This window comes from Hemiscyllium ocellatum, chromosome 3 (genome assembly GCF_020745735.1).
Source record: "Hemiscyllium ocellatum isolate sHemOce1 chromosome 3, sHemOce1.pat.X.cur, whole genome shotgun sequence".
In the NCBI taxonomy this organism is placed as follows: domain Eukaryota; kingdom Metazoa; phylum Chordata; class Chondrichthyes; order Orectolobiformes; family Hemiscylliidae; genus Hemiscyllium; species Hemiscyllium ocellatum.
In genome coordinates, this window is record NC_083403.1 from 41,500,888 (window position 1) to 41,645,066 (window position 144,179).

At 41.6% G+C, this 144,179-nt stretch overlaps 2 protein-coding genes across 2 annotated transcripts; one reads left to right on the forward strand and one right to left on the reverse strand.

The window, feature by feature from the left end:
- The first annotated feature begins 3,840 nt into the window (after positions 1-3,840).
- Positions 3,841-98,126, forward strand: sh3bgrl2 (SH3 domain binding glutamate-rich protein like 2). The gene is made up of 4 exons (XM_060849687.1): positions 3,841-4,086; positions 47,062-47,247; positions 74,088-74,168; positions 93,243-98,126. Exons 1-4 carry the CDS (start codon positions 4,042-4,044, stop codon positions 93,255-93,257), a joined length of 327 nt encoding a protein of 108 aa, XP_060705670.1. The 5' UTR covers positions 3,841-4,041; the 3' UTR covers positions 93,258-98,126.
- An 11,635-nt stretch (positions 98,127-109,761) lies between these two features.
- LOC132837098 (SH3 domain-binding glutamic acid-rich-like protein 3) lies at positions 109,762-120,447 on the reverse strand. The gene is made up of 3 exons (XM_060856794.1): positions 120,279-120,447; positions 112,566-112,733; positions 109,762-110,104 (listed from the first exon to the last, which is right to left on the reverse strand). Exons 1-3 carry the CDS (start codon positions 120,321-120,323, stop codon positions 110,012-110,014), a joined length of 306 nt encoding a protein of 101 aa, XP_060712777.1. The 5' UTR covers positions 120,324-120,447; the 3' UTR covers positions 109,762-110,011.
- Between the last annotated feature and the right edge of the window lie 23,732 nt (positions 120,448-144,179).

A 144,179-nucleotide genomic window follows, 5' to 3' on the forward strand; every position in this document is an offset into this window, starting at 1 on the left:
CAGATTAGGGAAATTTAAGTGACTCTTGGATAGGCATATGGAAGTTAGTACAATGCATGGTATGTAGGTTAGTCTGATCTTAGAGAAGGATAAAAGATTGGCAGAGCATCAAGGGCCATTGTGTTGTACTGTTTTATATTCTATGTGGAATCATCAGCAAACAGCTCCTTTCCCCTGTTCTATGAATGGATGTAAAGTTACAAATGAAAGGGAGATAGTGACATAGTGCTAACTTTTCCAGATTAGTAATCTGGAAGTCCAGGTAATAGAAATTAGGTGCAGGAGCAGGCCATTCGACCCTTCGACCCTAATCCACAATTCAACATGATCATGATTAATCTCAATGCCATACTCTTGCTTTCTCCTCATACCTTTTGATGCCTTTAAACTCTTAAAGTCTCTTTCTTGAATATATTCATTGACCTGCCCTACACAAACTTCTGTGGTAGAGAATTTCATAGGTTAACTACTCGTTGAATAAAGAAATTTTTACACATTTCAGTCATAAATAGTTCTATCTGTATCTTAAGACTGTATCCCCTGTTTCTAGACTCTTCAACCAGAGAATACATCTTTCTTGCATTTAGATTAGATTCCCAACAGTGTGGAAACAGGCCCTTTGGCCCAACCAGTCCACATCGACCCTCCGAAGAGTAACCCACCCAGACCCATTCCCCTCTGACGAATGCACCTAACACTATGGGCAAATTAGCATGGCCAATTCACCTGAGGACTATGGGAGGAAACCGGAGCATCCAGAGGAAACCCACACAGAGACAGGGAGAATGTGCAAACTCCACACAGACTGTCACCCAAGCCTGGAATCGAACCTGGGACACTGAGTTGTGAGGCAGCAGTGCTAACTGCTGAGCCATTTTATCACCCTAACAGTCCTGTTAGAAGTTTCAACATTTCAATCTTGCCTCACATCCTTCTAAGCTCCAGTGAATACAGTATATGACAATTGAAACTCAACTCTCCTCATAGGACAGTCCTGCCAAACTCGCTAGCAGCCTAGTGAGCATCTACTGCACTCCTTCAATGATGTATACCTTTTTTTAGGGAGGGAAATGAAAAGTATACACTATACTGTAGGTGCATTCTCTTCAAGGCTCTGTATAACTTCAGCAAGAAATCCCTACTTCCGAACTCCAAATGCTCTTGCAGTGAAGGCCAGTATACGATTTGTTTGCTTGCTGCACTAGTATGTCTATTTGCATTAACTAGTGTATAAGGACACCCAGATCCCTTTGTACATCCATACTTTCCAATATATCACCAGTTAAATAATAATTTTGCTTTCTGTTTTTCACATCAAAGTGTGTAACTTTACATTTAACCACATTGTGCTCCTTCTTTATCTAAGGGTTCAAGACCCAACAGACAACTGGTAGAATTTAAATTCAATTACTGTAATTATGAAATAGGAAGCTAGCCTCAGTGACAGTGACCATGACATCTGTCATTAATTGTTTCTGGTTCACTCATGCTCTTTTGGAAGGCAATCTGGTATCTTCACCTGGTCTACATATGGCATTCAACTCATAGCAATGTGGTTGACTCTTCATTATCCAATTAGGGATGAACATCAAAGTTGGCCTTGTCAGTGGTACTGATATCACAATGTTGATTTTTTTTAAAAAATGAAGAACCATTAGCTGTGACTATTTCCATTATAATTCTTGCTGTGATATCCTAAGACACTGATGGCTGCTGTTCAACACATACAACCATCTTCCTTTATGTCCACCTTCCCCTCTGACTACCATTGTCATAGCTCTTTGATGCTTTAGTAAGTCAAAAATCACATTTGTGTCAGTGTAGTCACTCATTTTCCATTATTGGTGTAAAAGCTATCAGCAGAACAGAAAAAAAAATTGGTTGCATTAGAATTGTCCTACTTTTGTTAGTAGAATATACTTGATCAAACTTCAATATCATCACCTAAGAAGCAACATTACAACCATACTAAATCATAACAGCAAGGCTGAGCTGGGAAGCCTTCTGTAATTTTCACTTTCTGAACCACCTTTAGGATTTTCAAGATGCTCTCCAATGGTTCAAGGCAATACAGTTGGAAATACTCAGCAGGTTGAGGCAGCAAGGTGGTAAAAACAATGACTGCAGAAGCTGGAAACCAGATTCTGGATCAGTGGTGCTGGAAGAGCACAGCAGTTCAGGCAGCATCCAAAGTGCAGCAAAAGCCCTTCATCAGAAATAAAGGCAGTGAGCTTGAAGCGTGGAGAGATAAGCTAGAGGAGGGTGGGGGTGGAGAGAAAGTAGCACAATGGGTGAATGGGGGAGGGGATGACAGTGATAGGTCATGGAGGAGAGGGTGGAGTGGATAGGTGGAAAAGGAGACAGGCAGGTAGGGCAAGTACGGACAAGTCATGGGGAGAGTGCTGAGCTGGAAGTTAGGAACTAGGATGAGGTGGGGGAAGAGGAAATGAGGAAACTGTTGAAGTCCACATTGATGCCCTGGGGTTGAAGTGTTACGAGGCGGAAGATGAGGCGTTCTTCCTCCAGGCGGCTGGTGGTGAGGGAGTGGCGGTGAAGGAGGCCCAGGACCTCCATGTCCTCGGCAGAGTGGGAGGGGGAATTGAAATGTTGTGCCACGGGGCGATGTGGTTGATTGGTGCGGGTGTCCCGGAGATGTTCCCTAAAGCCCTCTGCTAGGAGGTGCCCAGTCTCCCCAATATAGAGGAGATCGTATCGGGAGCAACGGATACAATAAATGATATTGGTGGATGTGCAAGTAAAACTTTGATGGATGAGCAAGGCTCCTTTATGGTCTTGGATAGAGGTGAGGGAGGAGGTGTGGGCACAGGTTTTACAGTTCCTGCAGTGGCAGGGGAAAGTGCCAGGATGGGAGGGTGGGTTGTAGGGGGGGCGTGGACCTGACCAGGTAGTCACGGAGGGAACGGTCTTTGCAGAAGGCGGAAAGGGGTGGGGAGGGAAATATATCCCTGGTCCCTGGTGGTGGGGTCTTTTTGGAGGTGGCGGAAATGTCGGCAGATGATTTAGTTTACGTGAAGGTTTGTAGGGTGGAAGGTGAGAGCACCAGGGGCATTCTGTCCTTGTTACGGTTGGGGGGGTGGGGTCTGAGGGCGGAGGTGCGGGATGTGGATGAGATGCGTTGGAGGGCATCTTTAACCATGTGGGAAGGGAAGTTGCGGTCTCTGAAGAAGGAGGCCATCTGGTATGTTCTATGGTGGAACTGGTCCTCCTGGGAGCAGATACAGCAGAGGCAGAGGAATTGGGAATTTCCCTCCCCACCCCTTTCCGCCTTCTGCAAAGGCCGTTCCCTCCATGACTACCTGGTCAGGTCCACGTCCCCCTACAACACACCCTCCCGTCCTGGCACTTTCCCTTGCCACTGCAGGAACTGTAAAACCTGTGCCCACATCTACTCCCTCACCTCTATCCAAGGCCCTTAAAGGAGCCTTCCACATCCATCAAGGTTGAGGCAAGACCTTTCAAGACTTTGCTCTGAACCTTTAGATTTGCAGCATCTCCAAAATGCTCCTTTGTCATTCGGATTTCATACAAGTTTGGAAGGACAGCTGAAATGCACCACTCTTGACAACAGGTGGCTCTTAGCCGCCGCGCGTCTTCAAAAAAATATGAATGAATGGGGCTAACTCCTCAGGGAGATTGGTCAATGTCAGATGCAGAGTCACCCCTCCTGGCCAATTTAGGTACTGGAGGCAAGAGCAGTCAGTGCCGCGCTGCCCGCCGGGAGATGTAGTCTGTCCGTCCCACCGCTCCCAGAGGGTAGCGAAGGGCAACGACTACATTACCCAGAATCCCGCGCTGAGCGAGCCGCGATTGCAGCATCAGTTAATGGGCAGAACGCTTACAAATCATAGGCAGGCTGCGATCGGGAATGAGATCGGGAAGCGTGCACCTATTTATTTACTACCTGGCATCTCTGTGTCATGCATTCGTAGGCAGCAACTGGGTAGCACTGTCGGTTAGGTTTCAAGCAGATTTGTTTGCTCACTTAATCCGCAGTTCTCTCTCTCCCTTGCGTTGGAAAAAATGGTCATTCGTGTGTTCATCGCCTCCTCTTCTGCCTCTGTTGCGGTAAGTGGGAATGTTGTCGCCGCACGAGAAGGTTATTGATTTGGAGGTTAGGGTAATGTTTGCTTTGCAGCTGGACTTCACTTCAGCAACTAGAATAAATACAATTTATTTATAGACCTTTTATAAAGAACTATTGACGCATTATATTTTAGTGCAACTGGGATTCAGACCTCAAACAAAATAGCGCTTTTTAACGTTATCTTGTATTGCTATCGTCCAGCTGTAAGTACAATGTGTATGATGCAGTATATAACATGTTTGACCTACTTCTCATCATGACCATTGCAGATTTGTGGATTTAGAATTTTTCTTTGCTGCTGTCACAGATACAAAGGGAGTTCAGATGTGTTTTTCATACGCAACAAAACTTTGGAAATGCATTGTCATCGGTGTCATAATCTAAAGTGAGCGGAAAGGTTCGATTCAAGGAGTGTGTTCCCGGTAGATGGATTTCCTCAGATCTGAATAATTGCATTATTTCTTTAGGATGTGCTGATATAACGAGTACTCTCCTTGCCCTCACCCCGTTCTTAATGCCACCGTTTGCTAGGTCTGAGGAGGCACAAATCGGGGGCTGCACTTAATTCTTACTTGCCAAGTAAGCGAGGGATAGCTTCTCCACTGATACCTTCTAATAGGGCGTGGGACTTAACATGTATCTCTCCACTCCTTCCCCGCTGTTTTCAGACTTGTAAATGGACCTCTCATATTTTAGAGTTGATCTTCCTTTGCACCTTCTCTGTAGCAGTAACACTGTACTCTGTATTCTGCTATATCATCCTGATGTACTAATGGAAGGTATTATTTGCCTGAATAGAATGCACAGCCAAACCAAATCAAATCAAAAGTGTTGGTTCTCCAAGGTAGGATGCTACTGAACCAATTTATAATTTCATAATAGAGAATTAAAGTACGTAGCTGCAGTATTCTTATTTATAACCTTGAGGTGCTTGTCCGATATGTTTCTAGGATGTTAATTTGTGTGGATGATGCATGCAGAGTTTAACTATTCAGGAAAAATAGCACTCTTGCTTTGGTTTTAAGGTTCCAAGTACAAAGTTCCACCCCTATGGTTTAGCACAAAAATAAAACCTGATAGTCCAGTGAAATATGATGTAATTTAGAAGCAGCCTTTTGGATGAGTTATTAAATGGAGCCCCATCTGTTTTCTTGGGGTTGATGTAAATTGGCCACCGTATTACCTATATTACAATAGTGGCGATGCGGTAAGTAATTCAATGGCAGTAAAGGGCTTTGAGACATCCAGTAATCATGAGAAGTAGCATGAAAGAGCAATTCTTTTTCTTTCTAAATTACTGTCTTTGTCTACTGGATAATTTATTTTTCATTTGAATCAATTATCTTTAACTGCATGGTGGATGTGTCACAAGTGTAAGGATAATCTCTGTTATGAAATGCCTTTCCAAACATTGGAAGTGTTGAAGTCAAATGTCCTTACCTCTGTGCCAGAGAGTTTGGATTCACGTCATACCTACTCTAGAGATGTGTGAGAACTTGTCAAAATAGTTTGATTAAAACAAAAATCTATACTGTCATTTTAGGGTGAACTTAAATGGTTGCAAATTAATATGCGCTTAATAAGTGGAGGTGGCCTATCCTGTTGGTTAATTGTTTCTACAATCTCCTCCAACTTTTTTGTACCTAGTGTGATGTTACTATTCTGGAGAAGGAAATGGATGCAGTTGGGATGCCATAGTGAAACTTCTTTTAAAATGGTATCACCCTTCTTAGGTGGGCGGCCCGGTGGCACAGTGGCTAGCACTGCTGCCTCACAGCGCCAGAGACCCGGGTTCAATTCCCGACTTGGGTGACTGACTGTGTGGAGTTTGCACATTTTCCCTGTGTCTGCGTAGGTTTCCTCCAGGTGCTCCGGTTTCCTCCCACAGTCCAAAGATGTGCGAATTGGCCATGCTAAATTGCCTGTAGTATTAGGGGTATGGGTGGGTTGCGGGTCGGTGTGGACTTGTTGGGCCGAAGGGACTGTTTCCACTCTGTAAGTAATCTTATAGCCCTTTGTGATTATTACCTTTTTGTCAGATTCTTTCCATTTAAAGTTGTCATGCAGATTTTTGCCCAAAACAGAAATGCGCCTTTAAAAAAATCATTAAAATTACTTCATTTAAATGAAAATTTAAGTTTGATTAGAAATCATGAATATTTTTCATTGTTCTCAATGATACAAGGAAATCACAGTATACATTCTCATATTTATCATGTGACTTAGGACTGTATCCTAGTAAACAAATACTATACTTATGAAAACAAAACATTTAGCATAGCTTGGTATTAAAATATAAGTGCTTATCTTCAAGTATTTATATCAAAACAAAAACACTTTGACAATTTCCATGGTCGCAACGCCTAATGTCTGAATATAGTTGTTATTATTTTTTATTGAAGACAAGAGAGTTCTCAGTTTTGTACCAGCTTCAAGGGTAATACTGATTTTTCACCTTTGCCAGAAGATTTAATCAGAGAGAAGGAATCTTAGTCTTTGGTTGTTAAATAATCTAATTTGAACAATCTTTGGCTTGATTTTCTGTTTTCATGACCACAGATCAACAGCACAGCATAGTTTGACATTCATGTAACTGCTTTGGCAAACTCGTTCAGGATACATGATACTTACTGCCAGTACAGAGGAACAATGGTATTCGGATATTGGTAAATTTGAGCTTATAAAAAAAAGCAGAAGTGCATGATGCTATCACTTGCTAAGGAAGAGCAATGTTTATTGACCCAGCCAGATCATCTAGTTGAGCACAAGATTCAGACATATATTCATAAACATGTAATAAGAGCAATAGTAACAGCCATGGTAAGACAGCAATAAGATGGTGTATGCAAGCTATAATTTGTCATTAGAGGGTAAATGTTAAGTATAATCTTCTCTATAGTTTTACCCTGATTTCATGCCAACTTTCTTTGTTGCTATAGCAGCCTCTTTGACTACCAGCATGAATCTAGCATGAAATTATTACCTGAAATAGCATCCTTTCGTTTTAAATCTGTTTTTCCTTTAGCTTTTATGTAAACTGTTACAGTTGAAAAGTGTGATGCTGGAAAAGCACAGCAGATCAGGTAGCATCCGAGGAGCAGGAGCGTCAATGCTTTGGGCATAACCCTTTCATCAGGAATTGGGGGGCTGGTGGCGGTAGGGGGCTGAGATATAAATAGAATTGTGGGGATGGGGGCAAGGTACTTAGAAGGCGATAGGTAGATGCAGGTGGGAGGGGGTTGATAGTGATAGATTGGAGGAAAGGGTGGAGTGAATAGATGGGAAGGAAGATAGACTTGTAGGACAGTTGAAGAGAGTGGTGCTGAGTTGAAGAGTTTGATCTGGGATGAGATGCGGGAGGGGAGATGAGAAAACTGGTAAAGTCAACGTTGGTGCCGTATGGTTGTCGGGCACCAAAGCATCAAGTGGTTTGGTCTTGGCAGTGGAGGAGGCCTAGGACTTGCATGAAATTGGCAAAGTGGGAGGAGGAGTTGAAGTGGCAGTGGGGTTGTTTGCTGCGTGTATCCCAGAGATGTTCCCTGAAATGTTCCGTGAGTTGTTGTCCTGTCTCCCCAATGTAGAGGAGACCACATCGAGAGCAACAGACATAGTGGATGAAGTGTTTGGTTGTGCAGGAAAATCTCTGCCAGATGTGGAAGGATCATTTTGGGCCTTGGGTGGAGGTGAGGAGGAAGTGTGGGTGCAGGTTTTATACCTCTTGCGGCGGCAAGGGAAGGTGCCAGGAGTGGAAGGTGGGTTGGTGGTGGATGTGGACCTAACGAGGGTGTCGCGGAGGGAATCGTTTCTGCAGAGTGCCGATGGAGGTGGGAAGGAAATATATCTCTCGTGGTGGGGTCTGATTGTAGTTGGTGGAAATGGCAGAGGATAATGTACTTTATCCAGAGATTAGTGGGATGGAGGTGAGGACCAGACTTGAAACAAATCACACTTTATTAATACACTATAGTTAAAATACAAACAAAATTTTTGGCTTAACTGTAACTCTTTCAAAATGCTTAACAAAGTAATATATATATTAACTACTACTGATTAACTGTTCCAATACAGTAACATCCCAGAAACATACCATTGGCAAAGGCAAATTCAATAAATTCAATAATCTCACATGCAATTCTACCAGCAGGAAGAGAACCCCAGCTTTTAGCTGTAACAGAGAGAGGAGTAAGCAAGACCCCAGCAACTGCTACTGAATGTTAAACCTAAAAGAAAATCTTGGTTCTGTGAGAACTTGACCCTATCCATTCAGTCTGCTTCTATTGTTCCAACTTTAAAAAAAACCTGAGGTCTTGCAAGCTGTTTACAAGCTAAGGAAGGGTCACTGCACCCAAAATGTTAACTCTGATTTCTCTTCACACATGCTCCCAGACCTGCTGAGCTTTTGTAGCAATTTCTGTTTTCATTTCTGTTTACTTTACTGGAACTGGAACAAACTGCTTGACACCTCTGTCTTAACATTTCTTCACAATAAAAAAGACAAAATGCACCTCTTAAAGCCACAGTTTTGTCACAAAACACAGCTCTATTAGCTGCTATGAAAATGACCTGCAGCTCAAAATTTTAGGCTAAGAAATGACTGCAACAACAGCTTTTATTTTGTTAGTGTTCCTAACTTAGGCACTTTATAGAAAGCTACTGAATAAAATTTGATATTAAGCTACTCATGGCAATATTAGGATAAGTGACCAAAAAAATTGGGAAATAAGATTTCAGAGCGTGCCTTAAAGGAAAATGAGAGGTTGGAAGGTTTAGTGAGGGAATTTAAGAGGATAGTGCCCAAGCAACTGAAGATAATGACACAAGTGGTGAAGTGATTAAAATTAGGGACTCACAAGCAGTGAGAATTAGATGAATGCATTGATTTTAGATGGCTGCAAAGCTTGAAAAGATTACAGGGATGGGGACTGGTCAGACCATGGAGGGTTTTGTAAACAAGCAGAAGAATTTAAAATTTTGTTTTGCCATACCAAGAGCTAACATAGGTCATCAAGGATAGGTTTGATGGGTGAATGAGATTTGATGTAAACAAGGGCATGAGGAGCAGATGAGTGCAGTCCCATCCAAGGAAAACAGACATATGGAACTTGTCTGCAAGCTCAGAAATTCATTAGTCTGATGAAACATCTGAAAGCTGCTTGGATGACTATGTTTTTTATTTATTTTTGGGATTTTGATGTTTCTGATTCAACTAGAATCTTTTACCTATATTTCTTTTTCCTTGAGAAGGTGGTGGTGAGACATTGCCTTAAACTGTTGCGATTGATGAGGAGTAGGTACACTCATACTGCTTTTATGGATTTAAGGATCTTAACCCATCAACAGTGAAGTATTACTAATAAAGTTCTAACTCAGAGTGATGTGTGACTTGGGGAGGAACTTTCTGTTTTGGTGACATTCCCATATGGCTACTATCCTTGTCCTCTAGAAGGTAAAGGTTGCTGATTTGAAAAGTGGTGTTGAAGGCACCTTGGTAAGCTTCTGGTTTTCTGGTTTCTGCTGTCAATTTCATAATCTTTATGGTTAAGAAGTTTCTAATGTTTGCAGTTTCTGCTGTTGATTCTTCAAAGTGCCTGGATCCTTTATGCATTTATTGATTTGTAAAAATGAGTTTTGATTTGAAGAAACTGGAAAGAAATGAATGAATTACATTTATAAAGCTTTTCTTTAGACATCCTAATGTTGCTGCAGTTGGCATGTAAGTGCCATTGTGAGGCATGAGATACCATGGGATGTTGGTGCAGAGCTATAGCCTGCTATGATGTCAATGATGGACTGTTGGGGATGGGTTGGAGGGCAAACATTGACATGGAAGAATTAGTGTGGGTTGAGAAGCATGCATTTACAAGAAGGAGGATATTTTTTAAAGTTGCCTTTCAAATGCTTCTCATATGCAAACAATGGTTTATGATGCTTCTGTGGTGCTGTGAATCACGAGTCTTTTAAAAGCTGGTCTGACTCCATCAAAATTGTAGAGGGGTATGACATGTCTATCTCCATAATATAACCAACCAGAGCAAGTCTGTTCAGTTTGTAGCCTAAATTAGCCCACACACTTCAAAGACTTGTGATTTTGAATACCTCTTTCAAATCTCTTCACTTCCTCATCCTTAAAGCATCTTTTCTCCCCTGTCTCTAATACATTTGATATTCTACCCCAACGTCTGCAGGAAAGCTGAGATAACAAGAGCAGCCCAAAAAGTAAGTAATTTACAATACTTGGAGGTTATATTCATTTTATTAATGATTCAAAAAGTTTCAGATGTACTTATCTCCTTATTTCTATGTTGGCTACAGTTCAGATTTGTAATAAGGAAAATATGAATCAGCTGGCATTTGATCATTTCACATTATTTTTGTAATGTGCCAGAGGTCAAGAATATGTCTCTGTGTAAAATGCAGAATGATGGAAAATTAATTGAACTCAAGACCAACATGTTTCAAATTTCACATTTTTTTGTGATTTGTAGTCTCCTTCATGATTGATGTCATCACAATAGTTTAATCACTCAATGGTCTGCTGATTCCTGCTACATTAAGCTTGTGCTAGAAAAAATGTTTTACTTTTATTCATTGCCCTTCTGGTTAATGGTGTACATAAGAGTTATTATTACTCTATAAAGGTGTCAGTGGGGGAGCACTTTGGGGCCAGCAACCATAATTCTAGTTTTAAAATAATGATGGAAAAGGATAGACCAGATATAAAAGTTAAAGTTCTAAATTGGAGGAAGGCCAATTTTGACAGTATTAGTCAAGAACTTTCAAAAGTTGATTGGCAGGAAAAGGGATGACTGGAAAAAGGGAAGCCTTAAGAATGGTTTAACGAGAGTCCAGAGACAGTATGTTCCTGCTGGGGTGAAAGGCAAGGCTGGTAGGTGTAGGGAAAGCTGAATGACTAGAGAAATTGAGGTTTTGGTCAAGAAGAAGAAGAAGGAAGCATATGTCAGGTACAGACAGCAGAGATCAAGTGAATCTTTCTAAGGGTATAAAGGCAGTAGGAGTATATTTAAGAGGGAATTCAGGAGGGCAAAAAGGAGACATGAGGTAGCTTTGGCAAATAAGGTTAAGGAGAATCTAAAGGATGTTTACAAATACATTAAGGACAAAAGGGTAACTAGGGAGCGAATCAGGCCCCTCAAAGACCAGCAAGGCAGCCTATGTGTGGAACCACAGGAGATGGGGAGATACTAAATGAGTACAGAGAAACTTCAATTGTCAGAATATCAATTATCCAAATATCAGATTATCTGAAGGGGATCTCAAGGTCCCAATAGAAATGTTACGTCAAAGAGCTGTTTCAACCCTGATGGCGTCTTTTGTTTACAGGTACAATGATTAAAAACGAACTTGGCTCACTGAAATGCTACCGAGCACAGTCCTGGACAGTCCAGGCATCGACTCTAAATGACTGACCTCCCACCCTCCCTCCACACATTCACTGGAGTTCTACACAGGGGTGTACTCTTAAACCCCCCTTTCCCAGATAATCACTCTAATATTGTCCTGTACAGGGCAAAGGTGGAACCTGTCAAAAAGTTGTGTGTGTATCAGGTCGGATGGGGGTGCGGGGGTACGGACAGGGGTTGGACAGTGGGTGCGGATGGATGGGGGTACGGGGTTGGGGGAGCAGGCACGGTGGGAGCAGACAGGCTTGGGGGCGGGTGTGGGAGACGGACAGGGTTGGGGGTATGCGGGGCCGGGTGGGGCGGTTGGGGGGCGCGGAGTCTCGTGCGCAGGGTGCTGCTGCCTAGTCTCCTGAATGGGGAGCAGACTCCACAGAAAACTCTGAACCCCAGAGGAAATCACATTTCACAATTAACCGAATAATCAATTATCCAAACGAAACAGTGCTCACCCATCTCATTCGGATAATCGAGGTTCCTTTGTATTTTACTGTGGAGAAGGACATGGAAGATAAGGAATGTGGGGAAATAGATGGTGACATCTTGAAAAATATCCATATTACAGAAGAGGAGATGCTGAATAAAATGCATAAAGGTGGATAAATCTCCAGGTCCTGAAGTTACCATGAAGACCATGCCTTCTCAAACTTGCCTGAGGACCTTTAGGTTAAACTTGCCATGAGTTGTCTCTTGCTAAGAGAGCAGCCCCATAGTTCTTTGGGACTCTAACAACTCTACCTTTGCAAATTTCTACTACGTGAGAGAAAGTTTAAAGTATTTTTGGCAGCATGGACGTTGTGCTCCATATCATGAATATCATTGAATCAATTGTCGTTAAGCAGTACAGAATAATTGTTCTGTTATAATGTGCGTTTTGTTAACACGCCTTCACTATAACATGATTGACGAATTGGGGACACTGCCTCCAAAGTGTGAATTTTAAAATTTGATTATGACGAGATTCTGGCCTCATTAGTTTAAATGTTGCTACTATTACACGATTTTCTTATAACACAGGATTACACGAGAATGAACTATCATGTTATAGCAGAACTGCCTATATTGTAAAAACTATTTTTCAAAATAGTTGCAACAATTTAACAACATTTCAATGCCTTCTAGCTGTTGGCCCAAAAATCACTTCCACGAATATCAAAGATTCCAGCCATTATAGTCCAAAATGCCTATGACAAATAACTTTATCCTAACAGTATCTCCAAGTCATAAATAAAACAAGAAAGACAATTTATCAGTCAGCTGCCAAGCTAACTGATCTTTCCTCAAGTATCAGTGTTCAAATGTGCCTCAGGGCTCCGGGTTCAGGAGGAAAGTGGTCAGCTGATGCTTTTACTCATTGTCTGAAGTCACTTGCTGAATAGTCTCCAGGATTGTGTTTAAGATTGATTTCAAATAGCTCCTTATGCCAAGTCCCAGTGGATGGCTAATGTTGTCTGCATCTTAGCTTAGCAAAGAACTATAATTTTGTAGAAGAAGAGAGAAACTAGAGTGCAAAAAAAATTACTGAAAACAAAAATCAGGCTGCAATAAAGATATTCAGTTGAGATTAATACACTAATCAGCTGCCATGCCCAAAACCAAGGGTTCGCAGAATTTGACGGTAGCATGACTCCCCAGCACCCCATCAAAACTTCTATGGAATCAATGGAGTATGAGGATTAAAGTTTCCCTTGCTGACAGTATGCTCTAAAAGTGGGAGGATACCAGACGTCCCTCCTGAAACCTTTCATAAACATTTCTATTTGTAGGAGTTTGTGCACATTGGCTGCCATGTTACCTACAGTAATGTAACAGTTGGACTAAAGTCCTTTAAAACCAATGAAATAATTCCATTCACCCTGTATAAATGCAAATATGAGCATTGTACAATTGTGCCCCTGCTGACAGCCCACATAGTCTTATGGATGTCCAGTTTTGAGCTGAGAATTCATAGCATCCCTACAGTACTGAAGCAGGCCATTTGGCCCGTCGGGTCCAAACCATTCCTTCGAACACCATTTGCCCTCACCCTATCCCAAAACCCTGCATTTTCCATGGCTAATCCACGTAGTCTGCACATCCCTGCATACTATGGGCAATTTAGCATGGTTAATCTACATAATCTGCATATCTCTGGACTGTGGGATTCTGACCTATGTTTATTCTGTTTAGCATTGTAGCAATAAGGCTGTAAAAAAAATGGGAACAGGAGAAAGCCATTTGGCCCCTCAACTCTGTTCTACCATTCATAGTTTCATAGTAATAGAAGCAGGAGTAGGCCATTTGAGCCTGCTCTGCTATTCATTAAGATCATAGCTGATCTACCCATCCTCTCAGCACCAACCAACCCCACCACCCATTGCTGTACACTTCAACTCCCCTGCCCACCCCGTTAAGGACATGCAGGTCCTGGGCCTCCTCCATTGCCAAACCCTTACCACCCAACGCCTGGAGGAAGAATGCCTCATATTCCAGCTTGGGAGCCTGCAACCACACAGGATCAATGTGGATTTCAACAGTTTTTTTCATTTCCCCTCCCCCCACATTATCCCAATCGCAAGCCCCCAACATGGCACTGCCCTCCTGACCTGTCCATGACCTTTCCCATGTATCTACTCCACTCTCTTCTCCAACCTATCACCTTCTCCCTTACCTTCATCTACTTATTACATTCTTAGCTACCCAACCCCACTTTCTTCCCATTTATCTCTCAGCTACCTGGCCCACAAGCCTCATTCCTGATGAAGGGCTCATACCCGAAACGTCAATTCTCCTGCTCCTCAGATGCTGCCTGGCCTGCTGTGCTTTTGCAGCACCACACTCTCAACCTTGTACAATTGCAGCAGAACCTCCCTGCTCTTAAATTCAATCCCTCTAACAATGAAAGCCAATATTCTGTTTGCCTTCCTAATTACCTGTTGCACCTGCAAATCAACTTTTAGCAATTCATGTACAAGCACTCCATAGTCCCTCTGCGCAACAGCATCCTTCAATTTCTCACTATTTAAGTAATACTCTGACCAAATATTTTTACTTCAAAAGTGGATAACCTCACATTTACCAAAATTGTACTGCAGCTGCCAGACCCTTGCCCTCTCACTTAACCCATGTAAATCTCTCTGCACACCCTTCACATCTTCCGCATGTTTGCCTTTCCACTCAATTTAGTGTCATCAGCAAACTTCGATATCTTACATTTGGTCTCCTACTCCAAACCATTTATATGTATCATGAATAGTTGCGGCCCAACACCGACCCCTTGTGGCACCCTGCTCATCACAGATCTCCAACTGGAGCAACACCCATTTATCCCAACTCTCTGCTTTCAGCTGGTTAACCAGTCCTCTATCCGTGCTAGTACATACCCTGCAACTCCGTGCATTCTTATCTTATAGATGAGTCTTTTATGTGGCACCTTATCAAATGCCTTCTGGAAATCCAAGTATACAACTTCCACCTGCTCCCCTCCAGTAAGTCCGTCAAACACAACCTTCCCTTCCCGAATCAATGCTAAGTCTGCCCAATGGAATCCTTTCCAAGCAGATGTCTCACTATTTCTTCTTTAGTGCTAGCCTCCAGCATTTGCCCGATGACAGATGTTAAACTAACTGGCCTATAATTACCTGCCTTTTGCCTACACTCTTTCTCATGATACTCATGATATCATGGTGCCATGATATTCGCTGTCTTCCAGTCTCCTGGGACCTACCCGGAGTCCAGTGAATTTTGGTAAATTATCACTATAACTTCCACCATTTCTTTCAGCATACTAGGATGCATTCCATCATTAGGGTCTTAGCTGATTGGGGCCTCCTCGTATTCACTTTCCTGCCCTTAATCCATAATTCTTCATCTCCTGATTGGTCTGCCTTAACTATAAACATGGACACTGCCCTCACAGCTCTTTGTGGCAAGGAGTTCCAAAGACTTACAACCCTCTGGGAAAAAAAGTTCTTAAGTCTGAAACTATCACCTCTGGTAATGCTGCACAACATTCTGGAGAGTGTCCTCTATATTGAACATGGGATTTTGTTCTCGAATCCCAACAGTGCAGAAAGAGGTCATTCAGCCCATTGAATCCACAGCAATCCTGTGAAGAGCATTCCACCCAGAATCAGCCCCAGCCTCCTACCCTATCCCAATACCATGACCAGTTCACCTAGCCTGCACATCCCTGGTCACTACGGACAATTTAACATGGTCAATTCACCTAATTTTCACATCATTGGAATGTGGAAGGCAACCAGAGCACCCAATGGAAACTTACACAAACACAGGGAGAACATGCATACTTCACATAGACAATCTCCCAAGACTGAAATTGAACCCAGGTCACTGGCACTGTGAGGCAGCAATGCTAACCACTGAGCCATAGTGCCTCCCATAAACAATCAAATTAGAACTTGAACCTGCTATCTTCTAATTAACATTGAAGTCGGACAGCCAACCCATCACACCATTCACCCACAATGTTTAAATTCCACTAGCTGCTTTGGTTGGGATTTGAACCCACATCCTGGAAGCATGAACCTCTGGATTTCTAATCCAGTGACATTGCCACTATACTATTATTTCTGTTGTCTCCACAAGGATTTTGTGGTGACCACACCCATCAGGATTGTCATGGACAGCTGCATCTGTAGTTAGATCAGAGAGAACATTGGTGAGTTCAAGTCTGCTTTTCCTTTTTGTTAGTTGTCTCACTTGTGTGATAGATACGTTCTTTGCCGTGGCCAGCACTGTCAGTAGTGATTCTATAAAGCACACTTTGCGGTGGATATTGAAGTGCATCATCCAGAGTACATCCTGTGACCTTGTTATTCTTAAGTGCTGCTTTCAAGTGTTGTTCAACTTGGAGGTATATTGACTTATCAGGTAAGGGAGGAAGGTATTGAGCAGGAAATTATCTTAACCATGTATGACCTGATGCCTTGAAACATCATGGGGTCCATAATCAGGGTTGAAGACTGCAGGGTCATTTCTGAGTGCCAGCAGGTACCCATCTCTCTCCTACTGACATACACATGGATGTCTTTGAAGGGCTTTGAGTTGTTTGTGGAATTAAGAGAACAGCCAATTTGGCCTTGAGTATTATAGAGGTGGTAACACTCTTTTCACCTTTTGTGAAATATTTACTTATTGTGCTAAAAGCTGAATGTTCTGAATTACATTGGAATATACAGAACTGGAAAGCCTGTTCCATTCCAGCTGGGTTGTCATAGTAAATTGAAACAAATGTCTGGATGAAATAAACATAATATAAATTTGTATCTAGGAAAACATTAATAGAACAATATTCAATAACCAATTGTTGACCTCAATCAAAGCTAACACCAATTATAACTCTAACTATTAATCTGTTAAATCTGAATATTAAATACTTCATATGGTAATGACTTTGCTGTCCAACTTCCAATGGCATGATTTTCAATATTTACAATTGAAGTTGCTGATATAAAGGATTGATTGCAAACTCCATATGTAAGCACCTACAGTATAGGAATACATTTGTGTTAGGATACAGGTCGATCCTAATCCAGGTTTTCCCTGTTCGCACGAGGGATTTTCGCTGTTTTCTTCTGCACCAGTTGTTTTCTTGTCAAATATATATTGACCCTGCCTCAGCACTTGCTGTTCTGAATTTTCCCGCCTCAGCCTGACTCTTAGGGCTCGTTTCTGCTGTGGTACTTGCTTCCTCCATGTTTAGAATAAAGTAGCATGAATAAAGACAGGCCTCTCCAGTTTTTAAGCATGGCTATGTCAAGAAGAAGGATCCTCATTTGTAATTTATTTTCAACATTCCCTCCCATACCACATTGACAGTAAACACCCCTATTATTATGAAACGATATTCTACCATTTTGCTATGAGCAATGCCACAAGAAATTTGGTAATTATATTTGATAATTCCTCCCTTTCAATTATTCATCCAGCAGTTGCAGGAATTGATAAAAAGGAAGGAACAGTGAAGGTGGCAGGACAGGAGTGACCGTTTAATAAAGCATACAATATCCAAACTTTGTTAATGACAGCATAGAGTACTGGAGTAAGGAGATAATGCTGAACTGGGCAACTTTTCCACACTTTTCCAGTGCGTATATGGGCTGAACTGCTGGAGGAGGTGGTGAAGACAGCTACGATTACAACGTTTAGAAAGCATTTGGATGGTTACATGAATAGGAAGGATTTAGGCGGATATGAGCCAAATGCTAGCAAATGGGACTTATCTGGTGTGTGTGGACAAGTTGGACTGAAGGGCCAGTTTCCATATTGTTTAGCTCCATGACTCAGCTGGAGTATTGTGTGCAGTTTTGGGTGATCGAGGAAGGATGTCAGTGCATTACAGAGAGGCTGAAGAGATTCACAAGAATAATTTCAGGGATGAGAAACTTCAGTTAATGGATGGAAGAGACTGAGGGTGTTTTCCAAATAAGCTTTCAAAATTATGAGTGGTGTGGAAGGAGTAGACAGTGAGAAACTGTTCTGGCTTTTAAAAGTATCAGGTTTGCTAGGGTCCAGATTTAAACTGAATTTGCCACACGCAAATATGATGTAAGAAAATACTTTTTCTTGCAATGAGAAGTTTTGGTCAGGAACTTTGATTGAGGGAGGTTCAATTCAGCCTATCAAGAGGACATTCAGTGATTATTTAAATGTGCAAGGTACAGGACATTGGCACTACATCATAATGTCATAATGCTCATTTGGAGAGCTGGTGCAGACACAGCGGGCTGACTGGCAGCCTTCTGTGCTGTAACAATTCTGTGATTCCGTGATCTTGGCCGATCTTTCCTTGGCACTACTGTTCATTCCCCAACAGGCCTCACAGAATAGTAATTAAGGAATTATGTCTGACTTCCCTTCACCTTTGTCCTGGGACATGGAGATCAGAATGTAGAGCATGCAGCTGCTTGACAGCACAAACCAGTGAAGTACAGTACTTAAAATCACCCAAGCCAGTAGGTTTCTTTGAGTTGTAAAACATCCATGTTTGCCCCAATTATATTCAATTTTAAGTAGGCTACCTGAAAAGCACAGTAAGCAGTGCATGCCAGCCAGGTAGCATACAGATACATTTGTACTTTTGTTTTAACTTGCCTTGAGGTGGTAGTAAAGTGTGGAAGATTTCTTTTAGACCCCATTATGGAAGCACAAGCTTTTCTTCATGTGGTTTTAGATGGAGGGGCCCCCAGCTCGATGGCTGAGCAGCCAATCTCACGATTTACATTGACCAGAATGGCTGGTAAGTCAGGCAGCAAGGTTTACATGGAGCCTGGCCATTAAAATCAGTCCCACCTTTTACTGCATTAGTGCTAAAACACCTACCAGCAGCTGACAGAATTAAGCCGATGGTGAATTGCTATTTTATACAAATGTCTCTTCACAAGCCAGTGGGGATTATTTTTAATACATCATTCCCTGGTGTAATTCATCTCTTTTTGTATTCTCAGGACAAGATTTCATTTTTGGCAAGGGGTGAGACCAGGTTCTCGGATACTCATTTAAATGTTAATTCTCAGTCAACATAGCATTTTTGAAAAATGACATGACAAACACAGTGTTACTTACAAACATGAGTGCCCACCAATACTAGACATGACCATATCAGAATTAATGACTCCATTTTCATTGTACTGATTAAATTTTCAGCTGTGGAGTAAAACCAGCTGAAACTTCACCCTCCTTTGGGAAATGTTTAATTGCCTTGTTTTTCTTGTAGGCATCATCATTTCGTCATTTGTTCGTTCTTTTTGAAACATTACACTTTTTTAAGTTTGAAAACTTGCTGACTTTCAGGAAGGATGCGATCTCATTTCTTTCAAGTCTTTTAAGATTTTTCATAATTTGATTTATTCAAACCTACAGTTATTCCGAATATTTTTAATGCAGCTTGGCTATTTTTCCATTTGTTATATTGAATTAGTTTTCCAAAAAATGTTGGCTCCTCCTCTCTTCCTCCCACACAAAAAAAAATCCTATTTGAATTGATGGAAAATCTGTTTTTCTGTGAAATAGTGATGCAGGTCAAGGACCCACACAATTGGATTAATAAAATGGAACGTTTAAGCTGATTGACCACCAAATGCTCTGCCTACAACATGGAGACAGAACCAGGATCAATACAGTCATATTAGTTCACTTAAATTGATTTTAATCAGCATGAAAACAAGAGTGCATCAGAGGCTGATACTTCTGTAACAAATAACTCAACTCTTTACCTCCCCAATGCCTTTCCTTCATCTACAAGGCACAAGTTTTCACTGTGATGGAATATTCTCCGTTTGCCTGATCAGTGCACCTCCAACAACGCTCAAGAAGTTTGACACCATCTAGGACAAAGCAACCTGCTTATATGGCACCTCATTAAACAAACTAAAACTCCACTCCCCCCCACCACCACTGATGCATAGTGAGGGCCATTTCCAAAATGCACTGCAACAACTCACCAAGGCATTTGCAAGCATCTTCTAAATCCGTTGTCTGTACTACCTAAAAGAACCATTGGGTAGTAGATGCTTGGGGACACTGCAACCTGAAAGTTCCCCTCTAAGATACTATCTTTACCTGGAACAATATCGCTATTGCTTAACTGTCAAAATTCTGGAACTCCTTTCTTAACAGCAATGGTCATTAAAATCATCCCGTCTTTTCTGCATCAACATCAAAACACCCACCAACAGCTGATGGAATTAAGCCAATGTTGGATTGCCAATTTTAGTACAAATGTCTCTTCACAACCCACTGGGGTTTATTTTTATACTGCATTCTCTGATGTAATGCATCTCTTTCTGAATTCTGCACAGGAATCTGTAAATGTTATTTCCCAATAAATGAAAGCTTAAAGTTTAAAAGCAGCTTTGGAGGCCCAATTCAGGCAATTTGGATCTTGATCCAGTTTTAAGAGACTGAGGTAAAACGCAAGTTGTGCACTGCTCAGGTTTAAACTGCTCTGATTTTCTTTTTGCTCTTTTCCCAATTCCACTTGGTTATACTGCTGTAGACCAGCAGAACTGCTGAAGGTAAAGGTGACTCTTTATGAGGTTAGTGTGGAGAAAGTGAGGACTGCAGATGCTGGAGATCAGAGTTGAAGAGTGTTGGTGTATATGGCTTTCTCTAGCGATGTGTATTGTTGTGAAGGTTCATAAGATACTATTAAGATTTGAGAACTAGGATTCTAAAGTGGAGAACTGGATCTTGGTTATTGGTTCTGTGAAGTTCTTACCTGTTGTTTTTAAATGTCAGAAAGTCATTTCGAACTTTGATTTCAAAACACAATTTACAGAAAATCGTGTGAATTCAGCTAAATGATAAGCATCTGGAGAGATCATTGCTAAAGTGTCGTCGGAGGCTGAGGGGTGACCTTATAGAGGTTTATAAAATTATGAGGGGCATGGATAGGATAAATAGACAAAGTCTTTTCCCTGGGGTCGGGGAGTCCAGAACTAGAGGGCATGGGTTTAGGGTGAGAGGGGAAAGATATAAAAGAAACCTAAGGGGCATCTTTTTCATGCAGAGTGTGGTATGTGTATGGAATGAGCTGCCAGAGGATGTGGTGGAGGCTGGTACAATTGCAATATTTAAGAGGCATTTGGATGGGTATATGAATAGGAAGGGTTTGGAGGGATATGGGCCAGGTGCTGGCAGGTGGGACTAAATTGAGTTGGGATATCTGGTCGGCATGGACGGGTTGGACCGAAGGGTCTGTTTCCATGCTGTACATCTCTATGACTCTATGTTTGCTGACTTGGGTTTTATGGCCACCATAGGGAGAGCAAAAAGGAACAAGAAGCAGCTGCATTTCGGTGTGGGGAGGTGGCCTAAACCAGCAGAGGTGTTGTTATGAGCAGTCTCCAAGAGGTCAAGGCTGAAATGAAGTTCTGACTTGCAGAGAAGTCAGTGAAAAGGGATCTCAAGAAGCTGGAGTCTGTGGAAATGTCACAGGGGAGGACATTATGCAAGGCTGTTAAAGACTGTTTGACATTTTATTTTATGGGTCTCAGGAAGAGACATTAACTGAAGAAAACAGCATCTGGTGAATGCGCAGAAATTTGTTGGAAGGAAACCGATTATACGAGTGCCAGCTGAGCGAGAGGCGAGGAGATAAGCGTGACACTTCACTGAGATTTGAAGGTCTGAGGGATTGCTGAGATGTAAGGGACAAATCTGTTTAACATTTGTACTAAAACCATTCCAATAGTTCTTGTCCTGTGTAATTTTTTTTCCCTATTAAAACTGAAGAGATTATCTGATTGGTCTGGTATTGCCATTAGCTCGAATGCTAACAATCTGTTTTACAGGCCAGAGGAGAGCAGAACACATGATGTTGGTGCTTCTAGGTTTGATTTTAATTTGGAAAATAACAGAGATTTTGGAGGATCTTTGAAACAAATTAGTTAAGATACAAGTTTACTAATCTACCTGGCTTCCCCCAAATACATTAGAAATTACAGTGAAAGTTGGTGCAAAAATTGTGAATGTTACATTCTAAACAGCCAGAAATCTGATTAATGGTCGGTGATGTGGCCACATAATTACTTTCAGTAAGAGTAATTTGTTTTAGCTCCTGGCATTCACTTCCAGATATAACTATAATGCAAAATAAATTAGCTCATTCTCTTACAGGAGTGTGACCATTATATTACATGAATGTGCCTCAAACTGGTTTGACACGTTTAATGTGGGATTTCACAATTGAATAACATAACAATTTGTGTGTTTGTGCACTCACTCATCGGTTGGGTGGTTTTGAAATACATTTAATTAGCTTCCTGTTTATTGTGTGAGTATCTAAGTCACACAGAATAGTAAGGGTGCTAACTCTGGTTGGACATATTCGGGGAGACATCAGCAAAAGTAGCATCACGGAAAGCTGGGGATGTAGTGCCCGCTGGTGAAGCTAAAGTGAAAGGATAGAAGAGTACATGGAAATGCTAAAACTGACATAAAGAGAGGAAATCTAACCAGCACAGAGTATTAGAGCTGATTTTGCAGTCTGACACGAGATAAGAGGGAATGAACCTGTCTTCAGTGAGCATGACAAATACCTTCCCGTGGAAATCTGCAATGGACCACAATATTCCTGGTTCAATCCAGATGAATGAGTAATGTTGGTAACACTAAATAATTACTATACCAGCATCTGATCAATCTGAACTGAGCCAAATCTCGTCTCATAAATCAATGGTCAAGTGAAAATTGCCTCAACTGGTTGGAACACTGATTAGGTGGACTGTGAAATTCCATCAATGTCAAGTTGGACTTTAGACTTCTCAGCTGCCTCCGATTAGGTTCCTGTCATAGACCAGGTCAGGTAGGTATACTGTGATTCACTGTTTGCTGCTCCTGGGGGAACCTTGGGATCTGATTATGTTTTGTAATTGGCTTGCACGAAGTCATGGTCATCTGATGGTTTGGGTGCTGACTGAGTCAATAAGTATGGCGCTGGAAAAGCACAGCAGATCAGGCAGTATCCGAGGAGCAGGAGAATCGACGTTTTGGGCATCAGCCCTTCAGGATGTAGGTTTGCTCGCTGAGCTGGAAGGTTCATTTCCAGATGTTTCGTCACCCTACTAGGTAACATCTTCAGTGGGCCTCCAGGTGAAGCACTGCTAATAATTCCTCCTTACTATTTATAAGTTTTGGTTTTATATGTTTGATACATATATATGTATAAATAGAAAGCAGGAATCATCTGCAGTGCTTCGCCCGGAGGCCCACTGAAGATGTTACCTAGTAGGGTGACAAAATGTCTGGAAATGAACCTTCCAGCTCAGCGAGCAAACCTACATCCTCAACCTGAGCTACAAATCTTATGAAAACCCTTCATCAGTAATGTTGGGGGTTGGGAGTGGGGAATGGGGGGGGTGGGGATGGGGGCTGAGAGATAAATGGGAGGATGGGGGTGGCACTGGAGGGAAGGTAGCTATGAAGACGATTGGTAGATGCAGGTGGGGTTTGTTGGTTGGCAGGGAGGGTGGAGCAAATAGATGGGAAGGAAGATGGACAGGTCGGCCATTTAAAGAGGGCGGTGATGAGTTGGAAGGTTGGGTCTGGGATGAGGTGGGGTGCATGTGTTCCAGAGATGTTCCCTGAAACATTCCATGACTTGGTGTCCTGTCTTTCCAGTGTAGAGGAGACCATATCAGGAGCAACGGACACAGTAGATGAGGTGGTTTAATATGCAGGAAAATCTCTTCCGGATGTGGTAGGATCCTTGTGGCCTTAGATGGAGGTGAGGGGGGCGGTGTGAGCACAGGTTTTACAACTCTTGCGGTGGCAAGGGAAGGTGTCAGGCGTGGAGGAATGGTTGATGGGGTTGTGGACCTAATGAGGGAGTCGTGGAGGGAATGGTCTCTGCAGAATGCTGATGGGGGTGGGGAGGGAAATATTGTAGGTGGTGGAAAAGGCAGATGATAATGCGCTGTATCCAGAGATTAGTGGGGTGGAAGGTGAGTGGGGGCGGGAGTGTTGGGGGATATATCCTTGCTGCAACTGGAGGGGTGGGGTCCAAGGGCAGAAGGGCGGGAAGTGAAGGAGATATGCTGGAGGGCATTGTTGACCATGTGAGAAGGGAAATTGTGGTTCTTGAAATTGGAGGCCATCTGGGATGCCTTGGGACCCTCCAATCACAATGCATCAATGTCGATTTCACCAGTTTTCACATCTCCCCTCCCCCACCTCATCCTAGATCCAACCCTCAAACTCGCCAGCGCCCCCTTGAACTGCCTACCTGTCCATCTTCCTTTCCATCTATCTGCTGCATCGGACACAGTTGACATGTTTGGATATGTAGGAAAATCTCTTCTGGATGTGGTAGGATCCTTGTGGCCTTGGAAGGAGGTGAGGGGGGAGGTGTGAGACAGATTTTACAACTCTTGAGGTGGCAAGGGAAGGTGTCTCTGACCTATCACCATCACCCCCCACTTGCATCTATCTATTGTCTTACCCCCAACTCCACCCCTATCCTCCTATTTATCTCTCAGCCCTGTACCCCCTGCCACCACACTCTCGATGAGGGGATTATACCTGAAATGTCAATTCTTCTGCTCCTCGGATGCTGCCTGACCTGCTGTGGTTTTTCAGCACCACACTTTTCGATTCTGATATCCAACAGCCCTCACCTTCTCGCCGATGCTGACTGAGTGTGGGCTCAGATTGGCTGGCTGCTGTGCCAGCATTAATTACTAACCCCACACCTCTGCGACTCATGAACTGGAGCATCCAGCTCAGAATTCTGTAGTCATTGGCTGTTTAAGTCGAACCCTGACTTTTTATTCTTGTTACTAAAGTGACACACTATTGAGGAGGCAGCGGCAATGTGTTGATATCAATGGGTTAGCAATCCAGAACCCCAGAGTACTGCTGTAGGGCTAAGGGTTTGTATTCCACTACAGCAAGTGGTGAAATTTGAATTCAGTTAAAAAAAAATGGTATTTAGAGGTAGTTTAATGGCAACCATGTAACTATTGTCAATTGTTATAAAAATCCATCTGATTCTCTAATGCTCTTTAGAGAAGGAAATTTACCGTCCTTCCCAGTGTGGCCTCCGTTTGAGTCCAGAGATATGGCAGTGATGTTGACTCTTTACTGCCATCTGAAACGGCCTAGCATATCACTCAGTTTTTTTTGATTCATTCATCGGATGTGGTCTTTGCGTTTATCATTCATCCACAGTTGCTATTGAGAAGGTAATGGCGAGCTGCCTTCTTGACCAGCTGGAGTCGATTTGATATAAGGAGATCCACAATGTCATCAGGGAGGGAGTGCCAGAATTTTGACCCAATGACAGCAAAGGAATGGCAATATGTTTCTGGATATGGGGAAAGGTGACCAGTGGTATTCCATAGGGGTCAGTATTGGGGTCACTGTTGTTTGTAATATACATAAATGATCTAGAAGAGGGTACTGTTGGTATGATCATCAAGTTTGCAGATGACACAAAGATTGGTGGATATAGATAGACTGGAGAGTTGGGCGGAAAAGTGGCAGATGGCTTTTAATCCAGACAAACGTGAGGTGATGCATTTAGGCAAGTATAATTCTAGAGCGAATTATACAATGAATGGAAGAGCCTTGGGAAAAGTTGATGGGCAGAGAGATCTGGGAGTGCAGGTCCATTGTACCCTGAAGGTTGCTGCACAGATGGATAGAGTGGTCAAGAAGGCATATAATATGCTTGCCTTCATCGGACGGGGTATTGAGTATAAGAGCTGGCAAGTCATGTTAAAATTGTACAAGACATTGGTTCGGACGCATTTAGAATACTGTGTACAGTACTGGGCGCCACATTACCAAAAGGATGTGGACGCTTTGGAAAGAGTGCAGAGAAAGTTTACGAGAATGTTGCCTGGTATGGAAGGTGCTAGCTATGAAGAAAGGTTGAGTAGGTTAGGTTTATTTTCACTAGAAAAAAGGAGATTGGGGGAAGACCTGATTGAGGTCTACGAAATCATGAAAGGTATAGACAGGGTGGATAGAGACAAGCTTTTGCCCAGAGTGAAGGATTCAATAACAAGAGGTCATGCTTTCAAAGTGAGAGGTGTCATGCTTTCAAAGTGAGAGGTGGAAAGTTTAAGGGGGATACACGTGGTAAGTACTTCACATAGAGGGGTGGTGGGTGTTTGGAACGCGTTGCCAGCAGAGGTGGTAGAGGCAGGCACTGTAGGTTCATTTAAGATGTACCTGGACAGATGCATGAGTAGGTGGGGAGGAAAGGGATACAGATGCTTAGGAATTGACCGACAGGTTTAGACAGTACGTTTAGTTCGGCTCAGGCTTGGAGGGCCAAAAGGCCTGTTCCTGGGCTGTAAATTTTCTGTGTTCTTTCTAGTTCAAGGTAGTGTGTGGCTTGAAGGAGGACATGGTGGGGAGGAGGGGGAATGTTGTGATCCCACGTATATGCCTCGTTTGTCCTTCATGATGGTAGTGGTCATGATTTGTAATGTGCTGCCTGCAGAGCCATGATGAAGTTCTGAGGTGCATCTTGTAAATGGTACACATTGTTGCTACTGAACATTGGCAGTAGAAGGAATGAATGTTTGTGGACCTGGTATCAATCAAGTGGATTGCTTGTTCTGGATGGTGTCAAGCTTCCTGCATGTTGTTGGAGCTGCACTCATTCAGGCAAGAGGGGAGTATTCTGTCACATTTCTGCCTTGTGCCTTGTAGATGATAGATAGTCTTTGGGCAGTCAGGATGTGAGTTACTTGCTGCAGGATTCCTAGTCTCTGATCTTTTCTTGTCACCACAGCATTTAACTCACTAGTTCAGTTCTGTTTCTGGTCATTGGCAATCCCCAAGATGTTAGTAGTATGGGATTCAGTGATGGCAATATCATTGAATGTCAAGAGGTGATGGTTAGATGCTCTGTTGTTGGAGAAGGTCATTGCCTGGCACTTGTATGGCACGAATGGTACTTGCCATTTCCGAGGTTTTGATGTATTTGGACACGGATTGCTTTAGTTTCTGAGGAGTTACAAATGATGCTGAACATTGTGCAGTCATCAATGAACATCTCCATTTCCAACCTTATGATAAAGGGAAGATCATTGATGAAGCTGCTGAAGATGGTTGGGCTGAGGAGACTTTCCTGAGGAACTCCTGCAGTGATGGCTTGGAGCTGAGCTGACTGACCTCTAACAAGCATAATCATCTTCCTTTGTGACCCTAACCAGCAGAGAGTTTTCCCCATGATTCCAGTTCACTCCAGTTTTACGAGGACTCCCTGATGCTTCACTCTGTCAAATGCAGCCTTGATGTCAAAGGCTCAAAAAGTGTGGTGCTGGAAAAGCACAGCTGGTCAGGCAGCATTCGAGGAGCTGCAGAGTCGATGTTTATGCTCGAATTGTTGACTCTCCTACTCCTTGGATGCTGCCCGAACTGCTGTGCTTTTCCAGTGCAACACTTTTTGACTCTGATCTTCAGCATCTGCAGTCCTCATTTTCTCCTCCTTGATGTGAGGGGCTGTCAATCTCAACCCTCCTCTGGAATTCAGCTCTTTTGTCCATATTTGAACTGAGGCTGCAATGAGGTCAGGAACTGAGTCACTCTGATGGAACCCAAACTGGGCGTCACTGAGCAAGTTATTGCTGAGCAAGTACTGATTGATAATACTGTTGATGACACCTTCCATCACTTTACTTATAATCGAGAATAGACTGATAAGTTGGTAATTGACTGGATTGATTTTTTTTCCTGCTTTTTGTGTACAGGACATATTTGGGCAATTTCAATATCGTCAGGTATGTCCCAGTGATGTAATTCTATTGGAGTAGCTTAGCTAGGGCTGTTCCAGAACTAATCTGGAACATCAATCTTCAGTACTAGAGTTAAATGTTGTCAGTGCCTATAGTCTTTGAAATATCCAGTGCCTTCAACTGTTCCTTGATATCATGCGGAGGGAGTCAAATTGGCTGAAGACTGGGGACCCCTGCAAGAAACAGAAACAGATCATCCAATTGACGTTTCTGGGTAAAGATAGCCATGAATGCTTCAACCTTATCTTTTGCATTGATGTGGTGTCCTCCCATTGAGGCATAGTCATGGAAACAGACCCTTTGGTCCAACCAGTCCATGCTGACCATATTCCTGTCTGTTCCTGACCCATATGCCTCCAAACTTTTGCTATTCGTGTATTTAGGGGAGAAAGTGAGGACTGCAGATGCTGGAGATCAGAGCTGAAAATGTGTTGCTAGAAAAGTGCAGCAGGTCAGGCAGTATCCAAGGAGCAGGAGAATCGCGTTTCGGGCATGAGCCCTTCTTCAGGAATGAGGAAAGTGTGTTCAGCAGGCTAAGATAAAAGGTAGGGAGGAGGGACTTGGTCCAGCAAGCTAAGATAAAAGGTAGAGAGGAGGGACCTTTTATCTTAGCCTGCTGGACACACTGTCCTCATTCCTGAAGAAGGGCTCATGCCCGAAACATCGATTCTCCTGCTCCTTGGATGCTGCCTGACCTGCTGCGCTTTTCCAGCAACACATTTTCAGCTCTATTCGTGTCCTTATCCAATGTCTTTTAAACGTTGTAATTGTATCCATATCCCCCACTTACGCAGGAAGTTCATTCCACATGTGAACCACGCTCTGTGCACAAAAGTTGCCCCTCATGTCTTTTTAAAATCTCTCTCCTCAAAAATATGCCCTCTAGTCTTGAAATCCCCTAATCTAGGGGGGCAACTACCATTAGATTTGATTCGCTACAGTATGGAAATAGGCCCTTTGGCCCAACAGGGTCCACACTGACCCTCCAAAGAGTAACCCTCCCAGACCCATTCCCCTACCCTTTTCTTAACCCTGACTTGGCAATTTGGTATGGCTAATTCACCTGACCTGCACATCTTTTGGATTGTGGGGGGAAACTAGAGCACCCAGAGGAAACCCACGCAGACACAGGCAAATGTGTAAACTCCATACAGACAGTCACCCTAAGCGGGAATCAAACCCAGGTCCCTGGCACTGTGAGGCTGTAGTGCTAACCATTCAGCTACCATGCCATCTGATTAACTCTATCTGTATCTTTCATTATTTTACAAATTTCTAAGATGTTGCCTTTCAACCTCCTACATTCCAGTGAAAAAAGTCCCAGCCTTTCCAGCCTTTCTTTATAACTTAAACTTTTCTTATCCAGCCGCATCCTGGTAAATCTCTTCTGAACCTTCTCCAGTTTAATAATATTCTTCCTATAACTGGGTGACCAGAACTGGACACATTATTACAGTAGAGGCCTCACCAATGTCCTGCACAGCCTCAACATGATTTCCCAGCTCCTACTCTCAAAGGACTGAGCAATGAAGGTAAGCATGCAAAGCGCCTTTTTATCCACCTTGTCTATATGTGACACAAACTCATTGAGGTATGTACCTGAATCCCTGGGTCCCTCTGTTCCACAACACTACCCTGCTTTTAATTGTATAAGCCCGACCCTTGTTTTTTTTGGGGGCCAAAATGCAATACCTTGCATTTGTCCAAATTGAACTCCATCTGCCAGTTTTCAGCCCATTAAGGCATTTGATCAAAATCTTAGAAACCTTCTTCACTGTTTACTATGTCACCAATTTTGGTGTCGTCTGCAAACTTGCTAACCACGCCTTCGACATTTTCATTCAAATCATTTATATAAATGGCAATCAAAGAGGACCCAGAACCGATACCTGTGGCACACCGCTGGTAACAGGCTTCCAGTCTGAAAAGCAACCCTCCACCACCACTCTGTCTCCTGCTGTTAATTCGATTATGTAGGCAATTGGTAAGCTCACCCTGAATCCCATGTAACTTTACTAATTAGTCTACCATGCAGAATCTTATCGAAGGCTTTACTAAAATCCAAGTAAACAATATCTATTGCTCTGCCCTCTTCAATCTTCTTGGTAACTTGTTCAAAAAGCTCAATCAGGTTTGTGAGACACAATTTTCCTTGCACAAAACCATGCTGACTATCACTAATCAATTCAAAATCCGTAAATCCTATCTTTCAAAATCACCTCCATCAATTTACCCAAAACCAAAGTTAGACTCACAACTTTAGTTCCCAGATTTTTCCTTACAACTTTTCTTATTCAAAGATGCAACATTAGCCACCCTTCAGTTATCAGGCACCTCACCCATAGTTACAGATGATGCAAGTATTCCTGCAAGGGGTCTTGCAATTTCCTCCCTTACTTCCCACAACATTCTGGGATACATTAGATCAGATCCCGGACATTTATCTACTGTCCCGCAGGGTTCAGTGTTGGGGCCAGAGCTGTTCACTTTATATATTAATGATCTAGATGAAGGGATTGGGGGCATTCTTGTGAAATTTGCTGATGATACAAAGTTAAGTGGACAGGTAGGTAGGACTGAGGAGGTCAGGAGGCTGCAGAAAGATTGAGACAGTTTAGGAGATTTGTCCAGGAAATGGCTGATGAAATTCAACGTGAGCAAATGCGAGGTCTTACACTTTGGAAAAAAGTACACAGGCGTGGATTATTTACTAAACAGTGGGAACATTCATAAAGCTGAAATATAAAGGGATCTAGGAGTGCTAGTCCAGGATTCTCTAAAGGTTAACTTGCAGGTTGAGTCCGTGATTAAGAAAGCGAATGTCATTCATCTCTTGAAGGTTGGAATATAAAAGCAGCGATGTGCTTCTGAAACTTTATAAAGCTCTAGTTAGGCCCCATTTAGAATACTGTATCCTCATTTGGGCTCCACACCTCAGGAAGGACATACTGGCACTGGAGCGTGTCCAGCGGAGATTCAGACAGATGATCACTGGAATGGTAGGCCTAACATATGATGAACGGCTGAGGATCCTGGGATTGTATTCATTAGAGTTTAGAAGGTTGAGGGGAGATCTAATAGAAACTTACAAGATAATGCATGACTTAGAAAGGGTGGATGCTGGGGAGACTAGGTCTCATGGGCACAGCCTTAGAATTAGAGGAAGTCAATTTAGAATGGAAATGAGGAGACATTTTTTCAGCCAGAGAGTGATGGGCCTGTGGAATTCATTGCCAGGGAGCGCAGTGGAGGCCGGGATATTAAATGTCTTCAAGACAGAGATTGATCCCTCGAGGAATTAAGAACTCTGGGGAGAGTGCGGGTAAGTGGAGTTGAAATGCCCATCAGCCATGATTGAATGGCGGAGTGGACTTGATGGGCCGAATGGTCTTACTACCACTCCTGTGTCTTATGGTCTTATTCTGTAAGACCTCCCGAACTTCTTCTTCAGTAATGTGGACTCTTTTCAAAACATCAACATTTATTTCTCTGCATCCTCTAGCCTCCATTTCTTTTGTGGATCTTCCACGTCCAGTGAGTTGTTTAATTGCCCACCAACATTCATGACTGGAAGCTGCAGTACTGATCTGTTAGTTATGGGTTTGCTTAACTCTATCACTTGTTGCTATTGTGCCTGGGACACATGTAGTCCTGTTTGATAACTTCACCAGGTTAACACCTCATTTTTAGGTTTGCTTAGTGTTGCTCCAGGCTTCCTGCACTCTTCATTGCACCAGACTGATCCCCTGGCTTGATGTAATGCTAGGGTTGATGATATGTTGAAACATGAAATTGCAGATTGTGTTGCTGCTGATGATGAATCACAGGGCACCAAGGATGTCTAGGTTTGTGTTACTGAATTTATTCAAAATTTATCTCATTTAGCACAGTGACAGTGCCACACCACACGATGGAGTGTATTCTCATTGTGAAAATGGAACTTTGTCTTCACAAGGTTACTCTTTCCAATACTGTCATGGACAGATGCATCTGCAGAAGGCAGACTGTGAGGATGAGGTCAAGTATATTTTTCCCTCTTGTTTGGACCAACTTCTAGGTTTGTAGACCGTGTCTAACAGCTGCATCCTTTAGGACTTCAGTGAGTGGTAGTCTGCCAAACTACACTTGGTGATGGACATTGAAGTTCCACACCCAGAGTGTATCCTTGCTTTCTCCGAATTGTGTTCAGTATGGAGGATTACTGATTGATCAGCTCAGCAGGAAGCAGGGTATGTGGGCATAGACAGTAATCACCAGGAGGTTTCCTTTGCCCACATTTTGCCTGACACCATGAGATTTCATCAGGTCCAGAGTCAATATTAAGGACTCCTCGGGCAGCTCCCACCTGACTGTATCACTATGCCACCACCTCTTTTGGGTCTGTCATGCCAGAGGGACAGGGCATATCCTGGAATGGTGATGGTGGTGTCTGGGACATTGATGATAAGGTATGATTCTGTGAGTATGACTATGTCAGGCTGTCACTTGACTAGTCTGTGAGACTGTTCTCCCAATTTTAGCACCAGCCTCCATACATCGAGAATAAGGACATTGCAGGTTGACAAAGCTGTTTGAGCTAAGATTGTTTCCTGTGGCTTAATTGATGCCAAGTGGCATGCCTGGTTTATTTCCTTTATTGAGGCTTTTTAACAGTTCATACAACTAAATGATTTGCTTGGTCATTTCAGAGGCCAGTTAAGAGTCAACTAAGCTGCTGTATTTCTGGAGTCATCTTTAGGCCAGACCATGTAAGAATTGCAGTGTTCCATCCCTACGGGAATTAGTAAATCAGATGGATTGTTACAAATCAACAATGGTTTCTTGATCATTATTAGACTTTTAATTCCAGATTTTTACTGTATTCAAGTTCTGTCATCTGTCTTGGTGGGATTCGATCACAATTCCCCAAAGCCTTACCTGGGTCTCTAGGTTACTTGTAAAATGCTGAGATTCCAGGCTCAGTATGGGACTCCATTCATCACATCTTGCCTATCAGAGAACGTGAGTCAATCTTCTCTCCATGCTAATATGCTATGCCATAGACCATGAGCCTTTAGTTTGCACAATAACTTTTTTGTGTGACACATTCTGGAATTCCAAGTACAGTACATCATTAGACTCCATTTTATCCACAGTGCACGTTACACCTTCAAAAACTCTAATAAATCAGTTACTTGTGATTTTCTTTTCACAAGCAGAAGCTGACTCTTCTTGATTAACTTGAGTATTATTCAATGCCCAGATCAATTCTAACACCTTCCACAAAGCAAACTTCAAGCAAACTAAAGTGTCCTGTTTTCTGCCTCTGTCCCTTCTTCATTAGAGGAATTATAGAGTCATAGAGATGTACAGCATGGAAACAGACTCTACGGCCCAACCCGTCCATGCCGAACAGACATCCCAATCCAATCTAGTCCCACCTGCCAGCACCCGGCCCATATCCCTCCAAATCCCTTCTATTCATAAACCCATCCAAATGCCTTTTAAATGTTGCAATTGTACCAGCCTCCACCACTTCCTCATTCCATACACGTACCACCCTCGGTGTGAAAAAGTAACCCCCTAGGACGCTTTTATATCTTTCCCCTCTCAGCCTAAACCTATGCCTTCTAGTTCTAGACTACTTTCTATTCTGATAGAAACCTTTACAGAATCTAGGAAATTTTGAAAAACTAATATCAACACTTCTATGATCTTAGTACACCATCTTTTATAATCTTGGGATATAGTTCCTCTGGATTCAGAGACTTGCCAGTTCCAGCTCCATCAATTTGCTTGGTACTGCTTCCCTGGTGATTTGTCACTTCACCAAGTTCCTCTCTCATTTCTACTTCCTGATTTCCATTTACTAATGGAATATTTTTGAATTCTCTACAGTAAATACATGTGCACAATATTTATTTAAAAAACACCAGGGTATAGTCCAACAAGTTTAATTGGAATCACTAGCTTTCAGAACACCACTGCTTTTTCAGGTGGTTGTGGAGTGCACAATTTTAAGACACAGAATTTATAGCCAAAGTTTACAGTGTGATGTAACTGAAATTATACATTGAAAAATACCTTGATTGTTGAGTCTGTCATCTGTAAGAATGACTATGATAGTTTCACTTCTTTCATATGTAAATCACAAAACCTTTATTAAAAGTTACATTCTCAGGTTAACTGTAACAATTAGTGTCAGCCAGATACTATGTTGAAGGTGTTAGCCCCCTATGTTCCCTGTCTGTGCCATAATGTTTAGACTGATTCTAATCTAAAAGGTGAGTTAATAGAGTCTTACATGGATTCAAGCAGTTTTTAAGCAAAGTACAATGTAACTCTGCAAGTACAAATTCACCCCACAAACGTATATGTATATATATGTGTGTGTGTGTGTGTGTGTGTGTGTGTGTGTGTGTGTGTGTGTGTGTGTGTGTGTTGTGTGTGTCTGGCTGGGGTGGGAGTTTGTGAGTGTGAGAGAGAGTGTATATGTGTATGTGAGTGTAAAGTGTCTAAGTCTGTAAGAGGATGCATGTGTGAGTGTGGGAGTGTGTGTCTGTAGGAGTGTGTCTGTGTTTGTATGTGTCTGGGGTGGGGGTTTGTAAGTGTCTGTGAGAGAGAGTGTTTATGTTTGTGTGTCTATGCGAGTGTAAAATGGTCTAAGTCTTGGAGAGGATGCATGTGTAAGTGTAGGAGTGTGTGTGTGTCAGTAGGAGTGTGTGTATGAGTGTGTGCATGTCTGTGTATACATGTTTCTGTGTGTGTGTGTGTGTGTGTGTGTGTGTGTGTGTGTGTGTGTGTGTGTATAATGCAATGGTGGTCATCTGTAGTGTGACATGAACCCAAGGTCCCGGTTGAGGCCCTCCCTTTGGGGACAGAACTTAGCTATCAGCCTCTGCTCAGCCACTTTTCACTGTTGCCTGATCTAAAGTCCGCCTTGGAGGATGGTCACCCGAAGGTCCGAGGTCAAATGTCCTGGACTGCTGAAGTGTTCCTCAACTGGAAGGGAACACTCCTGTCTGTTGATTGTTATGCGGTGCCCATTCATCCGTTGCTGTAGTCTTTGCTCAGTTTCACCAATGTACCATGTCTTAGGGCATCCATGCCTGCAGCATATGAGGTAGACAATGTTGGGTGAGCAGCATGACTACCTGCCATGTACATGGTGGGAGGTGTTCCCACATGTAATGGTGGTATCCATGTCTGCACTCTGACACATCTTGCAGCACCTACGTGACAGGGTTGTATGGAATTCTCCTGAAAGCTGGGCAGCTTGCTACAAACAATGATCTGTTTGAGGTTTGGTGGTTGTTTAAAGGCGAGCAGTGGAGGTGTGGGGAAGATCTTGGCGAGGTGCTCATTCTCATTGCATCTCCAAATCATGACAATATTTATTCATTTCATTCCTTTTTGTTCACTATTTTCATTTTCTAGAGGATTCACTCTTTCTTGACTTAATATTTTGTTTTTTTTTAAATATCTGTCTGAGCCCCTGTTATCCATTTTAACATTCCTAGCTAGCTTTTGGTCAGACTCTAATCCATTCCTCCTGGTTGACCTTTCAGTCATTTCTGCCATTCTTTATATTCTGTCCAGTCTTCCGACCTACTACTTATCTTTGTACAATCATATTTACCTGAAGTTTGATGATTTTTAAAAAAATTAACCACAGATGGTGGGTGCTTCCCTTTGAATATTTTGAATAATAGGAATATAGTTATTCTGAGCATTTTGGCATATTCCCTTAAATGTCAACCATCTTGTCTCTGTTGATCTATCTCCTAGCTAAGTATGCCAGTTAATTTCATCTAGCTCAACTCATACATTTGTCCCCTTATTTATGTCTAAAATGCTAGTCTTAGATCCATGCTCCTCCCTTTCAAGTGGATATAAAATTCAATTGTGTTGTGGCTGCTCCCAATTAAGGGTCCATTTGCTCTGAGATCTTTCATTAATTCTATCCCATTGCGAAATAAGAATAACCTGCTTTCTGCCATATTCCAGAACATAATGCTCTCAGAAAGCTATCTTGAAAGCTTTCGATGACCTCTTCTCCCACGCTATCATTGCCAAAAAAACCAAAAGAACAGCGGATGACAGAAATCAGAAACAAAAAGAGAAATTGCTGTAAAAGCTCAGCAGGTCTGACAACAACTCTGGAGAGAAAGCAGAATTAAGCTTTTGGGTCCAGTGAACTTTCTTAAGAACTGATTGTCACCAGGTAAACGTTAGTATTGTATATATGTTGAAGATGGGATGGGGGCAGGGATAGGTGGAAAAGGAGCCCAGGGATAGAGAATAGCAGTTGAGTAGACAAAAGGTAAAGGACAATTGGAAAATAAATAACTGATAACAGGGACCATTAGAAGCTGACAATTAGATGTTTGTGGTAGCAGCCCATGTAATGAGAAGGTCTGGTGTGTCAGGGCTGGGGTATGGACATGGGAGAAGGTGCTAAGGCCCTAAAATTATTGAACTCCATCTTGAGTCCTGAAGGCTGCAGGGTTCTCAAGTGGAGAAGAAAAGATTAAATTCCCTACAGTGTGGAAACAGGCCTTCAGCCTAACCAGCTCACACTGACCCTCCAAAGAGTAACTCACTCAAACTCATTTCCCTCTGACTAATTCACCTGGCCCAATGGGCAATTTTAGCATGGCCAATTCATCTAACCTACACATCTTTGGACTGTGGGAGGAAACAGAGCAAACCCACACAGACATAGGGAGAACATGCAAACTCCACACAGACAGTCACCCAAGGCTGGAATTGAACCTGGGATCTTGGGGCTGGGAGGCAGCAGTGCTAATCACAGAGCCACCGTGCCACCCCATTGGAATGTAGTGCTGTTTTTCTAGCTGTGCTGAGCTTCACTGGAACATTGCAGCAAGCCACATAGAGATATTAGTCAGGGAACACAGTGTTGTGTTGAAGTTGCAGGCAATAGAAAGGTCAGGGTCTTTTTTGCCAACTGAATGTAGGTGTTCTGCTAAGTGATTGCGTAGTCTGCATTTCATCTCCTCAGTACATCTGGGAGAGGGGCTAAACTTAGCATCAGTGAACAGGTTATTGCTCAGTAAGTACTGTTTGATTTCACTTCCCATCACTTTGAAACAATTCAAAACAGAATCATAGGATTTTTCTTAGTCAAGTTGGATTACCCTGCATTTTGTGGAGAAGATATACCCAGGCAACTTCCCACATTTCCGGATAGAAGCCTGTATTGTATCCGTACAGCTTGGATAGGGGCAAGCGTGGACCTGGAGGCGCACTATTCTTCAATCCGATTACTAGGATGTTGACTAGGCCCATAGCCTTTGCAGTATCCAGTGCCTTCATCAGTCTTTTGATGCTAAGTGGAGTGAGTTGAATTGGTTGAAGATCTGAAAGGGAATGAACACATGGTGGGAGCCAAGATAAATCATCCCCTCAGCCCTTCTTGCTGAAGATGGATGCAAATGCATCTGCTTTGTGTTCTGTGACTGATGTGCTGGACTCCCATGTGGTTCTGGATAGATTATTTGTAGCGCCTGTGCTTCCTGTTTGTTGTTAAATTCATGACTGGGTTTGGCAGGACAGCAGAGTTTGGTTTTGATCTTTTGATTATGATATTCTTTAGCTTTGTCCATTGTAAGCTTTTTCTACTTGGAGGTGTCCTCAATGTGAAGATGGGACTTCATAATGATTGTGTAGTGGTGACTCCTACCAATACATGGACAGATGGGTATCTGTCACAGGTACATAGGTGAGGACAAGATCAAGTAGACATTTACTCTTCTTGGCTACCTTCTGTAAACCCAGACATGGAGCCATGTTATTTAGGGTCCAGTCAGCTTGGTCAGTAATGGCGCTACTACTAAGACAGTCTCGGATGGAAATTGAAGTCCCTGATCAGAATGCTTGTGACCCTCACTAAATATTGAGTATCAAGGCATCGAAAGGAGATGGGATTGAGGGTAGTGGATGAGACACAATCAGTACTTTGAACACAACTTTAGTCTTCCAAGGCAACTCCTTCTTGACTGTGTCATCTCCTCTGATAGGTTTGTCTTCTGATAGTGATGCAGTCTTTTGAACATGGAGTGTATGATCTGATTCATTAAGAATCACTATATCAGGCTGTTGCTCAACTTAACTGTGGGGCAGCTCTCCCAAATTTGGCCCAATTAGTGAGGAGCATTTTGCTGGGTGAATAGGACAGATTTGCCAATTTTACTTCTGATGCCTAGCCAGATTCTGGATGGACCACCCAGTTTCATCCCTAATGTTAACCATTCATGATAGTATTGATATAATAGAGTAGCTTGTTAGACCGTTTCAAAGGAGGCCTGTGTAGGTTGTTTATCCATATTTTTGTATCTCTGCTGATTTAATCATTATGATTTGTTTCACTAGCCATTAAAATAAATGAAAAGTGAAGGATATTAAATAACTTAATTTCCTGGCTGGTGAATAATTCAATGTAATTGGTTGCTTCCCCGGTTCACTGATGTTCCAGTTGCTGCTCACCATGTAAGTCAAACTTTACTGCAGACACAATTCTATCAAAATTGTAGGTATATTTACAATGTTCAGCCCTGCAATGGAGCTGGCTCAGGCAGGAATGCAGTGTCACTAACCATACCCTCGTCACATATTGACCAATATTGCCAGAACTGGAAATGGGGGAAGAAACCCCAAAATCAGGTCCCAACCAATGTTTTCGAAGGCCACCTGCCTTGGGCCATAGTCTTGGGTAAAATCTCAATGTAGGTCTGGAAGGATGCTGTCTGCTTTGAGATGTTAGGCTGAACTTGTGCTGGTAACGACAGCAAAACCTGAGCACTACCTGAAATAACTCCACAGAGGCCAGTACCCCATCATTAAGTCACCCTTTATTGACACGTGGTGAATTCTTGAAACTGATCCAGCTCCTTCAGCAGTCTCAGAATGAACAGAATCTCTGACACTCCTGTTTATATCTGTCAGATATAAACCAGATCAACAGCCCCAATCAGGGAACTCATATTCTATGAAGTCCACCTGGCTGATCTCATTACAATCACTATTACAGTTACTACAATGAAATTCTTTTGAAGTCTGAACCTGCACAGAGTGACACACAAACCCAGAACTTCTCTGATCCTCCAGACAGTGAACTGTTGCGGCAGCCATCCCACCCCCCCTCCCCCACCAATCCAAAATACATTACACCCAGTTGGTAATCGATTGAAAGTCAATTGAATTGATGAGAATATCCACCAGTTAACCTCATTGTAAAAAACACTTGGAAAGATTTCCATCTTGCTGATTGAGGCCTAACTGCATTTTAACGATAAACTTCACAATTCAAGGCCTCTCACTGGCCCCGAAAAGCTCAAATGTAAGGGATACTAAATTTTTCCACAGTAAACCACACAAATTTTATTTTTCTCATAGGTTATTTATCCACATTTTTGTATCTCTGCTGATTTAATCATTGTGATTTGTTTCATTAACCATGAAAATAAATGAAAAGTGAAGGATATTAAATAATTTAATTTCCTGGCTGGGGAATAATTCAATGTAATTGGTTGCTTCCCCAGTTCACTGATGTTCCAGTTGCTGCTCACCAAAACATCCCATTGATTTTGCTGTTTACAAGATTCAAACTTCCTTGAGAAAAGGAAAAAATTCACCATAGAGACCACTGGCTCTGAGCCACTAAACTTCCTGCACTTCACAGTGAACCTAATGTCACATGCTGTTCAAGAACACAAGCTGCAAGAAGGTTAGAAAACAAGGATCCTTTATTCCACTGGCACCAAATCTTTATAAACATTGTTGGAAAGCTTAACTCTGAGAAGTGAACTATCTACCAGTGGATGTTAATGGCTGACACTCCAGATCCACTCGGACACTGTTGGGAGCAAAGTTCCTGACTTCTACCCAGCCGGGTAGCGTAGTTCAGTAGGTAAAGCTCCTGTTACTAATTTCCGGTGATCATATGAATTAGATTTTCTTGTTCATCAGATCTCCAAAGAACTTTTTTCACCTCATAGAGTCATGGAGATGTGCAGCATGGAAACAGACCCTTCAATCCAACTCATCATGGTTTCTTGGATTCGAGGGTAGTGGCCAGGCAGACCACCAAGACCTCCTGCCTCCTTGAGTTGCCTTTCTGCTTCCCTGGCTTTGGGTTTCTGCAAAAGACAAAGTGGCTGTGTGCAGAGGTGGGCTGGACAGATGGTTTGCCTCATACCTCTGTCATTGTTGAAGTTATTTTAAAAAATTATGAAGCATAAATTAGCCCCCTCAAGTCCTACACCCCTAACATGGCAACAAATGCTGCGTCATGCCATGTACCCATGCCCCATAACCAAACATGGGTGAAACGTGAACCCTAAGCCGTGAAAATAATAATTCCTTTTTTGGGGCCTGGGCTTCTCATTTTTGGTCCCCTCTATTATTTTGCAGTCATAGTGAAAATCTGTGCCTAATCTAAAAAGGTGTCGTGTTGTCCAGAATACATTTTTAACCACAACTGTACCTGTTAGTCAGTGCATTTTATTTTGTTCACGGAATGCTGCTAATGCTGGCAAGGTCATTATTATAGATTCCAAGCTGCTATTGAGAAGGTGGTGGGGAGCCACCTCCTTGAATATTACTGAGTGGCTAACTGGGCCATCTCAGAGGGCAGTTCGGAGACAACAGCATTAATCCAGACCTACAGCACACAGAGACTTTGAATTCCTATTTCTGGTTTATTAGTCCAGGCGTCTGAAATACTAGTTCAATAACACAACCACGTGCTTCGTTACTTATGGGGAATTGGCTTTTTTATTGGTTATTGATTGCTGCTTCAAGGTAATGTGTTGATTCCTCATTGTGAATCTCCTATCCTTAGTGTAAGCTTATATTCATCTTTCATTTTGTATACCAGTAGATTCGATGTATGGTTTTACGGCCTTCCTTTATTATTCAGAACTTCAAGCTGTCAGTTTGTTGTTTCTTTCAGGATAATTGCAGAATGAAGGCAGATGCAAATGAACATAATAATGTAGCTGTCTTGTTTCTTAATAAAATAAGCATTTAGTTTTTATTTTGGTTTTCTGGTATTTAGTGGACATTGCTTCACTGCGCAAATCAATAAGATGTGAACAAAATTGGCTTTACAACTGCATTGAAATAATATCTACGGATTAGTGGAGAGACGGCAGTGTTGTGGTATCTTACACGACTGATGATCCTGGTTAAAGTTTTGGGGATACATTTTTAAATTTTACAATGGTAGATGGTGCAACTTGAATTCAGTAGAAATCTGGAATTTAAAAAGCTAGTCTGTCGGTGGCCATGTAATGAGGTAAAAACAACGACAGCAGATGCTGGAAACCAGATTCTGGATCAGTGGTGCTGGAAGAGCACAGCGGTTCAGGCAGCATCCGAGGAGCAGTCAAATCGACATTTCGGGCAAAAGCCCTTCATCAGGAATAAAAGCAGAGAGGCTCTCTGCCTTTATTCCTGGTGAAGGGCTTTTGCCTGAAATGTCGATTTTACTGCTCCTCGAATGCTACCTGAACCGCTGTGCTCTTCCAGCACCACTAATCCAGGACCATGTAATGAGTACCATTTAAAAGTTCACTAGTATTCATTAGGTAAAGAAATCTACCAATCCTGCCTGATCTGATCTACATGTAAGTCTGGACCTGCACCAAGGCAGTTGACTTTGAACTGGTCCGGTAAACCACTCAGTTGTACGGCCTGTGAAAGATGAGTAAACACTGCCTCAACCAATGATGCACACGCCCCACGAATAAAGAAAAGCAAATTATATAAAGGTTGGATTTGATAGGATTATGCATTGACATTTAAAGAAATGTTTAAAAACATATATATTTTCAGTAAGTTACATGTAACTTGTGTGTGTGGGTGGGAATTGATGCTTTGATGAAGTAATGAGATGAAAATGTGAATTCAGTGGTTGCATTCTGCAGCAATGAACACATTAAGTCAGCGTAGGTTGGGAGATAGAGTCGATCGCCAGTTTGTATTTTTTGTTGAAAGTAAAGGATCGTTAAACTTACATCAACCTCACTTTTCCTAAAATTTCAGTTTTTTGTCAGACTGACCTGTGTACGGTTATCAATATTGAGATATAATTCTGCTTGTAGTTACCACCAGTTTTATTTTTTTCAGCAATCCTTTGCTATCTTAATCATTTTTTCTGCAAGTGTTCCTGCCTTATGTTAATATGTACTCCTCGCTGCTGAATGCAACTAATCACCCTAACAACTGGTCCTTCTGTCACCCAAACATAATGCACTTCAAGATAGTTACAAAATTTTTAACTTACATAGAGCTAGATTATTAGGAAGAAAACAAATTATAATTTTCCTGAGAATTACAGCATGTGTTGTCAAAGTTTAATAGGTCTGACGATTTCATTTGAAAAGTTTTCGAAAGAGGAGCTTCATATTGGAACAGATGTTTCACTTCAGAACCTGTGCAATAAATTTGATACTTTTCTGTATAATAGGATAAAAATATTATTACCCTTTGCAAAGATTTCTCAGATCTATATGTGCATTTTATACTTTTCAAAGGATTCCTACGGTATAACAACTTTGGAACTATGTCATTGGCTGTAAAGTGCTTTGGAGTGACGTAAGATCAAGAAAGGTGCTATTTAAATGTATATGCTTTCTATAAGAAAAGATGACTGTCAAAACCCAGTAGCTGGCGCAGCAAATATGAAGGTAGGAACCTGACTCTGCAGAACAGGACGTAACATACACTTCAGCCCTCATTTTAGTTTAGTGGAGATGGTGCTGCATGACAGTGGTTCTATTTGCCATTTCTAACATCACCATAAAGCACAGGATTCCAGCATATTTGGAAACAAAGAGAAATCTTAAGAGTGCAGTTGAATATTGTTGCTGCATGTTAGCTGTCCTCATGTTAGGTAACATAGTTCCGTCATTAGCAAACACAGAGAATGCTGGAGCAACTAGCAGATCTGGCATCATCCCTGGAGAGAAAAAAAAGAGTTAACAATTAAAGTCGAGTATGATTTCTTCAGAACTCCAGAAGAGTCAGACTGGGGGACCAAAAATGTTGATTCTGTTTTTCTCTACCCAGAAACTAAAAGGAAGTACTGAGTTTCTCCAGCATTCTCTACATTGGCTTCACATTTCCAGCATCCATCATTTGCTTTTATTTATAGTTCTGTCGTCTGATTGATGGTTTAGAACATTAATAAGTCAGATATCTTTAAAAACCCCAGGTAGTAAAACTCTCACTATGAATTCATATTTAAAGAGTGTTGAGAGGTAATGGTGTCTCTGTCGTAGCAGCCCCTTGCTTCCCCTTCTCTTGTATAAAGGCAGAAGGATCCCTATGTGACTGTAAAAATAAGTTGGTATTAAATGAGCAGAGATCGCATGTAATTGCTCCTTATCTACCTCTATTACATCTATCTTTCAGTTTTAACTGAACAGAAACTCCTCAGTATTGTTGCCATTAGTATTTCTTGTCCATTGTGTCACTGTTTACTAACATATGTTGCCATTATGTCTTAGTTTTGTTCTGTCTTGTTAAAGTGGCATGTGGATAAATCCTTAATTTAAATAACACTCAACTGAGTCAAGGAAGCAAAGGCAGATTCCATGCTCTTTCTTTCTCTCATGGACATGCAATCTAAAGTTATAAAAGAAAATGAAGAGTACTTTTAAGTATTTGTTGTTTAGCAACAGATGCTGTTTTTACATGAAGCACTGAACTTTATCATTAGTTGAATTAACTTAATAAGCACTTAGTACAGTTCATCCAGTATTGGAGTGTTCATAGCCAATAGGATTGGTCAGGTATCTGGTGATCTGGTAGCTGTGAAACTATTCACTTGCAGAGGTCTATTATGACTGGATACTTTGTAACAACAGTCTCAAATTACATTTTGGTTCAAAACCATTTTCATACTTACTTTTGGAATAGGCACGTGAAAAAAATCTGAAAACATGTGCATTGTAACACAAAGAACTTTAAAACTTGCTTAGATGTTGGAAATGTAACTAGTTGCTTTTCAATAGATATGTCACATTTTTGCCTTCTGTTCCTCGCTGGTTGCAAGCAGTTTTGTTTTGTTTGTGTTTTGAGAGATCTTAGCATATTTTAAGGGAAAGAAAAAGTTGTTCCATTGAAATCATTGCAGTTGGTAGTATTTGGCTAATGTTTGAGTTTAAAATGGGGAGGGAGTAGCTTTCATTTCAGAAGAACCATTAAAATGTTTATCTCTGTAAAAGTTAGTATTAAAATTGAAAATCATTGCCAGCAACAGAAGAAAGTGCAGTAGCAACCTTTACTATCTTCTATCCTTCACCCTCGCTCAGATGTCATCCATTTCAAAAGATTGATTTTGGTGACCATTACAATTATAATAAAGTAAACATCATTCAGTAAGGGATGTGTATCTATTTAACATGATTAGTATTTTCTTCTCATTTTTTTATGCAGGAAAATAATTACAGACAGGTTTACAGTGGCATTTGAACACAACTGAGTAAAGTATCCATGACCTGTTCTTGATTTCCAATCCTACCCCCTGGAAAACTTGACTGGTGGACTGTAGCTGCAGGGATTCCTGTAATCAGGCACAGACAATAAGATTTGACAAAATCAACGGGATATTGGAACTTTAGAAATGATACAGCACATAAGGGAAGCCATTCGACCCATCTTGTCCATGTCAAACCAAAGACACACATATGCCCTTTCTAATTCCATCTTCCTGCCTCAGGCCCATAGTTCTGCAACTTATACCACTTAAGGAGTAGATCCACATTCTTTTTAAAAGATTTAGGCTCTCTGCTTCCACCACCAACTCAAGCGTCAAATTCCAAGCAGCTACCATCCTCTACGTGAAAAGGGTTCTCCTCACACCCCTCTACTCCTTATGCCACTTAGCTTGAATTTCTGATATCTGGTTTTTGAACTGTCTGCCGAAGGAAACAGGTTCTTCCTATCTACTCCACTTCTACCCCTCACAATTTCATGTGCCTCAGTTATATCACTGCTCAGCCTTCTCCATTCCAAGGAAGACAACTCCAACCTCTCCAATATTTGCTTGTAGCTACACTTCTCCTGCCTTGGCAACATTCTAGTAAATTTTGTCTCCAGAGTAATAATGTCCTTCCTGTAATGTGGTGACCAGAGCACAGCACACAATACTCCAGTTGTGGCCTCACCATTACCTTATACAGTTTCATCGTTATATCCCTGTTTTTGTATTGCATACCTCTGCTAATGGATGAAACCATTCCATCTGCCTTCCTGACAACCTTATTTATGTACTGCTACCTTTAGGGGCCAGTGCACGTGCACACCAAAATCTCTCACGTCTTCTACCCCTCTCAGCATATTCCTGTTTATTGTGTATGCCCCTTGTATGTTTAATCTCCCAAAATGCATTACCTCACACTTATCAGAGTTGAACTCCATCAGCCACTTTCCTGCCCACTCCACCAACCCATCTCTATTATTATGGAGCTTACAGCTATTCTCTACACTACCTATTATGTGGCCAATTTTTGTGTTGTCCGCAAATTTCTAAATTGTGTCCCCCACGTTCAAGTCCAAATGATTAATGTATAAAACAAACAGCAGTGGAACACCACTTCAAATAGCTTTCTATTTGCAAGGTCAGCCATTAACCATTACCGTCTGTTTCCTTTTGACTAAGCCTGTATATTCTAGATGAAACTAGTCTCAACGGGACCAAATTAATTCAGTTTTAGTCAGCTTTGTTTGAGTTGCTGGCAAGGAAATTTCACAAGGCTGTTGGTAATCAAGTGGAACATTTTAACATTTTAAAATTTCAATGTGTCCTTTATTTTCCATTTTTCCTATCTCATAAAGAGGGATGGCTCATTGTGGCAAATTAACTTGCAGTCCAGGTGAGGTAATGGCAACCCTTCACAAATGGAAACATATGAGCTGAAGCATTTGTGAAACTTTGAAGTTAATCTTGCTGTTTACCTAGCTCAATGTGCTGTTTTGGCCACCAGTTGAACAAATCTTAGACAACAGATACAAGCAAAGCATGAATTTTCACAGAGCTAGAACGGAATCTGGGAGTCCTGTCTCTAAACCAGGCCCTTCCCATTTTCCCTGGGAGGGAGCATTGGGGAACAGGGACAGAATGTTCGCATCTGGAGTCCATGAAGGCAGCAGCACATCCAAATGTTCAGCTATTTTTTCAGTTAGAAGCATTTTTATGACCATGATTTCCAAAATGCAACTCATGGGCTTTAGACATTTCAGGAATGGGTCTGAAGCTACCAGAATGTTTTGGGGAGTTATGGTACCCTTTTTGGAGAGACCCGGTGTACCCCTTTGGAACTATTAAGAGTAGGCATAAATTTGTGTAAGAAGTACAAGGTTTGTGTGACTGCCAGGCTTTCAAATCATTTAAATCTTCTGCTGTTTTAGAAACAACAGCATGCAGTTGAAAACGTCAGTGCTTGCAATTCCTGTAGACGTCACAGGGCTAGCTTGATAGGATTTGTGCTGCTGGACCGATACCACACACTGTCATTATCATATTGGAGTGGTTATAAATTCCTAGTTTGACTAACAGGTCCAAGTGATCATAAAGAGGTAATCTGTTTTTGATGTGGGGCAAAGAATATAAATGTTTGTATTTAGAAGGGCTTAGGCATTCGAAAGGATTTATATGTATTGAATAGTCTTTTATTAAGTAGAGTGTGATTTTTAATACAGTGAAGTCCATAATAGAAACAAAGAAGTTGATTTTATTTCATCTCACCCTGGATCTTGAAGTTTGTCATGATAGATAATGGATAGATTGGCATGAGGAGTATAATGTCAAAGTTTAGTGGATGGCCCATGGGTTGCCAAGGGGATATAAATGGTTACAGTATGAGGATAGAGGAGCATTCATTGCCATGGAGTTTGTGAGGGCTGTGAAGGTGAGGAGGGGCATGTGCTAGTATGGATAGGGCACAGGGAATGTGTGAGACGTCAGAATTAGAGCTTCTTTTCATTGCAACTGGGAAGAAGTTCTAGAGCACAAAAGCAAGCCTTTTAAACAGCTCACCTTGTCCAGCAGCAGTCCCATGACTTCCTTGGCAGTAGCAGTAGTCCTGGAGTCAGTAAGTTCAATTCCAGTCAACTCCCACCCCCCTCCTCAGCCCAAGTGAGTGGTGACATTTCCTGACTCTGCGACATCAACTTTGGCGTGAAGATTTGAATCAACACTTCCTCTTCCGCGTATGATGAAAAGTAGTAAGGGGGCCAACTGATTTCTCCTGACTGATTTCTGATGTCATTGCAGATCAAGAAGCGGCAACAAGAAGTTGTGGGATTCTTAGAATCCAACAAAATTGAATTTGAAGAGATTGACATAACAATGTTAGAAGACCAGAGAAGGTGGATGTACCACAACATTCCACAGGAGAAGCAGCCTGCCAAAGGAAACCCACTTCCACCTCAGATATTCAACAACGATGCATACTGTGGAGTAAGTAGACATCTTTGCTCTCAGCATTGATAGTCTGTCAGACAATGTTACAAAATTCAAAGTTGCAGATCCAATATTTTCTAAGAAAACATGTTCACAGATATTAAATTTGTCTTTCTTTCATGTAACTTCTTTCAATTCATTTTGCCATTCTGGTTTTGCTGTTTCTTCACGGTTTCTGCCAATCTACAATTGAAGCGATAATATTCAATCAGGAAAGCCTCTCCAGAAACGAATGCTGGTGTTTAAAAAAAAGAACTTCCCATTATGTCAAGTTATTTAGTATAAAATAAAATCTGAAAGCATTAGATGAAGCCCTTAACCCATTTTGCCAGTGCTAGCTTTTCAAAATAAATTATTCTCCCTCCCCCCCCCCCCCCACTCCAACATCGCTCTTCTCTTATCCCATAGTGTAACAAGCACCACCCCTTCAAATCTACATCCTGTTTTCTTCTGTTTTGTACCTGCAATATTTTAATCTGGCATATTTCTACTGAAACTCTAAATGCTGTTGATTTTAGCAATTTGGTTTTTCAATGTTTGCCAGCCCCAAAGTGTAACTAAACCATGTTGACACCCACAGAAACAATTAACCCCATTGGCTATCATTTTCTTTTCCTCAGCATCCAGTTAATGAATGTTTTAAGTACCATGAGTGCCTATTGGAAATTTCACAATGTCATATCCAAATTTGTCATTTCAAGTCAACAGATGGAAAATCAAGTGTCAAATTCTGCCTTTTAATGAATGTTGCTAGTGTACAAAGCTCTATACAAAGATGCTGAAGACAAATCTTTTGACAAAATGTCCAAATAAACTTATCCTTTTGGTAAGTATTAATTGAGCTCATTGTGCAGAAAATTATTTCAGTAAACCCTTTCCGTTGCAGTTATTTTGGAAATAAAGTTATTTTGTTTAGGATATATGAATAGGAAGGGTTTGGAGGTATATGGGCCGGGTGCTGGCAAATGGGACTAGATTAGGTTAGGCTATCTGGTCAGCATGGACGAGTTGGACCAAAGGGTCTGTTTCCATGCTGTACATCTCTAGGACTCTGACTCTATAAACATTACTGTTGGTTATAGTTTTTTGATCATGAGATAATATAATCTTATGCAGGTTTCATGCAAAAATTGCTCAAGAACCTTGTAGTATCTGTGATGATTTTATTTTTGTAATTGCAGAGAACTGAAATAATCTAAAATTGATCTTAAGGAAGATCATTTGCTAATTCCCATACTCATTCCCTCAGCCAGAAAGAAAAAAGCAGAATTAGCCATTTATACGGAGTTTGGTTGTTTTGTTAGAATGGAAAGGAGCTTGTGTATTTGATTCGTCTATCACATTGACACTGGTTCTTCAGAGTTTAGCTCTTCAATAACGACATCACTTATTTAAATGATTATCATAGGCATCCAAATATAAAATCCATTTGAAAAGTGGCTAACTAGAGACAGGCAATAAATGCTGGCCAACCAGCAACACCCAAATCTCACAAAAAATTAATACATTAGAAAATGGAACCTAAGAACTCCCCATGATTAGACTAGATTAGATTAGATTCCCTACAATGTGGAATGTGGGCTGATAACCATTTTAACTCTGTGAGTTGCATTCTAAAAGAAAATAAAACTACGCAATGTGCAGTTGTTTTAAAGACTCAGCCCTGAGCACATTTGTCTGCTGATCTTTCAAATATTTTGCAGAACTCCATGCAAAATAGCAAATTACAGAAGGTGCTCAAAACTGAAGTTAGAGAAAGAAATATTCCATTTCAGTACATAATCTGATGCATTTGAAGAAGATTACAGATCCAATTAGGGTAGATTTATAGGAAGGTCTTTTATATGTATAAAATCAGATTAACCTGTATTTTCCAGATAAAAATATTGTAGCACCTAAATATTCTTTTTGAGGTTAGGCTCAAAAGATAATTCTGCAAATTCTAATTTCTGCTGCAGAGCCATTGCATATTGGGAGCAATCAGAATTTTGTGGATTTATAGTGGACAGAAAATTAGGGGAAGTGCATGTTCACATTGAGGCTGTAACCCTGGAAAACAAAATTGTAAAATAAATTACTGAATAGAATTCATATTTATTTCAGATTGCTTCATCCTACATATTTATTTCCTTTTCATCAATGAAATATGCTTGCACCCTGCTGAATGTAATGAATGGTAGATATTATACCCAAATCTGTATCTTGTCTTTAGTTGTTATTTGCACATGCCCACTGCCCACCAGGTATCCTTGGAGGTGGAGCTTCTTGTTATTTCCTACACCATTGGCACTGATGCCAATTCCTGTTTGAACTATGCTCAACTAACTGCACAATTACCAAAAGTAGCCTGTGCCCATAGGTAGCAATTCCTGTACAACATTCAGGCTTGGGCTAGTAAATGCTAAGTGGCATGTTGTAGCACACAAGGTCCAAGCAAAGGCCAATTCCAACATGGAGTAGGATTTCCTGCCCTGCTGCTCAAGATATCATCATATAACCCATTCCCACACTACAGGCTATCCTGCAGGCATAATTGACTCAGGACAAGACTTTCATCTTGGGCAGGGAGCAAGCAATGCTTCTGAGAGCTGCAGGCAGTTCCACAAGAGGTGATGGTTAATACTGGGGCTACATGCAGTCTCTGATGAAGAACATCTAAGAGCCAGATCACTGGAAAGTCAGTGGACAGGATTCTTGGCTGGTTGATGCATGAATGGAAGAATAATCACTCTGAAGCGGGATGGTGGTAGAACTTAGGTGGTGGAGGTGGGCTTAGTGTCTGGTCAAAAAAGGATGCATGTGAAGGAAATGATCCCATCCCTTTCCCATCTGAGGCACAAGCAATAAGGTCACAATTTCTATGTAGCGAAAATTATCTGGAACTTCAAAGACGTAACCTGATTGTCAGAAAGGACAAGCATTTAGCAGCACAGTACGTTTCTTAGTTGAAAACCAGCTCAATCATCAGAGTTTCTCTGAACAAGGACCAATAGCAGTTTAGCACATCACTGGTTCTATTTAGTGAATAATCTGTGATATAGTGGAATAACAGAAATAATTTAACCCCTGAAATGCAATGGACAGTCTGCCGATAGAAATTCTGCTTAGGACCTTGTGAAGTAATTCAGAGTGTAACCACAATAATTAGAGTTAGGAACCTCCACCATTGATGACTCAAAGAAGAGTCTTTGAATATTTTTAAGATAGAAATAGATTCTACATAAGCAACGGGACGTGGATAGGTAGATTTTAGATAAGCAACGGGATGCGGATATAGTCAAGTATAGTCAAGTTTACAATCATACCACCTTATTGAATGGCAGAGTATAGATCATAGAATCATAGAATCCCTACAGTGTGGAAACAGACCCTCCAGCCCAACAGGTCCTCACCGACTTTCCAAAGAGTAACCAACCCAGACCCATTCCCCAACTACTCTACATTTACCCCAGATTAATGCACCTAACCTACACATCCTTGAACACTATGGACAATTTAGCAAAGCCAATTCACCTCATCTGCACATTTTTGGATTGTGGGAGGAAACCTGAGCACCCGAAGAAAACACAGACACAGGGAGAACGTGCAAACTCCACACAGCCAGTCACCCGAGACAGGAATCAAACCCGGCTCTCAGGCGCTATGTGGCAACAATGTTAACGACTGAGCCACCATCCCAAAAACCATAATGTCGTCCGGCTTCATCTCCTTAATACATGTTCATATTGTCACAAATGGAATAAAAATCCATTTTAACACCTATTAATGTTCAGTGTCAGTTTTCAAAATACATTAACAGTGCAATAAAGATAATATTTGACTGGACTTAGCTGTAACCTTCCAGAAACTTCTCGGAATTCAATATAAGAATTGGTGCTCGGCCCTCTACTTTTGTCATTTACATAAATGATTTGGATGCGAGCATAAGAGGTACAGTTAGTAAGTTTGCAGATGACACCAAAACTGGAGGTGTAGTGGACAGCAAAGAGGGTTACCTCAGAGTACGACAGGATCTTGACCAGATGGGCCAATGGGCTGAGAAGTGGCAGATGGAGTTTAATTCAGATAAATGCGAGGTGCTGCATTTTGAGAAAGCAAATCTTAGCAGGACTTATTCACTTAATGGTAAGGTCCTAGGGAGTGTTGCTGAACAAAGAGAACTTGGAGTGCAGGTTCATAGCTCCTTGAAAGTGGAGTCGCAGGTAAATAGGATAGTGAAGAAGGCGTTTGGTATGCTTTCCTTTATTGGTCAGAGTATTGAGTACAGGAGTTGGGAGGTCATGTTGCGGCTGTTGGAATATAGCATGCAATTCTGGTCTCCTTCCTATCAGAAAGATGTTGTGAAACTTGAAAGGGTTCAGAAAAGATTTACAAGGATGTTGCAAGGGTTGGAGGATCTGAGTTACAGGGAGAGGCTGAACAGGCTGGGGCTGTTTTCCCTGGAGCATCGGAGGCTGAGGGGTGACCTTATAGAGGTTTACAAAATTATGAAGGGCATGGATAGGATAAATGGACAAAGTCTTTTCCCTGGGGTGGGGGGTCCAGAACTAGAGGGCATAGGTTTAAGGTGAGAGGGAAAGATATAAAAGAGACCTAAGGGATAACTTTTTCACGCAGAGTGTGGTACGTGTATGGAATGAGCTGCCAGTGGATGTGGTGGAGGCTGGTACAATTGCAACATTTAAGAGGCATTTGGATGGGTATATGAATAGGAAGGGTTTGGAGGGATATGAGCCGGGTGCTGGCAGGTGGGACTAGATTGGGTTGGGATGTCTGGTCGGCTTGGACAGGTTGGACCGAAAGGTCTGTTTACATGCTGTACATCTCTGTGACTCTATGACTCTATAAGTGAAATAATCCATATTCTTGTGTGTCTCCTAATGGGTGTGGAATTTAAACAATTGCATTACGAGCTGCTATAGCGATGATTGCCTCCAAGGTAAAAACATCCTATGCATTAGAATTGAAACGTACATCCATCCTACAAGATGTGTGACTGACATTTCATTTAGCTTCCGATATTGACTGCAGACTATTTGCAATGGAAGCCTTTTTCACAATGCTAATTGCTTTTCCCTATCAAGGAGGCTCGATCACATGTCTTTCACAATATTGTCAAAGTCATTTGCAGAATACCACATCGGCAGAACTTTACAACAAGCACCAAGCATGTGGGTGGTTGAAGAAAGAGACTGTCACATATGTCCTTGTGGAATGTGCCTTTACAAAGAAGGTCTGGAAAGAGATGCAGTGGTTGTTGTCAAGGTTCACCTGGGCAGCTCCATGACATAGAACTGGGTGCCCTACAGGCTGTTCCCTGGGAGACAAACATCAACTGCGCTTGGAAGACCAATCACTCAGTGAAACATGCTCTTTAGGAGACCGTGAGGTCTGCAGATGCTGAAGATCAGAGTTGAGAGTGTGTTGCTGGAAAAGCACAGCAGGTCAAGCAGCATCCGAGGAGCAGGAAAATCGATGTTTCGGGCCTTTCAGATGCTGTCTGACCTGCTGTGCTTTTCCAGCAACACACTCTCACCGAAAGATGCTCTTTAGTTTGCCTGAAACTTGTTGATCTTCCAGTGTAAAGAGTTGACCTCAACTGAGTGTTCCAGACTGGCACATTGCAAGGTCCAGGATAATGTGCTGAGGGATACACTAAAGCTAGGGAGACAGATGCCGCCAAGCCGCAGTGGGGAAAGACACCATCTAAAGTCTTTCTGCCAAAGTATAATAACAAGGGTCTGTTCAGTTATGAGATTCACTTGTTGCTTCAATTTTTTGTAAATAGTGTCCTACATGAGTAAGAAATGCTTTTGATTTTTGCAACTTCAGGGAATGTCACATTCCAATGTTTGTTTTTCTTGATATGCATAGACTGTACAGAATGGTTTTAGTGCCTGTGTATGTACATAAAGATATTTTTTAATGAATGAAGTAGTAAAAATGTCTCCCAAAGTACAGATTGCAATTGCATTTTTTGTAAATATATTTATTAACAAATTTTTCTTTAATTTTACAAACATAGAATTATTGAAAAATACAATCAATAACAAATATCAGTATAATAAAAAGAAAAAAACAGCAATTACAATACAACTACTATCTACTAACCTACCCTATAATACAAAACAAACACTAACACTGTGTGTAAAGCATCACCAATAAATAAGTAAATAGCTCATACACAAAAAAAAGCAAAAAAAAACCCACTGAATACTGAACAGCTATGCTCGGCGCAAAACTCCCAAACAAAGGAATGGGAACATTTTAACTCAGGAGACCCCCCACCAGGGCCCAGGCCTCGACAAACCTAACCATCCTGGTTAAACAAACGCCCTAGTTAAGATAGCTGACAAATCTATATCCAAATAACTCAAGTAGGGCTGCCATGTCTTATAAAAATGGTCTGTTGTGTGGTGCATCTTTAACAAAATGGGGCAATACCTTTTCCAATCTCAGCGCCAGGATCTTAGACAAAATCTTGAAACCTGAATTTAATAGAGAGAAGGGCCCATATGAAGCACAATCCTCAGGAACCTTGCCCTTCTTAAGAATTAAGGAAATATTAGCTTCTCTCAAAGATGGTGGTAGGCAATCATGCATATAGGAGTGATTGTAATCTCCAACATCGGCCCTGACAGAATCCCTACAACTCCTTGTACACCTCACCCAGGAGACCATCAGGGCCAAATGCTTTCCCACTCTGAAGTTGCCTAGCTGTCTCCTCTATTTCCTGAACTGTCAAGGGGGCATTAAGGAGACAGGCCTGTTCCAAGGTTACCGTAGGGGGTCCAGATTCTTAAGAAAGGCCTCCATTTAGCCCTCCTGTCCTTGCAACCTTTAGACCGATACAATTCAGAGTAAAAACTCCGAAATGCTTCATTAATTTTTTTTAGCATCGTATGTAAGGACCCGGGCTCTGTCTCTGATTGCAATAATGGATTGGGGAGCACGCTTTTTCCCCATCAGGTATGCTAAATACTTCCCTGGCCTATCTCCATACTTGAACAGCCTATGTCTAGCAAAAGCAAGTTCTTTCTTTGCGTTTTGTGTCAGTATTGAATTCAAGGCAGCCTGGAGGGCCGTGATCCACTGTAGCTTAGTCACCAAAGGCCGTGCAAAATGTACTGCTTTGGTGGCTTTCAACTGCATCTCAAGTAGGCGTTGTTGTTCCTCCTTCTGTCATTTCCAGCTAGCCGAATAGGAAATAGCTAATCCCCTAGCAAAGGCCTTAGCGGTCTCCCACAACATAGATGGACTGCTAGCCATGCCTGAGTTGATAGTCAAGAATTCTTGAAGCTCCTTCAAAAAATATTCCACAGATTTGGAATCCTTAAAGAGAATAGTGTCCAAATGCCAGTGCCACAAACCTAGCCACTCTTGGCTTTAACTTCCAAATATACCGTAGCGTGATCAGAGATAGCTATATTCCCAATTTTGCAACCCAATAATCGAATCCAGAAGGGCCAAGGGAGCCAGAAAGAGGTCAATCCTCCTGTGACATTTATGTGGGTTTGAAAAAAAGGTAAAGTCCCTGCCGGTAGGGTGAAGACATCTCCAAATATCCACCAGCCCCAACTCCTTGCATAAGTCAGCCACCTGCTGGGCCTGCAAAGAAATAGTTGGGGCCCACTAGGCATCCTGTCCACTATCGGATCCAAAAGACAATTAAAATCCCCCCTACCCCCATAATAATGTGCCGTGTTCCAAAGGCACTCAGCTTCGAGAAAGCCGTAATAAAAAATTTGAGGGGATGCGCCGGAGGACATTTAAACTGCCATATTCCTCCCCATGTATCAAGGCTTTAAGTATTACAAACCGGCCCTGCTTATCTTACACCTGCTCTAATAATGTGAAAGGAAGATTTTTCTGAATAAGTACTGCCACTCCCCTACTTTTGGTAGTAAAGGATGAACAGAATACCCAATCATAACCCCTCCCCCCTTGTAACTTCAGGTGTTCCCATCATCAAGATGGATTTCCTGCAACAAAGTGATATCAACCCATTCCCTCTTAAGGCTAGAAAGCACTTTTTTCCTTTTATCAGGTGAATGACTTTCCTTGATGTTCCAGGTGCACCATTTAGATTAGATGAAATTGCTTACAGTGTGGAAACAGGCCCTTCAGCCCAACAAGTCCACACTGACCATCCAAAGAGCAACCCACCCAGACCCATTCCCTATATTTACCCTTCAACTAACACGACAGGTAATTTAACATAGCCAATTCACCTCACCTGCACATTTTTTTTTGGACTGTGGGAGGAAACCAGAGCACCCGGAGGACACGGGGAGAATGTGAAAACTCCATACAGAAGGCTGCCTGAGGCGGGAATTGAACCTGGGTCTTTGGTGCTGTGAGGCAGCAGTGCTAACTACTGTGCCACTGTAATAAGACACTTCACCATATTCCCTTTTCAGAGATCCTTGACTCCTGGAAGGGGAACCCAGCTTACAAAGTGCCAAGCACAAGTAAATAAAGACTCATAAAGTCGAAGAATTGTGTACATGAAAACTACTCTATTATAACTACAAACATCTATTACAACCAAAAAAACTACAAAGAAAACCAACTATAAAATCTTGAATGGAAGACTCTTGCCCCTGCCCATAGGGGGCACTGACCCTACCCATCCTCTACTTCACAGCTTCTTCAAACCCGGACTGTGCCCTAGCCTTAGGCCAGAGAAAAAAAAACAGAGATGATCCTTAAATCAACAGAGAAAAGACAAAGTCAGGATGAGCACTCCACCCATCCCTGGCTTCATGTCACCCCTACTTGTGGCTAAAAGAGAACAGAACAAACAAAAAAAATGCGAGACAACAAAATTTCCCATTATAAAATCCAGTTATATTAAAAAAAACAAATTATTCCAAGTTTCTTTCTCCTCTTTTCCAAAAAAAATTATTAGGGAGAAAGAAAGGAATAAAAAAAGGAAGGGAAATCATGGGGAAAGAAGGAAAAGAGAATGAACATTAACAGTTTTTAGCTTTATCTGGTGAGTCAAATGTATAAACTGAGTCCTCATGGCTGAATTGAACGGGTATCTCATGGAGTACTGGATGCCCAAGTTCCTCAGCCTGTTTTTAACTTAATTGAAGGACTTCCTTTTTCGAATTAAAGCTGCCTAGAAATCCTGGAAAAACATGATTTTTGACCCCTTGTGCAGCAGTTCGTGTAGATCTTTTCCAAGGGATGTGGAAACTTCTATTACGTTTTGTTTGCCTTTATATGAGTGGAAGTGCACTAGGACCGGGCGGGGGTGCTGCACCGGCCCTGATCTGTGCACTGGAACCTGATAAGTCCTTTCAATCTGTAGCCTGCTGGACTCAATGTGAAGACCCAAAAACTTTGGCAGCCAGTTTTCAAAGAAGCTGACTGGCTGCTCACCTTCCTCACCTACAGGGAGCCCAACAATTCAGAGGTTTATCCTCCGACCTCGATTTTCAAGGTCATCGATATAGTCTTGCAAGGCCTGCACCTCTCGCTCCAGCACCTCTATCCGACTGGATTAGGACTCCATCGCAGCTTCCAAGGCCTTAGTTCGACCCTCTACCTCCTCTAGCCTCTCCCCAAGGCCCTGGATCTGCTGCGCATGCTCCTGCAGCATGGATGCGAGAGGTGGGATCTGGGCACGAATCTCCCCATGGATCTCCTCAATCGTAGCCCCAATTTTCAACGTAAGTCTCTCAGTCATTGCAGCCAATTCCTGTGAGTCTGTCAGGTCCGCGAGGGGGTTCAGGACAGGCTGGTGTTGCTGCTGTCTCTGGTATGCCTGGTGCTGCAGGGGAGTGCCCTCCCTGCTGCTGTTTGCTCACTCCTTTTCCCTTTAGCATCCTTCCCACTCCCAAATATTAATAAATATATGTACTGTAAGGTTTTAAACTAATAATTCCACCGCATAAGTTGGCCAGGGATGGCAAAAGACACCAGTATGCCTTGGCTGTTAAGCAGAGCTGTCCACAGCAGTCCTACAGAATCGCCACCATCTTGCCGAGTCTGCAATTGCATTTTTAACCATATTGTTTTGAAGTAGTGGTCAGTTTAGGAGTCAGTGCAGCTCCATAAAACATCTATTAGCAATATCAACACATCTAACTCTAGGTTCGAAAAGAAAAGTCGCCTATAAAAAGTAGCCAACAAAATCTGTATTTGTACTCTCTCTGCAAGTAAAACTTCCTTCTGTCAAAGCAATGAAGCAAAAGTCATGTTTCAGCAAATCTTACTCAGTAGACTTTTGAAGAGATTTTACAAGCAAACAAATGACCTACAATTCCTCAACTACTAAGTAACAAATCAGCCAAGTACAGAGAGGATTTCCAGACTGCTAACTCCAGTTTTGAACTTTCAAACTACATTGTTAAAGCAAGGATATTGTTAAGCTGGTATGCATTGATTGTTTTGCACTTAAATTGTTGTTAATTGAATGATCTGTTTATCCTCTCCGATTTTTTCTTGCCTGTAATGTTTCTATGTGTGCCCGTATGGTGAAACACTCCCCTGCATCTAAGACTGTGTGAGATAAACTGTACCTCTGATTTAACTTTGCCACAGTGTTATGGCAGTCCTCACTAAGGCAGAGTTCACCAACAAATAGAGTGAGAAAAATACTGTTCAAATGAAAGAGGGAAAAATTAAATCACAGACTTTTAACACTCAAGTGATGAGAATCGAAAGAGAGAGAAAGAGAAAGAAGCTTGTTTTAAAACTTACTATCTCGCTGTCACAGATTGTGCTCGTAAAATAATGGAAATTTGAAGCAATTGTGTGCAACTGCGCAGAGCAAAACTGCAGACAGAAATTCTGATCGGCAAAATATATTCATTCTTTATCCCTGCCAGTGTTATTGATACACAAATCACTTGTTGAGTTAATGTCCTCCTCAGCTTTTTTTTTTAAATTGCTTTTGGTGAATTAACTGAACGTGGCATCAGAAAACAGAAGCAAGTCAGTATTTTTCTTGATTGGTTTTGTTTGTCACTTTAAGGTTACGTTCTTTCTGACATCTGTAAAGGGTGGACGCTAGGAAATTGCTTCCGTTAGGCGAGGAGACTAGGACCCGTGGACACAGCCTTAGAATTGGAGGGGATAAATTCAGAACAGAAATGCGGAGACATTTCTTCAGCTAGAGAGTGATGGGCCTGTGGAATTCATTGCCGCGGAATGCAGTGGAGGCCGGGACGCTAAATGTCTTCAAGGCAGAGATTGATAAATTCTTGATGTCACAAGGAATTAAGGGCTACGGGGGGAATGCGGGTAAGTGGAGTTGAAATGCCCATCAGCCATGATTGAATGGTGGAGTGGACTCAATGGGCTGAATGGCCTTACTTCCACGCCTATGTCTTATGGTCTTATCTCTCTTTGCTGCATTCTTCAGATGAAAAAGAAAGTCTAATAGACATGAAGATTATTTTGCCCATAATTAAAATACCTATGACCATCATCATAATAATCCAGTGCCTTGGAGAAAGTAAATCATACTGGTGGATAAAATTACTATATTTATTTCATAGTGTTGGCAATGCTGTACTTTCCTCAAAAGTAATTTGTTTACTCTAAAAAAAAAACCTAAGCATCAATTAGTCAAAGTAAAATTATCTGTTGGGGTACAATCTGTAATTTAACCATATCCATGTTGAAAATGCCTTTAGAGATTGAATTTTTTATTGGGATTTTCCCACTTTCCATTATAAAGTTAGGTCAAGAAACAAAGAAGCCTCATGAAAGTAGTGGAACTCCTGTTCTCTGTTTTCCACAACATGTCCAACAAATTTATTTGATAAGCAAGAGACAGTTCAGGGAAATTTGCCTCTTAATGTTTAGCAAAAAAGCCTCTTTCATAGAGCCTGCCTTCCTGTTCAGCACAATTGCATAACCACCAGAATTACTCAACAAAAACATGATTGAGACTAGTGGAAAAAGAGCAGTGGTCAGGGTGAGAAGGTGGAAATGGAAAGCTACTGACATGGTCAGGAAAAGCAGGCACACATAGAAACATTACAGGCGAGAAAAAATCGGAAAGGATAAAGAGATCCAAGTGTTGCTTCCTCAGTTCTCCTCTTTGCTGTGTGTGGCTCTTTAAATCTGTCAGAGGCTTCAGTGTAGGCATTTTGTGCAGAGCTGTCTCTGATGTGATCATAAAAATAAGAGTGGTATGCTACAGGCCATAATTTCCATTACCACCATGCTTTTTACATTTTTTTTTAATCGCAGTGTTCTTCAATAAAGAATATAGCAATTGGCTGCTGAGCCAGTGAGGAGAAATTAGGCAGTGCTCCCAGTTCATGGTGTCACATAATGCCAGGATCTGCTCCCAGGCTCTGTCTAACCAGCAGTTGAGTCTTAGAAATGTAAGGACTGACTCAGATATGTTGATAAGCTCTTGGATGCCACCAGTTTAATATATTTCGGATTACAAAACAATTCAGTCATATGCGCTTTACCTTTTAAGGTTATGAGTAAATCTAACATGCACTGTGATCTTGTTGAAATTGGAGAGAGACTTTTGGAAAGGAAGTAATTGGATTCCCTCATTCAGTACAAGACTTTTTTTTAATATGACCTCATTGATATTTTAACAAGGCCGATGCTCCACTAAAATGGTTCAACAGATTCTGTAGTGGAGATTAAGATAGGAATGATTGACTGCTTGCATATCACAGTAAACCTGGAATAATTTCAATGACTAAATTTAAAGCTCTCTGGAATTCTGGTCCTTAGTTTAGCGCTTTTATTTAATTCTAATCCACAAAATCTTTGTGCTTCAGACAATGGGTATAGGAATTGCAATGACGTTGCCAGTGAGTTGCGGTCCATTTCCTATAAAAGATTGAAAACTGCATGGAGTAACAGTGATGCAGAGCAGGGGAAACAATGGCGTAGTGGTATTTTTGCTAAGATGTTAATCTGGAAAGTCAGCTAATGTTCTGGGAACACTGGTTCAAATTCTGTCATGGCAGATGGTAGAATTTCAATTCAATTTAAAGAAAAGAAATCGGGAATTAAGAACCTATACAGTTGTCATAAAAACATACCTGGCTCACTAATGTCCTTCAGAGAAGGTAATCTGCTATCCTCACTTGGTCTGGCCCACGTGTGGCTCCAGTCCTACAGCAATGTGGGTAACTCTCAGCTGCCCTCTGAAATGACCCTGGCAAGCCACTCAATTCAAGGGCAGCTAGGGACAGGCAAGAAATGCTGGCCAGCCAGTCATGCCCACATCCCATGAGTGAGATGTGACAGATTAATTTGTGGGATTGGAGATTGAGGATGTTCCATCAGTGATCAGTGTATGCAATTCCTGAAATTTCCACCATTTTTTGCTTCATTCTAAGAGCCACACATGTCTTTCTTTTTAAATTAAGTTCGCTGTTCATTAATGTAGATTTAAAAGGGGGCAGGATCTGCACCTGGGAATTTTTGTGGGATAATCCACAGATCATAGTGCCAGGCATTCACTGTAGTTGTTCTTTTGGCTAGAATTGGGAAATTGGGAAAACACCACTCCAGTCATCTGCAGGCTCCCATGCCATATTCTTTGTTTATCAACAATTAGCAGTTGCTGTCAGGACTCCTGTCTCCTTGTCTGCTATCCTATTCTTTCAAAGAATGGAAATCTGCCCCAACAGCAGCCAGCTAATCTGGCGTGTCTTCAGTGCCAGCAGTACCACTGGGAAGTAAGACCACTGCTGGAACTGTACCAGCTTAGAGGATGCAATGGAAACAAACTGCTCTCCCAGTTGGTAACAGGGAGTGGGGGTACTGGTGCTAATCAGGCAAGGCCAATGCTGGGCCATGGTGCAGATGATGAGCGCAAATAAAAGGCTTGCAGTGGGAACAGACATTGCTACAGGGAGTCTCTCGGGTAGGCCACATGTTCCTGATCACTAGGATGCACCCACAAATTAGGGACTTTATGTAAGAGATGTCATTTCTCACAAATTTATTGACTTTTTTGAAAAAATTACAAAGCTGATTGATGAGGGTAGGCAGTGGATATTGTCTGCATGGACATTAATAAAGCATTTGACATGATCCCTCATGATAGGATGGTCCAGAAGATTAAGTCACATGGAATCCACAGTGAGTTAGTAAATGGGATATAAAATTGGCTTGATCATAGAAGACAGAGGATGGTTGTGGAGTGTTGTTTTTCTGACTGGAGACCTGTGACCATTGGTGTTCCACAAGGATCCATGCTGGGACCTCTGTTGTTTGTAATTTCTTAAAAGGATTTGGATGAAAATGTTGGCGGTTTGCTTAGTAAGTTTGCAGATGACATGAAAATTAGTGGAGTTGTGGATAGTGAGGAAGGTTATCGAAGGATATACATGATTTGGAAAGTTGGGTGGAGAAATGGCAGGTGGAGTTTAATTTGGGTAAGTGTGAGGTGATGCATTTTGTGAGGTCAAATGCAAGAAGAAAGAATACAGTGTATGGCAGGATCCTTAGAAGCATTGATATACAGAGAGATCTTGGGGTACACGTCCATGGGTCCCTGAAAGTGGCAACACAGGAGGATAAAGTGGTAAAGAAAGCTTATGGCATGCTTGCCTTTGCCAGTTGGGACAGTGAGTATAAAATTTGACAAGTCATGTTGTAGCTGTATAAGACTTTAGTTCAGCCACATTTGGAAGAGTGTCGGAAAGGGATTTTAAAGAGGAATCTGAATCCCGCGTTCAGTAGCATAAATCAACCTTTATTTGAAACTGCTTTATCACACATGTAGGAGAAGTGAGACAGCACTCTGAATCTGACTTACACCTGGAGTCCAGTTGCCCTCATAAATACAGCTCAGATCAGAGGCCTACTCTGACACTCTACCTTTCCCAATAAAGTGCAGGATATTAATACATACTACGTTACAGTGGTTACATGCAACATTGACATCAGTCCTTGTATCCCCTCTGACCTACACATCCAATCCTGTGAATACATGATCAATGATCGACAACTTCACAGCCCACCTTCGGTCCTCCCATTATCTTGTGATGTTTGCCAGACCTCTATCACCTGTCCTTGGGCTATTACAATTGTTGACCACATTCTAACACCAATTATTATGACCCTTCATAGATATTTGCCAGCCATATTATATACTTGCTTATTACTAATGATTTTTCAAATTCAGTCATGTAATTCATATCCCTTGCAGATCTTAGTACAGAAGATTAAAAAGGCTATCAATCTTTACTAATTCTTATAATATTTGTAATATAAGCTCTAATATAAAGTCACTTATAAAATTATACGAAGTTGAACCTAACATTATGATTCTGTGACAAAGCTAAAGCTTCTCTTGTGTCTGATTTGCAAAGCGACAGTTGTTTATTTTCTTGAGGTCATGGTGACCCTGTTTCAAAATTGTTTCTGCCCTCCCTTGCTACATTATTTGTCTCTTGGTACTCTTACAAGGTTATCGTGTTTATACCTTTTTGCTGTTATAATCTTCTTGCTGATGGAGAAAGAGGTTTCTTCAAGAGTGTCTCTACATCCAAGGCTTCAGAAATTTAATGGCCAATTTCTAATATAATTAATATTGTAAAAATGTGCCTTCATTCTAATCTTTAATTATAATTATTTAAAAGGTCTCATCCCAGGTAGGTCAAGCTTCTCTGTTTATTTCATATAAAAATTAGAAATCACAAATCAGATGGTTTTCATCTGAGCTGCTTTGTCAGAGTCTTACTGTTTGCATTGTTGATTTGGAAATGTCGGTGTTGGACTGGGGTGTACAAAGTTAAAAATCGCACAACACCAGGTTATAGTCCAGCAGGTTTAATTGGATGCACTAGCTTTTGGAATGATGCTCCTTCATCAGGTGGTTGATGACCTGATGAAGGAGCGTGTGCAATTCTGGTCATCAGACTATAGGAAGGACGTGGAGGTTTTGGAGAGAGTGCAGAAGAGGTTTACCAGGATGTTGCTGGATTGGAGTGTATGAGCTAGAAGGAGCCAGAAGACAACTTGAATTGTTTTCACTAGAGCTCCATCGAAGGCTGAGGGATGACCTGAGTGATGTCTTTACAATTGTGAGACAACCGGATAGAGTGGATAGTCGGAGTCTTTTTTTCCGTGAAGGAAATTTCAAATACTAGGGAGCAGAGGTTTAAAGTGAGAGGGGGAAGGTTTAAAGGAAATGTGTGGAGCAGGCTTTTTTTATAGAGGACGGTGGATGCCTCAAATGCGCTGCTAGGTGATGTGATAAAAGTGGATAAATTAGCAATGTTTAAGATGTATATAGACAGACACATGAACAGACAGAGAATAGAGGGATCAAACCATATACAGGTCAATGTGATTAGTTTAGAATGGCATTATGGTTGGAATAGACATGGTGGGCTGAAGGGCCTGTTTCATCATAGAGTATGCTGTTCTATGTTTTCTGTGTAGTTAATGAGTAAGATTAGCAAAGCCTATGTCACTGGTCGTGTGTCCTGTGGATCCTTCTTGACTAATGAGTCCAATCCTAGAGTTACATCTCTGACCACATCATTGGCAGGTGTTCCTGGGAGGTGGAAGTGGACCTTAGCCTTGAAATCATTGGCATTCTTTTCTCTGGTTCTTTTTGCATCTTTCCACTTGCCACTGGCTGTTTTCAAAATGATGTCCTTTCATACAGGAGCTTCCTCGAAGTCAGGTTCCTCTGAACTAGGGTCTCCCATTCGTTGACATCTATGTTGCACTTCCTGAGGGAAGCTTTCAGGAAGTGTTTGAAACAATGGTTTGGGGCTCCTCTCGTTCGAGTGTCTTCCTTGAGCTGAGTGAAGAAGATTTGATTTGGCATTGTGGGGGATTTATATTCATCTGGGTGTCTACCTTATGCAGGACACATTTTAATGTAGAAATACTGTTGCACATCAGCAGACACATGGTGCTTGACAGAAGGTAGAGCTAGTTCCAGCAACAAAGAAACTTTGACAGTTGAGGATCTCTGGTATGTTGTTGATGTGTTATGCCTGGATCACCATTGAAAACTTGTTTTGGATTGTTTTGTCTAGTGCCTCCCATCTGTCCCACCATTGCCAGGAGCTGCGATCTCCTGAAAGCATCGCTTGCAGAATCAACATAACAAGCCTGTCCTCCACAGCAAGGTGGCAATTCAAGGAAAGGTAAAGACAGATTTTTAATCAGTAAGGGATTCAAGGTTATGGAGAAAAGACAGAAAACTGGAGTTGAGGATTATCACATCAGTCATGATCCCATTATGTGGCTGAGCAGATTTGATGAGCTGAACAGTTTACTTCTGCTCCTATGTCTTAGCATCTTTTGAAGCTGACCCACTCACTCAACATTATGCTGAAGGCAACACTGGAGGATTGCAAATGTTCCCTTGTTCAAGAAGGGGAGTAGAGACAACCCTGGAAATTCTAGACCTATGAGCCTTACTTCAGTTGTGGGTAAAGTGTTGGAAAGGGTTATAAGAGATACGGTTTATAATCATCTAGCAATGAATAAGTTGATTCGAGATAGTCAACACGGTTTTGTGAAGGGTAGGTCATGCCTCACAAACCTCATTGAGTTATTTGAGAAGGTGACGAAAGAGGTGGATAAGGATTAAATGGTTGATGTGGTGTATATGGATTTCAGTAAGGTGTTTGATAATGTTCTCCATGGTAGGCTGTTGCACAAATATGGAGGCATGGGATTGTGGGTGATTTAGCAGTTTGGATCAGAAATTGGCTAGCTGAAAGAAGACAGAGAGAGTAGTTGATGGAAATATTCATCCTGGAGTTCATTTATTAGTTGAGTACCACAAGGATCTGTTTTGGGTTGACTGTTGGCTGTCATTTATATAAATGAACTGGATGAGGCGATAGAAGGATGGGTTCATAAATTTGCGGATGACACTAAGGTTGGTAGAGTTGTGAATAGTGACGAAGGATGTTGTAGATTACAGAGAGACATAGATAAGCTGCAGAGTTGGGCTGGGAGGTGGCAAATGGAGTTTAATGTGGAAAAGTGTGAGGTGATTCACTTTGGAAGGAGTAACAGGAATGCAGATTACTAGGCTAATGGTAAGATCCTTGGTAGTGTAGATGAGCAGAGAGATCTCGATGTCCAGGTACACAGATCCTTGAAAGTTGTCACCCAGGTTGATAGGGTTTTTAAGAAGGCGTACGTGTTAGCTTTTATTAGTAGAGGGATTGAGTTTTGGAACTATGAGATCATAGAACATAGAACATTACAGCGCAGTACAGGCCCTTTGGCCCTCGATGTTGCGCTGACCTATCATACCAATCTGAAGCCCATCTAACCTACACTATTCCATGTACGTCCATATGCTTGTCCAATGACGACTTAAATGTACTTAAAGTTGGTGAATCTACTACCGTTGCAGACAAAGCATTCCATACCCTTACTACTCTCTGAGTAAAGAAACTACCTCTAACAGCTGTCTTATACCTATCACCCCTCAATTTAAAGCTATGCACCCTTGTGCTCACCATCACCATACTTGGAAAAAGGCTCTCCCTGTCCACCCTATCTAACCCTCTGATTATCTTATATGTCTCTATTAAGTGACCTCTCAACCTTCTTCTCTCTAATGAAAACAGCCTCAGGTCCCTCAGCCTTTCCTCGTAAGACCTTCCCTCCATCACAGGCAACATCCTAGTAAATCTCCTCTGCACCCTTTCCAAAGCTTCCACATCCATCTTATAATGTGGTGACCAGAACTGTACACAATACTCCAAGTGTACCTCATGGTTCCATAACTCGATCCCTCTATTAATAAAAGTTAAAACACTGTATGCCTTCTTAACAACCCTGTCAACCTGGGTGGGAACTTTCAAGGATCTGTGTACCTGGACACCGAGATCTCTCTGCTCATCTGAATTGGCCATGCTAAATTGCCCACAGTGTTAGGTAAGGGGTACATGTAGGGGTACGGGTGGGTTGCGCTTCCGTGGGTCGGTGTGGACTTATTGGACCAAAGGGCCTGTTTCCACACTGTAAGTAATCTAATCTAATCTACACTACCAAGAATCTTACCATTAGCCCAGTACTTTGCATTCTGGTTACTCTGACCAAAGTGAATCACTTCACACTTGTCCACATTAAACTCCATTTGCCACCTCTCAGCCCAGCTCTACAGCTTATCTATGTCTCTCTGTAACCTACAACATCCTTCGTCACTATCCACAATTCCACCGATCTTAGTGTCATCTGCAAATTTACTGACCCAGCCTGCCACGCCCTCATCCAGGTCGTTTATAAAAATGATGAACAGCAGTGGACCAAGCACCGACCCTTGCGGTACACCACTGGTACATGGACTCCAGGATGAACATTTCCCATCAACCACCACCTTTCTTTCAGCAAGCCAATTACTGATCCAAACTGCTATATCTCCCACAATCCCATTCTTCTGCATTTTGTACAATAGCCTACTGTGGGGAATCTTGTCGAACGCCTTGCTGGAATCCATATACACCACATCAACCAGTTTACTCTCATCTACCTGTTTGGTCACCTTCTCAAAGAATTCAATAAGGTTTGTGAGACATGACCTACCCTTCACAAAACCGTGCTGACTATCCCTAATCAAATTATTCTTTTCTAGATGATTATAAATCCTATCTCTTATAACCTTTTCCAACTGAAGTAAGGCTCCCTGGTCTATAATTACTGGGTTGTCTCTACTCCCCTTCTTGAACAGGGGAACCACATTTGCTATCCTCCAGTCTTCTGGCACTATTCCAGACAATGACAACATAAAGATCAATGCCAAAGGCTCGGCAATCTCCTCCCTGGCTTCCCAGAGGATCCTAGGATAAATCCCATCCAGCCCAGGGGACTTACCTATTTTCATACTTTGCAGGATTTCTAATACCTCTTCCTTGTGAATCTCAATCACACCTAGTCTAGCAGCCTGTATCTCAGTATTCTCCTCGACAACATTGTCGTTTTCTAGAGTAAATACTGTTGAAAAATATTCATTAAGTGCTTCCCCTATCTCCTCTGACTCCACACACAACTTCCCACCACTATCCCCTTGATTGGCCCTAATCTTACTCTCGTCATTCTTTTCTTCCTTAAATACCTGTAGAAAGCCTTAGGGTTTACCCTGATCCTATCCGCCAACATGTCTCATGTTTCCTCCTGACTCTTCTGAGCTCTCTCTTTAGGTCTTTCCTGGCTACCTTGTAACCCTCAAGCGCCCTAACTGAGCCTTCACATCTATCCTAGCATAAGTCTTCTTCTTCCTCTTGACCAGAGATTCCACTTCCTTCGTAAATCACGGTCCCACGCTCTACAGCTTCCTCCCTGCCGACAGGTATACACTTATCTAGGACACACAGGAGCTTTTCCTTGAATAAGTTCCACATTTCTAATGTGCCCATCCCCTGCAGTTTCCTTCCCCATTCTATGCTTCCTAAATCTTGCCTAATCGCATCGTAATTGCCTTTCCCCCAGCTGTAACTCTTGCCCAGTGGGAAACACTTATCCCTTTCTATCACTAAAGTAAACATAACAGAATTGTGATCGCTATCACCAAAGTGCTCACTTACTTCCAAGCCTAGCACCTGGCCGGGCTCATTACCCAGTACCAAATCTAATGTGGCTTCGCCCCTTGTTGGCCTGTCTACATACTGTGTCAGGAAACCCTCCTGCACACACTGGACAAAAACTGACCCATCTATAGTACTCGTATTATAGTGTTCCCGGTCAATATTTGGAAAGTTGAAGTCCCCCATGACAATTACCCTGTCTGTCTCACTCCTATCGAGAATTATCTTTGCTATCCTTTTCTCTACATCTCTGGAACTATTCGGAGGCCTATAGAAAACTCCCAACAGGGTGACCTCTCCTTTCCTGTTTCTAACTTTAGCCCATACTACCTCAGTCGACAAATCCCCAAACATCCTTTCTGCAACCATAACGCTGCCCTTGACCAACAATGCCCCCCCTCTTTTACTATCTTCTCTGTTCTTACTGAAACATCTAAATCCTGGACCTTGCAACAACCGATCCTGTTCCTGCTCTATCCATGTCTCCAAAATGGCCACAACATCGAAGTCCCAGGTACCAACCCGTGCTGCAAATTCACCCACCTTATTCCGGATGCTCCTGCGTTGAAGTAGACACACTTCAAACCAACTTCTTGTTTGCTGGTGCCATCTTGCGTCCCTGAAACTTGATTTTGGATCTCCCTACTCTCAACCTTTTCTAAACTCGAACTACAATTTTGGTTCCCATCCCTCTGCTGGATTAGTTTAAATCCACCCCAATAGCCTTAGTGAATTTCCCCCCCAGAATATTGGTACCCCTCTGGTTCAGATGATGACCATCCTGCTTGTAGAGATCCCACCTACCCCAGAAAGAGCCCCAATTATCCAAGAATCCAAAACCCTCCCTCCTACACCATCCCTGTAGCCACGTCTTCAACTCCTCTCTCTCCCTTTTCCTTGCCTCACTAGCTCTAAGCTTCCATCCTAGCTCCCTGAATTCTGCCTTAAATCCCCATCTCTCTTCCTACCTATGTCGTTGGTGCCTATGTGGACCATGACTTGGGGCTGCTCCCCCTCCTTCTTAACGATCCCAAAAACATGATCAGAGGCATCACAAACCCTGGCACATGGGGGGCAACACACCAACTGTGAGTCTCTCTCGTCCCCACAGAAGCTCCTATCTGTCCCCTTAACTATGGAGTCCCCAATGACTACTGCTCTGCTCCTCTTCCCCCTTCTCTTATGAGCAGCCGGGAGAGACTCTGTGCCAGAGCCCTGTACCCCACTGCTTTCCCCTGGTAAGTCATTCCCCCCCCCCCCAACGTATCCAAAACAGTATATTTATTGTTGAGGGGAATGGCCACAGGGGTCCCTGCACTGCCTGCCAGTTCCCTTTCCATCCCCTGACTGTAATCCATCAGCTTTTTTCTTGTACCTTAGGAGTGCCTCCCTCCCTGTAACTCCTCTCAATAACTCCCTCTGCCTCCCGAATGATCCAAAGTTCATCCAGCTCCCGTTCCCTAACGCAGTTTTCGAGGAGCTGGAGTTGGGTGCATTTCCCACAGATGTAGTCAGCTGGGACACAGTGGTGACCCTTACCTCCCACATTCTGCAGGAGGAACATTCAACTGCCCTAACCTCCATTTCCACGATTCTAAATTCCCAAAGAGACTGTTGAAAAAATAAGGAATAAAAAATAAACTCGTTACCTTACCAATCTTTTTGTTTTGGTTAGAGGAGGAGGATGGGTGGGAGACACTACCAAGAGTAGTGTTTCGGGTAACGCAACCACACAAATATGACTTCCCAGAAGTCCTTCGCTCCTCCCTTGCACCTCTCGGCAAATGGAGGCCCCGACTACTGAGGTAAGTCCTTTTAATGCAGGAAAACTTACCCTTTCCGGCAGCCCTCACTTCTCCACTCCTTCTCTATTCACCGCTCTGGTAAAATGGATCATGCTGCAGCTGTACAAAACTTTGGTACAGCCACCTTGAAGTATTGCATACAGTCCCGTCACCGCATTGTAGGAAGGATGTGGAAGCTTTGGAAAGGGTTAGAAAGGTACTGCCTGCAACAGTAGTAGACTCGCCAACTTTAAGGGCATTTAACTGGTCATTGGACAGGCATATGGACAAGAATGGGAATAGTGTAGTGTAGATAGGCTTCAGATTGGTTCCACAGGTCTGCGTAACATCGCAGGCCAAAACGCCCATATTGCGTTGCCATGTTCTATGAAGGCCTAGATTATAGGTGCATTTCTGAATTGGGATTGATGGCGCTCCACCTCCTTTCATCTCAACATTCAATTATAACTTGGAGATGCAGGTGTTAGACTGGGGTGTTCAAAGTTTAAAATCACACAATACCTGATGGAACCACCTGATGAAGGAGCAACGCTCTGAAAGCTAGTGCTTCCAAATAAACCTGTTGGACTATAACCTGGTGTTGTGTGATTTTTAACTTCAATTAAGTTACTTCTGTTCTTGGTTGAACTTTTACTGATGATCCCTAGACCTGGTTCTTCATGATGTTCCACTTTCCAGCTACCAAAACAGCGCTATTGTATGCTTTCCATCAATTTGATTAGCACTCACACGGCATTAAAAGCAGGACAAATATAATTTCATTACCATCCTGCAAATTAAATTTCACTTGTAGAACCCTGTGGTATTAGACCTGACAGACAGATTGTACAATAGTGCATTGTACGTATCTAAGATGTTCTCTTGTTTGATATTTGACCCAAAATGCATGCTATTACTTTATCCTTCCATGCCAGAAGTAACTAAATGTCAAACAAAAATGCAATATATTTTTCACTGCATATAAAGAACCTTGTTTTGATAATACTTGTGAGCAATTCAGTGAGTAGAAACCAGAAATGTTTATGCAAGAAATGTTGCAACCCTGAGTCAATTAATTTCAAATGTGTTGTCAGATAAACCAGTTTTCCAGCATCCACAATATTTTGCTTTTATTTAAAAGTGTTGTATTCTGTTCTAGTCACAGAATAGTTTAGCCTTCCTTTCATTCATGAGATGTGACTGTTGCTCCCCCTGGAAAAGGTGGTGGTGAGTTGCCTTGTTGAACTTCCGCAGTGTGCATGGTGGAGATACACCCACAATGCTTTTAAGATGGGTGTTCCATCTTTTTGACCCAAAGGCAGTGAAAGAGCAACAATGTAGTTCCGTATATTGTGTGACTCATAAGGGGATCTTGTGATGTTTAAATGTACTTGGTTCCCTTGTCCTTTGTGTTGATAAAGCTCATGGGCCAATAGCAGAGAAGCCTCACTGTACTGTTGCAATGTATGTTATAGCTGGCATGCACTGCTGCCAGTGTGTACTGATAGTGGAGGGAGTAAATACTTAAAGTGGTTGATGATGTGCTAATCGAGCAGGTCGGGTTCTGGATTGCATCGGATTTCTTGAATGTTGTTGACACTGCATTTGTTCATTCAAGTGGAGAGTATTCCATTAAACTCCTGACTGTGCCTTGTAGATGGTGGAATGGCTTTGGGGAGCCAGAGGTTGAGTTAAATGCTGAGAATTACCAGCCTGTGACTTGCCCTCATCTTTATCGTATTCATTTGGCTGGTCCAGCTCAGTTGCCCGTTGGGAAGCCAAGCCTGTCGGTTGGACTGGCTAACAGATAGAAAATCTTCTTTCAAATAAAAACAAAATGTACATTACCATAGAATTAAAAATGCACGTAGTTCAGAGACCAAAACAACTCTTCTCTTCCTCTACGTTTTGGCTTGGAATTCCTGCCACAGTAGCTACCTGGATCCTGGTACGGTGGAATAGCTATTGAGAACTAGAGGAATACACAATGTCAAAATGTTTATGCAAGAAATGAAGTTCATAATGAGCAATGACAAAACTTGAATACTTGTATCAGACTTAATCTGTCGGTCTTATGCGCTGTTTGATCCTAAGCATGCTTGATGTGGGGTTACAGCTGGCCTTTTTCATAGTCATACAGCACAGAAACGGACCTTTGGTCTAACTCATCTACACTGACCAGACAACACAATCTGCCCTAGTCCAATTTGTCAGCATTTTGGCTCATATTCCTCTAAACCCTTCCTATTTATTTACCCATCTAGATGCCTTTCAAATGTTGTAATTGTACCAGCTTCCACCACTTCCCATGGTAGCTCATTCCATACATGCACCACCCTCTGCATGAAACAGTCATCCCTCAGTCCTTTTTAAATTTTCCCCCTCACCTTAAACCTATGTCCTCTAGTTTTGGCCTCTTCCATCCTTTGAAAATGACCATGCCTATTCACCCTATCCATGCCTCTCATGATTTTATAAATCTCTAAAAGGGGTCACTCCTCAGCCTCCAATGCTACAGGGAAAAAAAATCCCCAAACTATTCAGCCTCTCCCGACAACTGAAGCCCTCCATTCCTGGCAACATGCTTGTAAATCTTTTCTATACCCTCTCAAATTTAATGATATCTTTCCTATAGAAAGGTGACCAGAATTGTACGCAGTATTCTAAAAGTGGCCTCACTGCTTTGCAACAGAGCTATTAATATGGCTCGTTAAGTTGTCCAGTTAAGCTTCTGGTCATTTGGTAACCCTGAAGATGGTGATGGTGAGGATCACGGCAATGGTATCACTGTTCATGGTTAAGGGCTTCAATGCATCTGGCAAAATATTTGCTGAAACTGCAGATACTGCCTGGCGTGTGAGGGGGGAAGGGGTGCAATGTTAAAAAGAGATGACTTTGGCTGACTTTGATACTCCCTGCAATGGAATTGGCCATCACTGTCTTTTAAGCAGATGGCAAAACTTTATAACTGACTCCATGCTGATCCAGACTCTGTAGGAGCTTTCGTCATTGAGGTTTGGATTTAACTTAGCACAGAATTCCATGTCTTACCTTGATGCTTTACTGTAGCTGAATTTCTGTGAAAGTTGCTACTGTAGAATATCCTTATTTTCCATGTTGCCTACTTTGTAAAGATTTCAAATGTTTTTGGTAAATTAGCAAATATAAATTCAGTTGTATCCCCAGAATGATGGTGAGCTCGCCATTGTCACTGACCTCTACTTTTTCTTTCGATGCTTTTGTGGGCAGTCTGTGGCAGTCATTAAAGAATCATAACTTTTAATGACAACAACATGGTGCAGTTAAACACGTTTGGAATTTTAGAGCTGTATGAGAACTAAGTACTGAAAAAAAATCAAGGAAGAATTAAAAAGCTTTAACTTAAACTTTAAGTTACTGGCTGTCAAAAGGGCTGTACATTTTCCATTCCATGCTGGTGTGGAGGTGAAAGGAGATTTGAGGCAAGACTGGAATTTCTACCACTGCCAATGGCAAACCTATGAAATGGCTACAAAATTAAATTAAATGTGTGGCAGTTTAAAAGTTGTAACACCCCTGACAGTGTTGGGGAAAGAGTGCTACAAGTTGTATTGCAGTTTAAATACCACTGAAAGTAGAAAAGCCAGACAGGGGAGATTTTGCAGGTTTTGAGATCATACTTTGAACCCCATGTTAGCATTACTTAAGAATGGCATTTGTTCTACATGAAAGCTGGTGGAGAGACAGACACTGTTGATCAGTATTTGGACTGACTGATAAAGCTAGCTGAATTCTGAGATTCTGGATAGTTAAAAGATAATCTCATCAGAGATGGTGAACAATCATCATTTCAAGAGGACAAATAAATCTGAGAGCTCAGTGCAATGAGAGGAATAAAGATCTGGCGTTCCAGATTAAGGACAATGAACTCAATCCACTCATCTCAACTGAAGTAAGAGATTGTCTCATGTATAAGAGATCCTGCAGTGTAAGCATTTCAACTTACTCTTGTGCAGAAGCTCTGAAATTGTCAATCATTGACGAGAGTGTATTAATGGAAGAATAGATGATGCTTTGTATAATGCAGAGACATTTCAGGCAGGATGAAAAAACAATACAGATTGGGGAAAAGGCAGAAATATTTGCAGAAGAGCCAAAGGACAAACTATGCCCAAGGTCCATTAGAGACTCGGAAGTATATTAATGACGTTGAGATCCAACAATGCAATTGTAAGGCCTGAACAGGGCTACTCTCCAGTTGATTTGTGTAAAACCCTTTTAGTAATTAGTTGCACAATATTTGCTTTTAATTTTTATCATTTAGATTTATGTCCTCTATGTATTTTATCAATTTGAGGCACAATTTATATTTTAGTTTTTCTTTAATTAAAAAAAAACTTTGCAAGTTCTTTTTCATAATGGCAATGCATCTTCAGCAAGCGTTCTTTTAATCATACAAATTGTCCAGGCACACATCTCTGCCTTCTCCTCCTCCTCCTGTTCCCCACCTTCTTGAAGTTACCACACCATCGTACTAACGCCTTTGTTTTTTTGATTCTAGGATTATGATGCTTTCTTTGAATCAAAGGAGAACAATACAGTCTCCACATTTTTTGGTTTAAAACCAAAATCAACATCACGGGTAAATATATTCCTTTTGCTTTCCAGTTGGTTTGCATTGTTTTCATTCTTGCTTTATGGTGAGGGCTGGTGTAATCTACGTAATCCACGTTGCATTCACATTGCATTTACATTCACATCCATGCAAATGGTGACTTGCAGCAGGATTATGAAAATTGGTGCACTGCTATGATAACTTATCTGCATATAAACTTAATGGACAAAGACCACAGGCTGGAGCATCATTACTGGTCAATTAATTGGCATTTGAAAAATCATGCACTAGTAAGACCAAGATCCAGATTTGTAAAAGGCACTTTGTCACTTTACCAAACATCTCAATACAATTAGTCAAGCGCAAAGATAGTTGGTGAGGGTAGTGCAGTTGTTGCTATATATATGAACTTCTGAAAGGTAATTGACAATAATACAACATAGTAATAGGCTAGGTTAACTAAATTAAAGCCCAAAGGATTAAAGAAACAGCTTTAATGCAGATACAAAATTGAGTAAAGGAGAGAATGCATCAAATAATACTAAAACACACAGAAGCAGATAATCCTCCACTCCACCGTCCTACCTTTTCCCCATAATCTTTGTTGCTCTCACTGATTAAAAATCTGTTTTTCTCAATCTTGAATATACTAAATGACCCAGCCTCAACAGTCTTCTGTGATAAATAATTACTTTCTGAGAGAAAAACAATCCTCCTCATCTCTGTATTAAATGGTGGACTTTTTACTCTGAGATTGTTCCCTCTAGTCCTACACTCTCTCAGGGGAAATAAACTTTCTGCATATACTCTATCAAACCCCCTACTAAGAATCTTACATGTTTCAATAAGGTCTCCTTCTTTCCTTCTAGACTCCAGTGAGTACAGCCTTAGCCTACTCAACCTCACCTCATAAGAAAAAGCCTCCAGATCAATCTAGCTAACCTTCTCTGGACTGATGCAATGCCACTATATCTTACCTTAGATAAGGGGTTCAAACGTATTCCACTATGGTCAGAGCAGTGCTTTGTACAGTTTTAACAAGACATCTGTATTTTATATAGTAATTCACTTTGGAATCAATACTAACAGTTCATTTGCATTCCCTATCACCTGCTGAACTTGCATGCTCACTTTTTGTGATTCACGGATGAGGATTCCCACACCTCTGTATGCTGCACCTTTAGTAGTCTTTTCCCATTTAAATAATACTCAGCTCCTCAATTCTTCCTGCCAAAGTGCATAACCTCACATTTTCATACATTATATTCCATCTGCCAAGTTTTCACCCACTTACTTAACCTGACTGTATTCCTCTGTACATGTTTGGTGTCATTCTCACTCTTACCTTCCCTCCTATTTTTATATTATTGCAAACTTGCCCATAGTGCATTCACTTCCAGCATCCAAGTTATGAATATATATCGTAAATAATGTTGATTCCAGCACTGATCCCTGTGGCACACTTTAGTTACAGGTTGTCATCCTGAAATTGTCCTGTTTATCCCAACTTACTGTCTTTTATTGGCTAGCCAAGTTTCTATCCATTCTGATGTACCAACCACAATACCATGGGTTCTTATCTTATTAAGTAGCTTTATGCGTGGTCATTCACTGAATACCTTTTGGAAATCCAAATATATTGCACCCACTGGTTCCACTTCATCTGATTCTGTTTGTCACCTCCTCAAAAATCAGTAATAAATTTACCTGTCATGAAATATCATGACTCTGCCTGTACTATTCTTTTCTAAATGCTCTGCTATTAATAGTGAACAATTATTTTCAGATGGAATTATGTACTGTTGCTTTTCATGGAATTACTAATTAAGATCACTGGTCTTTTTGATATATATTAACTACCTGGACTTGAATAGGTTGTCTGAGGAATCCTCACCTCACAGCACCATGAGGCTGTCTGCACTATGGATCAGCATGGTGTCTGTTTGCTGCTGCCTTCCTATTTTCAGGCAGGAATCTACCAGTTCTGCATGGCACGTCTCATTCTTTTGAGTTTCTAAGCGGATCTCTCTGCAAGTTGAGTTGATATGATCAAAGTGGGTGATTATCCTAAAGGTGCTCCTCAGGATAAACCCTTCCATGCACTTGTATGTGTTACACCAGCGTATACAGGGCAACATTTCAAAGTTGTTTCCAAAGCCAGCACAGAAGTCAGCACTGAAAGAAAAATGTCATGCTGTTACTTGATACGGATCACTGAAGGTTCTTAAACAATGAAGAGAAATGTATCCAAGGATAATAGTAGTTACTTCCACACTGTAGGGATTCCATGATTTAAACTGAGAATAGTGAATAGAGTCATAGAATTACAGACTTGAAAGCAAGCCAATCAATTTTCTGTGTTTTTATGCACATGTCGACCTTGAATTATTTATTTACGTACGGTGGTCAGCATTACAGCATTCCCTCACCCTCTGTGTTATGGAGGTCAGCTCAGAGGTGGGTGGGATGGTGGTGGGCTGCATACCCATCTTATTTTATGTGAGTCCCTGTCAAAACACCCCAGTTGAGTACGTATAATACACCATCCCAAGAAGCCCCTGTAGAGAGAGAAGGAGATAGGTTGGCAACCCGGTTCAGACCATTGGCTTTTGTCAGAACTGGGCATTGCTCAGAGGTGCCCAGCTGTGTTTACAGGTCTGAAGAAGGGTTACAGGATTCAAAATGTTAACTCTGCTTTTTCTCTGCAAATGCTATCAGAACAGCTTTGTTTCTCCAGCAATTTGTTTTTGGTTGAGATCTTCAGTATCTGCATTTCTTTGTTTTATTTTATTGTTCACAGTGTTGCATATTACTTCTCCCCCCATTCCCTAGCACTATCAGAATTGTGGAATGGAGAATTTAAAGTGGGCACAAGTGCATTAAGTGACTAGAATTTTTTATCAATAGTAATGAAAAGTAGAAATGTATAACTGATGGCTTATTTGATATTACCTGATTTATGTTTATTACCCAAAGTCAAAATGAGCTCCAGTGTTTGTGTTGAGGCAGTTACGTTATTCCACTGCTCCCTAAATCGTCCCTTGAATCACTAGAATCCCTACAGTGTGGCCCATCAAGTCCATACTGACCGTCCTAACAGCATTCCACCTAGACCCTATCCCTGTAACCATTTTCATGACTAATCCACCTAGGCTGCACCTTCCTGGACACTTGGACAATTTAACATGGTCATTCCACCTAACCTACACATCTGTGGGAAGAAACTGGAGCACCTGGAGAAAACCCACGCAGGCACAGGGAGAATGTGCAAACCCCACACAGACAGTCACCAGAGGCTAGGGTCCAGGTCCCTATGGCTGTGAGGCAGCAATGCTAACTACCGAGCCACTGTGCTGACCGGCTTGTTTATTTAAAAAAAAGTAAAGATTAATGGACTTAAAAATGGAAATACCATTGCAATGCATCTCCCAGTCTGAAAATATCGAACCACTTTGCTTCCTGTGTCTGAGCCAATTTTATATCCCTATTAGCACTTTCCCTTTACTTCCATGGCCCTTTATCTTAACAAGCTCCTATGTGGCCCTTGGTCAAAAGCCTATAAATAAATCACCTATTGCACTTCCTTCATCAACACTTTTTGTTATCTCATCAAAGAGTTCATTCAAATGACCCTAGGCTCGAGTTACCTTTAAAACGTACATGCTAGCTTGCCTTTGTGAACCAATGTCTGTCCAAATAAATGTCAACTTTGTTCCTAATAATTGTTTCCAATAATGTGTTCACCACTAAAGTTGGAAAGACTTGAGTATTGCTTCCTAGTTTATCCCTGTCCCCTTTGTTGAATAGTGACATAAGATTAGCAATGCTCCAGTCCTCCGGCGTCACTGCTGTATCTTACGAGAGTTGAAAGATTGTGACCAAAGCCTCTGCTGTTTGTGTTTTAGCTTCTTCAGAAAACTAAGAAACATTCCGCCTGGACCAGCAGACTTACTTAGTGTGCAACATGTACAATGACTCAATGTCACCGCTGAGTGACAACAGTTTCATTAGAGGGCTACGCAATTCCACACAAAACCACCAGTTTTTCCAGAAATTCAAAAAACTGATTGAAATCCTGACATCACTTGGACTCTTGGGTACAATGCTATACCTTTAAATGTTTAAATCCTAATGTGGACTAACATGACAGAAATGTCCTGATCATTTAATCCTAGGAGATGTTCATGATGCCTTCATTTTAGTGTAATTGTCTGTGCCTTCAATAATTGAAGGGTTATGAGTGCATGAGCATAGCTTATGGAAGTGTCAAAGTTAACCTTCATATGACATTGTTGTGCCAATAATCGGACATAGAACTTAAGATATCCCTAAGAATCAAGATGTGGGAAGACTTGGCCTCCTACAAGAAAACACTGAGGATTGGAACTCTTAACTCCTCTTAGCTCCCCACTCTCACCCCCTCCCCAACACCACATAGTCCTGATCCCAGCCATCCACTAATTCCTGAACTCAGCATCTGGTCTTTTTGCTATGAGACCCCATACCTGGATTCCCCCCTCCCAGACCCTACCCATTGGACCTAACACCACCTGAATCCTCCTGGACTGACCTCCACCTAACCCGACACCCCACATTGGTCCTGCCAGATACACCAGACACCCAGATCCACTCCATGGCCATTTCCACGTGACTCCACTGAATCCAACCCATTTCCCAACTTGCTATTTTCCCCTCTCCCACCCAACATTATCCCCTCAACTACTCAACATCCCCTAGCCCCAGGCACGGCCCCACCTGAGTTGGTGCCCTTCTGCCTCCCAACACCATTCCAACCAATTGACCTGCCCTAGGGACGTACTTAATATATATCCTTCCTTCACCAACCTGCCAATTTAACCCTGGACCTTACAGGCACTGCACCTCCTTAATCCACCTGAAACCTTACTCTTCTAATCTTTCTGTTACATTCACCCCCTCAAGCATCTCATCCCCATCATGTATCCAACTTCCCTCACCCTCTCACCACCGTCCACCTTAACCAGCAGGAAAAACCAGTAAAACTGGCGAATGTCACATATAGACTGGCACAACTTAAATACCTCAAAATGGTGCTTCAGTATGATATTTTCCAAATATTGCTGGTTTTCTGCTGGGACCTATCTCACCCACTAGGCATCCAATACTCTTCACCAACTTGGTACCCTTATCTCATTCACATGCCACACTAATTCCTCACCCACTTGCTACCCTAGCCCTTCGCCCCGCCAACAGCCGATTTCTGCACATAATTCCATTTTCTCGGAAACTGTCAAAGTGGCTGCAGGACAGTGAAGCTACAGAATTCAGCACACTTACTGCAAGACGATGTGCCATTTCCACACTGATTCTCTACGCTACAGGCTGCCAGTCATTCTGGATTGGTCTCTGCTGTTTCATATCAGGAGACTCCAGTCCCGAAATTTCAAAGGCAGAACTGATTGAAATGTAAGTTTGCATTTCTTTCTATCCGGTCTGCATCAGAAATCAGGTTTCCAACTCTGAGCAGAAAATCTGGGCTCAGTTTTGTTTTCACAAACTGCAGTCTCTCCCAGAACAGTCCATTGTTTTCAGAATAATTTTTGACTGCTGTATACGCTGTAAGTCTGAGACCAGAATGGCAAAGTAAAAGAATGGGATTAGTAGTAAGCACTGAATAATGCAACCAGCAATAGAGTGATAAAGATTGATGTGCTCAGTGCTATTTCAAAGAGTATGTTAATAAACTGATTTTTAACATAGAAGAGGCAAACTCCCATTAAGTAACCACAGCCAAATTGCCCTATTCGACATATCCCTACTCAAATGTGGAACCAGTGGCAATACACCAAATATTCCACACAATTCTGAGAACAAGATAATTATTTGACTTCATCACTAAGAGATGGAAATGGAATACAGTCATTTCATTTCTCATGTAGCTTTTGCAGAGAAAGAATAATACAAAATGTTGATGAGATTTCACTACATTTATCTTGAATTTATTGGGGAAGGGATTTGATTCCTTGCTCTGCAGCTTGTTTTCTGTTTAAAAAGTAAATCAGCAAATAAGTTCTTAGATAAATTTAGCCATAGTGATAAAATGTTCAGTGAGGACCAGGGGCCTGCTGGTCATGTAAATTGAAAATGATATAAACTTACCCCATGAATAGGCAGAGTGCGTGCTGAGCAGGAGCAGACATGGGACTGCAAAGTGAAGTAATATATTGGGTGGTTGCGTTACCCGAAATACTACAGGTCTTCCACCCATCCTCCTCCTCCTCTAACCAAAACAAAAGGTTATGGATTGGTAAGGTGTTTTTTAATATTCTATATTTTTCTACAGTCTCTTTGAGAATTTAGAATAGTGGGGATGGCGGTTAGGGCAGTTGATTGTAAGGATCTGAGGGTCACCACGAGTGTCACTGCTAACTTCCTCTGTGGTGAGTGCACCCAATTCCAGCTCCTTGAAAACCGCATTAGGGAACTGGAGTTGGAGGTGGATTAACTTCAGATCATTCCGGAGGTGGAGAGGTTATTGAGAGGAATTACAGGGAGGTGGTCACACCTCAGGTGCAAGAAAGAGACAGATGGATTACAGTCAGGGGACGGAAGGGGAACTGGCAGGCAGTGCAGGGATCCCCTGTGGCCTTCCCCTCAATAACAAGTTTATCGTTTTGGATACTGTTGGGGGGGCGGTGACTTACCAGGGGTAAGCGATGAGGTACAGGTCTCTGGCACAGAGTCTGTCCCTGTTGCTCAGAAGGGAAGGAGGGAGATAAGCAGAGCATTAGTCATTGGGGTCTCCATAGTTAGGGGCCAGATAGGAGGTTCTGTGTGAATGAGAGAGATTCACAGTTGATGTGTTGCCTCCCAGGTGCCAGGGTTTGTGATGTCTCGGATCACGTTTTTGAGATCCTTGAGGGGGATGGGGAGCAGCCCCAAATTGTGGTCTACATAGGTACTAACGACATAGGTAGGAGAAGGGATGAGGAATTAAGGCAGAAATTCAGGGAGTTAAGGTGGAAGCTTACTGCTCAAACAAACACAGTTGTTATCACTGGTCTGTAGCCCGTGCCACATGCTAGTGATGTGAGGAATAAGGAGAGAGAGGAGTTGAACATATGGCTACAGGGATGGTGCAGGAGGGAGGGTTTTGGATTTGTGGATAATTGGGGCTCAATCTGGGGTAGGTGGGACATCTACAAACAGGATGGTCTATACCTGACCCAGGGGGGTACCAATATCCTGGGGACAAAATTTGCTAAAGCTCATCTGGAGTGTTTAAACTAATTCAGCAGGGGATGGGGACCTAAATTGTAGTTCCAGAGTCCAGGAGGTTGAGAGTAGTAAAGCCAGAAATATGGTTTCAAGGTTGCAAGAGTTCACCAGCAAGCAAGAAGTTTGGTTTGAGGTATGTCTACCTCAGTGCCAGGAGCACCCGGAATTAGGTGGGTGAACTTGCAGCATGGGTTGGTACTTGGACTTTGATGTGGTTGCCATTTGGAGACAGGGATAGAACAGGGACAGGAATAGTTTTTGTAGGTTCCGGGATTTAGATGTTTCAGTAAAAACGGAGAAGGTGGTAAAGAGGGGGAGATGTGACATTGTTAGTCAAGGACAGTATTGCAGTAGGAGAAAGGAAGTTTGAGGACTTGTCTACTGAGGGCTGAAGGTAAAAACAGGAAAGGAGAAGTCACCCTGTTGGGAGTTTTCTATGGGCCTCCAAATAGTTCCAGAGATGTAGAGGATAGCAAAGATAATTGTGGATAGGAGTGACAGTAACAGGGTAATTGTTATGGGGAACTTTAACTTTCCAAACATTGATTAGTAATACTATAGCTCGAGTACTTTAAATGGGTCCGTTTTTGTCCAATATGTGGGTGCAGAAGGGTTTCCTGACACAATATGTAGATAAGTTAACAAGGGGCGAGGCCACATTGGACTTGATACTGGGTAATGAACCCAGCCAGATGTTAGGCTTGGAGGTAGGTGAGTAGATGATGGTGACCACAATTTGGTTAGGTTTACTTTAGTGATGGAAAGGGATAGGTATATAATCCATGGCAAGAGTTATTGCTGGTGGAAAATCAATTATGATGCGATTAGGTAAGATTTAGGATGCATAGGATGGAGTAAGACACTGCAGGGATGGACACACTTGAAATGTGGAGCTTATTCAAGGATCAGATACTGTGGGTCCTTAATAAGTATGTACCTGTCAGGCAGAGCGGAAGTAGTCGAGCAAGAGAGCCGTGGTTTACTAAAGAAGTTGAAGCTCTTGTCAAGTGGAAGAAGAAGGCTTATGTTAGGGTGAGATGTGAAAGCCCAGTTAGGATGCTTGAGAGTTACAAGTTAGTCAGGAAAGACCTAAAGAGACAGCTAAGAAGACCCAGGAGGGGACATGAAAAGTTGATGGCAGGTATGATCAAGGAAAACCCTAAAGCTTTTTCTGGGTGTGTCAGGAATAAAAGAATGACTAGAGAAAGATTAGGGCCAATCAAGGATAGTTGTGGGAAGTTGTGCGTGGAGTCTGAGGAGATAGGGGAAGCCTAAATGAATATTTTTCGTCAGTATTCACACTGTAAAAAAGACAATGTTATCAAGGAGAATACTGAGATTCAGGCTATTAGACTAGACAGGATTAAGGTTCACAAGGAGGAGATAGCAATTCTGGAAAGTGTGAAAATTCGTAAGTCTCCTGGGCTGGATGGGGTTTATCCTCGGATTCTCTGGGAAGCTTGGGAGGAGATTGCAGAGCATTTGGCTTTGATCTTTATGTCGTCATTGTCTACAGGAAATATGCCAGAAGACTGAAGAATAGCAAATGTTGTCCCCTTGTTAAAGAAGGGGAGTAGAGACAAACCTGGTAATTATCGACCAGTGAGCCTTACTTTGGTTGTGGGTAAAGTGTTGGAAAAGGTTATAAGAGATAGGATTTATAATCATCGAGAGAGGAATAAGTTGATTAGGGATAGTCAACACAGTTTTGTGAAGGGTAGGTCGTGCCTCACAAACCTTATTGAGTTCTTTGAGAAGGTGACCAAATAGGTGGATGAGGGTAAAGCAGTTCATGTGGTGTATATGGATTTCAGTCAGGTATTCGATAAGTTTCCCCACAGTAGGCTATTGTACAAAATATGGAGGCAAGGGATTGAGGGTGATTTAGTAATTTGAATCAGAAATCGACAAGCTGAAAGAAGACAGAATGTGATGGTTGATGGGAAATGTTCATCCTGGAGTTCAGTTACTAGTGGTGAAACACAAGGATCAGTTTTGGGGCCACTTCTGTTTGTCATTTTTATAAATGAACTAGATGACGGTGTAGAAGGATGTGTTAATAAGTTTGTGGATGACACTAAGGTCTGTGGAGTTGTGGATAGTGACGAAGGATGTTGCAGGTGACAAAGGGACATAGTTAAGTGCAGAGCTAGGCTGAGAGGTGTCAAATGGAGTTTAATGCAGAAAAGTGTGAGATGGTTCACTTTGGAAGGAGCGACAGGAATACAGAGTACTGGGCTAATAGTAAGATTCTTGGTAGTGAAGATGAGCAGAGAGATCTTGGTGTCCATGTACATAAATCCCTGAAAGTCGCCAACCATTTTGGATAGGGTTGTTAAGAAAGCGTTTGGAGTGTTAGTTTTATTGGTAGAGGAATTGAGTTTCACAGCCATAAGGTCATGCTGCAGCTGTACAAAACTCTGGCGCAGCCGCACTTGGTGTATTGTGTACAGTTCTGGTCACCACATTATAGGAAGGACTTTGAAGCTTTGGAAAGGGTTCAGAGGAGATTTACCAGGATGTTGCCTGGTATGGAGGGAAGATCTGATGAAGAAAGGCTGAGGGACTTGAGGCTGTTTTCATTATAGAGAAAAAGGTTGAGAGGTGACTTAATTGAGACATATAAGATAATCAGAAGGTTAGATAGGGTGGACAGTGTGGCGTTTTTCCTCGGATGGTGATGGCTAGCATGAGGGGACATAGTTTTTAATTGTGGAGTGATGGAGAGTAGTAGGGGCGTTGAATGCCCTGCCTACAGCAGTAGTAGACTTGCCAACTTTAACGGCATTTAAATGGGCATTGGATAAACATATGGGTGAAAATGGAATAGTGTAGGATAGATGGGTTCTTATTGGTTCCACAGGTCGGTGCAACATCGAGGGCCAAAGGGCCTGTACTGCACTGTTCTATGTTCTATATGTTCGAATGTAGCTTGGAAATGGATTTTGTAGCTTTGTTATTCAAATACCCTTCCATTAAATGAGCATTAATAATACAAGTTAATGGATTAAGAGTGTTCCAGAAATAGATCAGGAGAAGCTGATGCCTAACTAAATGATCCATTTACTAAGAGGGGAATAGTGCTTCACTGCACAGATACATTAGTCAGTCCTCACTCTCCCAATGGATTCCGAAAAATAAATGTTAAAAAGTCTTTATTCTTGTGTGCTTTAAGTTTGATTTCTGCAATGATAGATGTGTGCACCAAATAAAATCAGTCCTTCCATTTGCTTTCATTGGTTCTGCCTGTGTTTTTTTTCCCAGGAAACAAAGATACATTTCTTGGAAAAAGACAAACCACTGCAGATGCTGGAAATCTGCAAACAAAACAAAAATCCTGCAGATATTCAGCAGGTCAGGCAGTATCTGTGCAGCAGAGTTCATGATCCCTGTGGATGACCTTTCATCAATACTCCTTACGAGACCCAGGGTTATAATGAAAGCTCACCAACCTAAATATTAACTCTGTCAGTCTTCACAGATGTTGCCTGACCTGCTGAATATTTCCAGCATTTACTGTCATTGTACTATGATTGTGGTGTGCTCACGTGGAATATGGGGAATTTATTATATTGTACCTGATTGGAGCTGTCACAGAGTCACTTTCACATCTCCTAAACAGAAAGTACAACTGAAGGCCAGTATGTCAGTGAGGTATTCTTGTGATAAGGCTCATCTAGTTTCCCCAGAACTCCGATTTCCCCATTGTATGGAATTGAATTGAATTTATTGTCATGTGTACCGAGGCACAGTGAAAAGTTTTGTCTTGCGAGCAATACAGGCAGATCACAGAGTTAAATAGCATAACTAAGTACATAATAGGTAAACAGCAGCAAAAACAAAAATACAGGGACAGGTGAATGTTAAGAGTTTGTGGGTCCATTCAGTATTCTAACAACGGTAGGGTGGAAACTGTTTCGAAACCGACTGGTACGTGAGTTCAGGCTTCTGTACCTTCTCCCCGATGGTAGAAGTTGTAGAAAAGCATTACCAGGGTGGGATGGATCTTTGAGAATGCTGGCGGCCTTTCCTTGACAACGGGCCTGGTAGATGGATTCTATAGATAGGAGGTTGGCATTTGTGATTGTCTGGGCCGTATTCACCACTCTTTGTACTGGTCTCCGACCTTGAATGGTACAGTTACCATACCTCCTCCCTACCTTTTATCTTAGCCTGCTTGGCAAACCCTCCTCATTCCTGAAGAAGGGCTTATGCCCGAAACGTCGATTCTCCCGCTCCTTGGATGCTACCTGACCTGTTGCGCTTTTCCAGCAACACATTTTTCAGATAGTGATACATCCAGACAAAATGCTCTCGACGGCGCACCTATAAAAGTTGGCAAGGGTATTAACCATCATGCCAAATTTCCTCAGCTGCCTGAGGGAGAAGAGACGTTGATGGGCCTTTGTAACCAGTGCATCCACATGAAGAGTCCGAGAAAGCTTATTGGGAATGACCACTCCCAGGAGCTTGACACTCTCCACTCGTTCCACCTCTGTGCTGTTAATGTGTAGAAGGGCATGAGTAATAACCCTCTGAAAGTCATTCATTGCATTTCGACCATTGGAATTTCCAGATATTTGGATATGAAATTATTGCAAAACAAGCAGTAACCCCAACCAAGTACCACTATGTAAATGTCACATATTCTTTAAAGAAGAATTACCTCTACATTGGTATAAATCAAATCAACTGCATTTTTGTCAACAAATAACAACAAATCCCAAATGCAGAAAATCAGAAGGAACCAATTTGAGATTAATTATCTGCACAGATCTAGATGGGTGCAAGGTTACTTCTGAGCTCTATTTCCAGAATCCATTTGAGAACCAATTTCCCCAATAATATGAAATTAAATCATGGGTTAATGTGTAATTATATAGAGTACTTGTGGATTGTTTTATGTTCTAAGTTCTACTTTTTCTATGTTCCTGTAATTCCTTAAATGTTTAGTCTAATGCTTATTTACAGAGAGATAAGACAGATAGTTCTCTGACTTATTAAGTGCTCGTTAATAGTGAACAAACGAATTAGTCATACTTGTCTTCCAAGGCAGAAGTGAGTACTGCAGACGCTGGAGATCAGAGTCAAGATTCGAGTGGTGCTAGAAAAGCACAGCAGGTCAGGCAGCATCCGAGGAGCAGGCCTGATGAAGGGCTTTTGCCTGAAATGTTGATTTTCCTTCTCCTTGGATGCTGCCTATCCTGCTGTGCTTTTCCAGTACCACTCTAATCTTGCCTTCCAAGCCCCGTGCTCAGTTCTAAACTGGTGATGAAAAGTCCGAAAGGTAGGTATCAACTTGGTTGTCTTTCTCTCTGGATTTTCTGCAGTGCCGTGTGAGGGAATCAAAACTGAACACAGTGGGTGGAATTGAATGCCTCCACTGCCCAGGGGTATTGGGGGTTGGGGTGGCAGGGGTTGGGGGGGATGGACATGTGATCAGGCAATAGGTTTGGGAACAACATGCCATTGGCATTCGGTGCGTCTCCGATTAAATCTGAGGCCGGAAGGTTTTTTAAGCAGACTGGTCCTCAAACGGTCACTTGTGATTCACCTAAAGGTCTGATTACATTACTACTGGTATTCCATCAGGGGGCTAGCCATGTCAGCATATTGCCCACCACACCCTGTTGGGCACCTCAGTGACCCTCTGGGAGTGGACACAGACCCTCATAGTCAGGTAGTTCTTCTGCTGATGATCAGATCCAAGCATTAGGATAGGTAATGCCACTAGATTCCAACACCCCGCCCTTGCTGCTGACCCTCCTGATCATCCTCCCTTGCAAGCCCTATCCTACAAGCACCATCCTGCCCCTTTGCTCTGAGTTCCTGTGACATTCCTGGGTCTCTGCTGGGTGGGGAGTGGCTAGTTGGCGATGGGTAGCTGCTGTCCACTGATAGGTTGGCAGCTCTCAGTGGGCAGGATCTCTGCCATCAATCTCCAGGGAGGCCCTAAGGTTCAATTAATGAATTATATCTGAAAGAAAAAGGTATGGTGACCAAGAAATAGCCTGATTGCCATAGAAACCCATCTGGTTTCCTATAGAAGGAAAGCTGCTTTCTTTAAACTGTCTGACTCCATATCCATAGCAATGTATCGAATTGGTAATGGTCTTGTGAGCCACTCTGTGCTTTACAGAGTCAAAAATACTGCAGATGCTAGAATCCAGAGTAGACAGGCAGGAAGCTGGAAGAACACAGCAAGCCAAGCATCTTCAGGAGGTGTCAGTCAACGTTTCGAGTGTGACCCTTCTTCAGGACTGAGGTGGTTGTGGGGGTAGGTGGGGTCAGGGTGGTGAAGTGGGAATAGGTGAAGGCAGATAGAAGGCATGACTTGGTTGGTCAATGGGAGGAATAAATCCGGTTGGTGGCAGGGTGCTGTGGAAGGGAGGGAGAGAGCCTGGGAAGGGAGTCTGGTGATGGAGAGGAAGGTTGTTTGAAGTTGGAGAACTCATTGTTGAGTCCTCTAGGCTGTAGGGTACCCAGGTAGAAGATATGGCGTTGTTCCTCCAATAGAAGCTGTGGTTTGTTTTGGCAATGGAAAAGGCCAAGGATGGTCATGTCAGAAAGGAATGGTTCGGGGAATTGAAATGGGCAGTGACTGGGAGGTCTGGTTGGACCATGTGGGCCCGGCTGTGATGCTCGGTGAATTGTTCCCTAAGTTTATGAATGGTCTCCCCGATGTAGAGGAGACAATACCAGGAGCACCTGAAACAGTAAACTAGATTGGAAGAGAGGCAGGTGAACATCTGTCTCACCTGGAAGGACTGTTTGGGGCTCCGGATGGAGGTGAGGGGGTTGGTGTACCAGGAGGTTTTGTATCTTTTCTGATTACAGGAAAGGTACCTGGGGGTTCGGTGACAGGGGTGGCCTGAACCAATAACCAAGTTCAGTCAGGGGGGTGGGGTGAAAGTTGTCCATTTTGGAAGGGAGAGCAAAACAATAGAGTGTTATTTAAATGGAGAAAAACTGCAGAAAATTGCAATGCAAAACGACTTGGGGGTACGTTTGCACACATTTGCAGCCAATGGTCAGGAAGGTTCATGGAACCTTGGCCCTTATTACAAGGGTGCTGGAGTATAGGGGTCGGGCAGTTTTACTGCAACTGGACAAGGTGTTGGTGGGACCACATCTGGAATACTGTAAGCACTTTTGTTTCCCTTATTTAGGAAAAGATGTCATTTCACTGGAGGCAGTTCAGATAAGATGATCCCTGATATGGAGGTTGAACAGATTGGGACTCTACTCAATGGAGTTCAGAAAATTAAGAGGTTATCTCATTGAAGCTTACTGGATTCTTGAGGGGCTTGACAGGGCAAAGGCTGACAGGATGTTCCTCCTCCTGGGAAAGTCTAGGATTAGAGTGCATAGTCTCAGAATAAATGGGTATCACTTTAAGATGAGAAAGAATTTGTTCACAGAGGGTTGTGAATCTTGCCACAGAGAGCTGTGGGATCAGAGTCCTTGTGTATGTTTAAGACTGAGATGCATTCTTGATCAATAGGGGAATCGAGGGTCATTGGAAAAACTCAGCAAAATGGACATGAGGAATTTTGGTTTCTATTGAATAGCAGAACAGGCTCAAGAGGCCAAACGATCTACTTCCATTCCTGTTTCTTATGGTCTTAAGATCTTACGCCAATCATATGATGTTTAAATGCATGCTGTAGGCTTCAAAGCAATGCAGAACTGTAGACACCCTAGTTTTAGTTTTGGTTACAATAATGCAAATAACTCTAATTTGACCAGTGGACCATGTGGAACTGAAGCAGTAAGCAAGGTTGCACTCTATGTTTTGTTTCCACCAGGAGAACAATGTGCAATAGGCAAGGCTTCAGAAAATCAGAGATAAAGATATGTGTGATTTTATAGAGAAGGAAATATTCTGAGGAGTTCATCAGCTCTTGGCTGACTTCAAAAATATGTAATACCCAACTTAGTTCAATCCTTTGCTGCTGCACCGAGACACCACCTTGTGGCTGCTCTATGGAATTACCTAAGAAATGGATAGAAGACTGGATAAGCTCTGATCACCATGCGCACTGATCACCCTGCACGAGGAACTGTATCTGTTTGATATAATTCAGGCAGCAAGATGACTGCACTAACTTGCCCAAAATCAGAACTTTCTGGCACCTCTAAAACCTCTTTGCACTGCTTAGAGTTAACCTACATGTCTTAAAGGGCAGGGGCACTTGGCTGGAATAGGTGCTGGCACTTGTACAGGATATGAATCTAACTTGGGAAGCAGTGAAAAGTCATGGCATGGTTGAGAGTACCCTTCAGGCTGGAGGAATGAGTGTGAAGTAAGAAACAGTGTTGTCGAGGGGCAGAGTCCAGACATGCTCTTTTATAGGAGCATATAGCCATGGAGGTCAGTGCTCATGGTAATACACTAAGCAATGGATACACTGCTGCACAAATTTAATGACCTCCCAAGGAGAGGAAATGTATCCTCGAATACCAGAAACTACTAACTGTACCAGCTTCCTACACTACTGACTTCGCTATACTCCCATCGCTCACAAACTAGCATTCTCCATCTATCAATATTTGTATCTAACAATCACCATCAGACAATTTACAATGCTACAAAGCTCATAGCCACAGCTTGCATGTACTGGCAGCTATTCAAACCTGATAGCTCCATCAACTAAATCAATTGATCCATCTTCACTGACACATTGCTCTCCCTTACAGAACAAGATGGCACATAATTGGAGGCAGAAGGAGCTGACAAAAGAGACAGGAAAACCCTGTGTATCAAAATCCCCATGGAGCTGATGGTCATGGAGTCATAGAGATGTACAGTATGGAAACAGACCCTTCAGTCCAACCCGTCCATGCCAACCAGATATTCCAACCCAATCTAGTCTCACCTGCCAGCACCCAGCCCATATCCCTCCAAACCCTTCCTATTCATATACCCATCCAAATGCCTCTTAAATATTGCAATTGTACCAGCCTCCACCACATCCTCTAGCAGCTCATTCCATGCACGTACTACCCTCTACGTGAAAAAGTTGCCCCTTGGTTCTCTTTTATATCTTTCCCCTCTCACCCTAAACCTATGCCCTCTAGTTCTGGACTTCCCGACCCCAGGGAAAAGACTTTGTCTATTTATCCTATCCATGCCCCTCATAATTTTGTAAACCTCTATAAGGTCACCCCTCAGCCTCCGATGCTCCAGGGAAAACAGCCCCAGCCTGTTCAACCTCTCCCTGTAGCTCAGATTCTCCAACCCTGGCAACATCCTTGTAAGTCTTTTCTGAACCCTTTCAGGTTTCACAGCATCTTTCTGATAGGAAGGAGACCAGAATTGCACGCAATATTCCAACAGTGGCATAACCAATGTCCTGTAAAACCGCAACATGACTTCCCATCTCTTGTACTCAATACTCTGACCAATAAAGGAAAGCATACCAAACGCTTCTTCACTATCCTATCTACCTGCGACTCCACTTTCAAGGACCTATGAACCTGCACTCCAAGGTCTCTTTGTTCAGCAACACTCCCTAGAACCTTACCATTAAGTATATAAGTCTTGCTAAGATTTACTTTCCCAAAATGCAGCACCTCACATTTATCTGAATTAAACTCCATCTGCCACTTCTCAGCCCATTGGCCCATCTGATCAAGATCCTGTTGTAATCTGAGGTAACCTTCTTTGCTGTCCACTACACCTCCAATTTTGGCATCATCTGCAAACTTACTAACCGTACCTCTTACGCTCGCATCCAAATCATTTATGTAAATGAGAAAAAGTAGAAGGCCTCCAGTCTGAAAAACAATCCTCCACCACCACCCTCTGTCTTCTACCTTTGAGCTAGTTCTATATCCAAATGGTTAGTTCTCCCTGTATTCCATGAGATCTAACTTTGCTAATCAGTCACCCATGGGGAACCTTGTCGAATACCTTACTGAAGTCCGTATAGATCACATCTACTGCTGGTAGATGGTGCTGATAGTTATTAGGATGGAATTGGCAGTACTCAGGAGCAAAGCTGATCCTAACCTGATTCATAAACTCCCTCACAATTCACCTTTCCTTCATTCTGTGTGCTCTTCCAATTTTGAAAGCACACACCTTTTCTTAATCCCTCCCTGCCCCGAAGCCATATCCATGTACCTTTTTCCATTTCAGATCACACACACACACACACACACACACACTTTCTTCTTGGTCCTGCACTGACATTTTGCTCTGCCAAATGCTGCAAGATGCCTGCAGGCTGGTCTAGGCATTTGAAGCACACTAGTGTTTGCTTTTACATTATGTGTGGTCACACAACTCCATTGTGTGTACGTCATACACAAATGGGGATGGTTCTATATTTGTGTCATGAGCCAGGTGGTCAGTAGAGCCCAAAGTAGCAAGTTGCCAATCTTTCCATTTTGCTATGGTGAATTAAAATGCAGCTGGCATGGCACTACCATAGAATAAGCATCATGATCACTGCCAGAATGCCAGGCATTAACCTGCATGATTTGCTGCCTACAATCACGCATTAACTAAATGTAGAATGATAGCACTGCAGTGATTGCTTTAGAGACAAACATGCAACCAATTAGCTGTGACCTCACCAATCCTTGAAAAGCGTATTTAGGCTGACTGCCTTTATGTATAGATGTGTGTGGTGTGTTTTTGCTTTGAAAAGCTATTTGTTTCTAAATTTTGTCAATTGACTTCTGTCTAATATTGTGGTGTCTAGGAAATTAATACCTTATCTGTATTAAATTATTACTACTAGTATTATTAGTATTAATATTCTTATTCTGTGTGAGTCCAATTCCTTATATGTCAGCACAAATACATCATCTAATGAGTGAGTTCACGACAAGGCAAAAGGAGACCCAGAAAACCAAGAAATACTCCTTGAGAAAAGTTTACCCCTGTCATGAAGAGATCTTAATGTCCCATTGCATGTTCAGTGCTTCAGCCTACTCAGGGAAACCTGGTGTCATGCAGACTGAGAAAATGACCATGAAGATAACTGCAATAACTTTCTTCTTTTTTTTCATAGTGATCAGAAGGAGAATGAGTACTTCTTGGATCCCATATCAATGCCTACCGTAACAGCAATTACATTTGACACCTGCACCGTCCTAATTCACTTATTTGACTGCATGGTTTCCTCCATTGTCACACACTACAGCTTATAGATGTGCACACTTCTCTGTTACCCACCAACCTTCAGGTCATTCCTTCTGGGAAGTGTTTTTAAGATCAAGGACTTAGAATAGCTGAAGCCTCACATTAGGCAGATCCCGCACCTCAAATTAAAATCAGGTCTGTGGCATTGTTTAAAAGTATATGTGGTGATCCAGGCACAAGTCAGGCCCAGACTTTTTTTTTTAAATTTTACTAATAAACTTGTTTTGTAAAACAGTATTGTATAGTTTGCAGCTACATGGTGAGAATCCTTGGGAGTACGAGCATTTGTTTTCCTTTACAGTGCCAACTTGAGGGAGAAAATAAGGCTTTGCTATCGATTTCATTAAAATATTTAAGATTGGAGACATACTGAATCTTGTAATTTAAGTGACTCAATCCACAGCATGGCACGCCTAAGGTAAATGGTACATAGAAGTGTTTTACTTGTCCTGCTCAAACAGGTTCTGCTGTACTTTTAAACACATTAAAATTGCCAGCATTATATGGTTCTGTTTACAAAAAGAGGTGATGAGATGCAGGTATACAATGCTATGCGAAGTATTGCCGTGTAGTCATTGGGGTTTTGGATTTCAGAAGAATGGATGACGGAGCTTCTGTTGTAATTGGCTTTTAATTTTTTTTCAAGAAAAGCTGTTCTTAATCTTTTATTCTGTTTTCTTTATTCATAGGACTCTGAACCATAGTTCTCTGAAGACCCATCTTTAACCTGAACCATTTGCCTCGTGCGGAGCTGGCTCTAAGCTTGGCTGTTCATTATCAAAAATCTTTATAGATCCAGCACAATAAAAGCCACTCGTGTGTTCACCAATCATTGCTTTATAATCCGGTCTACCACAATTGATTTTTTTTACCGGGATGTATCACATGGGAGGTAGTATTGGTCATGTCACCTAGACCTGGGAACAGTCAAATGTTTTTTCACTTGGATAGTTCTTGTTTGCTGATTGCCATTTTGCCTTATTGTTTCTTGGTTTGCTTGAGCAGTATTTTGTCTGTCTTACTAGTCTGCCTTTGCTAACATTGGAAACACAACTTTAGTTAAAGAGATATTGCTTGAGTTACCATCAGCAGTGATACAAGGAAGATCTCCTAATTTTACCACTTGTGTACTGTGGGTGGGGAATAACAGATAAATAGATAACAGTTGTATGGTTATAACCTGTTTATTGTGATATTAAAAATAGCACAATACTACTTCTAAGAATTTCAGTTTTGTAGGCAGTAAGGTTTTGAGAATTTGGTCATGTTATGTCTGCCTCTGTATTAGAAAACATGCTAAGAATATTTCTGGCATGATGCCAGTAAATGTTTGCTGCAAAGAAGTGATACTAAATCACATCACTGATAAAAAGGCATAGTTGGAACTTTCCTCCCAACTAAGATATTGATTTGCAATTGCTATCTATTCTTGTACTTGATATCTTTCAAGATCCGTTTAATTTAACATCAATTGCACTAGCCAGAATTCTTTTGATTGTAGATCAGCAGATATTTATTGTAGATGAGCAGGCAGGTACATTTAGAGATGCAATTTGTTTCCAATGCAGTGGTAAATTTATAAGCTTATTAGATTTTTTTTGTGAGTGATAATCATGTCTATTAAGAAATAGAAACACAAATATTGTAGACATAAAGGGTAGGAAAGGATGCCTAATCAAAATGAGGAAGTGGAGTAGATGTCTGTAAGCCTTATTACTAAATTACCTAACCTCCTAGAAACATTTCCACAGACACGGCTGCACTTGGACCATTCAAATCAACTCCTGTCATATGTTAGAGAAAAATAAGTCCAGAAAGAGCACAAAGTCTAAGTTTACAATAAACATGTACCGGAGTTAGCTGGAATTCTTCAACTCTGTCACAATCCCCATATCCTGAGCATTGAGGAAACATCATTGGTGTGAGCACAAGGTATGTAGTGGAGACAAGGTAAAGGAGTCTCATTATAAAATACAGTAGTAATGTGGATAATCCATGCTTTCTGTTAGTTACCTTATCAATAACAATAACAATATAATAAATCCTATACTTGCAGAGTGAATGGTTTTCTAAGTACTGCTAACCCATGTTTGGCTGTTCTGCTGTCACAATAATTTGGAAAATGTTCCATTTAGAACTTTAAATTCCTAATGAAAACTTGTTTCCCAAGTGCTTCTTTGTTTTAGAAAGGCAAGATGTAATAAATGTAATTTTATTGAACTCAATCATTGTCACATTGGCATTCAGTACTACTCTGATGAACTTAAGCATCTGTCTCTTCCTGATAAACACAAAAAATGGGGAAATAGTTAATTTCCATGAAGACAGTATAATTTCTGCCCATCTATTTTGAAGCCTATTTGGAATGCATTCTGCCTCATGAATATTATCTACAATCCATGATTCTCCTTCAGTTTTCTTGTCATCCATGAGAACTGACAAGGCTGGCTAACACCTCTTTCAATCTGTTGGTGGCTTTAAGGCATCTTGCTTTACAAGAATGAGATACAATTAAAATTTTGAGTTTGCTTTTATGGTCCACAATAAGAAAACATCCATTGCATCCTACAACTAAATTTGCAAATTCCTAAGGTCTGTCAGTCCCAAATCTTTATCGAGCTTCTCCAGAGTCCTGTGATAACTTTGGCAGAGAATGAGCAAATTTCCTGGAGAAGTGGAATAATTAGCTGATAAATGGATGCCACCCAGATGTTTTGCAGAAATTATGGTGAGACAGAGATTACGCCCCTTTGGCAGTTTTAGGACCATTGTCTGCACTGTGATTCAATTAGAGTCAACCTTGGGCTTCTTTGTATGCTTTTGCATTCCAGGACCAGCTTCAAAAAAATTATCCTTTGTATGTAATGTAACTATTGTCTCATTCATTTTAATTTTAAATAATATTGCCTGTAATTTAATACACATGACCCCCAGCTTTGCTACCCATGCTCTCGTTCTTGTGGTTTGTTCAACATTCTGTGCAGTGCTTACCTTGACATATGTTAATTGTGGGGAACCTGACTGAAGAATGCTTGAGAAGGTCTCCCTGTATTCCTGTAGGCATAAAACCCTGCAGTCAGCGCAGCTGTTAATTCTGGTGAATCAAGACTTTGTGTACGAACTGAAGTGCCCCACAGTTAGCAAAGGTCTTACCAAAGCATGAAAATTATGCTAAACATTTAGAAAGCTGTACATCACAATAAAGCATTGCATTAAATTTAGGTCACTATGAAGTAATACACATTAATTACCTTTACCATTAATGCTTTAGGCTTTCTTTTTAACTGATGTGTCACTGTCTGTACACTAACAGGGATATTCAAACATTGCAGATAACTGAGGGAATACTTTTCACCTGCTTGTCAGTGGTTCTAATATAGAAGATCTGCGGAATGCAGAAAAATATGTTTATCCATTTTTCAGAATTTATGCAGTTCTTTAAAGAAATTAGCAGCAGACAAACAAAAAATTCCTGATCAATGTTCACCCTCTAGGAGTGCTTTGCACTGAAGACTAAATTTACTGCTATTTCAGCAGTAAGTCAAAAAAGTCTTATTACAACAATGGGGTAGTTCTGACATGAGAAAACACATTTGATACTGAGGTGATTAGAATGGAGTTAATGCAGTACAATGCTTTAGCTCCTAATCAGGCAACCAACACAGTGGGTATCAGTACAGGGGTGCTTCTAAAATCTAAAAGGAAATTGATTGCTTCCTTCTATGATTTTCAGACTAAATGCTTGAAAATTGTCAGATAACCTGGTAGTCAGTTTTCCAGTAGACATCTTAGAAAGTTGCTTTATTGTGAACTGTTTGGCTTTCCACAATGTTTGTTGATGCTAAGGGAACTCAATATCAATTTGGCATGGTTAAATTGTCACTCAAAAAGTGACGCATTATTTGCACTGTACTAATTTCCTTATTTTGTATTTTACATCAAGTACAATATGTCTGAAAGGTGAATTATTCATAGAGGTATGGCATATAGATAAAAGAATGAAAAGAAATGCAAGCAAAATAAATTGTGTACAGCCATTTCATGCACAGGCTAGCTATATTCTCCTGTGGCCTACACAGACTGCTGACTCTCTTCAAAGAAACAAAATAAATATTTGTTCCAGTAATGGAATCAAGATTTTAAGGATAAAGGGAACAAGAAGTGAATACATTTTCTGTGGGAACAAAATGGTTTGTGTACCACTAAGGCATGGATAAATCACTTGGGGATTACAACGAGTTAGAATTGTAAGTGAGGGTTGATGTCCTTATGTGACCTTCCTTCAGAATTAGATTTTATTTTACAGAGTATTTGATCAACTGAGTTTTTAAGGTTTGCAACTTCCAGTTAGTATTTTTAATTTTTTCAATCCTTTTAGTGGTCCTTTAAGAACAAACATTCACATTATTTATATTAATGTCTGTTCACATTATACAAAGGTATTGTGCAACTTCATCACCTAGATATTTTAAAATCACCTATACTCACATTGTCAGTCATCTACAGTGAACCAGCTATCTTGAAAGGTTACACATTGAAACAAGCAGTGCTTTTGTGATGAAGAAATAGCTGTGACTCTACCTTGCAATAAAACTAGATCCTGCAGTCCTGGTCTTGAGTCATGAGCCAGGATGATCAGTAAATAGCAGGTCCCAGTGGTTTTAGAATCTGTTGAAGTTATTACTTGTTATAGTTCCTGATATAGTTGCTGGGTAAAGCACCAAAGCCGGTAAGATATGGACTGAGGATTGATCTCATCAAATTATGACCGAAGTGGAAAGTACAGGAGGAACTTACATTTTGTTATAATTCTCATTCATTCCTTTGCAAAAAAAATCATCTATATCCTGTTCTGATATCTGTTTCTGTGTCTTTCAATGTATTCTTATGGTACCAATATCAGTAAAATTTAAACTTTGAAAAACCTCTCCATTTGCAGTTTTTAAATATAATGAAACCTAATAAGAATGTACGATGACTATGACTTAAAACATAATATTTACAAAGAGAGACTGTAAGATGTGGGTTTGGTTATTTCCTTTAGTCTCCATTGTTAATGTTGATTTACACATAATTCTGCCCACTTTTACATTGAGCATATGCTATTGAAGTAGGTAGGATGTCTAAGTGTAATTTAGCACTGATGGAATGAGTGCATAAATGGGTAGAACTTCGATGTGTCCCCTCAGGAATTGTTTGGCTAATCTGTGCACATCCACTTACTATTTTAAAGCTAGAGTTCTTCCATTTGTATTCTAAATCAAAAACAAAAAGATGAAAAAAAACCTGAAGGAGATGAATCTGTTGAATTTAAATATATTTTAGGTGAAAGTAAAAATGCTGGTGTTGCAAACTGCGTTTAATTTTTTCACTGAAGGTCCTGTGTAACTAATCATAATTCAGCTTAAACTAGGTTACTGAAAACTTATTAATGCATTTAGTAAGGTTTAAAACAATGCCTGTCTGTCTGCTCAAGTGTCCTATGGATGTATTTATATAGTTGTTACAGATTTTGAATGCAAGAGTTTGAATTTTGTGTATACTTTCCATTGTCTTCACATTACAATAATGTCATACAGACAAGCTAATATATGTGGTTATGAAACTACTGGCACAGTAACTGTGTAATTTATTGTTGAAATAAACATATTGCTATGTACAATATTCAAGGCTTTTTTTTGCTACTACTCATAAATGAGTCAGATGTTCGGGTGGGAGGAGGAGTGCAAGTTTATCAAGCAGCATTAAATCAGGAATAAAAATTAAATACTGGGCAGGCCTGATAGCATGTATAGAGAGAGAAAAACAGTGTTCATATTTCAAATTGAATATGACTGTGTTGGGGTGTGGAAAATGTGAACAATGGGTGCTCCCAGATCAGAAGTAGCATATGACACTCCCATTATTCCACAGGAAGCAAGCAGCCTAGGTCAAATCTGGGAAGATCAACAGCTATGTAGCAATGCAAGAATTTCTTCTTTCTAACCTAAATGTCTTTGCAACATCTTTGCATTTAAGCATTGATAGTTTTGATCTGTGACCCTGCAGACAGTAAGAGCAAGGTCAACCTAATTATTAAGAAACTATGTTACTTTTCATCTGAACTAGATTACGGGTAATAGTGACATACACAATTAACTTATTAGATAGGCTTTTCTCACAAATGACTTTGCCATGTATTAGTTTCACACCACTCCATAACTACAGCTTGAAAGAGCATTCACATGTGGAGTATTTCCCAAAATGTCACCATGGCTTTTGGTTCAAGGGTGAGAAGAGAAATTCTATTCTATTTAACCCAGAGATTTGGCTGCACTGAGAAAATTGTAAACTAGAGTTGAATGATGAAAATACTCTCAATGTAAGCACACAAACTAACATTTGACCATTTTGCAAAACCTCGTGTCCAGATAAAAGATAGGTGTGTAGAGCACAACTGGCTGAATGGAAGCTGTAAGGGCACTAGCAAAGTAACTGATGTAGGGTCTTTTGTTATAATGACCATAACCATGAGTTTGTGTTAAAGTCAGACTAGTCAAGGAAAAGGCAAGGTCAAGAATTGTCTTCAGGTTTGGGCTTCTTTATGACATTCTTTATTACATAATAAAATGAATTACGACAAGATATGATATTCAACAATATGCCAGGCTTTAATTTGACTGTTGCATTATTGAAGGATAATTCCATAATGTCTACTATCTAATGCTAGTTGGTATTCTCCATATGCATCTCTGCATGTTTTCTTAACTCCACCCACACTATGCTATTTATACCTAGTGAGCAACTCCAAGACATCATTTCAAGATTGCTTAGGTTCCTAAAGCCCTTACATGACAGAGGGTGGGGGCAAGAGTGCTTTCTTTCTCTGTGAGCATGGCTTCTTCCATGGGCAGCACTTCAACATTCTTCCAGTTCTGCTCTAGAAGAAGGTGCAAGTGTGATGCCACAATCTGGAAGCCTATTTCAAAATTGGCCTCAAAGCCAAGTTGGCAATAGACTGAATTTGCATGGCTTCAGTTTGTTCTATCATGAAACCACCAAAGTGACCATGAAGATCCTTCACACCTGGCTTCATCATGGTGCTGATGGAATTGACAATGTTAGACAACATCATAACCAGCACAAAACTTTAAAAATGTTGTTGCTGGACTCTCACATGCTATGTGGATGGCATACAAACACTCTTGCAGGCTGTCTAGTGCATTAAGCAAAAGATCTTCATCCAATTGTGGGGCAGGACAAATGTGCCCTTAGTTTAATGTCTTGCTCAATAGGAAGCACTTTTGACAGTGCATCATCAACTGGCCGACAGCTGAAACACAAATTCATTGTTCTTACTTTAATAGTTCTAGATAAGAACGGAAAGATTCCTTACATTGTAGCTATATTCTTGTGGCAGACCTTCTGACTGACATCTGTTGTAATCGCTTCACAAAGTTTCTTGAAAAGTTGTTTGCGCTGCTTCCTGTTTCTTGCCAGGGAAAGGATCACTTGGAGTGAAAAGGTCACTCTTCTCAATGCAACTGCCTGCACCAAGCCCTCTAGCACTAGAGAGAACCTTAGTGCCCGGTGATTCCCTCTTTAAGTCATTCCTTCTAGAACCTATTGCACTATGCTTGCAGCCTTCAGGAAGTTTTGGGTACATTGTACTCCTGATATTACCAGCATCACAGATAGAGCTGGCTGGTTGCATGCAAGAGACATACCTGCACTTCATTAATAACAGTGACTGAAAGAAAGTGAGGACTGCAGATGCTGAGCAGTCAAAGTTGAAAAGTATGGTGCTGGAAAAGCACAGCAGATCAGCCAGCATTCAAGAAGCAGAGAGTCAATGTTGCAGGCATAAGCCTTCCATCACAAACTGCCGGACGAATTCAGGACAAGGCATTTCAATCAACATCAAGTCTAACATCTACATTACTACTAGTATGCACTGCAATATTCAACTATCAACTCTTAAATGAATGGAACCAATTTTTTTTAAGTACCTGCAAACGTTCAAAAGGAGAGGATTGATTCTCAGACCTGTTATTGGACAGCATGGAAAAATTTAAGAATCCCCTGTGGGAGGCTTGATGATAAGGGAACGCTAAAATTCTGTCAGGGACACTTTCACCATCTATCCAGCCATGTGCCCTTGGCAGCACTATAATTTAGCTAAAGTAATGCATCCAAATGCATGTCTGAGACACATAAGTGATCAACTAATCATCATGTATCATTTTTCAGATGGTACAAGGAGGTTGGCAACAAGGTTGAGGCAGGGAGGGCTTGTGGTTGCCCAGATGGCTCACCTACTCACATGAGAAACATAGAGCTGCCTCCTCCATTAGCCCCTCTCTTTTAAGGCCATACCCCCTACTGAGGTATGCACTCCCTTGTCATCGTGTGTCTCCTATCCTCTGACACCACATCATCTGCAAGAAGACTCAATTCTGGTGAATAAGATTATGTGAGGCATGGATAGGTGGTTAGAAAGCAACTGTTCCCCTTTGTTGAAGGGTCAATAATAAGGGGCCACAATTTCAAGTTGGGTGGCAGGAAGTTCATAGGGGATTTGAGGGAAACAGTTTTTAACCAGGAGGGTGGTGGGGTTTTGGAATGCACCACCTGGAAGGTTAGGTAAGGCAGATAACCTCATAACCTTTAAAAGGTATTTGGATCAGCATCTGAAACATCATAATATAAGGCTGTGGGCTAGAAAGTGGGATGAGAGGAGATGTGGTGTAGTTTTGGTGGTACAGATTAAAATGGGCCAATGTACTGCATTATTCCAAGATATAGTTCATAGAATCTTCATAGTGCAAATAGAAGCCACTTTGAGGGTCTGCACAGACTCTCTGTGGAGCATCTGACACCCCACCTGAATTCTAATCCCATAACCCCACACTCACCATACCTAACCCACATAGCCTACATAACTCTGGACACTATGGGCAGTTTGGTATGGCCAATCCATCTAAATTGCACATCTTTGGATTGAGGGAGGAAACTGCAGCATCTAAAGGAAACCCACACAGATATGGGGAGAATGTGCAAACTCCCACACAGTCACCCAAGGCTGGAATCAACCCTGGGTCCCTGGTGCTGTGACGCAGCAGTGCCATCATCAGTTCTTAGGAATAAAGGTATCAAAAGATATGAGAGAAAGCAAGAGCAGGTTGTTGAATTGAATAGTATGTCCTGATTATGTTGAATGATGAAGCAGACTCAAAGGGCCAGAAGGCCTGTTTGTGCTCCCAAGTTCTATATATCTATGAATTGAGAACTGGATCCACTTCCCTTGGTACTTGCAGCGAGTCAATAGTTCAGCAGCATACATGTTCAGACACAGTCAAGCCTCACCCACTTCATTACTCACTGCTGGAGATGAACCAGACTCATCAGCCTGCCCGATTAGTGTTCAAGATAAGAAGATACAGAACAGACAAAAGCAGGAAACAAATTATAGCCTACCAAGGCAATCACACCCAATAAATTAGGCATTAGGTCGGATGTGATTTACATCAAAGATCTAGTACACAACACCTACTGATTTCAATCACCAAGTCTGCGACCAACAATACCGAGACAGCTCAATGGCTGCACATTTAACCTTCACCATTGCTCTGCTGAGTGTCCTAGAATTTCTGATTCAACACCAGTATCATCAGTGATTGCAGCAATTCAAGGAAAATCAGCACTGTCACTTGACTGGCTCATGATAAAAGCCTGATATCTACAAACATGATATTAATGTGAAGGAATCCTTAACAACATGCATGTTGCTGTTGGATACAGTGCTGCTAATCCCAACATTCGATAAACTAGGAGACAAATTCCGGAAAAAAAAAGGGATATGCAATAAATGCTGCCCAGCCATCGACATCCATTTCCCACAAGTGAATTTTAAAAATCTACTTGTGCCTTTTGCACGGATTGATGAGGTGCTTAATGGGATTGTTCTTGAACTGATCAGGGAAACTTGATTGCTTATAGAGTTATAGATATGTACAGCACAGAAACAGACCCTTCAGTCCAACTCGTCCATGATGAACAAATATCCGAACCCAAACTAGTCCCATCTGCCAGCACCCGGTCCATATCCCTGCAAACACTTCCTATTCATATATCCATCCAGATGCCTTTAAATATTGCAATTGTATTAGACTCCACCACTTCCTCTGGTAGCCCACTCCACACATGTACCACCCTCTGCATGAAAACATTCCCCCCTCACCCTAAAACTATGCCCTCTAGTTCTGGACTCTCCCACCCCAGGGAAAAGACTTTGTCTATTAACCCTAGTCGTGCCTCTCACGATTTTATAAATCTCTATAAGGTCACCCCTCAGCCTTTGATGCTCCAGGGAAAACAGTCCTAGCCTGTCACCCTCTCCCTAAAGCTCAAATCCTCCAAACCTGGCAACATCCTTGTAAATCATTTCTGAACCCTTTCAAATTTCACAACATCTTTCCGATAGAAAGGAGACCAGAATTGCACACAATATTCCAAAAATGTCCTAACCAATGTCCTGTTCAACTGCAACATGGCCTCCCAACTCCTGTACTCAATACTCTGAACAATAAAGGAAAGCATACCAAACACCTTCTTCATTATTCAATATACCTGTGACTCTATTTTTAAGGAGCTATGAACTTGCACTCCAAGAATTGCTTTCCCAAAATGCAGCACCTCGCATTTATCTAAATTAAACTCTGTCAGCCACTCCTCAGCCTATTGGCTCATTTGATCAAGATCCCATTGTAATTCGAGCTAACCTTCTTCACTGTCCACTACACCTGGGAGGTTAGGTAAGGCAGATAACCTCACAACCTTTAAAAAGTATTTGGACGAGCATCTGAAACATCATAATAAACGTCAGTAGGCTGGAAAATGGAACTAACGGAGATGTGGTTTCGTGCAAGGTTTGTGTGAGAAACTAAGCTCACACATTTCAATAATTTCAGTCCGAGAGAAAATCTAAATCAGTAGTGTCCTTGATTTTACTTTTGCAGGAAGGTATGATGTCCACTGTCTACAAGGCAAGGGACACACACACCGAATTCAATTAATACACGATATTTATATAATTTGGTTTCTATTTTTTTTTATTTCATTGCTCCTCCCCTGTTTACATCATCCACTTCCCTAAGACTGGCACCCCATTACTCCTGTTTATCTCTTGCATTATCCGGCCTTGTCTGTGACAAAATGCTTATTTCTGGCCTCACAAAGCTGTTTGACCTCATCCCGCTGTGGGTCATTGTTAGGCATATCTTTTCCTTACCATTATCTACTCCCTCCATCTGTGCCTTCCCCTACCATACTGATCCTTATAACCCTTTTAATAGGGGTTTGTTCCTGTGTTTCTGTAAAACTGGGAAACAGATGTTTATACCTATTGTTTGTACAGGCGTATCTAGCTTAACTGCCTCCCCTCACAGCATCTTATCTATTTGCCTGTAATATCTACCATTGTTTTGCAGTCACATTTCATTCTTGCATACAATTTTAGCTAATACAAAAACAATTATGTATTTCCTCCACATAGTTTCCATTCTTGTTGCCTGAGCTCTTGGCTGAAACAATTACACACTGGTGTGAGTTCATTTACTTTGTATAAGTAATTATAATTGCAGAAGTAACACTACTTTACCTATATCTCACAGTTTGTAGCTCAGGTTGAGGTTTAGGATGTGGTTTAGTTTTGGTGGTACAGATTAAAATGGGCCAGAGGGTCTCTTCTGTACTGGATTATTCCAAGATTTAGTTCATAGAATCTCTATAGTGCAAATAGAAGCGACTCTGAGGGTCTGCACAGACTCTCTGAAGAGCATCAGAACCCCCCCTCCCCTCTATTCTAACCCCATAACCCCACATTTACCATACCTAACCCACATAGCCTACATAACTCTGGATGCTGTTGGCAGGTTGGTATGGCCAATCCATCTAAATTGCACATCTTTGGATTGGAGGAAACTGCAGCATCTAAAGGAAACCCACACAGATATGGGGAGAATGTGCAAACTCCCACACAGTCACCCAAGGCTGGAATCAACCCTGGGTCCCTGGTGCTGTGAGGCAGCAGGGCCATCCTCAGTTCTTAGGAATAAAGGTATCAGGTTGTTGAATAGTCTGTCCTGATTATGTTGAATGGTGAAGCAGACTCAAAGGGCCAGAAGGCCTGTTTGTGCTCCCAAGTTCTATATATCTATGAACTGAGAACTGGATCCACTTCCCTTGGTATTTGCAGTGAGTCAATAGTTCAGCAGCATACATGTTCAGACATAGTCAAGCCTCACCCACTTCATTACTCACTGCTGGAGATGAACCAGACTCATCAGCCTGCCCGATTAGTGTTCAAGATAAGAAGATACAGAACAGACAAAAGCAGGAAACAAATTATAGCCTACCAAGGCAATCACACCCAATAAATTACGCATTAGGTCGGATGTGATTTACATCAAAGATATAGCACACAACACCTACTGATTTCAATCACCAAGTCTGCGACCAACAATACCGAGACAGCTCAATGGCTGCACATTTAACCTTCACCATTGCTCTGCTGAGTGTCCTAGAATTTCTGATTCAACACCAGTATCATCAGTGATTGCAGCAATTCAAGGAAAATCAGCACTGTCACTTGACTGGCTCATGATAAAAGCCTGATATCTACAAACATGATATTAATGTGAAGGAATCCTTAACAACATGCATGTTGCTGTTGGATACAGTGCTGCTAATCCCAACATTCGATAAACTAGGAGACAAATTCCGAAAAAAAAGGATATGAAATAAATGCTGCCCAGCCAGCGACACCCATTTCCCACAAGTGAATTTTAAAAATCTACTTGTGCCTTTTACACGGATTGATGAGGTGCTTAATGGGATTGTTCTTGAACTGATCAGGGAAACTTGATTGCTTATAGAGTCATAGATATGTACAGCACAGAAACAGACCCTTCAGTCCAACTCGTCCATGATGAACAAATATCCGAACCCAAACTAGTCCCATCTGCCAGCACCCGGTCCATATCCCTGCAAACACTTCCTATTCATATACCCATCCAGATGCCTTTAAATATTGCAATTGTACCAGCCTCCACCACTTCCTCTGGCAGCCTATTCCACACACACACACCACCCTCCGCATGAAAACGTTGCCCCTTAGGTCTCTTTTATATCTTTCTCCCCTCACCCTCTAGTTCTGGACTCTCCCACCCCAGATCTTGTCTATTTACCCTGATCATGCCCTCACAATTTTATAAACCTTTATCAGGTCACCCTCAGCGTTCGACGCTCCAGGGAAAACAGCCCCAGCCTGTTTAGCCTCTCCTTGTAGCTCAAATCCTCCAAACCTGGCAACATCCTTGTAAATCATTTCTGAACCCTTTCAAGTTTCACAGCATATTTCTGATAGGAAGGAGACCAGAAGTCCACACAATATTCCAAAAATGGCCTAACCAATGTCCTGTTCAACTGCAACATGACTCCAAACTCCTGTACTCAATACTCTGACCAATAAAGGAAAGCATACCAAACACCTTCTTCATTATCCTATCTACCTGTGACTCTATTTTCAAGGAGCTATGAACCTGTACTTCAAGGTCTCTCTGTTCAGCAACACTTCCCAGGACCTAACCATTCAGTGTATATGTCCTGCTAAGATTTGCTTTCCCAAAATGCAGCACCTCACACTTATCTAAATTAAACTCCATCTGCCACTTCTCAGCCCATTTGCTCATCTGATCAAGATCCTGTTGTAATCGAAGGTAACCTTCTTCGCTGTTCACTACACCTCTAATTTTGGCGTCATCTGCAAACTCACTAACTATACCACTTAAGCTCACATCTAAATCATTTATATAAATGACGAAAAGTAGTGAACCCAGCACCGATCCTTGTGGCACTCCACTGGTCACAGGCCTCCAATCTGAAAAACAACCCTCCACCTCTACCCTTTGTCTTCTACCTTTGAACCAGTCCTGTATTCAAATGGCTAGTTCTCCCTGTATTCTATGAGATCTAAGCTTGATAACAAGTCTCCCATGGGGAACCTTGTCAAACATCTTACTAAAATCCATATCGATCACGTCTATTGTTCTGCCATCATCAATATTCTTAGCTACTTCTTCAAGAAACTCAATCAAGTTTGTGAGACATGATTTCCCACGTACAAAGCCATGTTGACTATCCCTAATCAGTCCTTGCCTTTCCAAATACACGTATATCCTGTCCCTCAGGATTCCTTCCTACAACTTGTCCACCACCGATGTCAGGCTCACTGGTCTATAATTCCTTGGCTTGTCCTTACCACCTTTCTGAAATAGTGGCACCACATCAGCCAACCTCCAGTCTTCCAGCACCTCACCTGTGACTATCGATGACATAAATATCTTGGCAAGAGGCCCAGCAATCATTTCCTTAGCTTCCCAGAGAGTTCTAGGTACACCTCATCAGGTCCTGGGGATTTATCCACTTTTATGCATTTCAAGACATCCAACACTTCCTCCTCTGTAATATGAACATTTTTCAAGATGTCACCATTTATTTCCCTCCATCCTATATGTTCTATGTCCTTTTTCACAGTAAACACTGATGCAAAATACTCGTTTAATATCTCCCCAATCTCCTGCAGTTCCACACAGAGGCTGCCTTGCTGATCTTTGAGGGGTCCTATTCTCTCCCTAGTTACCCTTTGGATTCTCCTTAACTCTATGTGCCAAAGCTATCTCGTGTCCTCCTTTTGCCCTCCTGATTTCCCTCTTAAGTATATTTCTACTGCCTTTATACTCTTGTAAGGATTCACTTGATCTGTCCTGTCTATACCTGACATATACTTCCTTCTTTTTCTTAACCAAACCCAAAATTTCTTTAGTTATCCAGCATTCTCTATACCTATCAGCCTTCCCTTTCACCCTAACAGGAATATACTGTCTCCACACTCTTGTTATCTCATTTCCGAAGTATTATTACATAATAACATAAGAGAGCAGAGTCGGTCACTCACCTCAATGAGACAGCTCTGCCATTAAATAAGATAAAGTTAAAAATCTCACAACCCTAGGTTATAAAGGTCTTTTACTATAAATTCTGTGTCCAATGATCCTACCCCACTCGCTTCCTGACGAAGTACAGCGCTCCGTAAGCTTGTACTTTCAAATAAATCTGTTGGACTATAACCTGATGTTGAGATTTTTAAACTTTGTTCACCTCAGTCCACCTCATTAAATGAGAGCTGATCTGCTTGTCATCTCGCAACTCCATTTTCTTTTTTTGTCCCCCAGTAACCCTTCAGCTTCTTTGAAGATCTTAAATCAATCACAGCCTATATTTTATGTCATAGAATCAGCTGAACTCTACAATACAGAAAAAGAGCCTTCAGCCCATTAGGTTTGCACCTGTCAGAAACAACCACCTAAAAAGATTCTTCTTCAGGTTCTCGCTGGTCACGCTTGTCTCGAAATGTTAGTGCTGTTTCTCCTCTCTCTGCAGATGCTGTCAGACCTGCTGAGCTTCTTCAGCACTTTTTGCATTTGTGTCAGATTTCCAACATCCAAGTATTTTGCTTATATTAGATCTATCTGAACTTTGACAGACTTGAGGCTTGCTGTTCTCCATTAGGAAGACAACGTGCTAGGGCAAGTTAGGAACTCAATGCCCCTGACAGTTTATAGCAATTTGCTTTTGATTTGGATTCACCTCTACATCACAGCACAGCAGACAATCAGGATTAAAAGGCAGTTGTTTAGTTCAGTAATGACAACTTAAATGGCTGAAGGATTGGAAAATAATGCTTTGGAAAGCATTTCTGTGGGCTTTTCTTCAGCCCTTTGCTATTCCAAAGATGTCCCAATATCCTGAAAGCACATATGGAGGTATATGCACAATTCACACTTTCTATTGCTAGATTTGCATCATTTCTAAACTATGCTTAACTGAGCTTCACCAGACACATAAAATAATACACCAGAAGCTGGCATCACACGCTGTCAGTGCCTTGGTGATAGACTATAAATACTGTGTTGCCAGTGTTTCCCATTTCTCTAGCCTCAGGAAGTAGACTTTTGAAAATCATGTTGTTAATCTTTCGTTATGACTTGCCAACAAAACTTTCTCATATTTTTGGGTAAGTAAAGGAAAAGATAATTAGTGATAAAGTTCTGGGGAGCGTTGCTAAACAAAGAGAGCTTGGCGTGCAGGTTCATTGTTCCTTGAAAGTGGACTCTCAGGTAGATAGGATAGTGAAGAAGGAATTTAGTGTGTTTTCCTTTATTGGTAAGAGCATTGAACAGAGGAGTTGGACAGTCAAATATAGCAGCTGTACAGGACTTGGGTTCGGCCACTTTTGGAATATTGTGTGCAATTCTGGTCTCCCTCCTATAGAATGTTGTGAAACTTGAAATGGTTCAGAAAAGATTTACAAGGATGTTGCCAGGGTTGGAGGATTTGAGCTAGAGGGAGAGGCTGAATAGGCTGGGGCTATTTTCACCAGCATTGGTAACTTAGAGGTGACCTTATAGAGGGTTATAAAATCATAAGGGGAATGGATAGGGTAAATAGATGAGTTTTTTTCCCTAGTGTGGGGGAGTCCAGAAATAGATGGTATAGGTTTAAGGTGAGAGAGGAAAAATTTAAAAGGGACCCAAGGAGCGACTTTTTCACACAAAGGGTGGTGAATGTTTGGAATGATCTGCCAGAGAAAGTGGCAGAGGCTGATACAATTACAACATTTAAAAGGCATCTGGTTGGGTATATGAATAAGAAGAGTTTAGAGTGATATGGCAAATGGGACTAGATTAAATTTTGGACATCTGGTCAACATGGACAAGTTGGACTGAGGGGTCTGTTTCTATGCTGTACATCTCTGTGACTCTATAATTGATGTGTCACAGTGCAATCCACTCTTTTCACACACCAGTTATGCTTATAGGGGTCAGTTACCTCACTTCTTAGAATAGCTGGCTTGTGACAGAGTAATGCCAACAGTGTGGGTTCAATTCTCCACTGGCCAATATTCCCATGAAGGATTATTCTTCTTCTTTTCAACCCCGATTCTCACCGGAGGCATGGTGACCCTCAGATTAAACCATCACCAGTTATCTCCCTCTCCAGTGAGAAGAGCTGCTTTAAGATCCAATAGGACTATGGGGACTTTATCCTTACGAATCAAATTATTGTAACAATCAAATAATATTATAGATCAAATTTAGAAGCATAAAGTGAAGCAGAATTGTTTTTTAATGTGGGTTTTAATTCTTTAATTCTTACAAAAGATGCCTTGCTGCATTCAATGAGCAATACATTCAGGAAAATGTCAACAAAATTAGCACAATTAGTACTTTTGGTACTGTAGGAGCTCATGTGGTAACTCAGGAAAATTAGTATTAGAACAAAAGTAACCATGAATAAAAGCATTCCATGCATACATTGAATGTTTCAGTTCTTATATGTGCATCTTGGCTTCAGTGGATTAATCCTTCTGTGATTGATTTTGACAGGTTTCCAGCTTGAGGAATTCTTTTACCTTCTTAGCTTCCACTGCTTCAAAAAAGGCTTCATAACCCTGAAAATAATTCAAACAATGTCAACACATTAATTTTTGCTCCCCATTTTCTTCCTCACTATTTTGCAGAGGAGTGTCACGGTTCATATTTATTCCCCAGTTGACATGATACAAAGAAACTTCAGATGATCTAGCTTTGAGTATGTTGCTGTCTGTGGGAGTTCAATGGGTGTAAATTAGTTGCTTCACTTCCTACATCACAGCGATGACTATGTTCAAAAAAGAACTTAATTGGCTGTAAAGCATTTTGAGACAGTGGCTGGTCATGAAGTGTGTTATTGGTCATGAATTGTGTTATTGAAGTATTAGTGCCTGGCATTTTTATTCAACATTCACTCCGTGATACTCCATTGGGGTTCACACACAGTAGAATGAATTCGACTAACTTTCTTCTTTTATTAAATGGAATGTGATGCCAATGCAAAGGTAGCCATTGTCACTGTTGGCATGTCACACTACCATGACAGAGGCATGGATACAATTTATAATTATTGAAGAGGGCAACGCCCTGCCTTGTAATATAGCACTCTGGACACAAGGGTCACAATTTAAACCTGAAGTCTAAAGGGTGCCTTCCTTTGGGTAACTGTGATAGGTTGCATTTGCAGAAACCAGAAAAAGGTGGTGTGTGTGTGTGTGTTTGGGGGGGGTGTGGGGGGGGGGGGGGGGGGGGGGGGGCAGGAATAACAATGAAAGCTTTGTTTTTACCAACATGATTTATGTGACTATGAGGAGGCTTTACCTGAAAACGTAGAAGTACCCTCACTATATATAATTCTCTGATGCTCTTCCCTACACCGTGATCAAAAATTAAAACAGGGACTTGATGCTGCTTCTTTCATTTTATTGTTGGCTTTGTAAAAGATAGATGGAGGATTCACCATCCATCACCATAAGATCAATGGCATCAAAGAGGTCCTGGGGATGAAAAATGATCCCAGCAACAACTGACTGGGGAGAGTCATGTAATTGTGCAACTGGCTACCTCTGACCATTTTCTGGGACTGGTCAGGAGCAATCAGGCTTTCAGGATGGAAAGTACGCATCCAAATGTACAGTTTGTTTTGATATAGACAACAAATTAATAACTCACTCAAAACATTGTACCACTCAATGGGGTTAGTTCATTTGTTGCTGCAATTGCAGATTTTAAATGGGTAATGGGTAGCATGGTAGCTCAGTGGCTTGCACTGCTGCCTCACAGCATCAGGAACCCGGATTTGATTCCAGCTTTGGGGGGCTGTGGGGAGTTTGCACGTTTGCCCCATTTCTTCACGGGTTTCTGCCAGGTGGTCTAGTTTCCTCCCACAATCCAAAGATTTGAAGATTAGGTGAACTGGCCATGCTCAATTGCCCGATAGTGTCTAGGGATGTGCAGGTTCGGTTAATTAGCCATGGTGAATGTGGGGTTTGGGAATAGGATAGGGGCCTGGGTTTGGGTGGGTTGTTCTTTAGAGGATACAGACTCAACCAGCCAAATGACCTCTTTGTGCAGTGTAGGGATTCTATGATATCTATGAAGCGAATACAGGAAAACTTAAAAAATGTCAGAACAATGAATATAGATTTAAACAGTTGAGAAAATAAAATAACATTTCGTTTAAAACAAACGTTGCTTTATTACATTATGACTAGAGAGTAAATCCTTAAACAATGTTTCGCTACTTCTAGCCAAGTAAATGCTTCAACAATATCTTGCATTAGAATACTTAAATGTGTTTCCAGTTAGTACTGTCATCTGAATTAGCAATTTCTGTCAATTACATTCTCTGCTATAATGCAGAGGATGAAGTTTATTACTTATATTGACAGGCCATAGCATTCTATGAAACTGTTTTTTAAAACATTATCCTCAATTATATTCTTCATTCATTATTTAAATCATGATTTGAATTCATCCAGAAAGCTATCCATCTTTCTTTTGCTTTTCCGTGAGATGAAGCCCCTCATAAACATTTTATTTCTGAAAGATTTAAGGATGTGGTTGGAATTCTGTGCTGCATTTTATTGAGGTCAAAGGCCGAGTCTTCATAAACAAAACCACTGGTCTCTCTTGATGGTCTATGTTATCTGTGCTTTTCTCTCAATAACATTATATCTATTGCTCAGACTGGCAAGGATTTAATTTTAGAAGATTGACAAACAACTATTTCATCATATTAATAATATTGCTACCTTATTATACAGGCTGGTTGAATAGCAAGCTTAAAAACTAGGTCAAAAGGTCTGTTGGGTCCTATAAAGGGAAGAAGGATAGCTTCATATTGAACAAAGAGAAAAACTTGCCTCTGAATACTACAGGTCCAGCATAAGTGGCAGACAGCTTTGTGGCAAAGCGTTTTTTCAATGTGAACAAATTTTATTGCCTATGTTATTAAGCTTCTAAAGAGCATAGTGTAAACCAGGATAATTTGTTTTATTAGCTCTGATTATAAGAAACCAAAGCACAGTTCCAACTTACCCCACAATACTGGTCTCCATTAAATATTTGGGGGGGGCGAGCGCTTTCAGATCCCATCTTTGCTCTCATTTTATCCAGTAAACCTTGACCAGCTGATAGATCAAGCAACTGGTACTTTATGTTCAAGCAATTCAAGGTGTTAAAAATAGTGTTCTGTTGACTCTCTAACTGTAATGAAATAAAAAAAGAAGAATTGTAGAGTCATAGAGATGTACAGCACGGAAACAGACCCTTCACTCCGACTCATCCATGCCAAATCAGATATCCTAAATCAATCTAGTCCCATTTTCCAGCACTTGGCCCATATCCTTCTAAACCCTTCCTCTTCATAAAGCTATCCAGATGCCTTGTAAATGCTGCAAATGTACCAGCCTCCTCCACCTACTCTAGCAAGCTCATTTGATATAGTCACCACCATTTTAGATGTAAGATTATAGTATTTAGTAATAGAGTTAAGATTGTGTTATTTGGCAAAAATGTGTTGAGACTCAACTATTCATTGTGTTTATCAAAAATTTGAATGTTGAGAAAGCCACACAAAACACAGCATAACTGTAAACACTATAGATGAAAGCATAAAATTAGAGGTTAATAATCTAAGTAAGTGGGCAAACAGTGACAAATCCATTTCAATGCAGGCAAACATAGGTCATCCACTTTAAAGCTAAAAACAAAATAATTAAGTAAGCACAATAATGTCTCTACTTTGCCAGCATGTCCACAAGAATTCTTGGATGCACGTTTGCTCGCTGAGCTGGAAAGTTTGTTTTCAGACATTTCATCCCCATACTAGGTAACATCTTCAGTGAGCCTCTGGTGAAGCACTGGTATTATGTCCCGCCTTCTGTTTATGTGTTTAAGTTTCTTTGGGTTGGTGATATCATTTGTGGTTCTTTTTCTCACAGGATGGTAGATGGGTCTTTGTTAATAGTGTTCCAGTTGATATGCCATGCTTCTAAGAATTCTCCTTCGTGCTTGTGTTTGGTTTGTCCAAGGATGGATGTGTTGGCTCAGTCAAACTTGTGTCCTTTCTCATCTGTATGTAAGGATACTAGTGATAAGGGTCATGTCTTTTTGTGGATAGTTGATGTTCATGTATCCTAGTGCAATTTTTCTGCCTGTTTACCTGATGTAGTGTTTAGTACAGTCCTTGCAAAGTATTTTGTAAATGATGTTTGTTTTGCGTGATGTCTGTATACGACCTTTTAAATTTATTAGTTGCTGTTTAGGTGGGTTTGTGGGCTGTGATGCCGAAAGGTTTGAGTAGTCTGACAGTCATTTCAAAGGTGCCCTTTACATCGGGGAGAGTGGCCAGGGTTTCTGGGTGCACTTTGTCTGCTGGTTTGAGTTTGTTGCTGAGGAATCAAGGGACTATGTTCATTGGGTACCCATTTTTTTTGAGTACACTATATAGATGACTTTCTTCTGCTTTTTGTAGTTCCTCTCTGCTGCAGGGTGTGGTGGTTCATTGAAATAATGTCCTAATGCAGTTTCATTTGTGGGTTTTGGGATGATTGCTTCTGTAGTTAAGTATTTGGTCAGTATGTATTGTTTTCCTGTAGATGCTAGTTTGAAGTTGCCCATTGGCTGTTCGCTCTCCTGTGACATCTAGGACTGACAGTTTGTTGTTGTTTTCCTCCTCTTTGTGAATGTTATGCCAGTAAGGATGTTATTAAAGGTCTTGAAGGTTTCCTCTAATTTGATTTGTTTAGTGATGACAAAGGTGTCAACTACATAGCGGACCCAAAGTTTGGGTTAGAAGGTTGGGAGAGCTGTTTGTTCAAGTCTCTGCATTACTACCTCTGCTAAGAACCCTCATATTGGAGATCCCATGGGTGTTCTGTTGATTTGTTTGAAGGTCTTGTTATTTAAAGTGAAGTGGGTGGTAAGACATGGGTCCACAAACTTGATGATGTTGTCTTTTCGGATGAAGTTAGCAGTGTCTGGTGTATGTGTCTTTGGTTCTTCTAATAATGCAGTCAATGTTTCCTTGGCCAGTTTGATGTTGATGGATGTGAACAGGGCTGTTACATCAAAGGAGACCATTATTTCATCCTCTTCTATTTTGGTGTCTTTGGTATTCAGAAAATCATGGGTGGATTGGTTCCTGGTTTGTGAAGTTTGGGTAATCCGTAGAAGCATGGTGTGTTGGATCCGTCTGGTTTCATTTTTTGGAAGTTTGTCTTGTTTAATTCTCCAGATTTCTGAAGTCTTTTGAGTAAGGCTGTGACTCAGTTCTCTAGCTGTGGGGTCAGGTCTATCACCACCTGTTGGTAAGTGCCAGTATGTGCAAGCAGTGCAAGCTTTCTTAACATAGTCTGTTCTGTTTAAAAGGTCTTATGCGTTTTTGTCTGCAGGTGGGATTACAATGATCTTGGGTTTTTTTTAGTCTTCCTTGTGCTTTCCTTTTTTGTGTATTGAGCATGTTTCCTTCTTTTTTCTTGCTTAATGTTGGTGTGACTGTCTGTCTGATGGTTTACTGGGTTCCTTCTGTGAGTTCGTTGTCTTTCAGTGTTGTTTCGAATATTGCCAAGAAATCTTTTTTGTTTGCTTACCAGAAAGTGTGATTTAATCCTCACATTAAGACGAATTTTTCAGGGACGGTCAGAGAAAAATTTTTATCCAGGGTTCTGTGTTGTCTGTGTTGTTCATTTGTATGTTTTTGTCTAGTTTTTCTGCATGCCTCATTTTTTTCATTTTCTATGTTTGTCACTGTATAATTTCTATGGCTCATTGTAATCTGTCAATTCATGGTCTGTTGGTAAACAGACCTGTACCCGTGAGTAAAACGTTTTGGTGCAAAATTTGGGATTCTTTGGGTTGGTGATGTCAGTTCCGGTTCTTTTTCCTCAGAATCCAAATTTGATGTGTTTGGTGGTAGAGTTCTGGTTGGAATGCAGTGCTTTTCAGAATTCTCGATGGATGCAATTTACTAAAACTGGCCTAAAGATGGCAAAACAACGCCATCTGACAGGGAGCCCCGCGAACAACTATACTTCCTGCACAAATGCCTAAGGAAACAGGTATTACCAAAATGTTTTATATACAAACCTCCCCTTAACACCCCATTACCCCACCCTGCTGGGTAAATATTTGGACAGCAGCTGAATCCCAAGACATGACACATATAGTGTCTCCCACCTGCCCTCCACCTCTAACCAAATAAAAGGACTCTTGTGTGTTGCTAAGGTAAGGTGTTTCAATTGGTATTTCTCGTGTATCAGGCAGTCACACCCAATAGATTAAGTAATTCAAATTCAGTTAGTGATCAGGGACAACAGGGTGTGACTGTAAGTGAGGCAGGTCGGGGGATTCTGAGTTCAGGAGTCTCAGCTTGTCCAACAGGTATGAGATTCTTGCTCCCTGTATGGATGAGGAAAAGGGCTGTGGACAGGATGAGCCATTCAAGGCGGGGGGGGGGGGGGAAGCAAAACGACAAATAGTTGTTACAAGGGATTCTATAATTAGGGGGGCAGATAGTATCCTTTGCGAGCCGGATCGGGAGTCCCGCATGGTGTGTTGCCTGCCCGGTGCCAGGGTGCGGGACATCTCCGACTGGCTTGAAAGGATATTGAAGCGGGAGGGAGAAGATCCAGTTGTTGTGGTCCATGTTGGCACAAACACCATAAGCAAAGCTAAGGAGAAGGACGTGTTAGGGGAGTATCAAGCACTAGGAAGAAACAGGTCCATGAGGGTCATAATCTCTAGATTACTGCTCAAGCCACGTGCTAATTGGCATAGAGATAAGAAAATTAGGGAAGTAAACACGTGGCTAAGAGACTGGTGCGGGAAATAAGGATTAATTTCATGGGACTTTGGCATCAGTTTTGGAACCGGGATGATCTGTACCGATGGGACGGTCTCCACCTGAACTGATCTGGAACCAGTGTTCTGGCAAAAAGGATAAATCGGGTGGTCACTAGGGGGAGAAGGGAAAGGGAAAGCAACAGGGAGTATGGAGTCAAGTAGAAAGATAAGCAGCAGATTAGCACGTGTTTAAGCTCAAGGCAGACTAGGAATGAAGCAAAAAGGAAGAATAACGTAGGACATATTACAAGAGATGTTGGGAATCATGAGGATCAGAAAATTAGCATTAAGGCACTTTACCTGAATGCTCGTAATATTTGTAACAATGTAGATGAATTAACAGCACAAATCATGGTGAATGATGATGATGTGGTAGGCATCACAGAGACGTGGTTGCAGGGGGTTCAGGGCTGGCAGTTAAACATCCAAGGATTTACAACTTATCAAAAAGACAGGGAGGTGGGCAAAGGGAGTGGGGTTGCCTTGTTAGTTAAGAATGAAATTAAATCTGTGGCACTGAATGACACAGGGTCAGATGATGTGGAGTCTGTGTGGGTGGAGTTGAGGAACCAGCAGTGGTCAGGAGCAGGGGTGTAAGCTGTTCCAGGAAATAGATGGGGCATGTCAGAAAGACAAGATCACGGTCATCATTGGGGACTTCAATATGCAAATGGATTGGGTGAATAATGTTGCAGATGGATCCAAAGAAAGGGAATTCTTGGAACATTTACAGGATGGCCTTTTGCAACAGCTTGTGATGGAGCCCACAAGGGAGCAGGCTATTCTGGACTTATTGCTATGTAATGAGCCAGACTTTATAAAAGATCTTAAAGTAAGGGAACACTTACAAGGCTGCAATCATAATATGGTAGAGTTCAGTCTGAAGTTTAAAAGAGAGAAGGCAAAATCAGATGTAATGGTGTTACAGTTAAATAAAGGTAATTACAGGGGCATGAGAGAGGAACTGACGAAAAATCGACTGGAAGCAGAGCCTAGTGGGGAAGACAGTCAAGCAACAATGGCAGGAGTTTCTGGGTGTAATTGAGGACACAGTACAGACGTTCATCCCAAAGAGAAGAAAGATTATGCAGGAAGGGGTTACACAGCCATGGCTGACAAAGGAAGAGTCATGAAGGGCTTATGCTCGAAACGTTGAATTCTCTATTCCTGAGATGCTGCCTAACCTGCTGTGCTTTGACCAGCAACACATTTGCAGCTGTGATCTCCAGCATCTGCAGACCTCATTTTTTACTCAGGAAATGTATCAAAGAAAAATAAAGAGCCTATAAATTGGCTAAGAAAACTGGGAAATCAAAAGATTGGGAAGACTACAAAAACAAACAAACAGAGGATAACAAAGAGAGAAATAAGAGATGGAAGGACCAAATATGAAGGTAAGCCAACCAGTAATATTAGAAAATGATAGTAAAAGTTTCTTTCAATACATAAGAAACAAATGAGAGGCAAAAGTAGAAAGTGGGCTAGTGCTGGAGATAAGGAATTAGCTGAAGAACTTAATAAGTACTTTGTGTCAGTCTTCACAGTGGAAGATATGAATAATATCCCAAAAATTAAGGAGAGTCGGGGACAGAGTTAAGTATGGTAGCCATTATAAAAGAGAAATTGCTAGAAAAGCTAAAAAGGTCTAAAAACTGATAAAACTCCTGGCCCCAATTACATCAAGAGTTCTGAGGGAGGTGGCTGAGGTAATAGTGGAGGCGTTGGTTGTGACCTTTCAAAAAAAATCACTGGAGTCAGGGAAAGTACCAGATGATTAGAAAATCGCTATTGTAACCCCCTTGTTCAAGAAAGGATCAAGACAAAAGATGGAATATTATAGGCTGATTAGCCTAACCTCGGTTGTAAGTAAAATTCTAGAATCCATCGTTAAGGATGAGATTTCCAAATTCTTGGAAGTGCAGGGTCGGATTAAAACCAGTCAGCATGGATTTAGTAAAAAGAGGTTGTGCTTGACAAACCTGTTAGAATTCTTTGAAGAGGTAACAAGTAGGTTAGACCAGGGAAACCCAGAGAATGTTATCTATCTTGACTTCTGAAAGGTCTTTGATAAGGTGCCTCATGGGAGGCTGCTGAGTAAGGTGAGGACCCATGGTGTTCGAAATGAGCTACTAGTATGGATTGAGGATTGGCTGTCTGACAGAAGTCAGAGAGTTGGGATAAAAGGTTCTTTTTCGTAATGGCAACTGGTGACAAGGGGTGTCTCACAGGGTTCAGTGTTGGGGCCACAGCTGTTCACTTTATATATTAATGATCTGGATGAAGGTACGGGGGCATTCTGGTGGAGGTCGCCAATGATACAAAGTTAAGTGGACTGGCAGGTAGTAATGGGATGGTGGGGAGGCTGCAGGAAGATTTAGACAGTTTAGGAGACTGGTCCAGGAAATGGTTCATGAAATTCAACGTGAGCAAATGCGAGGTCTTGCACTTTGGAAAAAAAGAATACAGGCATGGACTATTTTCTAAACGGTCAGAAAATTCATAAAGCCAAAGTACAAAGGGATCTGGGAATGCTAGTCCAGGATTCCCTGAAGGTTGACTTGCAGGTTGAGTTTGTGATTAAGAAAGCAAATGCAATGTTGTTCATCTCAAGAGGGTTGGAATATAATAGCAATGATATGCTTCTGGGACTTTATAAAGCTCTAGTTAGGCCCAATTTACTGCGTCCAACTTTGGGCCCCACACCTCAGGAAGGACATACTGGCACTGGAGCGTGTCCAGCGGAGATTCACACAGGCCTAACATACCGTGAACATCAGAGGATCCTGGGATTGTATTCATTAGAGTTTAGAACATTGAAGGGAGATCTAATAGAAACTTAGAAGATAATGCATGGCTTAGAAAGGGTGGACCATCCTTGGCCTCCTCCATTGCCAAAATAAACCTCAGCTCCTATTAGAGGAAGAACACCTTATCTTCCACCTGGGCACCCTACAGCCCAGAGGACTCAACATTGAGTTCTCCAACTTCAAATCACCTCCCTCGCCATTCCCCACTTCCCTCCCAGCCCCTCCCCTTCCCTTCTACTGCTTCCTGCCACCAACCAGATTCATTTGACCAACCTGTTCATCTCTACCTGTCTACCTATCCTCACTTCACCACCCTGTCCCCACCTCCCCTCCTAAACCCACATCCATTCCTGAAGGGTTACACCCAAAAGTTTGACTTCTTCACCTCCCGATGCTGCCTGGCTTAACTGTGTTGCTCCAACCTTCAGTCTGTCTATTTTGAATTTCAACATCTGCAGTTTTATTGTCTTGAACACTCCAGGTGATCAGCCTCGCCTCATTTTTTGAATTCAGTTCCAACTCCCACAACTGGAGCCCAATGAGTTCTTTTGGAAAACCCACAGTAGCTCCTTTCGCCATATACCACAATTTCACACATGCTCATACACATATCTCGCAACAAATCTTCCCAGACAGGTAAGGTGTGCCCCCAATCGTTTTAGATAAGTATTCTGACCTCAGATTTTGTTCACTCACAGTCCGTAAATTACCTATTGGAGATTAGCTCAGACCACAATTTCAATCAGCATCTGATTTGACTGCTCACTCTTAAACTTTCTGAATGCAAATAATTTCCAATGCCTAGCTTGACAACTATATTTAGAATTCCAGTAACTTTCGTCACAATAAAAAAAACTTATTTCCCTAATTTTGAATTTCGCAAGACATTTTCTTCCCTTTTCCTCACTTTAAGAACAGGATTTATTCTGCCCTTTGTTAACTATGTTGACTTTTTCCCCAACATTGAGAATATTCAGTTAAACACCGGGCGAACGCACCCACATAGTCTGAACATGTACAACCATGAAACGAGTCCAAGGCTGACATTCCACTAAACAGGGGTAGAAAAAAAATTGTTAGCATTTAACTCAATTTTTACCTCCGCTGTTGCAGTGATGCTAGCGTAGTAAATGGTGATGACCATGATGAAGTTAGTTCAATTTAATCAGGCCTGAGCAAACTGCAGAAAATTTGCTCCACTTCAACGCCAAGTCACTTTATCGCAACTAAACTGCAGCTTTGCCGTTCTTCCGGCTTTTCTCAGAGTTAAAATACAACGTAAGCAAATCATTTGCAATGTAGAGCGTGGAGGGGTGGGGTACATTCCTGAGGCAACAATATATTTTTCTTAACCAAGTCCTTGCAGAAGTGTTCGGGATACATGGGCGTAGATTTTAAAAACAAAAAAAATTAAGAAGCTAAAGTCAGCTTTTAAAACCAGCAACAATATAAATATTTAGAGCTTCAAATTACTGGATTTTAACGGGTTAGTGAGGCTATTGTTTTCGGCAGTAAATGATCCCGAGAATAAAAATAATGCATCAGAATCCCAGTAATGACCACATCATAAACCTTACATTGTTCCAGTCTCAGATCACTGAGGGATAGAGTGGCCTTGATCTACATAATACCGTCTGCTTGTCTTTAATAAGCAGGAGGCTGGAAGAACGCAGCAAGCCAGGCAGCATCAGGAAGTAGTGAATTCGAAGTATTGGCTGTAACTCTTCTTCAGGACTTCCATGTTCTACCTTAGATTCCAGCATCTGCAGATTTTTTGTCTTTGATCAGCAACAGCTTCAGAGAGAAGGGGCTTGACCCTTTTGAACTGAGGTGGGAGTGGGGAACCACCTTCAGACAGAGGGTGGTTAATCTGTGGCTCTCATTGCCACAGAAGGCATTGAGTGTGTTTAAGACATAGGTAGCTAGGTTCTTGATCGGTGAAGAGATCAAGTATCATGTGGAGAAGGCAGGAGAATGGGGTTGAGAAAAATAGCAGCTATGATCAAACTGTGTATTGTGCTCCTATGTCTTATGGTATCATGTATTTAAACTTTGTGGATATGAATTTGAAGGATTGTGGATGGTTTTATTTTAAAGAGATCCATGAAGGAAGAGTGGAATTTTATTTAACAAGATATTTCTTGAATTGTGTGTATTTAAACAAAAATAGCTTTGGCGGTTGTAGACTTTTCCTCAAACATTTCCTATTCCAAATGTTGTAATTTTAAACATTGTAATAGTACCCACATCCACCACTTCCTCAGTAAGTTCACTCCACACGCAAACCACCCTCTGTGTAACAAGTTAGCGCCTCATGTCTTTTTTTTGAAATTATTCTTCTCTCATTTTAAAAATGTACGCCCTAATCTTGAAATTCCCCCATTCTAGGGAAAAGACAGTTATAGTTGTTTTCATACTGCATGACTCTGACACTGACTCTGAAATGAAGCATTTATTGTTGATTTGGAAAAATAAATAAGACTATGTTATTAGAATTTGTGGACAAATTGAAGTGGAAGTTAAAAGTGGAATGCTAGGAAAGCAGATGTAATTGGGGTAATAAAGGATATTTTAATATTATATTCTAATAACACAATATTCAAAATTGAAGGAAAGGCAAAGGAAACTAGATGGTAATTCAGTTAATTATAATTCAGTTAAAAAGATGCAATCTTTTATTTGAAATAATTGAAGTTTAGAGACAAGTAAAAGAAAAAGAAGGAGGATCTCAGAAAAAGAGAAAAATAAAATAAGGAAAAATAAAGAATATTTAAATGACTGGCAGCGGAATTGCTTATGGAAAGCAAAATGGAAAAGGAAGAGAGGCAAAGGGAGAAAGAAAGGAAATACTAGTTTAAAAGGCTAGAATTAAACTAGGAGGCCTCTGACCATACAGAACAATCCGACAGGGAAAGATCTGACTCAAATCTAAGACCTTGTGAAGAGCTGCTTAAATTTGTGCAGGCCGTCCCAAAATTTGGTGAAAGGGATGACAAACCATCCTTTGAAAAAATGAAAAGACAGCTCTGGATTGGAGAATGTTGGACACTCCTCATTCAAAGCAGGTTGATGGGCAAAACACATGAGATTTGTGTCTCACTTTCAGGGAATGCTTCTATAAATTACAGGATGGCTTTACATGCAAGAAATTACAGAATATTCAGATACAGCCTGAGCAGATTTGTATAGAACTTGAGAAGGTAAAGCAAAATAACTTCACTAGTTGAATGTGGGTATTGAAGATCGAAACAACCTATCGGGCATTTGTGGAAATAACTGTTGTGGAAGAATTTTAAAATTTACTTCCTCTATTAGCAAGAACTCATTTTGAAAATGAGAAGGCTGCAACAGCAAGACAACCAGCTGAGAATGAGTCATACAGAGTCAGCTAGAGTCATAATCCCAAACTAAACCAGTCCCACCTGTCTGTGCTTATCTTTTAAACTGTACCCACTGTAACTGTACCCACACCCAGCACTTCCTCTGGAAGTTCAGTTCACACATGAACCACTGACTTGTAAAAACGTTGCCCCTTGTGTCCTTTTTAAATCTTTCTCCTCTCATTTTAAATATATGCATCCTAATCTTGAAATTCCCCCACCATAGGGAAAAAAAACACCTGCCATTCACTTTATCTATACTCCTCATGATATAAAAACCTTCATAAGGTTACCCTTCAACCTTCTACCCTCCAGTGAAAAAGGTCCCAGCCTATCCAGCCTCTCCCTGTAACTCAAACCTTCCATTCTCAGCAACACTCTGGTAAATCTTTCTTGAACTCTTTCTAGCTTGATAATATCCTTCCTGTAACAGGATGATCAAAACTGGACACAGTACTCCAGAAGAGGCCTTACCAATGTCCTATACAACTTCAATATGACTTCCCAACTCCCATACTCAAAGGTCTGAGCAATGAAGGTAAGTGTGTTAAATACCTTCTTAAACAGCTGCAAATGTGTTGCTGGTCAAAGCACAGCAGGCCAGGCAGCATCTCAGGAATAGAGAATTCGACGTTTCGAGCATAAGCCCTTCATCAGGAATAAGAGAGAGAGAGCCAAGCAGGCTAAGATAAAAGGTAGGGAGGAGGGACTAGGGGGAGGGGCGATAGAGGTGGGATAGGTGGAAGGAGGTCAAGGTGAGGGTGATAGGTCGGAGTGGGGTGGGGGCGGAGAGGTCAGGAAGAGGATTGCAGGTTAGGAGGGTGGTGCTGAGTTGAGGGAACCGACTGAGACAAGGTGGGGGGAGGGGAAATGAGGAAACTGGAGAAATCTGAATTCATACCTTGTGGTTGGAGGGTTCCCAGGCGGAAGATGAGGCGCTCCTCCTCCAGCCGTGGTGTAGTTGTGTTCTGCCGGTGGAGGAGTCCAAGGACCTGCATGTCCTCGGTGGAGTGGGAGGGAGAGTTAAAGTGTTGAGCCACGGGGTGATTGGGTTGGTTGGTTTGGGCGGCCCGGAGGTGTTCTCTGAAGCGTTCCGCAAGTAAGCGGCCTGTCTCACCAATATAGAGGAGGCCACATCGGGTGCAGCGGATGCAATAGATGATGTGTGTGGAGGTACAGGTGAACTTGTGGCGGATATGGAAGGATCCCTTGGGGCCTTGGAGGGAAGTGAGTGTGGAGGTGTGGGCGCAAGTTTTACATTTCCTGCGGTTGCAGGGGAAGGTGCCGGGGGTGGAGGTTGGGTTGGTGGGGGGTGTGGATCTGACGAGGGAGTCACGAAGGGAGTGGTCCTTGCGGAACGCTGATAGGGGAGGGGAGGGAAATATATCCTTGGTGGTGGAATCACCAAGGCCCCAAGGGATCCTTCCATATCCGCCACAAGTTCACCTGTACCTCCACACACATCATCTATTGCATCCGCTGCACCCGATGTGGCCTCCTCTATATTGGTGAGACAGGCCGCTTACTTGCGGAACGCTTCAGAGAACACCTCCGGGCCGCCCGAACCAACCAACCCAATCACCCCGTGGCTCAACACTTTAACTCTCCCTCCCACTCCACCGAGGACATGCAGGTCCTTGGACTCCTCCACCGGCAGAACACAACTACACGACGGCTGGAGGAGGAGCGCCTCATCTTCCGCCTGGGAACCCTCCAACCACAAGGTATGAATTCAGATTTCTCCAGTTTCCTCATTTCCCCTCCCCCCACCTTGTCTCAGTCGGTTCCCTCAACTCAGCACCACCCTCCTAACCTGCAATCCTCTTCCTGACCTCTCCGCCCCCACCCCACTCCGACCTATCACCCTCACCTTGACCTCCTTCCACCTATCCCACCTCTATCGCCCCTCCCCCTAGTCCCTCCTCCCTACCTTTTATCTTAGCCTGCTTGGCTCTCTCTCTCTTATTCCTGATGAAGGGCTTATGCTCGAAACGTCGAATTCTCTATTCCTGAGATGCTGCCTGGCCTGCTGTGCTTTGACCAGCAACACATTTGCAGCTGTGATCTCCAGCATCTGCAGACCTCATTTTTTACCTTCTTAAACACCTTATTTACATGTGACCAAAATATCAAAGAATTGTGAACCTGAACCTCTCGGGCTTTCTGTTCTACAACACTACCAAAGGCTCGACATTTAATTGGATAGGTCTTGCCTTTGTTTGTTTTACTGTACATTTAAATTCAACTCCAACTCTCAGAACTTTGACTTAATTAATCAATTGTAATCTTAGATAACCTGCTTCACTGTCTACTGCACCATCAAATTTGGTGTCATCCACAAACTCACTAACTATGCCTTCTATATTTTCATTTAAATCATTTCTGTAAATGATATACAAAACTGATCCAGAATTGATCTCTGTGGAATACCGCTAGTGACAGGCTTCCAGTGTGTAAAAAAGACCCTCCAACACCACTCTCTGTCTCCTCCTGATGAGCCAATTTTGTATTCAATTGGCAAGCTCACCATGAATTCCCTGTGATCTAACTTTACTCATTAGCCTACCATGCGGAATCTTGCCAAAGGCTTTACTAAGGTCCATGTAAGCAATGTCTGCCACTCTGCTCTCATCAATATTTTTGGTTACTTCCTCAAAAAACCTAATCAAGTTTGTGAGACATGATTTCCATCACACAAAACCTTGCTGACTATCCCTAATTATTCCTTGCCTCTCCAAATGCATTTAAATCCGATCTTTCAGAATCATCTCCAACAACTTACTCATCACAGAAGTCAGATTAAGTCTATAGTTCCCAGGATTCCCCTTACATCCCTTCTTAAACAATAATTCAACATGAGCCACACTCCAGTCATCCAGCATCTCACCTGCAAATATAGATGATACAAATATTTCTGCAAGGTTCCCTGCAATCTCCTCCCTAACTTCCCACAATGTCCTAGGATTCACTAGATCAGGTCCTCATGACTTATCCACTTTTATACTTTCAAGGACCTCCAGCACATCCTCTCCTATAATGTAAACTGCTTTCAAAGCATCAGTATTTATTTTCCCTGCAGCCTCCAGTGCCATTTCTTTCTCCACAGTAAAACCTAATGCAAAATATTCATTTACTTCTCTCCCATCTCCTGGGATTCAACACAAAGATGATCTCTTTGGTCCTTAAGGAGCCCTACTTCCCAGTTGTTCTTTCTCATCATTTTTATAGAGTCATAGAGTTGTGCAGCATGGAAACAGACCCTTCAGTCCAGCTCATCCCTGGTGACCAGAGATCCTAAATCAATCTAGTCCCATTTGCCAGCACTTGGCCCTTAACCCTCTAAACCCTTCCTATTCATGTATCCATCCAGATGCCTTATTAAATGCTGTAATTGTATCACCTACACCACTTCCTCTGGCAGCTCATTCCATACACGCACTGCCCTCTGCATGAAAAAGTTGCCCCTGAGATTCCTTTTAAATCTTTCCCCTCTCACCCTGAACCTATGCTCTCTAGTTTTGGACTCTGCCACCCTGGAAAAAAGACCTTGTCCATTTACCCTACCCATGCCCTTCACGATTTTATAAACCTCTATACGGTTACCCCTCAGCCTCTGATGCTCCCGGCAAAACAGCCCGAACCTACTCGGCCTCTCCCTAAAGCTCAAACCCTCCAACCCTTGTATATCTTTCTGAACCCTTTCAAGTTTCACAACATCCTTCCTATAGAAGGGAGACCAGAATTGCACAGAATATTCCAGAAGTGGTCTAACCAAGGTCCTGTATAGCTGCAACATGACCTCGCAACTCCTATACTCAACGTTCTGACCAATATTTCTTGCTACTAAATATTATGTCCTAAAGAAATTACATTAATTCCCAAACTTTGTTACAAAAAGAATGAAATTTGGCTTGTTCAAACCACTGGATCCCTTTAATATTAATTTGTTTGAACAAACAGAACATGCTACAGTCAAGAATCTGCATTACAAATGAGAACAAAAGTCATATAATTTAAAATTAAGAGATTAAGGCAATAGACCATGCCAAGAATTAAATTCCAAGTTAACAAGTTATTCTCTTACTCTTAATGTACATGCAGAATTTCTTTGCATTATTCTTAACCTTACTTGCCAAGACTACCCGATTGCTTTCCAATTTCCCTCTTAAGAATGGCCCTGCATTCCTTGTACTTTTCAAGAGATTCATTTAAACCCAATTGTCTATATCTAATATACAATTCTAGCTGATCCACAGAGCCAAACCTTTTGCCATCTCTCCTGCAAAGCCAAGAGGAATAGAATTTGGGTGGGGACAGTAAAAGCAAATAGCCAGTGATGAGATGAAACAACTAAAAATGTCCCAGTATCTTGCTCACAGGCCAGAAAGGAAGATTTGGAGACACTAAATGTGGAAATGATTGATATCTGTGGGCCTTACATATCCGTGGCCACGAAGTAGAACATCTTCATGTAAACAACTGGATATTGCTGGGTAGGATTTACTGCTCTACACATTGGTAGTACAGAGAGAACAACAGACCAGTTGTGGTTCTGACTGTAGCTATAAGAACAAGTACAAAAACTGCTGTAAGGGTGGGGAATGTAACAAGATATCTGAGAATTGCAGGAATCCTTGTCAAACTCCTTATCCCCCAAATAAGGCTAGTGATGCATAGTCATGTTGGGAGATATAGGAACCACCTTTCTTTTGATAATGAAAGGCATGACTTTCCCACAAGAGAATTACATGAATGCCAACGTTTTAGTGAATGGTATTAGCAGAGAGCGGCTTCAGGTGCACATGGAATGGAACCTAATGGCTGTGACAAGACTTGTAGCATTGTCCATAGTTTGCTTGTGGATGATGTTGACCTACTCATAGGGACTTCAGTAAGGTGTTCAACAAGGTTCCTCATGCTAGACTGGTTAGCAAGATTAGATCTCATGGAATACAGGGAGAACTAGCCATTTGGATACAGAACTGGCTCAAAGGCAGAAGACAGAGGATGGTGGTGGGGGCCTATGACTAGTGAAGTGCCACAAGAATCAGTGCTGGGTCCACTACTTTTCATCATTTATATTAATGATTTGGCAGTGAGCATAAGAAGTATAATTAGTAAGTTTGCAGATGACACCAAAATTGAAGGTGTAGTGGACAGCGAAGAAAGTTACCTCAGATTACAATGGGATCTTGATCAGATGGGCCAATGAGCTGAGGAGTGGCAGATGGAGTTTAATTTAGATAAATGCTGCATTTTGGGAAAGCAAATCTTAGCAGGACTTATACCCTTAATGGTAAGGTCCCAGGGAGTGATGCTGAACAAAGGGACCTTGGAGTGCAAGTTCATAGCTCTTTGAAAGTGGAGGCGCAGGTAGATAGGATAGTGAAGAAGGTGTTTGGTATGCTTTCGTTTATTGGTCAGAGTATTGAGTAAAAGAGTTGGGAGGTAATGTTGTGGCTCGAAAGGGCATTGGTTAGGTCACTGTTGGAATATTGCATGCAATTCTGGTCTCCTTCCTATCAGAAAGATGTTGTGAAACTTGGAAGCATTCAGAAAAGATTTACAAGGATGTTGCCAGGGTTGGAAGATTTGAGCTATAGGGAGAGGTTGAATAGGCTGGGGCTATTTTCCCTGGCGCGTCGGAGGCTGAGGGGTGACCTTACAGAGGTTTACAAAATCATGAGGGGCATGGATAGGGTAAATAGGCAAGGTTTTTCCCTGAGGTGGGGGAGTCCAGAACTAGAGGGCATAGTTTTAGGGTGAGAGGTGAAAATTATAAAAGCGACCTAAGTGGCATCTTTTTCACATAGAGGGTGGTGCATGTGTGGAATGGGCTGCTAGAGGAAGTAATGGAGCCTAGTACAATTGTAACATTTGAAAGTCTTCTGAATGGGTATATGAATAGGAAGGGTTTGGAGGGATATGGCTGGGTGCTGGCAGGTGGGACTAGATTAGGTTAGGATATCTGGTCGGCATGGATGAGTTGGACCGAAGGGTCTGTTTCTGTGTTGTACATCTCCATGAGTCTCTGACTCTAGAACATAGAACATAGAAAAATACAGCGCAGTACAGGCCCTTCGGCCCTCGATGTTGCGCCGATCCAAGCCTACCTAACCTACACTAGCCCACTATCCTCCATATGCCTATCCAATGCCCGTTTAAATGCCCATAAAGAGGGAGAGTCCACCACTGTTACTGGCAGGGCATTCCATTAACTCACGACTCGCTGAGTAAAGAATCTATCCCTAACATCAGTCCTATACCTACCACCCCTTAATTTAAAGCTATGCCTCCTCGTAATATCTGACTCCATACGTGGAAAAAGGTTCTCATGGTCAACCTTATCTAAACCCCTAATCATCTTGTACACCTCTATCAAGTCACCCCTAAACCTTCTTTTCTCCAATGAAAATAGCCCCAAGTGCCTCAGCCTTTCCTCATACAATTTTCCTACCATGCAAGGCAACATCCTGGTAAACCTCCTCTGCACCCTTTCCAATGCCTCCACATCCTTCCTATAGTATGGCGACCAAAACTGCACACAATACTCCAGATGCGGCCACACCAGAGTCTTATACAATTGCAACATGACCTCAGGACTCCGGAACTCAATTACTCTACCAATAAAATTCCTCTATGACTTATTTGGCTGAAGTGTTTCTCCAGTCATCACAAAAAGGTAAAGTGAGGTCAAGGAAACAATTACAAGAAAAGTTTCCAAAACTTTTCCCTCTGTGTGGAGTGACCCAAGCAATGGCTAAGCAAAGTCCATTTTTGGAGGTCCAACTGATATCACAGAAATTTGGCTATCTGAAAGTTTAGGAATTTCAATAATCTGCAGGAAGTCTTCAGAAAATCTGTGAGGCTGAGCAAGCAGATGCTGAGTTAAATAAAGCAGCACAATCCGTTCAAACTGAAGCTTTTCTTTATTCATTCATGTGATGAGAAGGTTGTTTGTTGGTTGTGAATGATTTATTCGTGTTCCTAAAGTTCCTCTAATTATGCACAATTTCGATAAGTTACAAAGAGAAAAGAATAATCTCCACTGACTGATGAGTCAGTCCCCAAAATGTGAAAATTTAATCACCAAAAAGAACCAATGGAGATACCAATAATTTGTTTTCTGTTATGCAAAGATTTAGTAGGAAATAGAAACAAGGTGCAAATAGAATTCATTAATCTTTTTTTTTAAAAAATGGATTAAGATTTGAAAAAATAAAAATGTATACACAAAGGAATGTGGATAGTTCTCACTCATTTATGTTTAAATGCAAGTCCCAGAAGATGTGCCAGTGAGCAGAATCATGTACTGGAAAATAGATTTCAATCAACCGTTAAACCAATCACACATTGTCAGCTTCACTGGAAGACACAGCATTAATCTATAAGTATGCTTTTCTATCAGATGTATTGTTCCACCCACATCACGCAGGGAAGACATGAAGAATAGTTTACCTTTATCGTCTGTTCACTAGCCAATCCCCCATCCATGCTAATATACGACCTCCAACACCTTGGGCTCTTAGCTTATTTAAGATTAGATTCTCTACAGTGTGGAAACAAGCCATTTGGCCCATCCAGTCCACACCGACCCTCCGAAAAGTAACCCATCCAGCCCCATTTCCCTCTGACTAGTGCACCTAGCACTATTGGCAATTTAACACAGCCAATTCACCTGGTTTGCATATCTTTGGAGTGTGGGAGGAAACGGGAGCACCCAGAGGAAAAATCATGCAGACATGGGGAGAATGTGCAAACTCCACACAGACAGTCATTCAAGGGTGGAATCAAAGCTGGGACCCTAGTGCTGTGAGGCAGCAGTGCTAACCACTGAGCCACCATGCCACCCCAATACAGTGCAGAAAAGATTTACAAGGATGCTACCGAGACTGGAGGGTTTGAGTTATAGGGAGAGGCTGATAGGCTGGGGTTTTCTTCCCAGGAGCGTCAGAGGCTGAGGGTGAACTTGTAAAGTTTTATAAAATCTAGAATACAATTACAACATTTAAAAGGCATCTGAATTAGAGGATATGGGGCAAATGCTGACAAATGGGACTAGGTCAGATTGGAATGTTTGGTTGACACAGACGAGTTGGATCAAAGGGTCTGTTTCCATGCAGGACTCAATGACTCTGTAAATAACCTAATATGTGGTACCTTAACAAGTGCCTTTTTAAAATCCAAATAGATTCTATCCATTACTTTTCCTTTAACCTACTTGTTATCTCCTCCAAACACTCTAATAAATTGGACAGGTAAGATTTCCCCTTTGTGAAGCTATGCTGGTTTTAATTGATCATAATACCTACTTCTTAATGCTCTGTTATAACATCCTATAATATTTTCCCAACAACAGATGTAAAGTTAACTGATCTATATGTACCTTTTTTTTGGCTCTGTCCCTTTCTAAATTAAAGTAGTGCATTGATAATTTTCCAATCGTCTGGAACACTTCCAAAATCAAAGGTTTTTGGAAGATTATTACCAGTGTATTCACAATCACTGTAGCTACGTCCTTTAATACATCTCATCAGGCCAAAGGTGAAATATTAGTTTCACGAGCATTTTTTTCAGTGGGTGGCATGGTAGCACAGTGGTTAGCACTGCTACCTTATAGCACCAGAGACCCAGGTTCAATTCCCACCTCAGGCAACTGACTGTGTGGAGTTTGCACATTCTCCCTGTGTCTGCATGGGTTTCCTCCCACAGTCCAAAGATGTGCAGGTCCGGTGAATTGGCGGTGCTAAATTGCCCAGAGTGTTAGGTAAGGATATGGGTGGGTTGTGGGTCGGTGTGGACTTGTTGGGCTGAAGGGTGTGTTTCCACACTGTCAGTAATCTAATCTAATCTTTTTCTTCTAGAAACAGAGTACAGCACAGAAACAGACCCTTTGGTCCAACCAGTCATTCTGAACATAATCTCAAACTAAACTAACCCCACCTGCCTGCTCCTGGCCCATATCCTTCCAAACCTTTCCTATTAGGTCCAAAGTGTCCTTTAAACATTGTAACTGTGTCCACATCCATCACCTCCTCAGGAGGTTCATTCCACATACAACCCACCCTGTGTGTAAAATAATTGTTCCCCATGTCTTTTTTTAAATCTCTCCCCTTACACCTTAAAAATATCCCCCTCATTTTGAAATCCCCCATCTTAGGAAAATGACACCCACCATTAACCCTATCGAGACCTCCATGATTTTATAAACCTCTATAAGTGTCACCTCTCAACTTCCTATGTTCCAGTGAAAAAAGTCCGAGCCTATCCAGCCTTTCTTTATAACTCAAACCTTCCATAACTGGCAACGTTCTGGTAAATCTCTTCTGGATTCTCTCTTCATGGCAGTTGTTGTATTTAGTGCCTGTCTTCCTTTTGTCCCTTGATTATTTAGTAATTTTGCAAAGTTATTAATCTCTTCTACTGTGAGGACTGATGCAAAATATTTCATCAACTCCTATGCCTTTTCAGAAGTCACATAAAAACTAAGTTAAAAATCACACAACATCATGCTGTAGCCCAACAGGTTTAATTGGAAGCACACTAGCTTTCGGAGCGCGAGTCCTTCACCAGGTGGTTATGGGGTACACAATTGTAAGACACAGAATTTATAGCAAAAGTTTACAGTGTGATGCAACTGAAATTATACATTGAAAAATACCTTGATTGTTTGTTAAGTCTCTCAGCTGTTCGAATGCCATGATAGTTTCACTTCTTTTATATGTAAATCACAAAACTGTTTTTAAAAGTTACATTCTCAGGTTAACTGTAACAATTGGTGTAAGCCAGATAATGTTGAAGGTGTTAGCCCCCTGTGTTCCCTGCCTGTGCCATAATGTTTAGACTAATTCTTATCTAAAAAGTGAGTGAACAGAGTCTTACATGGATTCATGCAGTTTTGAGCAAAGTACAATGTAACTCTACAAGTACACCTTCACCCCACAAACATACTGACGGAGAACACAGGGGGCGAACACCTCCAACATTATCTGGCTAACACCAATTGTTACAGTTAACCTGAGAATGTAACTTTTTAAAAAAAGTTTTGTGATTTACATATGAAAGAAGTGAAATTATCATGGTATTTGAACAGATGAAAGACTCAACTAACAATCAAAGGTATTTTTCATTGTATAATTTCAGTTGCATCACACTGTAAACTTTTGCTATAAATTCTGTGTCTTACAATTGTGTACTCCATAACCACCTGATGAAGGAGCGGCGCTCCGAAAGCTAGTATGCTTCCAATTAAACCTGTTGGGCTATAACCTGGTGTTGTGTGATTTTTAACTTTGTACACCCCAGTCCAAACCGGCATCTCCAAATCATAAGAACTAAATTATCGTCCAACAGGTCTATTTGAAATCACACAAACTTTCCCTTCATAATTCTCCAAACCAACACCAACACCTCCACATCATGACCTCTGCTATTTTGCCACTATTATTTACCCAGCCTCACTCTCTGAGATGCCTATATTCACTTTGGCTTCTCTCTTCCTTTTCATATATTTAAAGACACACCCACTGCCTGTCAAGTCTTTCAACTTCACTCTCAAACTTCACTTTCTCCTTCTTTGCTGTTCTTTTGGTCGTCCTTTGTTGGTTTTCTTATAAGCTTTCCCAATCTGCTGGTTTACCACCAATCGTTGCCATATTGTATGTTTTTTCTTTCATTTTGATGCTATCCTTAACTGCCTGGTTAACAATGGTTGGCTTATTCCCTTCCTGAAATCCTTCTTCCTCACTGGAATATATCTTTGCTGTGAGCCATGAGCCAGTTCCTTACACACCAGCTTGTTCCTCACCCAACATTTGCTGAGAAACCTCTTTGTCCACTCCAACATGGTCTGTCCTTATTCCATTGTAATTACCCCATTTAAGGTTAGCACAATTTTTATAACCCAATTTTCTCCTTCTCACATTGAATGCTAAATTCTACCATCATACAGTCACAGTTTCTTTTACTCTGACACCATTTATTATACTTGCTTCATTACACATCGCCAAATCCAAAATTGCCTGATCCCTCATTGGATCCACAACATGTTGTTCTGGGAAATGTCCCAAATATGCCATAGATTTTTGCTCATAGTTCCTCTGTCAATTTTCCCATCCCAATCCACATGAAGATTAAAGTCACCCATGATTAATACATTTTTTTAATAGGTCATAATTATCTCCTGATTTGTTTTGTCCTGACTACATCGTAATTGTTAGAGGGCCTACTCTTACAAGTGTCTTCTTTCTCCTTTTATTTCTTACCTTCACCCATATGGATCCTACATCTTTCAATCTAAGGTCATTTATTGCTTTCATGCTTATGCCATCCCAGACTAACAATGCTATCCCACCACCTTTTCCATCCTGCCTGCTCATTCTTACCTTCACTCCCCTGAATATTTAGCCTCTAGCTTTGATCTCCTTGTAACCATGTCTCCATAATGGTTCTGGAATCATAACCATTAACTTACATTTATACCATTAATTCATTTATTTTGCTTGAATGCTAATTGCATTCATGTAAAGAGCCATTAGAACAAAGAACAAAGAAAATTACAGCACCAGGAACAGGCCCTTCGGCCCTCAAATTCTACGCTAATCCACACCCTCTACCTAAACCTCTCACGTATTTTATAAGGATTTATATCGCTCTGCTCCCTGTCCATTCATGTATCTGTCTAGATACATCTTAAATTTTGCTATTGTACCTGCCTTTACCACCTCCGCTGGCAATGTGTTCCAGGCACCCACTACACTCTGTGTAAAGAACTTTCCACGCATATCTCCCTTAAACTTTTCCCCTCTCACCTTGAACTCATGACCCCCAGTAACTGAGTCCCCCACTCTGGGAGAAAGCTTCTTGCTATCCGCCCTGTCTATACCTCTCATGATTTTGTAGATCTCAATGAGGTCACCCCTCAACTTTCATCTTTCTAATGAAAATATCCTCCTCTGCATGCTCTCCTTTTGGTAACGCGGTGACCAGAACTGTATGCAGTATTCCAAATGTGGCCAAACCAAATTCTTATACAACTTCAACATGACCTGAAAACTCTTGTCCTCAATACCCCATCTGATGAAGGAAAACATGCTGTATGCTTTCTTGACCACTCTATTGACCTGCATTGTCACCTTCAGGGTACAATGGACCTGAACACCCAGATCTTTCTGTACATCAATTTTCCCCAGGGCTTTTCCATTTACTGTAAATGCTCTTGAATTGAATCTTCCAAAATACATCACCTCACATTTGCCAGATTGAACTCCATCTACCATTTCTCCACCCACTTCTCTAATCTATCTATATTCTACTGTAATCTCAGACAATCCCCTTCACTATCTGCTACTCCATCAATCTTAGTATCATCTGTAAACTTGCTAATCAGACCACATATACCTTCCTCCAAATCATTTATGTATATCAAAACAACAGTGGTCCCAGCACGGATCCTGGTGAAATACCACTGGTCACTGTTCTTCATTTTGAGAAACTCCCTTCCACTATTACTCTCTGTCTCCTGTTGCCCAGCCAGTTCTTTATACATCCAACTGGTACACCCTGGACCCATGTGACTTCACTTTCACCATCAGCCAACCTTGAGGAACCTTATCAAATGCCTTACTGAAGTCCATGTATATGATATCTACAGCTCTTCCCTCATCAATCAACTTTGTCACTTCCTCAAAGAATTCTATAAAGTTGGTAAGACATGACCTTCCCTGCAAAAACCCATGTTGTCTATCACTGATAAGCCCATTTTTTTCCCAAATGGGAATAGATTCTATCCATCTGTATCATCTCCAGCAGCTTCCCTATCACTGACATCAGACTCACCAGTCTATAACTACCTGGATTATCCTTGCTACCCTTCTTAAACAAGGGGACAACATTAGCAATTATCCAGTGCTCCAGGCTGTCACCCATGTTCAAGGATGCTGCAAAGATATCTGTTAAGGCCCCAGCTATTTCCTCTCTTGTTTCCCTCAGTAACCTGGGATAGGTCCCAACTGGGGACTTGTCCACCTTAATGCCTTTTAGAATACCCAACACTTCCTCCTTCCTTATGCCGTCTTGATCTAGAGTAATCAAACATCTATCCCTAACCTTAACATCTGTCATGCCCCTCTCCTCGGTGAATACTGATGCAAAGCACTTGTTAAGAATCTCCCATTTTCTCTGACTTCACGCATAACTTTCTTCCTTTGTCGTTGGTTGGGCCAACCTTTCTCTAGTTATCCTCTTGCTCCTTATGTATGAATATAAGGATTTGGGATTTTCCTTAGCCCTGTTTGCTAAAGATAATTCATGACACTTTTAGCCCTCTTAATTCCTCATGTCAGATTGGTCCTACATTCCTGATATTGTTCCAAAGCTTCATCTGTCTTCAATCACCTAGACCTTATGTAAGCTTCCTTTTTTCCTCTTAGCTAGTCTCACAATTTCACTTATTATCCATGGTTCCCTAATCTTGCCATTTCTATCCCTCAGGTCTGTCCTGCATTCTAAACAACCTCTCTTTAAAGCCTCCCACATATTAAATGTGAATTTACCTTCAAACAGCTGCCTCCAATCCACATTCTCCAGCTTCTGCTGAATTTTGGTATAGTTGGCCTTTCCCCAGTTTAGCACTCTTCTTTTAGGGCCACGCTCATCTTTGTCCATGATTATTCTAAAATTTACAAAATTGTGATCACTATTGCCCTACCTGGGGAAACTTCAACCATCTGGCCATGCTAATTCCCCAATATCAGGTCCAGTGTGGCCCTTTCTCGAGTCAGACTGTTTACATACTGCTCTAGAAAACCCTCCTAGATGTTCCTTACAAATTCTGCTCCATCTAGACCTCTAAAACTAAATGAATCCCATTCAATGTTGGGAAAACTAAAACCCCTTTCACCACCAGCCTGTTGTTCCTATATCTTTCCATGATCTGTTTACATATTTGTATCTCTAGCGCATGTTTACTGTTGGGAGGCCTGTAGTACAGCCCCAACATTGTTACCATACCCTTCCAATTTCTGAGCTCTGCCATATTGCCTCACTGCTTGAGTCCTCCATAGTGCCCTCCTTCAGCACAGATGTGATATCCGCTCTAACCAGTAATGCAACTCCTCCGCCCCTTTTCCCTCTCTATCCTGCCTGAAGTATCTAATCCTGGGATGTTTTGTTGCCAATTATCCCATTCCCTCAACAAAGTCTCAATAATAGCAATAACATCATTCTCCCGGGTACTAATGCAAGCCCTAAGTTCATTTGTCTTACCTACTACACTTCTTGCATTAAAACAAATGCATCTCAGACCACAAGCCCTTTGCGTTCATCATCTGCTCCCTGCCCACAATTCCCTTTTGTCACGCTGACTTCATGATCTAGTTCTTTACAGACTTTAGTTAGTACCTCCTTGGTGTCCACTAACCTTCTCATTTGGTTCTTATCCCCCTCCTACATTAATTTAAACCCTCCCCAACAGTGTTAACAAAAGCACCCCCATTAATTTTGCCTTTTTACGATTTTGTTCTCCTTTGGGGCCTAATTACGGTTGCTTTTCTATGTTTGCATGCTCTCTCCTTTCCTGTCTCGTTTTGAGCATGTATCTCCAAATCGCTGCCCTGTAATGCTGCCGTATCTTTTTGCTTTGTTAACCTACATTTCTCCAATGCCCTCCACCATGCCCCCCCCCCCCCCCCCCCCCACAATTAGTTTAAAGCCCTGTCTAGATTATTTCTACTTAAAAGTTTTCATTCTCAGCTTTGCCATCTCAGCAGGTTTAGCTCATTCTATCCATAAAAAATGTTGGGACAATAATAGCCTGTGATGTTAATGCGACTAGGTAAAAACAGAAGTCATTATGCACAGTTGGCCCATGTTCCTGTTTGTGTTGTACACAATCCACTTCCTCGTCCACTTCATCCGACCCGATCAACATAATTTTCTGTTATGTTTCAATCTCTTTTGTTTGTACACATCCCATTTCAACACCTTGTATTCAGTATGTCATCTATTTAAAGTTGCAGTATCTATCATTTATCCTTGTTGAATTTCACAAGCTATTGTCCTGTACACTTACAGATTTTCTCCATTACTGTTGGTAAACTCTTGACTGTTGCCATTAGAATGGTGAAGAAAGAAATTTGATATAAACATGCTTTTCTACAATTGCATTTGTCAATTTCTGTCCATTTGTAATTAATATTTCAAACAATCCACTTGGATTCAATTTCTTCAAAAGTCAAGGAGATTGTTCAGGCAGAATATATCCCTTCAGAAGGGATATTAGTCTATATGTAATCATTGCCATCGCATTTTTAATTCTGCATTGTCTGCATTTAGAAGAAACATTTTACAACCAAACTTGGATGAGTAATTTTCCTTGACAGTGCAATTAGTTACTAAATTAAGCAGACAACGTATATTGCAAGAGACACAAAAGACAATATGAAGAGATTTTATGGTTACTTAAAGGAAAAGTGGATGGTTAAGAATACTATTTACCCACCTCAGCCTGAGACTGGGGATATTCTCAATAATTATAGGGAAATGGCAGACATACTGACTATTGTGCTTTAGTATTCACAGCAGAAAAGGAGGATAGTTTGCCAGAAGGCCCAAAGAAATTAACAGAAGCTCCAGGACAAGGTCTAAATAAGATTAGTTTAACTAAATCATTAATAATGGGGAAATCAATGGAACTGAAGAGTGACAAATCTCCAGAACTTAATGATTTACAGGTATGGGTGTGAAAGGAGGTAGGAGAGCACATTGCAGATGCCCTAACCATAATCTTTCAGAGTTGCTTGGATTCAGAGTTGTGCCCCTGGATTGGAAATTTGCTCACGGCACTCTGCTCATTAAGAAATTTGAGAGAGGGAAACCAGGGAATTACAGACCAATTAGCCTCATGTCTGTGATGGGGAAATTGGAATCTATAATCAAGGATAGGGTAACTGATCACCTCAGACTGAGAATGATAGATTAGGATATTTTTAGAAGACATAAAGTTAGGTGCAATGGATGTCCAACGGGATTTGGAGGTTCAGGTGCATAGCTATTTGAAATGCCACAAAAATTTGCAGAAAGTAGTCAAGAAGGCTAATGGAATGCTGGCCCTCACATCTAATTGGAGTATAAGGATGCAGACATTATACTACAGTTGTATAAAACCCTACTTCGACCCCACTTAGAACACTGTGTACAGATCTGGGCATCACATCTTGGGAAGGTGGTTTTGGCCCTGGAGTGAGTTCAATGCAGATTTACAGGAGAGATGCTTGGACTTCAGTGGTTAAGTCATAAGGAGAGATTAGACAAATTAGATCTTTATTTTACAGAATTTATAAAGTGAAGGGTGACCTAATTGAGGTCTTCAGGGCATTAACAGGCAAAGGCAGGGTAGATAAAGATAAACGATTACCACTGTTCAAAGACTCTAGAATTGGGATTCTAGATTCTAGTATAAGAATTAGGGCTAGGCCATTCAGGAGAGATATTAGAAAGTACCTCTACATGCAAAGAGTATTGATGGTTTGAAATTCTCTTCCTCAAATGGCAGTTGATGCCAATTCAATTGTTAAATTTATACCTGAGATAGTCAAATTTTTATTACATAAGGGTGTCAAGGGTTATGGGCTCAAGGCAGGCATGTGGAGGTAGGCCACAGAGGTGGGGAAAGACCACCATGTAAGGTCTGCCCACCAAAGAAGAACAGGGAGCCCACTCAGTAATTGGGTTGCGCTGATGCCTCAGCTAAATATCTGGATGATCAATGTACCGACTTGTATATATGAATGATTAAGTCCGATCTCTGTATGTAAAGAAATGGAATGTATACATATAAATGGCATTGCCAATTGTATAGATATCAAAGTATTTCTATGAATAAAGTATATTTTTGAAACAAAAAAATTTGGACCATATTTAGTACTCTTCTAATATTGTTGGTAGGCCTACGACCCTAAATAAAACATGTCTGGTTCTCCTTTATGATAATAGGCAATACCCCCTCCAGCCTTAACGTTAGCATTTTCGACAGGAGTTTAAAATCCACGTACAGTAACGATATGGGCCTGCAATCCTCCCAGGCCTTTCCTTTCTTAAGAATAAGATAAATATTTGCTTCTCTCAAAGAGGATGGGAGACAGCCCTGACTGTATGAATAATTGTACATATCCAAGAGTGGCCTGACCAGCTTGTCTATAAACTCCTTATAAAACTCACTTTGAAATCCATTTGGGCCGGTCTCTTTACCACTCTGGAGCAGCCTCACCGCTTCCTGTATTTCCTGAATTGTCAGGGAGGCATTCAGAAAGGACGCCTGCTCTGAGGTTACACTTGGAAAGTCCAAAGTCTTAAAAAAGGATTCCATCTTCATCATTCTGTCCTCACAACCCTCCGACCGGTACAGCTCAAAGTAAAACTTTCTAAATGCTTGCATTAAGCATTTAGCATTGCAAGTAAGAGTACTCTCTCTGATGGATGTAATAGATTGGGAGGCCTTCTCCTTGCTGTCCAAGTGCACTAGCTATCTACCCGGTTTATCACCATACTCAAAAATAATCTCTGTTTCGCAAAAGAAATTTCCCTCTTTGCTGTCTGGGTGAGAGGAGCATTCAAAGTAGCCCTAAGGGCTGTAATCCACTGCAATTTGGTTACAGACAGTCTGTCAAAGTATGCTAACTCAGCTGCCTTCAGGTAAGCCTTGAGCAAATGCTGCTGCTCTCCCCTCTGCCGTGTCCAGATCGTCGAGTAAGAAGTAACCAAACGCTGTGTATAGGCCTTGGCAGTCTCCCACAGCACTGATGGATTACTGGCTGTACCAAAATTAATATTCCAAAAGATTTTAAACTCCCATGAAAAATACTCTATAAACTTGCTATCTTTCAGGAGGAAAGGATCCATGCGCCAGTGCTGGGAGCCTGTCCCACTACCACCGGCATTGACCTCCATGTACACTGCCGCATGATCAAAAATGGTTGTGTTCCCTATTCTGCAAGACAGCACCGAGTTCAAAAAGGTCGCTGGGACAAAAAACATGTCAATCCTTATGTGGATTAAAGAAAAAGGTGAAATCCCTACCTTTGGGGTGAAGACATCTCCACACGTCCACCAACCCCAGCTCCCTGTTCAGATTCACCAACTGCCTGGAATGCAGGGATATACCCACAAGACCCCTAGGCATCCTGTTCACCATGGGGTCAATAATATGATTGAAGTCTCCCCCTATAATTGTTTGACATGACCGAAAGGGCCATCAATCTAGAAAGCACATCCATTAAGAATTTAAAGGGGTGTGCCAGGGGGCAATATACATTCAAGATCCCATATTCCTCTCCAAGTATTAAAACTTTAAGAATTATGAATCACCTGCACACATTCTTAATTTGGCCTAGCATTTGAAACGGGAGGTTCTTCCAGATAGGAATAGCAACTCCCCTACTTTTCGAATTAAAGGATAAGAAAAACACCTGGTCGAATCCTCCCTGTTGCAACTTCAAATGCTCCCTTATCTGTTAGATGCATTTCTTGCAACAAGGCTACATCGACCTTCTTTTTTCGAAGGCTTGACAGTGTTTTCTTTCTCTTAATTGGTGAATGACTTCCCTTAATATTCCAGGTGTACTATTTAATCGAATGGGGAGCCATGAACGTCCGAAACAGTCCATGAACCCCCGGGATGAAGAACTCCATTCATAACGCACCAAGTGAAAACCATAAACAGTTTGTATAAATTTAAAAATGCAAATCAAAACTTCTAACAGTTACATCTACAACATACCAACCTATAACATAAATGAAAGGAGACTTTTCCTCTTGTCCACAGGAGGTGCTCTTACCACCCATTAGCCTCACCATGATTCCTTCCAGCTGAAGCCATGTCCCTGCCCCAGATTACACAAAGTAAGAAAAAAATACAAACATCTTAAAAAAAGAAAGTTAAAAGTGGGCACACAACCCGCCCCCTCCACACTGTAACCCTAGGCACTCCTGGTAGAACATTAAAAAATAAATAACCTCTCCCCACTTCCTCCCAATACCACCCCTATCCCAAAGCAGAAAAGAAGAACAAAGGAAATAATAAGAAAAAAAAATAGGAAAACAATGGATGACGGGAAGGGATGGAGAAGGGACAGGAGAGAAAAAAAAGGTAAATAATTTTGACTCCAACATATATTAAAAAAAACAAGACCAGGTAAATCATGCAAATTATAGAGACAAAATGAAATAAACATAATTGTCCATATTATTCAAGTCAGTCATTCTATTTTAAAGTATCCAAGAAGTCCTTTGCTTTTTCTGGTGAATCAAAGTCGAACACGCACCCTCTGTGTCTGAAATACAGTATTGCCGGATATCGAACGGAATACTGGATATTCAACTCCCTCAGCCACCTTTATACTTCATCATAGGCCTTTCTCTTATGAATCATGACCGGAGATAAGTCTTGGACACACATAATTCATGAGCCTTTATATATTAGAGCCTGAGGATCCTTCCCCAGTGCTCTCCAGGCTTCCAGCATCATTTGTTTGTCTCTATAATGCTGGAGTCACACTAGGAGCGGGTGGGGGTGCTGGTCCAATCTGGGGCCTGCGTACTGCGATCCAGTGGGTCCCCTCGACCTGCACTCAGCCTACCTCAACTTCCAGCTTCAGAAACTGTGTGAGCCATTGCTCCAAGAAGTTGATGAGCTGGACTTCTTCCTCCCATTCAGGAAGCCTCACCAAATGGATGTTCTTCCGATGATCTCGATTTTTGAGGTCATCGACCTGTTCCTCTAAGGCCCACACACGCTGCTCCAGGGCCTGGGCGTGACCTGTCGAGGATTCCACCGCTGTTTCAGAGGCCACAGCCTGTTGCTCTGCCTCCCCGACACACTGCCCGAGGCGTTGGATCTCTTGGTCATGCCTCTGCAGCATGACCGAGATCGATTCAAGCCTGACCCTGGTCCCCTCCATCAACGAATCAATGTCTCTCAGAGTTTCATGAACTCCGAGATCAGGTTCTGCTCCATCAGTGCGTCCCCTGGGGTGCTAACGGAGGCCAATGCTGCGGCCACGGGTATGTCCGTTGTTGCGGGGGTTGGGGGATTGGGGGCGTCCCTGCCTAATGCAATCCTTATGCTCCTTTCCCTTTGGTCATTTTCTTAACAATTTCAAACTAAATACTAGATAGTTTTAGGGGTCAAGAAATGGTTATTTTCAGCACTTTAAGTAGTAAAGGGAGGGTGAGTGCCCCACTTTGTCTGGGTTCTGGTGCAGAGCTCAGCAAAGCAGACCTACCGGGTTGCCACCATCTTGAATCCCTCAAGGCAAAGCCTATTTAAATTGCTGTCATAGAGTAAACTAATGAGTGACGGGTCCAATTTGGGCCTTAATAATGAAAATATCACTGTTACACTGGAGAAACTTGGTAAAAATAAAAGGACACCCAGTCATTCATTTTGTGTAAGTTCCAGATTTTTAACCATCTGAAATATTGTCTCTTTTACAGAGTTGACACAGGAGAAATCCCTGTTTCAATCTTTTTTAACTCTCTTGTAGGATGTGGATATTTTCTATTCATTCATGAAATAGCGGTGTCACTGACTAGGCCAGGATTTATTGCCCATCCCTAATTGCCCAGAGGGCTGTGGGTCTGGAGTCACATGTAGGCGGAAGTGGTTACTGCAGATGCTGGAGATTAGAGTCAAGATTAGAGTGGTGCTGGAAATGCACAGCAGGTCAGGCAGCATCCAAGGGGCAGCAAAATCGACGTTTCGGGCAAAAGCCCAAAGGAAACGTTGATTTTCCTGCTCCTCGGATGCTGCCTGACCTTATGTGTCCTTTTCCAGCACCATTCTAAATTGGAGTTACATGTAGCCCAGACAGTTAAGGTTGGAAGTTTCCTTCCCTATAAAGCATTTGTGAACCAGATGAGTTTTTCTGATAATCAACAATAGATTATGATCAACATTAGACTCTTAATTCCAGATTCCAATTCCACCATCTGCCATGGTGGGATTCAACCCTGGGTCCCCAGAACACTACCTGGTCTCTGGATTAACAGTCCAGTGATAATAACAATGATAATACCACTAGGCCATTCCCCTCCAGGCTGGACCAGCATTTATTGTTGCTCCCTACTTGGCCTTGAGGAGGTGATGGCACGCTGATGTCTAGAACAGCTGCAGGACTTTCTCCAAGTAGCACTGAAGGAAAAATGATATATTTCCAAGCCAGGATGTAGAGTGATGTGGAGGGGAACTTGTTGTGGTGGAAGTTTTTACTGGATATGTATGGATACAACTGTTTGTGCTCGTGGCTCATTCAAGCCCATTGCAGTGTCTTTATATTCTCTTAAGTCAATCTTTTCAATCAACTGGTTTGTCATTCTTCATATACTTCAGCATATCCTAAACTCTGCTCCCTTTATCTTTACTGACATCCAGCTGTATACACCTCTCACCCCTGTACTCACTGACTGATGTAGGCTTCCAGTCTAATAATGGCACAGTTTAAATATTTTCAACAACAGGATGGTTTGTGTGATTCAAATACAGAAAAAAAATCTGTTTCTTAATTTCCGTGGGAACAAAATCTCTGAAGTGAGTGAATTACCTTGACAGACTCTGAAACATTTTG

Coding starts and splice junctions, on each gene's coding strand:
- sh3bgrl2 (XM_060849687.1), top strand. CDS start 4,042: ATGGTCATTCGTGTGTTCATCGCCTCCTCTTCTGCCTCTGTTGCG. Junction 4,087..47,061: donor CCTCTTCTGCCTCTGTTGCG/GTAAGTGGGAAT, acceptor ATGTCATTGCAG/ATCAAGAAGCGGCAACAAGA. Junction 47,248..74,087: donor ACAACGATGCATACTGTGGA/GTAAGTAGACAT, acceptor TTTTGATTCTAG/GATTATGATGCTTTCTTTGA.
- LOC132837098 (XM_060856794.1), bottom strand. CDS start 120,323: ATGGTCATCACCATTTACTACGCTAGCATCACTGCAACAGCGGAG. Junction 112,734..120,278: donor GCATCACTGCAACAGCGGAG/GTAAAAATTGAG, acceptor ATTTCATTACAG/TTAGAGAGTCAACAGAACAC. Junction 110,105..112,565: donor ATGGAGACCAGTATTGTGGG/GTAAGTTGGAAC, acceptor AATTATTTTCAG/GGTTATGAAGCCTTTTTTGA.